Raw genomic sequence first — 144,179 nt, 5'->3', positions numbered from 1 at the left:
GTAGGAGTGAGAAAAACAGCACGGGGTGGTGCGCATTGTATGGGTGTTTGTTACATTACATTCACTAGTAGGAATGAGAAAAACATCACGGGGTGGTGTGAACCGGAGGGCCTGAATTAGGATAGGCAGTGAGTGGCAATGTAGGATTTAGAAAAGCACCGCGGGGTGGTCAGCATGGGGAGGTCAGGGAACATGCAGTGGCAATGTAGGATAGGTTTCCGAAAAACATCGCGGGGTGGTGCGCATTGTATGGGTGTGTGTTACATTACATTCACTAGTAGGAGTGAGAAAAACATCACGGGGTGGTGCGCATTGTATGGGTGTGTGTTACATTACATTCACTAGTAGGAGTGAGAAAAACATCGCGGGGTGGTGCGCATTGTATAGGTGTGTGTTACATTACATTCACTAGAAGGAGTGAGAAAAACATCACGGGGTGGTGCGCATTGTATGGGTGTGTGTTACATTACATTCACTAGTAGGAGTGAGAAAATCATCAAGGGGTGGTGTGAATCGGAGGGTTGAATTAGGATAGGCAGTGAGTGGCAATGTAGGATGGAGAAAAGCACTGCGGGGTGGTCAGCATGGGGAGGTCAGGGAACATGCAGTGGCAATGTAGGATAGGTTTCTGAAAAACATCGCGTGGTGGTGCGCATTGTGTGGGTGTGTGTTACATTACATACACTAGTAGGAGTGAGAAAAACATCACGGGGTGGTGCGCATTGTATGGGTGTGTGTTACATTACATTCACTAGTAGGAGTGAGAAAAACAGCACGGGGTGGTGCGCATTGTATGGGTGTGTGTTACATTACATTCACTAGTAGGAATGAGAAAAACATCACGGGGTGATGTGAACCGGAGGGCCTGAATTAGGATAGGCAGTGAGTGGCAATGTAGGATTTAGAAAAGCACCGCGGGGTGGTCAGCATGGGGAGGTCAGGGAACATGCAGTGGCAATGTAGGATAGGTTTCCGAAAAACATCGCGGGGTGGTGCGCATTGTATGGGTGTGTGTTACATTACATTCACTAGTAGGAGTGAGAAAAACATCACAGGGTGGTGCGCATTGTATGGGTGTGTGTTACATTACATTCACTAGTAGGAGTGAGAAAAACATCGCGGGGTGGTGCGCATTGTATAGGTGTGTGTTACATTACATTCACTAGAAGGAGTGAGAAAAACATCACGGGGTGGTGCGCATTCTATGGGTGTGTGTTACATTACATTCACTAGTAGGAGTGAGAAAATCATCACGGGGTGGTGTGAATCGGAGGGTCTGAATTAGGATAGGCAGTGAGTGGCAATGTAGGATGGAGAAAAGCACCGAGGGGTGGTCAGCATGGGGAGGTCAGGGAACATGCAGTGGCAATGTAGGATAGGTTTCTGAAAAACATCACGGGGTGGTGCGCATTGTATGGGTGTGTGTTACATTACATTCACTAGTAGGAGTGAGAAAAACATCACGGGGTGGTTCGCATTGTATGGGTGTGTGTTACATTACATTCACTAGTAGGAGTGAGAAAAACATCACGGGGTGGTGCGCATTGTATGGGTGTGTGTTACATTACATTCACTAGTAGGAGTGAGAAAAACATCACGGGGTGGTGTGAATCGGAGGGTCTGAATTAGGATAGGCAGTGAGTGGCAATGTAGGATGGAGAAAAGCACCGCGGGGTAGTCAGCATGGGGTGGTCAGGGAACATGCAGTGGAAATGTAGGATAGGTTTCTGAAAAACATCGCGGGGTGGTGCGCCTTGTATTGGTGTGTGTTACATTACATTCAAGAGTAGGAGTGAGAAAAACATCACGGGGTGGTGTGAATCGGAGGGTCTGAATTAGGATAGGCAGTGAGTGGCAATGTAGGATGGAGAAAAGCACCGCGGGGTGGTCAGCATGGGGAGGTCAGGGAACATTCTTTGGCAATGTAGGATAGGTTTCTGAAAAACATCGCGGGGTGGTGCGCAATGTATGGGTGTGTGTTACATTACATTCACTAGTAGGAGTGAGAAAAACATCACGGGGTGGTGGGCAATTTATGGGTGTGTGTTACATTACATTCACTAGTAATAGTGAGAAAAACATCATGGGGTGGTGTGAATCGGAGGGTCTGAATTAGGATAGGCTGTGATTGGCAATGTAGGATGGAGAAAAGCACCACGGGGTGGCCACAATGGGGAGGTCAGGGAACATGCAGTGGCAATGTAGGATAGGTTTCTGAAAAACATCGCGGGTTGGTTCGCATTGTATGGGTGTGTGTTACATTACATTCACTAATAGGAGTGAGAAAAACATCACGGGGTGGTATAAATCGGAGGGTCTGAATTAGGATAGGCAGTGAGTGGCAATGTAGGATGGAGAAAAGCCCCGTGGGTTGGTCAGCATGGGGAGGTCAGGGAACATGCAGTGGCAATGTAGGATAGGTTTCTGTAAAACATTGCGGTGTGGTGCGCATTGTATCGGTGTGTGTTACATTACATTCACTAGTAGGAGTGAGAAAAACATCACGGGGTAGTGTGCATTGTATGGGTGTGTGTTACATTACATTCACTAGTAGGAGTGAGAAAAACATCACGGGGTGGTGTGAATTGGAGGGTCTGAATTAGGATAGGCAGTGAGTGTCAATGTAGGATGGAGAAAAGCACCGCGGGGTGTTCAGCATTGGGAGGTTAGGGAAAATGCAGTGGCAATGTAGGATAGTTTTCTGAAAAACATCACGGTGTGGTGCGCATTGTATGGGTGTGTGTTACATTACATTCACTAGTAGGAGTGAGAAAAACATCACGGGGTGGTGCGCATTGTATGGGTGTGTGTTACATTACATTCAATAGTAGGAGTGAGAAAAACATCACGGGGTGGAGTGAATCGGAGGGTTTGAATTAGGATAGGCAGTGAGTGGCAATGTAGGATGGAGAAAAGCACCGCGGGGTGGTCAGCATGGGGAGGTCAGGGAACATGCAGTGGCAATGTAGGATAGGTTTCTGAAAAACATCGCGGGGTGGTGCGCATTGTATGGGTGTGGTTTACATTACATTAACTAGTAGGAGTGAGAAAAACATCACGGGTTGGTGCGCATTGTATGGATGTGTGTAACATTACATTCACTAGTAGGAGTGAGAAAAACATCACGGGGTGGTGTGAATAGTAGGGTCTGAATTAGGATAGGCAGTAAGTGGCAATGTAGGATGGCGAAAAGCACCGCGGGTGGTCAGCATGGGGAGGTCAGGGAACATGCACTGGCAATGTAGGATAGGTTTCTGAAAAACATCGCCGCATGGTGCGCATTGTATGGGTGTGTGTTACATCACATTCACTAGTAGGGGTGAGAAAAACATCATGGGGTGGTGCGCATTGTATCTGTGTGTGTTACATTACATTCACAATAGGAGTGAGAAAAACATCACGGGGTGGTGAGCATTGTATCGGTGTGTGTTACATTACATTCACTAGTAGGAGTGAGAAAAACATCACGGGGTGGTGCGCATTGTATGGTTGTGTGTTACATTACATTCACTAGTAGGATTGAGAAAAACATCGCGGGGTGGTGCGCATTGTATTGGGTGTGTGTTACATTACATTCACTAGTAGGAGTGAGAAAAACATCACGGGGTGGTGCGCAATGTATTGGTGTGTGTTACATTACATGCACTAGTAGGAGTGAGAAAAACATCATGGGGTGGTGCGCATTGTATGGGTGTGTGTTACATCACATTCACTAGTAGGGGCGAGAAAAACATCACGGTGTGGTGCGCATTGTAAGGGTGTGTGTTACATTACATTCACTAGTAGGAGTGAGAAAAACATACGGGGTGGTGCTCATTGTATTGGTGTGTGTTACATTACATTCACTAGTAGGAGTGAGAAAAACATCAAGGGGTGGTGTGAATCGCAGGGTCTGAATTAGGATAGGGAGTGAGTGGCAATGTAGGATGGAGAAAAGCACCGCTGGGTTGTCAGCATGTGGAGGTCAGGGAAAATGCAGTGGCAATGTAGGATATGTTTCTGAAAAAAATCGCGGGGTGGTGCGCACTATATGGGTGTGTGTTACATTACATTCACTAGTAGGAGTGAGAAAAACATCACGAGGTGGTGCGCATTCTGTGGGTGTGTGTTACATTACATTCACTAGTAGGAGTGAGAAAAACATCACGGGGTGGTGCGAATTGTATGGGTGTGTGTTACATTACATTCACCAGTAGGAGTGAGCAAAACATCACGGGGTGGTGTGAATCGGAGTGTTTGAATTAGGATAGGCATTGAGTGGCAATGTAGGATGGAGAAAAGCACTGCGGGGTGGTCAGCATGGGGAGGTCAGGGAACATGCAGTGGCAATGCAGGATAGGTTTCTGAAAAACATCGCGGGGTGGTGCGCATTGTGTGGGTGTGTGTTACATTACATACACTAGTAGGAGTGAGAAAAACATCACGGGGTGGTGCGCATTGTATGGGTGTGTGTTACATTACATTCACTAGTAGGAGTGAGAAAAACAGCACGGGGTGGTGCGCATTGTATGGGTGTGTGTTACATGACATTCACTAGTAGGAATGAGAAAAACATCACGGGGTGGTGTGAACCGGAGGGCCTGAATTAGGATAGGCAGTGAGTGGCAATGTAGGATTTAGAAAAGCACCGCGGGGTGGTCAGCATGGGGAGGTCAGGGAACATGCAGTGGCAATGTAGGATAGGTTTCCGAAAAACATCGCGGAGTGGTGCGCATTGTATGGGTGTGTGTTACATTACATTCACTAGTAGGAGTGAGAAAAACATCACGGGGTGGTGCGCATTGTATGGGTGTGTGTTACATTACATTCACTAGTAGGAGTGAGAAAAACATCACGGGGTGGTGCGCATTGTATGGGTGTGGTTTACATTACATTCACTAGTAGGATTGAGAAAAACATCACGGGTTGGTGCGCATTGTATGGATGTGTGTAACATTACATTCACTAGTAGGAGTGAGAAAAACATACGGGGTGGTGCTCATTGTATTGGTGTGTGTTACATTACATTCACTAGTAGAAGTGAGAAAAACATCAAGGGGTGGTGTGAATCGCAGGGTCTGAATTAGGATAGGCAGTGAGTGGCAATGTAGGATGGAGAAAAGCACCGCTGGGTTGTCAGCATGTGGAGGTCAGAGAAAATGCAGTGGCAATGTAGGATATGTTTCTGAAAAAAATCGCGGGGTGGTGCGCACTATATGGGTGTGTGTTACATTACATTCACTAGTAGGAGTGAGAAAAACATCACGAGGTGGTGCGCATTGTATGGGTGTGTGTTACATTACATTCACTAGTAGGAGTGAGAAAAACATCACGGGGTGGTGCGAATTGTATGGGTGTGTGTTACATTACATTCACCAGTAGGAGTGAGCAAAACATCACGGGGTGGTGTGAATCGGAGTGTTTGAATTAGGATAGGCATTGAGTGGCAATGTAGGATGGAGAAAAGCACTGCGGGGTGGTCAGCATGGGGAGGTCAGGGAACATGCAGTGGCAATGCAGGATAGGTTTCTGAAAAACATCGCGGGGTGGTGCGCATTGTGTGGGTGTGTGTTACATTACATACACTAGTAGGAGTGAGAAAAACATCACGGGGTGGTGCGCATTGTATGGGTGTGTGTTACATTACATTCACTAGTAGGAGTGAGAAAAACATCACGGGGTGGTGCGCATTGTATGGGTGTGTGTTACATTACATTCAATAGTAGGAGTGAGAAAAACATCGCGGGGTGGTGCGCATTGTATGGGTGTGTGTTACATTACATTCACTAGTAGGAGTGAGAAAAACAGCACGGGGTGGTGTGAATCGGAGGGTTTGAATTAGGATAGGCAGTGAATGGCAATGTAGGATGGAGAAAACCACTGCGGGGTGGTCAGCATGGGGAGGTCAGTGAACATGCAGTGGCAGTGTAGGATAGGTTTCCGAAAAACATCGCGGGGTGGTGCGCATTGTATGGGTGTGCGTTACATTAAATTCACTAGTAGGAGTGAGAAAAACATCACGGGGTGGTGCGCATTGTATGGGTGTGTGTTACATTACATTCACTAGTAGGAGTGAGAAAAACATCACGAGGTGGTGCGCATTGTATGGGTGTGTGTTACATTACATTCACTAGTAGGAGTGAGAAAAACATCACGGGGTGGTGCACATTGTATGGGTGTGTGTTACATTACATTCACTAGTAGGAGTGAGAAAAACATCACGGGGTGGTGTGAATAGTAGTGTCTGAATTAGGATAGGCAGTAAGTGGCAATGTAGGTTGGAGAAAAGCAACGCGGGTTGGTCAGCATGGGGAGGTCAGGGAACATGCAGTGGCAATGTAGGATAGGTTTCTGAAAAACATCGCGGCATTATGCACATTGTATGGGTGTGTGTTACATCACATTCACTAGTAGGGGTGAGAAAAACATCATGGGGTGGTGCGCATTGTATGGGTGTGTGTTACATCACATTCACTAGTAGGGGCGAGAAAAACATCACGGTGTGGTGCGCATTGTAAGGGTGTGTGTTACATTACATTCACTAGTAGGAGTGAGAAAAACATACGGGGTGGTGCTCATTGTATGGGTGTGTGTTACATTACATTCACCAGTAGGAGTGAGCAAAACATCACGGGGTGGTGTGAATCGGAGTGTTTGAATTAGGATAGGCAGTGAGTGGCAATGTAGGATGGAGAAAAGCACTGCGGGGTGGTCAGCATGGGGAGGTCAGGGAACATGCAGTGGCAATGTAGGATAGGTTTCTGAAAAACATCGCGGGGTGGTGCGCATTGTGTGGGTGTGTGTTACATTACATACACTAGTAGGAGGGAGAAAAACATCACGGGGTGGTGCGCGTTGTATGGGTGTGTGTTACATTACATTCACTAGTAGGAGTGAGAAAAACAGCACGGGGTGGTGCGCATTGTATGGGTGTTTGTTACATTACATTCACTAGTAGGAATGAGAAAAACATCACGGGGTGGTGTGAACCGGAGGGCCTGAATTAGGATAGGCAGTGAGTGGCAATGTAGGATTTAGAAAAGCACCGCGGGGTGGTCAGCCTGGGGAGGTCAGGGAACATGCAGTGGGAATGTAGGATAGGTTTCCGAAAAACATCGCGGGGTGGTGCGCATTGTATGGGTGTGTGTTACATTACATTCACTAGTAGGAGTGAGAAAAACATCACGGGGTGGTGCGCATTGTATGGGTGTGTGTTACATTACATTCACTAGTAGGAGTGAGAAAAACATCGCGGGGTGGTGCGCATTGTATAGGTGTGTGTTACATTACATTCACTAGAAGGAGTGAGAAAAACATCACGGGGTGGTGCGCATTGTATGGGTGTGTGTTACATTACATTCACTAGTAGGAGTGAGAAAATCATCAAGGGGTGGTGTGAATCGGAGGGTTGAATTAGGATAGGCAGTGAGTGGCAATGTAGGATGGAGAAAAGCACTGCGGGGTGGTCAGCATGGGGAGGTCAGGGAACATGCAGTGGCAATGTAGGATAGGTTTCTGAAAAACATCGCGTGGTGGTGCGCATTGTGTGGGTGTGTGTTACATTACATACACTAGTAGGAGTGAGAAAAACATCACGGGGTGGTGCGCATTGTATGGGTGTGTGTTACATTACATTCACTAGTAGGAGTGAGAAAAACAGCACGGGGTGGTGCGCATTGTATGGGTGTGTGTTACATTACATTCACTAGTAGGAATGAGAAAAACATCACGGGGTGATGTGAACCGGAGGGCCTGAATTAGGATAGGCAGTGAGTGGCAATGTAGGATTTAGAAAAGCACCGCGGGGTGGTCAGCATGGGGAGGTCAGGGAACATGCAGTGGCAATGTAGGATAGGTTTCCGAAAAACATCGCGGGGTGGTGCGCATTGTATGGGTGTGTGTTACATTACATTCACTAGTAGGAGTGAGAAAAACATCACAGGGTGGTGCGCATTGTATGGGTGTGTGTTACATTACATTCACTAGTAGGAGTGAGAAAAACATCGCGGGGTGGTGCGCATTGTATAGGTGTGTGTTACATTACATTCACTAGAAGGAGTGAGAAAAACATCACGGGGTGGTGCGCATTCTATGGGTGTGTGTTACATTACATTCACTAGTAGGAGTGAGAAAATCATCACGGGGTGGTGTGAATCGGAGGGTCTGAATTAGGATAGGCAGTGAGTGGCAATGTAGGATGGAGAAAAGCACCGAGGGGTGGTCAGCATGGGGAGGTCAGGGAACATGCAGTGGCAATGTAGGATAGGTTTCTGAAAAACATCACGGGGTGGTGCGCATTGTATGGGTGTGTGTTACATTACATTCACTAGTAGGAGTGAGAAAAACATCACGGGGTGGTTCGCATTGTATGGGTGTGTGTTACATTACATTCACTAGTAGGAGTGAGAAAAACATCACGGGGTGGTGCGCATTGTATGGGTGTGTGTTACATTACATTCACTAGTAGGAGTGAGAAAAACATCACGGGGTGGTGTGAATCGGAGGGTCTGAATTAGGATAGGCAGTGAGTGGCAATGTAGGATGGAGAAAAGCACCGCGGGGTAGTCAGCATGGGGTGGTCAGGGAACATGCAGTGGAAATGTAGGATAGGTTTCTGAAAAACATCGCGGGGTGGTGCGCCTTGTATTGGTGTGTGTTACATTACATTCAAGAGTAGGAGTGAGAAAAACATCACGGGGTGGTGTGAATCGGAGGGTCTGAATTAGGATAGGCAGTGAGTGGCAATGTAGGATGGAGAAAAGCACCGCGGGGTGGTCAGCATGGGGAGGTCAGGGAACATTCTTTGGCAATGTAGGATAGGTTTCTGAAAAACATCGCGGGGTGGTGCGCAATGTATGGGTGTGTGTTACATTACATTCACTAGTAGGAGTGAGAAAAACATCACGGGGTGGTGGGCAATTTATGGGTGTGTGTTACATTACATTCACTAGTAATAGTGAGAAAAACATCATGGGGTGGTGTGAATCGGAGGGTCTGAATTAGGATAGGCTGTGATTGGCAATGTAGGATGGAGAAAAGCACCACGGGGTGGCCACAATGGGGAGGTCAGGGAACATGCAGTGGCAATGTAGGATAGGTTTCTGAAAAACATCGCGGGTTGGTGCGCATTGTATGGGTGTGTGTTACATTACATTCACTAATAGGAGTGAGAAAAACATCACGGGGTGGTATAAATCGGAGGGTCTGAATTAGGATAGGCAGTGAGTGGCAATGTAGGATGGAGAAAAGCCCCGTGGGTTGGTCAGCATGGGGAGGTCAGGGAACATGCAGTGGCAATGTAGGATAGGTTTCTGAAAAACATCGCGGGGTGGTGCGCATTGTATGGGTGTGGTTTACATTACATTAACTAGTAGGAGTGAGAAAAACATCACGGGGTGGTGCACATTGTATGGGTGTGTGTTACATTACATTCACCAGTAGGAGTGAGAAAAACATCACGGGGTGGAGTGAATCGGAGGGTTTGAATTAGGATAGGCAGTGAGTGGCAATGTAGGATGGAGAAAAGCACCGCGGGGTGGTCAGAATGGGGAGGTCAGGGAACATGCAGTGGCAATGTAGGATAGGTTTCTGAAAAACATCGCGGGGTGGTGCGCATTGTATGGGTGTGGTTTACATTACATTAACTAGTAGGAGTGAGAAAAACATCACGGGTTGGTGCGCATTGTATGGATGTGTGTAACATTACATTCACTAGTAGGAGTGAGAAAAACATCACGGGGTGGTGTGAATAGTAGGGTCTGAATTAGGATAGGCAGTAAGTGGCAATGTAGGATGGCGAAAAGCACCGCGGGTGGTCAGCATGGGGAGGTCAGGGAACATGCACTGGCAATGTAGGATAGGTTTCTGAAAAACATCGCCGCATGGTGCGCATTGTATGGGTGTGTGTTACATCACATTCACTAGTAGGGGTGAGAAAAACATCATGGGGTGGTGCGCATTGTATCTGTGTGTGTTACATTACATTCACAATAGGAGTGAGAAAAACATCACGGGGTGGTGAGCATTGTATCGGTGTGTGTTACATTACATTCACTAGTAGGAGTGAGAAAAACATCACGGGGTGGTGCGCATTGTATGGTTGTGTGTTACATTACATTCACTAGTAGGATTGAGAAAAACATCGCGGGGTGGTGCGCATTGTATTGGGTGTGTGTTACATTACATTCACTAGTAGGAGTGAGAAAAACATCACGGGGTGGTGCGCAATGTATTGGTGTGTGTTACATTACATGCACTAGTAGGAGTGAGAAAAACATCATGGGGTGGTGCGCATTGTATGGGTGTGTGTTACATCACATTCACTAGTAGGGGCGAGAAAAACATCACGGTGTGGTGCGCATTGTAAGGGTGTGTGTTACATTACATTCACTAGTAGGAGTGAGAAAAACATACGGGGTGGTGCTCATTGTATTGGTGTGTGTTACATTACATTCACTAGTAGGAGTGAGAAAAACATCAAGGGGTGGTGTGAATCGCAGGGTCTGAATTAGGATAGGGAGTGAGTGGCAATGTAGGATGGAGAAAAGCACCGTGGGTTGGTCAGCATGGGGAGGTCAGGGAACATGCAGTGGCAATGTAGGATAGGTTTTTGTAAAACATTGCGGTATGGTGCGCATTGTATCGGTGTGTGTTACATTACATGCACTAGTAGGAGTGAGAAAAACATCATGGGGTGGTGCGCATTGTATGGGTGTGTGTTACATCACATTCACTAGTAGGGGCGAGAAAAACATCACGGTGTGGTGCGCATTGTAAGGGTGTGTGTTACATTACATTCACTAGTAGCAGTGAGAAAAACATACGGGGTGGTGCTCATTGTATTGGTGTGTGTTACATTACATTCACTAGTAGGAGTGAGAAAAACATCAAGGGGTGGTGTGAATCGCAGGGTCTGAATTAGGATAGGGAGTGAGTGGCAATGTAGGATGGAGAAAAGCACCGCTGGGTTGTCAGCATGTGGAGGTCAGGGAGAATGCAGTGGCAATGTAGGATATGTTTCTGAAAAAAATCGCGGGGTGGTGCGCACTATATGGGTGTGTGTTACATTACATTCACTAGTAGGAGTGAGAAAAACATCACGAGGTGGTGCGCATTGTGTGGGTGTGTGTTACATTACATTCACTAGTAGGAGTGAGAAAAACATCACGGGGTGGTGCGAATTGTATGGGTGTGTGTTACATTACATTCACCAGTAGGAGTGAGCAAAACATCACGGGGTGCTGTGAATCGGAGTGTTTGAATTAGGATAGGCATTGAGTGGCAATGTAGGATGGAGAAAAGCACTGCGGGGTGGTCAGCATGGGGAGGTCAGGGAACATGCAGTGGCAATGCAGGATAGGTTTCTGAAAAACATCGCGGGGTGGTGCGCATTGTGTGGGTGTGTGTTACATTACATACACTAGTAGGAGTGAGAAAAACATCACGGGGTGGTGCGCATTGTATGGGTGTGTGTTACATTACATTCACTAGTAGGAGTGAGAAAAACAGCACGGGGTGGTGCGCATTGTATGGGTGTGTGTTACATGACATTCACTAGTAGGAATGAGAAAAACATCACGGGGTGGTGTGAACCGGAGGGCCTGAATTAGGATAGGCAGTGAGTGGCAATGTAGGATTTAGAAAAGCACCGCGGGGTGGTCAGCATGGGGAGGTCAGGGAACATGCAGTGGCAATGTAGGATAGGTTTCCGAAAAACATCGCGGAGTGGTGCGCATTGTATGGGTGTGTGTTACATTACATTCACTAGTAGGAGTGAGAAAAACATCACGGGGTGGTGCGCATTGTATGGGTGTGTGTTACATTACATTCACTAGTAGGAGTGAGAAAAACATCACGGGGTGGTGCGCATTGTATGGGTGTGTGTTACATTACATTCACTAGTTGGAGTGAGAAAAACATCGCGGGGTGGTGCGCATTGTATAGGTGTGTGTTACATTACATTCACTAGAAGGAGTGAGAAAAACATCACGGGGTGGTGCGCATTGTATGGGTGTGTGTTACATTACATTCACTAGTAGGAGTGAGAAAATCATCACGGGGTGGTGTGAATCGGAGGGTCTGAATTAGGATAGGCAGTGAGTGGCAATGTAGGATGGAGAAAAGCACCGCGGGGTGGTCAGCATGGGGAGGTCAGGGAACATGCAGTGGCAATGTAGGATAGGTTTCTGAAAAACATCGCGGGGTGGTGCGCATTGTATGGGTGTGTGTTACATTACATTCACTAGTAGGAGTGAGAAAAACATCACGGGGTGGTTCGCATTGTATGGGTGTGTGTTACATTACATTCACTAGTAGGAGTGAGAAAAACATCACGGGGTGGTGCGCATTGTATGGGTGTGTGTTACATTACATTCACTAGTAGGAGTGAGAAAAACATCACGGGGTGGTGTGAATCGGAGGGTCTGAATTAGGATAGGCAGTGAGTGGCAATGTAGGATGGAGAAAAGCACCGCGGGGTAGTCAGCATTGGGTGGTCAGGGAACATGCAGTGGAAATGTAGGATAGGTTTCTGAAAAACATCGCGGGGTTGTGCGCCTTGTATTGGTGTGTGTTACATTACATTCACTAGTAGGAGTGAGAAAAACATCACGGGGTGGTGTGAATCGGAGGGTCTGAATTAGGATAGGCAGTGAGTGGCAATGTAGGATGGAGAAAAGCACCGCGGGGTGGTCAGCATGGGGAGGTCAGGGAACATTCATTGGCAATGTAGGATAGGTTTCTGAAAAACATCGCGTGGTGGTGCGCAATGTATGGGTGTGTGTTACATTACATTCACTAGTAGGAGTGAGAAAAACATCACGGGGTGGTGGGCATTTTATGGGTGTGTGTTACATTACATTCACAAGTAGGAGTGAGAAAAACATCACGGGGTGGTGTGAATCGGAGGGTCTGAATTAGGATAGGCTGTGAGTGGCAATGTAGGATGGAGAAAAGCACCACGGGGTGGCCACAATCGGGAGGTCAGGGAACATGCAGTGGCAATGTAGGATAGGTTTCTGAAAAACATCGCGGGTTGGTGCGCATTGTATGGGTGTGTGTTACATTACATTCACTAGTAGGAGTGAGAAAAACATCACGGGGTGGTGTAAATCGGAGGGTCTGAATTAGGATAGGCAGTGAGTGGCAATGTAGGATGGAGAAAAGCACCGTGGGTTGGTCAGCATGGGGAGGTCAGGGAACATGCAGTGGCAATGTAGGATAGGTTTTTGTAAAACATTGCGGTATGGTGCGCATTGTATCGGTGTGTGTTACATTACATTCACTAGTAGGATTGAGAAAAACATCACGGGGTGGTGCGCATTGTATGGGTGTGTGTTACATTACATTCACTAGTAGGAGTGAGAAAAACATCACGGGGTAGTGCGCATTCTATGGGTGTGTGTTACATTACATTCACTAGTAGAAGTGAGAAAAACATAACGGGTGGTGCGCATTGTATGGGTGTGTGTTACATTACATTCACTAGTAGGAGTGAGAAATACATTGCGGGGTGGTGCGCACTGTATGGGTGTGTGTTACATTACATTCACTAGAAGGAGTGAGAAAAACATCACGGAGTGGTGCGCATTTTATGGGTGTGTGTTACATTACATTCACTAGTAGGATTGAGAAAAACATCACGGGGTGGTGCGCATTGTATGGGTGTGTGTTACATTACATTCACTAGTAGGAGTGAGAAAAACATCACGGGGTTGTGTGCATTGTATGGGTGTGTGTTACATTACATTCACTAGTAGGAGTGAGAAAAACATCACGGGGTGGTGCGAATTTATGGGTGTGTGTTTCATTACATTCACTAGTAGGAGTGAGAAAAACATCACGGGTTGGTGCGCATTGTATGGGTGCGTGTTACATTACATTCACTAGTAGGAGTGAGAAAAATATCACGGGGTGGTGTGAATAGGAGGGTCTGAATTAGGATAGGCTGTGAGTCGCAATGTAGGATGGAGAAAAGCACCACGGGCTGGTCAGCATGTGGAGGTCAGGGAACATGCAGTGGCGATGTAGGATAGGTTTCTGAAAAACGTCGCGGGGTGGTGCGCATTGTATGGGTATGTGTTTCATTACATTTACTAGTAGGAGTGAGAAAAACATCACGTTGTGGTGCGCATTGTATGGGTGTGTGTTACATTACATTCACTAGTAGGAGTGAGAAAAACATCACGGGGTGGTGCGCTTTGTATGGGTGTGTGTTACATTACATTCACAAGTAGGAGTGAGAAAAACATCACGGGGTGGTGTGAATCGGAGGGTCTGAAATAGGATAGGCAGTGAGTGGCAATGTAGGATGGAGAAAAGCACCGCGGGGTGTTCAGCATTGGGAGGTTAGGGAAAATGCAGTGGCAATGTAGGATAGTTTTCTGAAAAACATCACGGTGTGGTGCGCATTGTATGGGTGTGTGTTACATTACATTCACTAGTAGGAGTGAGAAAAACATCACGAGGTGGTGCGCATTGTGTGGGTGTGTGTTACATTACATTCACTAGTAGGAGTGAGAAAAACATCACGGGGTGGTGCGAATTGTATGGGTGTGTGTTACATTACATTCACCAGTAGGAGTGAGCAAAACATCACGGGGTGCTGTGAATCGGAGTGTTTGAATTAGGATAGGCATTGAGTGGCAATGTAGGATGGAGAAAAGCACTGCGGGGTGGTCAGCATGGGGAGGTCAGGGAACATGCAGTGGCAAAGCAGGATAGGTTTCTGAAAAACATCGCGGGGTGGTGCGCATTGTGTGGGTGTGTGTTACATTACATACACTAGTAGGAGTGAGAAAAACATCACGGGGTGGTGCGCATTGTATGGGTGTGTGTTACATTACATTCACTAGTAGGAGTGAGAAAAACAGCACGGGGTGGTGCGCATTGTATGGGTGTGTGTTACATGACATTCACTAGTAGGAATGAGAAAAACATCACGGGGTGGTGTGAACCGGAGGGCCTGAATTAGGATAGGCAGTGAGTGGCAATGTAGGATTTAGAAAAGCACCGCGGGGTGGTCAGCATGGGGAGGTCAGGGAACATGCAGTGGCAATGTAGGATAGGTTTCCGAAAAACATCGCGGAGTGGTGCGCATTGTATGGGTGTGTGTTACATTACATTCACTAGTAGGAGTGAGAAAAACATCACGGGGTGGTGCGCATTGTATGGGTGTGTGTTACATTACATTCACTAGTAGGAGTGAGAAAAACATCACGGGGTGGTGCGCATTGTATGGGTGTGTGTTACATTACATTCACTAGTTGGAGTGAGAAAAACATCGCGGGGTGGTGCGCATTGTATAGGTGTGTGTTACATTACATTCACTAGAAGGAGTGAGAAAAACATCACGGGGTGGTGCGCATTGTATGGGTGTGTGTTACATTACATTCACTAGTAGGAGTGAGAAAATCATCACGGGGTGGTGTGAATCGGAGGGTCTGAATTAGGATAGGCAGTGAGTGGCAATGTAGGATGGAGAAAAGCACCGCGGGGTGGTCAGCATGGGGAGGTCAGGGAACATGCAGTGGCAATGTAGGATAGGTTTCTGAAAAACATCGCGGGGTGGTGCGCATTGTATGGGTGTGTGTTACATTACATTCACTAGTAGGAGTGAGAAAAACATCACGGGGTGGTTCGCATTGTATGGGTGTGTGTTACATTACATTCACTAGTAGGAGTGAGAAAAACATCACGGGGTGGTGCGCATTGTATGGGTGTGTGTTACATTACATTCACTAGTAGGAGTGAGAAAAACATCACGGGGTGGTGTGAATCGGAGGGTCTGAATTAGGATAGGCAGTGAGTGGCAATGTAGGATGGAGAAAAGCACCGCGGGGTAGTCAGCATTGGGTGGTCAGGGAACATGCAGTGGAAATGTAGGATAGGTTTCTGAAAAACATCGCGGGGTTGTGCGCCTTGTATTGGTGTGTGTTACATTACATTCACTAGTAGGAGTGAGAAAAACATCACGGGGTGGTGTGAATCGGAGGGTCTGAATTAGGATAGGCAGTGAGTGGCAATGTAGGATGGAGAAAAGCACCGCGGGGTGGTCAGCATGGGGAGGTCAGGGAACATTCATTGGCAATGTAGGATAGGTTTCTGAAAAACATCGCGTGGTGGTGCGCAATGTATGGGTGTGTGTTACATTACATTCACTAGTAGGAGTGAGAAAAACATCACGGGGTGGTGGGCATTTTATGGGTGTGTGTTACATTACATTCACAAGTAGGAGTGAGAAAAACATCACGGGGTGGTGTGAATCGGAGGGTCTGAATTAGGATAGGCTGTGAGTGGCAATGTAGGATGGAGAAAAGCACCACGGGGTGGCCACAATCGGGAGGTCAGGGAACATGCAGTGGCAATGTAGGATAGGTTTCTGAAAAACATCGCGGGTTGGTGCGCATTGTATGGGTGTGTGTTACATTACATTCACTAGTAGGAGTGAGAAAAACATCACGGGGTGGTGTAAATCGGAGGGTCTGAATTAGGATAGGCAGTGAGTGGCAATGTAGGATGGAGAAAAGCACCGTGGGTTGGTCAGCATGGGGAGGTCAGGGAACATGCAGTGGCAATGTAGGATAGGTTTTTGTAAAACATTGCGGTATGGTGCGCATTGTATCGGTGTGTGTTACATTACATTCACTAGTAGGATTGAGAAAAACATCACGGGGTGGTGCGCATTGTATGGGTGTGTGTTACATTACATTCACTAGTAGGAGTGAGAAAAACATCACGGGGTAGTGCGCATTCTATGGGTGTGTGTTACATTACATTCACTAGTAGAAGTGAGAAAAACATAACGGGTGGTGCGCATTGTATGGGTGTGTGTTACATTACATTCACTAGTAGGAGTGAGAAATACATTGCGGGGTGGTGCGCACTGTATGGGTGTGTGTTACATTACATTCACTAGAAGGAGTGAGAAAAACATCACGGAGTGGTGCGCATTTTATGGGTGTGTGTTACATTACATTCACTAGTAGGATTGAGAAAAACATCACGGGGTGGTGCGCATTGTATGGGTGTGTGTTACATTACATTCACTAGTAGGAGTGAGAAAAACATCACGGGGTTGTGTGCATTGTATGGGTGTGTGTTACATTACATTCACTAGTAGGAGTGAGAAAAACATCACGGGGTGGTGCGAATTTATGGGTGTGTGTTTCATTACATTCACTAGTAGGAGTGAGAAAAACATCACGGGTTGGTGCGCATTGTATGGGTGCGTGTTACATTACATTCACTAGTAGGAGTGAGAAAAATATCACGGGGTGGTGTGAATAGGAGGGTCTGAATTAGGATAGGCTGTGAGTCGCAATGTAGGATGGAGAAAAGCACCACGGGCTGGTCAGCATGTGGAGGTCAGGGAACATGCAGTGGCGATGTAGGATAGGTTTCTGAAAAACGTCGCGGGGTGGTGCGCATTGTATGGGTATGTGTTTCATTACATTTACTAGTAGGAGTGAGAAAAACATCACGTTGTGGTGCGCATTGTATGGGTGTGTGTTACATTACATTCACTAGTAGGAGTGAGAAAAACATCACGGGGTGGTGCGCTTTGTATGGGTGTGTGTTACATTACATTCACAAGTAGGAGTGAGAAAAACATCACGGGGTGGTGTGAATCGGAGGGTCTGAAATAGGATAGGCAGTGAGTGGCAATGTAGGATGGAGAAAAGCACCGCGGGGTGTTCAGCATTGGGAGGTTAGGGAAAATGCAGTGGCAATGTAGGATAGTTTTCTGAAAAACATCACGGTGTGGTGCGCATTGTATGGGTGTGTGTTACATTACATTCACTAGTAGGAGTGAGAAAAACATCACGGGGTGGTGCGCATTGTATGGGTGTGTGTTACATTACATTCAATAGTAGTAGTGAGAAAAACATCACGGGGTGGTGCACATTGTATGGGTGTGTGTTACATTACATTCGCCAGTAGGAGTGAGAAAAACATCACGGGGTGGAGTGAATCGGAGGGTTTGAATTAGGATAGGCAGTGAGTGGCAATGTAGGATGGAGAAAAGCACCGCGGGGTGGTCAGCATGGGGAGGTCAGGGAACATGCAGTGGCAATGTAGGATATGTTTCTGAAAAACATCGCGGGGTGGTGCGCATTGTATGGGTGTGTGTTACATTACATTCACTAGTAGGAGTGAGAAAAACATCACGGGTTGCTGCGCATTGTATGGATGTGTGTTACATTACATTCACTAGTAGGTGTGAGAAAAACATCACGGGGTGGTGTGAATAGTAGGGTCTGAATTAGGATAGGCAGTAAGTGGCAATGTAGGATGGCGAAAAGCACCGCGGGGTGGTCAGCATGGGGAGGTCAGGGAACATGCAGTGGCAATGTAGGATAGGTTTCTGAAAAACATCGCCGCATGGTGCGCATTGTATGGGTGTGTGTTACATCACATTCACTAGTAGGGGTGAGAAAAACCTCATGGGGTGGTGCGCATTGTATCTGTGTGTATTACATTACATTCACAATAGGAGTGAGAAAAACATCACGGGGTGGTGAGCATTGTATCGGTGTGTGTTACATTACATTCACTAGTAGGAGTGAGAAAAACATCACGGAGTGGTGCGCATTTTATGGGTGTGTGTTACATTACATTCACTAGTAGGATTGAGAAAAACATCACGGGGTGGTGCGCATTGTATGGGTGTGTGTTACATTACATTCACTAGTAGGAGTGAGAAAAACATCACGGGGTTGTGTGCATTGTATGGGTGTGTGTTACATTACATTCACTAGTAGGAGTGAGAAAAACATCACGGGGTGGTGCGAATTTATGGGTGTGTGTTACATTACATTCACTAGTAGGAGTGAGAAAAACATCACGGGTTGGTGCGCATTGTATGGGTGCGTGTTACATTACATTCACTAGTAGGAGTGAGAAAAATATCACGGGGTGGTGTGAATAGGAGGGTCTGAATTAGGATAGGCTGTGAGTCGCAATGTAGGATGGAGAAAAGCACCACGGGCTGGTCAGCATGTGGAGGTCAGGGAACATGCAGTGGCGATGTAGGATAGGTTTTTGAAAAACGTCGCGGGGTGGTGCGCATTGTATTTGTATGTGTTACATTACATTCACTAGTAGGAGTGAGAAAAACATCACGTTGTGGTGCGCATTGTATGGGTGTGTGTTACATTACATTCACTAGTAGGAGTGAGAAAAACATCACGGGGTGGTGCGCATTGTATGGGTGTGTGTTACATTACATTCACAAGTAGGAGTGAGAAAAACATCACGGGGTGGTGTGAATCGGAGGGTCTGAATTAGGATAGGCAGTGAGTGGCAATGTAGGATGGAGAAAAGCACCGCGGGGTGTTCAGCATTGGGAGGTTAGGGAAAATGCAGTGGCAATGTAGGATAGTTTTCTGAAAAACATCACGGTGTGGTGCGCATTGTATGGGTGTGTGTTACATTACATTCACTAGTAGGAGTGAGAAAAACATCACGGGGTGGTGCGCATTGTATGGGTGTGTGTTACATTACATTCAATAGTAGTAGTGAGAAAAACATCACGGGGTGGTGCACATTGTATGGGTGTGTGTTACATTACATTCACCAGTAGGAGTGAGAAAAACATCACGGGGTGGAGTGAATCGGAGGGTTTGAATTAGGATAGGCAGTGAGTGGCAATGTAGGATGGAGAAAAGCACCGCGGGGTGGTCAGCATGGGGAGGTCAGGGAACATGCAGTGGCAATGTAGGATATGTTTGTGAAAAACATCGGGGGGTGGTGCGCATTGTATGGGTGTGTGTTACATTACATTCACTAGTAGGAGTGAGAAAAACATCACGGGTTGCTGCGCATTGTATGGATGTGTGTAACATTACATTCACTAGTAGGTGTGAGAAAAACATCACGGGGTGGTGTGAATAGTAGGGTCTGAATTAGGATAGGCAGTAAGTGGCAATGTAGGATGGCGAAAAGCACCGCGGGGTGGTCAGCATGGGGAGGTCAGGGAACATGCAGTAGCAATGTAGGATAGGTTTCTGAAAAACATCGCCGCATGGTGCGCATTGTATGGGTGTGTGTTACATCACATTCACTAGTAGGGGTGAGAAAAACCTCATGGGGTGGTGCGCATTGTATCTGTGTGTGTTACATTACATTCACAATAGGAGTGAGAAAAACATCACGGGGTGGTGAGCATTGTATCGGTGTGTGTTACATTACATTCACTAGTAGGAGTGACAAAAACATCACGGGGTGGTGCGCATTGTATGGTTGTGTGTTACATTACATTCACTAGTAGGATTGAGAAAAACATCGCGGGGTGGTGCGCATTGTATTGGGTGTGTGTTACATTACATTCACTAGTAGGAGTGAGAAAAACATCACGGGGTGGTGCGCAATGTATGGGTGTGTGTTACATTACATGCACTAGTAGGAGTGAGAAAAACATCATGGGGTGGTGCGCATTGTATGGGTGTCTGTTACATCACATTCACTAGTAGGGGCGAGAAAAACATCACGGTGTGGTGCGCATTGTAAGGGTGTGTGTTACATTACATTCACTAGTAGGAGTGAGAAAAACATACGGGGTGGTGCTCATTGTATTGGTGTGTGTTACATTACATTCACTAGTAGGAGTGAGAAAAACATCAAGGGGTGGTGTGAATCGCAGGGTCTGAATTAGGATAGGCAGTGAGTGGCAATGTAGGATGGAGAAAAGCACCGCTGCGTTGTCAGCATGTGGAGGTCAGGGAAAATGCAGTGGCAATGTAGGATATGTTTCTGAAAAAAATCGCGGGGTGGTGCGCACTATATGGGTGTGTGTTACATTACATTCACTAGTAGGAGTGAGAAAAACATCACGAGGTGGTGCGCATTGTATGGGTGTGTGTTACATTACATTCACTAGTAGGAGTGAGAAAAACATCACGGGGTGGTGCGCATTGTATGGGTGTGTGTTACATTACATTCACCAGTAGGAGTGAGCAAAACATCACGGGGTGGTGTGATTCGGAGTGTTTGAATTAGGATAGGCAGTGAGTGGCAATGTAGGATGGAGAAAAGCACTGCGGGGTGGTCAGCATGGGGAGGTCAGGGAACATGCAGTGGCAATGTAGGATAGGTTTCTGAAAAACATCGCGGGGTGGTGCGCATTGTGTGGGTGTGTGTTACATTACATACACTAGTAGGAGTGAGAAAAACATCACGGGGTGGTGCGCATTGTATGGGTGTGTGTTACATTACATTCAATAGTAGGAGTGAGAAAAACAGCACGGGGTGGTGCGCATTGTATGGGTGTGTGTTACATTACATTCACTAGTAGGAATGAGAAAAACATCACGGGGTGGTGTGAACCGGAGGGCCTGAATTAGGATAGGCAGTGAGTGGCAATGTAGGATTTAGAAAAGCACCGCGGGGTGGTCAGCATGGGGAGGTCAGGGAACATGCAGTGTCAATGTAGGATAGGTTTCCGAAAAACATCGCGGGGTGGTGCGCATTGTATGGGTGTGTGTTACATTACATTCACTAGTAGGAGTGAGAAAAACATCACGGGGTGGTGCGCATTGTATGGGTGTGTGTTACATTACATTCACTAGTAGGAGTGAGAAAAACATCACGGGGTGGTGTGCATTGTATGGGTGTGTGTTACATTACATTCACTAGTAGGAGTGAGAAAAACATCGCGGGGTGGTGCGCATTGTATAGGTGTGTGTTACATTACATTCACTAGAAGGAGTGAGAAAAACATCACGGGGTGGTGCGCATTGTATGGGTGTGTGTTACATTACATTCACTAGTAGGAGTGAGAAAATCATCACGGGGTGGTGTGAATCGGAGGGTCTGAATTAGGATAGGCAGTGAGTGGCAATGTAGGATGGAGAAAAGCACCGCGGGGTGGTCAGCATGGGGAGGTCAGGGAACATGCAGTGGCAATGTAGGATAGGTTTCTGAAAAACATCGCGGGGTGGTGAGCATTGTATGGGTGTGTGTTACATTACATTCACTAGTAGGAGTGAGAAAAACATCACGGGGTGGTTCGCATTGTATGGGTGTGTGTTACATTACATTCACTAGTAGGAGTGAGAAAAACATCACGGGGTGGTGCGCATTGTATGGGTGTCTGTTACATTACATTCACTAGTAGGAGTGAGAAAAACATCACGGGGTGGTGCGCATTGTATGGGTGTGTTTTACATTACATTCACCAGTAGGAGTGAGCAAAACATCACGGGGTGGTGTGAATCGGAGTGTTTGAATTAGGATAGGCAGTGACTGGCAATGTAGGATGGAGAAAAGCACTGCGGGGTGGTCAGCATGGGGAGGTCAGGGAACATGCAGTGGCAATGTAGGATAGGTTTCTGAAAAACATCGCGGGGCGGTGCGCATTGTGTGGGTGTGTGTTACATTACATACACTAGTAGGAGTGAGAAAAACATCACGGGGTGGTGCGCATTGTATGGGTGTGTGTTACATTACATTCACTAGTAGGAGTGAGAAAAACAGCACGGGGTGGTGCGCATTGTATGGGTGTGTGTTACATTACATTCACTAGTAGGAATGAGAAAAACATCACGGGGTGGTGTGAACCAGAGGGCCTGAATTAGGATAGGCAGTGAGTGGCAATGTAGGATTTAGAAAAGCACCGCGGGGTGGTCAGCATGGGGAGGTCAGGGAACATGCAGTGTCAATGTAGGATAGGTTTCCGAAAAACATCGCGGTGTGGTGCGCATTGTATGGGTGTGTGTTACATTACATTCACTAGTAGGAGTGAGAAAAACATCACGGGGTGGTGCGCATTGTATGGGTGTGTGTTACATTACATTCACTAGTAGGAGTGAGAAAAACATCACGGGGTGGTGCGCATTGTATGGGTGTGTGTTACATTACATTCACTAGTAGGAGTGAGAAAAACATCGCGGGGTGGTGCGCATTGTATAGGTGTGTGTTACATTACATTCACTAGAAGGAGTGAGAAAAACATCACGGGGTGGTGCGCATTGTGTGGGTGTGTGTTACATTACATTCACTAGTAGGAGTGAGAAAATCATCACGGGGTGGTGTGAATTGGAGGGTCTGAATTAGGATAGGCAGTGAGTGGCAATGTAGGATGGAGAAAAGCACCGCGGGGTGGTCAGCATGGGGAGGTCAGGGAACATGCAGTGGCAATGTAGGATAGGATTCTGAAAAACATCGCGGGGTGGTGCGCATTGTATGGGTGTGTGTTACATTACATTCACTAGTAGGAATGAGAAAAACATCACGGGGTGGTTCGCATTGTATGGGTGTGTGTTACATTACATTCACTAGTAGGAGTGAGAAAAACATCACGGGGTGGTGCGCATTGTATGGGTGTGTGTTACATTACATTCACTAATAGGAGTGAGAAAAACATCACGGGGTGGTGTGAATCGGAGGGTCTGAATTAGGATAGGCAGTGAGTGGCAATGTAGGATGGAGAAAAGCACCGCGGGGTAGTCAGCATTGGTTGGTCAGGGAACATGTAGTGGAAAAGTAGGATAGGTTTCTGAAAAACATCGCGGGGTGGTGCGCCTTGTATTGGTGTGTGTTACATTACATTCACTAGTAGGAGTGAGAAAAACATCACGGGGTGGTGTGAATCGGAGGGTCTGAATTAGGATAGGCAGTGAGTGGCAATGTAGGATGGAGAAAAGCACCGCGGGGTGGTCAGCATGGGGAGGTCAGGGAACATTCATTGGCAATGTAGGATAGGTTTCTGAAAAACATCGCGGGGTGGTGCGCAATGTATGGGTGTTTGTTACATTACATTCACTAGTAGGAGTGAGAAAAACATCACGGGGTGGTGTGAATCGGAGGGTCTGAATTAGGATAGGCTGTGAGTGGCAATGTAGGATGGAGAAAAGCACCACGGGGTGGCCACAATGGGGAGGTCAGGGAACATGCAGTGGCAATGTAGGATAGGTTTCTGAAAAACATCGCGGGTTGGTGCGCATTGTATGGGTGTGTGTTACATTACATTCACTAGTAGGAGTGAGAAAAACATCACGGGGTGGTGTAAATCGGAGGGTCTGAATTAGGATAGGCAGTGAGTGGCAATGTAGGATGGAGAAAAGCACCGTGGTTTGGTCAGCATGGGGAGGTCAGGGAACATGCTGTGGCAATGTAGGATAGGTTTCTGTAAAACATTGCGGTGTGGTGCGCATTGTATGGGTGTGTGTTACATTACATTCACTAGTAGGAGTGAGAAAAACATCGCGGGGTGGTGCGCATTGTATAGGTGTGTGTTACATTACATTCACTAGAAGGAGTGAGAAAAACATCACGGGGTGGTGCGCATTGTATGGGTGTGTGTTACATTACATTCACTAGTAGGAGTGAGAAAATCATCACGGGGTGGTGTGAATCGGAGGGTCTGAATTAGGATAGGCAGTGAGTGGCAATGTAGGATGGAGAAAAGCACCGCGGGGTGGTCAGCATGGGGAGGTCAGGGAACATGCAGTGGCAATGTAGGATAGGTTTCTGAAAAACATCGCGGGGTGGTGCGCATTGTATGGGTGTGTGTTACATTACATTCACTAGTAGGAGTGAGAAAAACATCACGGGGTGGTTCGCATTGTATGGGTGTGTGTTACATTACATTCACTAGTAGGAGTGAGAAAAACATCACGGGGTGGTGCGCATTGTATGGGTGTCTGTTACATTACATTCACTAGTAGGAGTGAGAAAAACATCACGGGGTGGTGCGCATTGTATGGGTGTGTTTTACATTACATTCACCAGTAGGAGTGAGCAAAACATCACGGGGTGGTGTGAATCGGAGTGTTTGAATTAGGATAGGCAGTGACTGGCAATGTAGGATGGAGAAAAGCACTGCGGGGTGGTCAGCATGGGGAGGTCAGGGAACATGCAGTGGCAATGTAGGATAGGTTTCTGAAAAACATCGCGGGGCGGTGCGCATTGTGTGGGTGTGTGTTACATTACATACACTAGTAGGAATGAGAAAAACATCACGGGGTGGTGCGCATTGTATGGGTGTGTGTTACATTACATTCACTAGTAGGAGTGAGAAAAACAGCACGGGGTGGTGCGCATTGTATGGGTGTGTGTTACATTACATTCACTAGTAGGAATGAGAAAAACATCACGGGGTGGTGTGAACCAGAGGGCCTGAATTAGGATAGGCAGTGAGTGGCAATGTAGGATTTAGAAAAGCACCGCGGGGTGGTCAGCATGGGGAGGTCAGGGAACATGCAGTGTCAATGTAGGATAGGTTTCCGAAAAACATCGCGGTGTGGTGCGCATTGTATCGGTGTGTGTTACATTACATTCACTAGTAGGAGTGAGAAAAACATCACGGGGTGGTGCGCATTGTATGGGTGTGTGTTACATTACATTCACTAGTAGGAGTGAGAAAAACATCACGGGGTGGTGCGCATTGTGTGGGTGTGTGTTACATTACATTCACTAGTAGGAGTGAGAAAATCATCACGGGGTGGTGTGAATCGGAGGGTCTGAATTAGGATAGGCAGTGAGTGGCAATGTAGGATGGAGAAAAGCACCGCGGGGTGGTCAGCATGGGGAGGTCAGGGAACATGCAGTGGCAATGTAGGATATGTTTCTGAAAAACATCGCGGGGTGGTGCGCATTGTATGGGTGTGTGTTACATTACATTCACTAGTAGGAATGAGAAAAACATCACGGGGTGGTTCGCATTGTATGGGTGTGTGTTACATTACATTCACTAGTAGGAGTGAGAAAAACATCACGGGGTGGTGCGCATTGTATGGGTGTGTGTTACATTACATTCACTAGTAGGAGTGAGAAAAACATCACGGGGTGGTGTGAATCGGAGGGTCTGAATTAGGATAGGCAGTGAGTGGCAATGTAGGATGGAGAAAAGCACCGCGGGGTAGTCAGCATTGGTTGGTCAGGGAACATGTAGTGGAAATGTAGGATAGGTTTCTGAAAAACATCGCGGGGTGGTGCGCCTTGTATTGGTGTGTGTTACATTACATTCACTAGTAGGAGTGAGAAAAACATCACGGGGTGGTGTGAATCGGAGGGTCTGAATTAGGATAGGCAGTGAGTGGCAATGTAGGATGGAGAAAAGCACCGCGGGGTGGTCAGCATGGGGAGGTCAGGGAACATTCATTGGCAATGTAGGATAGGTTTCTGAAAAACATCGCGGGGTGGTGCGCAATGTATGGGTGTGTGTTACATTACATTCACTAGTAGGAGTGAGAAAAACATCACGGGGTGGTTCGCATTGTATGGGTGTGTGTTACATTACATTCACTAGTAGGAGTGAGAAAAACATCACGAGGTGGTGCGCATTGTATGGGTGTGTGTTACATTACATTCACTAGTAGGAGTGAGAAAAACATCACGGGGTGGTGCGCATTGTATGGGTGTGTGTTACATTACATTCACCAGTAGGAGTGAGCAAAACATCACGGGGTGGTGTGAATCGGAGTGTTTGAATTAGGATAGGCAGTGAGTGGCAATGTAGGATGGAGAAAAGCACTGCGGGGTGGTCAGCATGGGGAGGTCAGGGAACATGCAGTGGCAATGTAGGATAGGTTTCTGAAAAACATCGCGGGGTGGTGCGCATTGTGTGGGTGTGTGTTACATTACATACACTAGTAGGAGTGAGAAAAACATCACGGGGTGGTGCGCATTGTATGGGTGTGTGTTACATTACATTCACTAGTAGGAGTGAGAAAAACAGCACGGGGTGGTGCGCATTGTATGGGTGTGTGTTACATTACATTCACTAGTAGGAATGAGAAAAACATCACGGGGTGGTGTGAACCGGAGGGCCTGAATTAGGATAGGCAGTGAGTGGCAATGTAGGATTTAGAAAAGCACCGCGGGGTGGTCAGCATGGGGAGGTCAGGGAACATGCAGTGTCAATGTAGGATAGGTTTCCGAAAAACATCGCGGGGTGGTGCGCATTGTATGGGTGTGTGTTACATTACATTCACTAGTAGGAGTGAGAAAAACATCACGGGGTGGTGCGCATTGTATGGGTGTGTGTTACATTACATTCACTAGTAGGAGTGAGAAAAACATCACGGGGTGGTGCGCATTGTATGGGTGTGTGTTACATTACATTCACTAGTAGGAGTGAGAAAAACATCGCGGGGTGGTGCGCATTGTATAGGTGTGTGTTACATTACATTCACTAGAAGGAGTGAGAAAAACATCACGGGGTGGTGCGCATTGTATGGGTGTGTGTTACATTACATTCACTAGTAGGAGTGAGAAAATCATCACGGGGTGGTGTGAATCGGAGGGTCTGAATTAGGATAGGCAGTGAGTGGCAATGTAGGATGGAGAAAAGCACCGCGGGGTGGTCAGCATGGGGAGGTCAGGGAACATGCAGTGGCAATGTAGGATAGGTTTCTGAAAAACATCGCGGGGTGGTGCGCATTGTATGGGTGTGTGTTACATTACATTCACTAGTAGGAGTGAGAAAAACATCACGGGGTGGTTCGCATTGTATGGGTGTGTGTTACATTACATTCACTAGTAGGAGTGAGAAAAACATCACGGGGTGGTGCGCATTGTATGGGTGTCTGTTACATTACATTCACTAGTAGGAGTGAGAAAAACATCACGGGGTGGTGCGCATTGTATGGGTTTGTTTTACATTACATTCACCAGTAGGAGTGAGCAAAACATCACGGGGTGGTGTGAATCGGAGTGTTTGAATTAGGATAGGCAGTGACTGGCAATGTAGGATGGAGAAAAGCACTGCGGGGTGGTCAGCATGGGGAGGTCAGGGAACATGCAGTGGCAATGTAGGATAGGTTTCTGAAAAACATCGCGGGGCGGTGCGCATTGTGTGGGTGTGTGTTACATTACATACACTAGTAGGAGTGAGAAAAACATCACGGGGTGGTGCGCATTGTATGGGTGTGTGTTACATTACATTCACTAGTAGGAGTGAGAAAAACAGCACGGGGTGGTGCGCATTGTATGGGTGTGTGTTACATTACATTCACTAGTAGGAATGAGAAAAACATCACGGGGTGGTGTGAACCAGAGGGCCTGAATTAGGATAGGCAGTGAGTGGCAATGTAGGATTTAGAAAAGCACCGCGGGGTGGTCAGCATGGGGAGGTCAGGGAACATGCAGTGTCAATGTAGGATAGGTTTCCGAAAAACATCGCGGTGTGGTGCGCATTGTATGGGTGTGTGTTACATTACATTCACTAGTAGGAGTGAGAAAAACATAACGGGGTGGTGCGCATTGTATGGGTGTGTGTTACATTACATTCACTAGTAGGAGTGAGAAAAACATCACGGGGTGGTGCGCATTGTATGGGTGTGTGTTACATTACATTCACTAGTAGGAGTGAGAAAAACATCGCGGGGTGGTGCGCATTGTATAGGTGTGTGTTACATTACATTCACTAGAAGGAGTGAGAAAAACATCACGGGGTGGTGCGCATTGTGTGGGTGTGTGTTACATTACATTCACTAGTAGGAGTGAGAAAATCATCACGGGGTGGTGTGAATCGGAGGGTCTGAATTAGGATAGGCAGTGAGTGGCAATGTAGGATGGAGAAAAGCACCGCGGGGTGGTCAGAATGGGGAGGTCAGGGAACATGCAGTGGCAATGTAGGATAGGTTTCTGAAAAACATCGCGGGGTGGTGCGCATTGTATGGGTGTGTGTTACATTACATTCACTAGTAGGAATGAGAAAAACATCACGGGGTGGTTCGCATTGTATGGGTGTGTGTTACATTACATTCACTAGTAGGAGTGAGAAAAACATCACGGGGTGGTGCGCATTGTATGGGTGTGTGTTACATTACATTCACTAGTAGGAGTGAGAAAAACATCACGGGGTGGTGTGAATCGGAGGGTCTGAATTAGGATAGGCAGTGAGTGGCAATGTAGGATGGAGAAAAGCACCCCGGGGTAGTCAGCATTGGTTGGTCAGGGAACATGTAGTGGAAATGTAGGATAGGTTTCTGAAAAACATCGCGGGGTGGTGCGCCTTGTATTGGTGTGTGTTACATTACATTCACTAGTAGGAGTGAGAAAAACATCACGGGGTGGTGTGAATCGGAGGGTCTGAATTAGGATAGGCAGTGAGTGGCAATGTAGGATGGAGAAAAGCACCGCGGGGTGGTCAGCATGGGGAGGTCAGGGAACATTCATTGGCAATGTAGGATAGGTTTCTGAAAAACATCGCGGGGTGGTGCGCAATGTATGGGTGTGTGTTACATTACATTCACTAGTAGGAGTGAGAAAAACATCACGGGGTGGTGTGAATCGGAGGGTCTGAATTAGGATAGGCTGTGAGTGGCAATGTAGGATGGAGAAAAGCACCACAGGGTGGCCACAATGGGGAGGTCAGGGAACATGCAGTGGCAATGTAGGATAGGTTTCTGAAAAACATCGCGGGTTGGTGCGCATTGTATGGGTGTGTGTTACATTACATTCACTAGTAGGAGTGAGAAAAACATCACGGGGTGGTGTAAATCGGAGGGTCTGAATTAGGATAGGCAGTGAGTGGCAATGTAGGATGGAGAAAAGCACCGTGGTTTGGTCAGCATGGGGAGGTCAGGGAACATGCTGTGGCAATGTAGGATAGGTTTCTGTAAAACATTGCGGTGTGGTGCGCATTGTATCGGTGTGTGTTACATTACATTCACTAGTAGGAGTGAGAAAAACATCACGGGGTAGTGCGCATTGTATGGGTGTGTGTTACATTACATTCACTAGTAGGAGTGAGAAAAACATCACGGGTGGTGCGCATTGTATGGGTGTGTGTTACATTACATTCACTAGAAGGAGTGAGAAAAACATCGTGGGGTGGTGCGCACTGTATGGGTGTGTGTTACATTACATTCACTAGTAGGAGTGAGAAAAACATCCCGGAGTGGTGCGCATTTTATGGGTGTGTGTTACATTACATTCACTAGTAGGATTGAGAAAAACATCACGGGGTGGTGCGCATTGTATGGGTGTGTGTTACATTACATTCACTAGTAGGAGTGAGAAAAACATCACGGGGTTGTGCGCATTGTATGGGTGTGTGTTACATTACATTCACTAGTAGGAGTTAGAAAAACATCACGGGGTGGTGCGAATTTATGGGTGTGTGTTACATTACATTCACTAGTAGGAGTGAGAAAAACATCACGGGGTGGTGCGCATTGTATGGGTGTGTGTTACATTACATTCACAAGTAGGAGTGAGAAAAATATCACGGGGTGGTGTGAATAGGAGGGTCTGAATTAGGATAGGCTGTGAGTCGCAATGTAGGATGGAGAAAAGCACCACGGGCTGGTCAGCATCTGGAGGTCAGGGAACATGCAGTGGCGATGTAGGATAGGTTTCTGAAAAACGTCGCGGGGTGGTGCGCATTGTATGGGTGTGTGTTACGTTACATTCACTAGTAGGAGTGAGAAAAACATCACGTTGTGGTGCGCATTGTATGGGTGTGTGTTACATTACATTCATTAGTAGGAGTGAGAAAAACATCACGGGGTGGTGCGCATTGTATGGGTGTGTGTTACATTACATTCACAAGTAGGAGTGAGAAAAACATCATGGTGTGGTGTGAATCGGAGGGTCTGAATTAGGATAGGCAGTGAGTGGCAATGTAGGATGGAGAAAAGCACCGCGGGGTGTTCAGCATTGGGAGGTTAGGGAAAATGCAGTGGCAATGTAGGATAGTTTTCTGAAAAACATCACGGTGTGGTGCGCATTGTATGGGTGTGTGTTACATTACATTCACTAGTAGGAGTGAGAAAAACATCACGGGGTGGTGCGCATTGTATGGGTGTGTGTTACATTACATTCAATAGTAGGAGTGAGAAAAACATCACGGCGTGGTGCACATTGTATGGGTGTGTGTTACATTACATTCACCAGTAGGAGTGAGAAAAACATCACGGGGTGGAGTGAATTGGAGGGTTTGAATTAGGATAGGCAGTGAGTGGCAATGTAGGATGGAGAAAAGCACCGCGGGGTGGTCAGCATGGGTCTGTCAGGGAACATGCAGTGGCAATGTAGGATAGGTTTCTGAAAAACATCGCGTGGTGGTGCGCATTGTATGGGTGTGTGTTACATTACATTAACTAGTAGGAGTGAGAAAAACATCACGGGGTGGTGCGCATTGTATGGATGTGTGTAACATTACATTCACTAGTAGGAGTGAGAAAACATCACGGGGTGGTGTGAATAGTAGGGTCTGAATTAGGATAGGCAGTAAGTGGCAATGTAGGATGGCGAAAAGCACCGCGGGGTGGTCAGCATGAGGAGGTCAGGGAACATGCAGTGGCAATGTAGGATAGGTTTCTGAAAAACATCGCCGCATGGTGCGCATTGTATGGGTGTGTGTTACATCACATTCACTAGTAGGGGTGAGAAAAACATCATGTGGTGGTGCGCATTGTATGGGTGTGTGTTACATTACATTCATTAGTAGGAGTGAGAAAAACATCACGGGGTGGTGAGCATTGTATCGGTGTGTGTTACATTACATTCACTAGTAGGAGTGAGAAAAACATCACGGGGTGGTGCGCATTGTATGGTTGTGTGTTACATTACATTCACTAGTAGTATTGAGAAAAACATCGCGGGGTGGTGCGCATTGTATTGGGTGTGTGTTACATTACATTCACTAGTAGGAGTGAGAAAAACATCGCGGGGTGGTGCGCATTGTATGGGTGTGTGTTACATTACATTCAGTAGTAGGATTGAGAAAAACACCACGGGGTGGTGCGCATTGTATGGGTGTGTGTTACATTACATTCACTAATAGGAGTGAGAAAAACATCACGGGGGGTGCGCATTGTATGGGTGTGTGTTACATTACATTCACTAGTAGGAGTGAGATAAACATGACGGTGTGGTGCGCATTGTATGGGTGTGTGTTACATTACATTCACTAGTAGGAGTGAGAAAACCATCACGGGGTGGTGCGCATTGTATGGGTGCGTGTTACACTACATTCACTAGTAGGAGTGAAAAAAATATCACGGGGTGGTGTGAATAGGAGGGTCTGAATTAGGATAGGCAGTGAGTCGCAATGTAGGATGGAGAAAAGCACCACGGGGTGGTCAGCATGGGGAGGTCAGGGTACATGCAGTGGCGATGTAGGATATGTTTCTGAAAAACGTCGCGGGGTGGTGCGCATTTTATGGGTGTGTGTTACATTACATTCACTAGTAGGAGTGAGAAAAACATCACGGGGTGGTGCGCATTTTATGGGTGTGTGTTACATTACATTCACTAGTAGGAGTGAGAAAAACATCACGTTGTGGTGCGCATTGTATGGGTGTGTGTTACATTACATTCACTAGTAGGAGTGAGAAAAACATCACGGGGTGGTGCGCATTGTATGGGTGTGTGTTACATTACATTCACTAGTAGGAGTGAGAAAACCATCACGGGATGGTGTGAATCGGAGGGTCTGAATTAGGATAGGCAGTGAGTGGCAATGTAGGATGGAGAAAAGCACCGCGGGGTGGTCAGCATGGGGAGGTCAGGGAAAATGCAGTGGCAATGTAGGATAGTTTTCTGAAAAACATCACGATGTGGTGCGCATTGTATGGGTGTGTGTTACATTACATTCACTAGTAGGAGTGAGAAAAACATCACGGGGTGGTGCGCATTGTATGGGTGTGTGTTACATTACATTCACTAGTAAGAGTGAGAAAAACGTCACGGGGTGGTGCGCATTGTATAGGTGTGTGTTACATTACATTCACTAGTAGGAGTGAGAAAAACAGCACGGGGTGGTGCGCATTGTATGGGTGTGTGTTACATTACATTCACTAGTAGGAATGAGAAAAACATCACGGGGTGGTGTGAACCGGAGGGCCTGAATTAGGATAGGCAGTGAGTGGCAATGTAGGATTTAGAAAAGCACCGCGGGGTGGTCAGCATGGGGAGGTCAGGGAACATGCAGTGGCAATGTAGGATAGGTTTCCGAAAAACATCGCGGGGTGGTGCGCATTGTATGGGTGTGTGTTACATTACATTCACTAGTAGGAGTGAGAAAAACATCACGGGGTGGTGCGCATTGTATGGGTGTGTGTTACATTACATTCACTAGTAGGAGTGAGAAATACATCACGGGGTGGTGCGCATTGTATGGGTGTGTGTTACATTACATTCACTAGAAGGAGTGAGAAAAACATCACGGGGTGGTGCGCAGTGTATGGGTGTGTGTTACACTACATTCACTAGTAGGAGTGATTAAATCATCACGGGGTGGTGTGAATCGGCGGGTCTGAATTAGGATAGGCAGTGAGTGGCAATGTAGGATGGAGAAAAGCACCGCGGGGTGGTCAGCATGGGGAGGTCAGGGAACATGCAGTGGCAATGTAGGATAGGTTTCTGAAAAACATCGCGGGGTGGTGCGCATTGTATGGGTGTGTGTTACATTACATTCACTAGTAGGAGTGAGAAAAACATCACGGGGTGGTTCGCATTGTATGGGTTTGTGTTACATTACATTCACTAGTAGGAGTGAGAAAAACATCACGGGGTGGTGCGCATTGTATGGCTGTGTGTTACATTACATTCACTAGTAGGAGTGAGAAAAACATCACGTTGTGGTGTGAATCGGAGGGTCTGAATTAGGATAGGCAGTGAGTGGCAATGTAGGATGTAGAAAATCACCGCGGGGTAGTCAGCATGGCGTGTTCAGGGAACATGCAGTGGAAATGTAGGATGGGTTTCTGAAAAACATCGCGGGGTGGTGCGCCTTGTATTGGTGTGTGTTACATTACATTCACTAGTAGGAGTGATAAAAACATCACGGGGTGGTTTGAATCGGAGGGTCTGAATTAGGATAGGCAGTGAGTGGCAATGTAGGATGGAGAAAAGCACCGCGGGGTGGTCAGCATGGGGAGGTCAGGGAACATTCATTGGCAATGTAGGATAGGTTTCTGAAAAACATCGCGGGGTGGTGCGCAATGTATGGGTGTGTGTTACATTACATTCACTAGTAGGAGTGAGAAAAACATCACGGGGTGGTGGGCATTTTATGGGTGTGTGTTACATTACATTCACTAGTAGGAGTGAGAAAAACATCACGGGGTGGTGTGAATCGGAGGGTCTGAATTAGGATAGGCTGTGAGTGGCAATGTAGGATGGAGAAAAGCACCACGGGGTGGCCACAATGGGGAGGTCAGGGAACATGCAGTGGTAATGTAGGATAGGTTTCTGAAAAACATCGCGGGTTGGTGCGCATTGTATGGGTGTGTGTTACATTACATTCACTAGTAGGAGTGAGAAAAACATCACGGGGTGGTGTAAATCGGAGGGTCTGAATTAGGATAGGCAGTGAGTGGCAATGTAGGATGGAGAAAAGCACCGTGGGTTGGTCAGCATGGGGAGGTCAGGGAACATGCAATGGCAATGTAGGATAGGTTTCTGTAAAACATTGCGGTGTGGTGCGCATTGTATCGGTGTGTGTTACATTACATTCACTAGTAGGAGTGAGAAAAACATCACGGGGTAGTGCGCATTGTATGGGTGTGTGTTACATTACATTCACTAGTAGGAGTGAGAAAAACATCATGTGTGGTGCGCATTGTATGCGTGTGTGTTACATTACATTCACTAGTAGGAGTGAGAAAAACATCCCGGAGTGGTGCGCATTTTATGGGTGTGTGTTACATTACATTCACTAGTAGGATTGAGAAATACATCACGGGGTGGTGCGCATTGTATGGGTGTGTGTTACATTACATTCACTAGTAGGAGTGAGAAAAACATCACGGGGTAGTGCGCATTGTATGGGTGTGTGTTACATTATATTCACTAGTAGGAGTGAGAAAAACATAACGGGTGGTGCGCATTGTATGGGTGTGTTTTACATTACATTCACTAGTAGGAGTGAGAAAAACATCGCGGGGTGGTGTGCACTGTATGGGTGTGTGTTACATTACATTCACTAGTAGGAGTGAGAAAAACATCACGGTGTGGTGCGCAATTTGTGGGTGTGTGTTTCATTACATTCACTAGTAGGATTGAGAAAAACATCACGGGGTGGTGCGCATTGTATGCGTGTGTGTTACATTACATTCACTAGTAGGAGTGAGAAAAACATCACGGGGTGGTGTGAATCGGAGGGTCTGAGTTAGGATAGGCAGTGAGTGGCAATGTAGGTTGGAGAAAAGCACCGCGGTGTGGTCCGCATGGGGAGGTCAGGGAACATGCAGTGGCAATGTAGGATAGGTTTCTGAAAAACATCGCGGGGTGGTGCGCATTGTATGGGTGTGTGTTACATTACGTTCACTAGTAGGAGTGACAAAAACATCACGGGTTGGTGCGCATTGTATGGGTGTGTGTTACATTACATTCACTAGTAGGAGTGAGAAAAACATCACGGGGTGGTGTGAATTTGAGGGTCTGAATTAGGATAGGCAGTGAGTGGCAATGTAGGATGGAGAATAGCACCGCGGGGTGGTCAGCATGGGGAAGTCCGGGAACATGCAGTGGCAATGTAGGATAGGTTTCTGAAAAATATCGCGGGGTGGTGCACATTGTATGGGTGTGTGTTACATTACATTCCCTAGTAGGAGTGAGAATAACATCACGAGGTGGTGTGAATCGGAGAGTCTGAATTAGGATAGGCATTGAGTGGCAATGTAGGATGGAGAAAAGCACCGCGGGGTGGTCCGCATGGGGAGATCAGGGAACATGCAGTGGCAATGTAGGGTAGGTTTCTGAAAAACATCGCGGGGTGGTGCGCATTGTATGGGTGTGTGTTACATTACATTCACTAATAGGAGTGAGAAAAACATCACGGGGTTGTGCACATTTTATGGGGGTGTGTTACATTACATTCACTAGTAGGAGTGAGAAAAACATCACGGGGTGGTGCGCATTGTATGGGTGTGTGTTACATTACAATCACTAGTAGGAGTGAGAAAAACATCGCGGGGTGGTGCGCATTGTATGGGTGTGTGTTACATTACATTCACTAGTAGGAGTGAGAAAAACATCGCGGGGTGGTGCGCATTGTATGGGTGTGTGTTACATTACATTCACTAGTAGGAGTGAGAAAAACATCGCGGGGTGATGCGCATTGTATGGGTGTGTGTTACATTACATTCAGTAGTAGGATTGAGAAAAACACCACGGGGTGGTGAGCATTGTATGGGTGTGTGTTACATTACATTCACTAATAGGAGTGAGAAAAACATCACGGGGGGTGCGCATTGTATGGGTGTGTGTTACATTACATTCACTAGTAGGAGTGAGATAAACATGACGGTGTGGTGCGCATTGTATGGGTGTGTGTTACATTACATTCACTAGTAGGAGTGAGAAAACCATCACGGGGTGGTGCGCATTGTATGGGTGCGTGTTACATTACATTCACTAGTAGGAGTGAGAAAAATATCACGGGGTGGTGTGAATAGGAGGGTCTGAATTAGGATAGGCAGTGAGTCGCAATGTAGGATGGAGAAAAGCACCACGGGGTGGTCAGCATGGGGAGGTCAGGGAACATGCAGTGGCGATGTAGGATAGGTTTCTGAAAAACGTCGCGGGGTGGTGCGCATTGTATGGGTGTGTGTTACATTACATTCACTAGTAGGAGTGAGAAAAACATCACGGGGTGGTGCGCATTGTATGGGTGTGTATTACATTACATTCACTAGTAGGAGTGAGAAAAACATCACGTTGTGGTGTGCATTGTATGGGTGTGTGTTACATTACATTCACTAGTAGGAGTGAGAAAAACATCACGGGGTGGTGCGCATTGTATGGGTGTGTGTTACATTACATTCACTAGTAGGAGTGAGAAAAACATCACGGGGTGGTGTGAATCGGAGGGTCTGAATTAGGATAGGCAGTGAGTGGCAATGTAGGATGGAGTAAAGCACCGCGGGGTGTTCAGCATTGGGAGGTTATGGAAAATGCAGTGGCAATGTAGGATAGTTTTCTGGAAAACATCACGGTGTGGTGCGCATTGTATGGGTGTGTGTTACATTACATTCACTAGTAGGAGTGAGAAAAACATCACGGGGTGGTGCGCATTGTATGGGTGTGTGTTACATTACATTCAATAGTAGGAGTGAGAAAAACATCACGGGGTGGTGCACATTGTATGGGTGTGTGTTACATTACATTCACCAGTAGGAGTGAGAAAAACATCGCGGGGTGGTGTGAATCGGAGGGTCTGAATTAGGATAGGCAGTGAGTGGCAATGTAGGATGGAGAAAAGCACCACGGGGTGGTCAGCATGGGGAGGTCAGGGAACATGCAGTGGCGATGTAGGATATGTTTCTGAAAAACGTCGCGGGGTGCTGCGCATTTTATGGGTGTGTGTTACATTACATTCACTAGTAGGAGTGAGAAAAACATCACGGGGTGGTGCGCATTTTATGGGTGTGTGTTACATTACATTCACTAGTAGGAGTGAGAAAAACATCACGTTGTGGTGCGCATTGTATGTGTGTGTGTTACATTACATTCACTAGTAGGAGTGAGAAAAACATCACGGGGTGGTGCGCATTGTATGGGTGTGTGTTACATTACATTCACTAGTAGGAGTGAGAAAACCATCACGGGATGGTGTGAATCGGAGGGTCTGAATTAGGATTGGCAGTGAGTGGCAATGTAGGATGGAGAAAAGCACCGCGGGGTGGTCAGCATGGGGAGGTCAGGGAAAATGCAGTGGCAATGTAGGATAGTTTTCTGAAAAAACATCACGGTGTGGTGCGCATTGTATGGGTGTGTGTTACATTACATTCACTAGTAGGAGTGAGAAAAATATCACGGGGTGGTGTGAATAGGAGGGTCTGAATTAGGATAGGCAGTGAGTCGCAATGTAGGATGTAGAAAAGCACCACGGGGTGGTCAGCATGGGGAGGTCAGGGAACATGCAGTGGCGATGTAGGATAGGTTTCTGAAAAACGTCGCGGGGTGGTGCGCATTGTATGGGTGTGTGTTACATTACATTCACTAGTAGGAGTGAGAAAAACATCACGGGGTGGTGCGCATTGTATGGGTGTGTGTTACATTACATTCACTAGTAGGAGTGAGAAAATCATCACGGGGTGGTGTGAATCGGAGTGTCTGAATTAGGATAGGCAGTGAGTGGCAATGAAGGATGGAGAAAAACACCGCGGGGTGGTCAGCATGGGGAGGTCAGGGAACATGCAGTGGCAATGTAGGATAGGCTTCTGAAAAACATCGCGGATTGGTGCGCATTGTATGGGTGTGTGTTACATTACATTCACTAGTAGGAGTGAAAAAACATCACGGGTTGGTGCGCATTGTATGGGTGTGTGTTACATTACATTCACTAGTATGAGTGCGAAAAACATCACGGGGTGGTGCGCATTGTATGGGTGTGTGTTACATTACATTCACTAGTAGGTGTGAGAAAAACATCACAGGGTGGTGTGAATCGGAGGGTCTGAATTAGGATAGGCAGTGAGTGGCAATGTAGGATGGAGAAAAGCACCGCGGCGTGGTCAGCATGGGGTGGTCAGGGAACATGCAGTGGCAATGTAGGATAGGTTTCTGAAAAACATCGCGGGGTGGCGCGCATTGTATGGGTGTGTGTTACATTACATTCACTAGTAGGAGTGAGAAAATCATCACGGGGTGGTGCGCATTGTATGGGTGTGTGTTACATTACATTCACTAGTAGGAGTGAGAAAAACATCACGGGGTGGTGCGCATTGTATGGGTGTGTGTTACATTACATTCATTAGTAGGAGTGAGAAAAACATCACGGGGTGGTGCGCATTGTATGGGTGTGTGTTACATTACATTCACTAGTAGGAGTGAGAAAAACATCACGGGGTGGTGTGAATCGGAGGGTCTGAATTAGGATAGGCAGTGAGTGGCAATGTAGGATGGAGAATAGCACCGCGGGGTGGTCAGCATGGGGAAGTCAGGGAACATGCAGTGGCAATGTAGGATAGGTTTCTGAAAAATATCGCGTGGTGGTGCACATTGTATGGGTGTGAGTTACATTACATTCACTAGTAGGAGTGAGAAAAACATCACGGGGTGGTGCGCATTGTATTGGTGTGTGTTACATTACATTCACTAGTAGGAGTGAGAAAAATATCACGGGGTGGTGTGAATAGGAGGGTCTGAATTAGGATAGGCTGTGAGTCGCAATGTAGGATGTAGAAAAGCACCACGGTGTGGTCACCATGGGGAGGTCAGGGAACATGCAGTGGTGATGTAGGATAGCTTTCTGAAAAACGTCGCGGGGTGGTGCGCATTGTATGGGTGTGTGTTACATTACATTCACTAGTAGGAGTGAGAAAAACATCACGGGGTGGTGTGCATTGTATGGGTGTGTGTTACATTACATTCACTAGTAGGAGTGAGAAAAACATCACGGGGTGGTGCGCATTGTATGAGTGTGTGTTACATTACATGCACTAGTAGGAGTGAGAAAATCATCACGGGGTGGTGTGAATCGGAGGGTCTGAATTAGGATAGGCAGTGAGTGGCAATGTAGAATGGAGAAAAACACCGCGGGGTGGTCAGCATGGGGAGGTCAGGGAACATGCAGTGGCAATGTAGGATAGGTTTCTGAAAAACATCGCGGCATGGTGCGCATTGTATGGGTGTGTGTTATATCACATTCACTAGTAGGGGTGAGAAAAACATCATGGGGTGGTGCGCATTGTATGGGTGTGTGTTACATTACATTCACTAGTAGGAGTGAGAAAAACATCACGGGGTGGTGCGCATTGTATGGGTGTGTGTTACATTACATTCACGAGTATGAGTGCGAAAAACATCACGGGTTGGTGCGCATTGTATGGGTGTGTGTTACATTACATTCACCAGTAGGAGTGAGAAAAACATCACGGGGTGGTGTGAATCGGAGGGTCTGAATTAGGATAGGCAGTGAGTGGCAATGTAGAATGGAGAAAAACACCTCAGTGTGGTCAGCATGGGGAGGTCAGGGAACATGCTGTGGCAATGTAGGATAGGCTTCTGAAAAACATCGCGGGGTGGTGTGCATTATATGGGTGTGTGTTACATTACATTCACTAGTAGGAGTGAGAAAAACATCACGGGGTGGTGCGCATTGTATGGGTGTGTGTTACATTACATTAACTAGTAGGAGTGAGAAAAACATCACGGGGTGGTGCGCATTGTATGGGTGTGTGTTACATTACATTCACTAGTAGGAGTGAGAAAAACATCACGGGGTGGTGCGCATTGTATGGGTGTGTGTTACATTACATTCACTAGTAGTAGTGAGAAAAACATCACGGGGTGGAGTGAATCGGAGGGTCTGAATTAGGATAGGCAGTGAGTGGCAATGTAGGATGGAGAAAAGCACCGCGGGGTGTTCAGCATTGGGAGGTTATGGAAAATGCAGTGGCAATGTAGGATAGTTTTCTGAAAAACATCACGGTGTGGTGCGCATTGTATGGGTGTGTGTTACATTACATTCACTAGTAGGAGTGAGAAAAACATCACGGGGTGGTGCGCATTGTATGGGTCTGTGTTACATTACATTCAAGAGTAGGAGTGAGAAAAACATCACGGGGTGGTGCACATTGTTTGGGTGTGTGTTACATTACATTCACCAGTAGGAGTGAGAAAAACATCACGGGGTGGAGTGAATCGGAGGGTTTGAATTAGGATAGGCAGTGAGTGGCAATGTAGGATGGAGAAAAGCACCGCGGGGTGGTCAGCATGGGGAGGTCAGGGAACATGCAGTGGCAATGTAGGATAGGTTTCTGAAAAACATCGCGGGGTGGTGCGCATTGTATGGGTGTGTGTTACATTACATTCACTAGTAGGAGTGAAAAAAACATCACGGGGTGGTGCGCATTGTATGGGTGTGTGTAACATTACATTCACTAGTAGCAGTGAGAAAAACATCAGGGGGTGGTGTGAATAGTAGGGTCTGAATTAGGATAGGCAGTAAGTGGCAATGTAGGATGGCAAAAAGCACCGCGGGGTGGTCAGCATGGGGAGGTCAGGGAACATGCAGTGGCAATGTAGGATAGGTTTCTGAAAAACATCGCGGCATGGTGCGCATTGTATGGGTGTGTGTTATATCACATTCACTAGTAGGGGTGAGAAAAACATCATGGGGTGGTGCGCATTGTATGGGTGTGTGTTACATTACATTCACTAGTAGGAGTGAGAAAAACATCACGGGGTGGTGCGCATTGTATGGGTGTGTGTTACATTACATTCACTAGTAGGAGTGAGAAAAACATCACGGGGTGGTGCGCATTGTATGGTTGTGTGTTACATTACATTCACTAGTAGGATTGAGAAAAACATCGCGGGGTGGTGCGCATTGTATTGGGTGTGTGTTACATTACATTCACTAATAGGAGTGAGAAAAACATCACGGGGTGGTGAGCAATGTATGGGTGTGTGTTAAATTACATGCACTAGTATGAGTGAGAAAATCATCACGGGGTGGTGTGAATCGGAGGGTCTGAATTAGGATAGGCAGTGAGTGGCAATGTAGGATGGAGAAAAAACCGCGGGGTGGTCAGCATGGGGAGGTCAGGGAACATGCAGTGGCAATGTAGGATAGGCTTCTGAAAAACATCGCGGGTCGGTGCGCATTGTATGGGTGTGTGTTACATTACATTCACAAGTAGGAGTGAGAAAAACATCACGGGTTGGTGCGCATTGTATGGGTGTGTGTTACATTACATTCACTAGTAGGAGTGAGAAAAACATCACGGGTTTGTGCGCATTGTATGGGTGTGTGTTACATTACATTCACTAGTAGGAGTGAGAAAAACATCACGGGGTGGTGTGAATTTGAGGGTCTGAATTAGGATAGGCAGTGAGTGGCAATGTAGGATGGAGAACAGCACCGCGGGGTGGTCAGCATGGGGAAGTCCGGGAACATGCAGTGGCAATGTAGGATAGGTTTCTGAAAAACATCGCGGGGTGGTGCGCATTGTATGGGTGTGTGTTACATTACATTCACTAGTAGGAGTGAGAAAAACATCACGGGTTTGTGCGCATTGTATGGGTGTGTGTTACAATACATTCACTAATAGGAGTGAGAAAAACATCACGGGGTTGTGCACATTTTATGGGGGTGTGTTACATTACATTCACTAGTAGGAGTGAGAAAAACATCACGGGTTTGTGCGCATTGTATGGGTGTGTGTTACATTACATTCACTAGTAGGAGTGAGAAAAACATCGCGGGGTGGTGCGCATTGTATGGGTGTGTGTTACATTACATTCACTAGTAGGAGTGAGAAAAACATCGCGGGATGGTGCGCATTGTATGGGTGTGTGTTACATTACATTCACTAGTAGGAGTGAGAAAAACATCGCGGTGTGATGCGCATTGTATGGGTGTGTGTTACATTACATTCAGTAGTAGGATTGAGAAAAGCACCACGGGGTGGTGCGCATTGTATGGGTGTGTGTTACATTACATTCACTAATAGGAGTGAGAAAAACATCACGGGGGGTGCGCATTGTATGGGTGTGTGTTACATTACATTCACTAGTAGGAGTGAGATAAACATGACGGTGTGGTGCGCATTGTATGGGTGTGTGTTACATTACATTCACTAGTAGGAGTGAGAAAACCATCACGGGGTGGTGCGCATTGTATGGGTGCGTGTTACATTACATTCACTAGTAGGAGTGAGAAAAATATCACGGGGTGGTGTGAATAGGAGGGTCTGAATTAGGATAGGCAGTGAGTCGCAATGTAGGATGGAGAAAAGCACCACGGGGTGGTCAGCATGGGGAAGTCAGGGAACATGCAGTGGCGATGTAGGATATGTTTCTGAAAAACGTCGCGGGGTGCTGCGCATTTTATGGGTGTGTGTTACATTACATTCACTAGTAGGAGTGAGAAAAACATCACGGGGTGGTGCACATTTTATGGGTGTGTGTTACATTACATTCACTAGTAGGAGTGAGAAAAACATCACGTTGTGGTGCGCATTGTATGTGTGTGTGTTACATTACATTCACTAGTAGGAGTGAGAAAAACATCACGGGGTGGTGCGCATTGTATGGGTGTGTGTTACATTACATTCACTAGTAGGAGTGAGAAAACCATCACGGGATGGTGTGAATCGGAGGGTCTGAATTAGGATAGGCAGTGAGTGGCAATGTAGGATGGAGAAAAGCACCGCGGGGTGGTCAGCATGGGGAGGTCAGGGAAAATGCAGTGGCAATGTAGGATAGTTTTCTGAAAAAACATCACGGTGTGGTGCGCATTGTATGGGTGTGTGTTACATTACATTCACTAGTAGGAGTGAGAAAAATATCACGGGGTGGTGTGAATAGGAGGGTCTGAATTAGGATAGGCAGTGAGTCGCACTGTAGGATGTAGAAAAGCACCACGGGGTGGTCAGCATGGGGAGGTCAGGGAACATGCAGTGGCGATGTAGGATAGGTTTCTGAAAAACGTCGCGGGGTGGTGCGCATTGTATGGGTGTGTGTTACATTACATTCACTAGTAGGAGTGAGAAAAACATGACGGGGTGGTGCGCATTGTATGGGTGTGTGTTACATTACATTCACTAGTAGGAGTGAGAAAAACATCGCGGGGTCATGCGCATTGTATTGGGTGTGTGTTACCTTACATTCACTAGTAGGAGTGAGAAAAACATCACGGGGTGGTGCGCATTGTATGAGTGTGTGTTACATTACATGCACTAGTAGGAGTGAGAAAATCATCACGGGGTGGTGTGAATCGGAGGGTCTGAATTAGGATAGGCAGTGAGTGGCAATGTAGAATGGAGAAAAACACCGCAGGGTGGTCAGCATGGGGAGGTCAGGGAACATGCTGTGGCAATGTAGGATAGGCTTCTGAAAAACATCGCGGGTTGGTGCGCATTGTATGGGTGTGTGTTACATTACATACACTAGTAGGAGTGAGAAAAACATCAAGGGTTTGTGCGCATTGTATGGGTGTGTGTTACATTACATTCACTAGTATGAGTGCGAAAAACATCACGGGGTGGTGCGCATTGTATGGGTGTGTGTTACATTACATTCACGAGTATGAGTGCGAAAAACATCACGGGTTGGTGCGCATTGTATGGGTGTGTGTTACATTACATTCACCAGTAGGAGTGAGAAAAACATCACGGGGTGGTGTGAATCGGAGGGTCTGAATTAGGATAGGCAGTGAGTGGCAATGTAGAATGGAGAAAAACACCGCAGTGTGGTCAGCATGGGGAGGTCAGGGAACATGCTGTGGCAATGTAGGATAGGCTTCTGAAAAACATCGCGGGGTGGTGCGCATTATATGGGTGTGTGTTACATTACATTCACTAGTAGGAGTGAGAAAAACATCACGGGGTGGTGCGCATTGTATGGGTGTGTGTTACATTACATTCACTAGTAGGAGTGAGAAAAACATCACGGGGTGGTGCGCATTGTATGGGTGTGTGTTACATTACATTCACTAGTAGGAGTGAGAAAAACATCACGGGGTGGTGCGCATTGTATGGGTGTGTGTTACATTACATTCACTAGTAGTAGTGAGAAAAACATCACGGGGTGGAGTGAATCGGAGGGTCTGAATTAGGATAGGCAGTGAGTGGCAATGTAGGATGGAGAAAAGCACCGCGGGGTGTTCAGCATTGGGAGGTTATGGAAAATGCAGTGGCAATGTAGGATAGTTTTCTGAAAAACATCACGGTGTGGTGCGCATTGTATGGGTGTGTGTTACATTACATTCACTAGTAGGAGTGAGAAAAACATCACGGGGTGGTGCGCATTGTATGGGTCTGTGTTACATTACATTCAAGAGTAGGAGTGAGAAAAACATCACGGGGTGGTGCACATTGTTTGGGTGTGTGTTACATTACATTCACCAGTAGGAGTGAGAAAAACATCACGGGGTGGAGTGAATCGGAGGGTTTGAATTAGGATAGGCAGTGAGTGGCAATGTAGGATGGAGAAAAGCACCGCGGGGTGGTCAGCATGGGGAGGTCAGGGAACATGCAGTGGCAATGTAGGATAGGTTTCTGAAAAACATCGCGGGGTGGTGCACATTGTATGGGTGTGTGTTACATTACATTCACTAGTAGGAGTGAAAAAAACATCACGGGGTGGTGCGCATTGTATGGGTGTGTGTAACATTACATTCACTAGTAGCAGTGAGAAAAACATCAGGGGGTGGTGTGAATAGTAGGGTCTGAATTAGGATAGGCAGTAAGTGGCAATGTAGGATGGCAAAAAGCACCGCGGGGTGGTCAGCATGGGGAGGTCAGGGAACATGCAGTGGCAATGTAGGATAGGTTTCTGAAAAACATCGCGGCATGGTGCGCATTGTATGGGTGTGTGTTATATCACATTCACTAGTAGGGGTGAGAAAAACATCATGGGGTGGTGCGCATTGTATGGGTGTGTGTTACATTACATTCACTAGTAGGAGTGAGAAAAACATCACGGGGTGGTGCGCATTGTATGGGTGTGTGTTACATTACATTCACTAGTAGGAGTGAGAAAAACATCACGGGGTGGTGCGCATTGTATGGTTGTGTGTTACATTACATTCACTAGTAGGATTGAGAAAAACATCGCGGGGTGGTGCGCATTGTATTGGGTGTGTGTTACATTACATTCACTAATAGGAGTGAGAAAAACATCACGGGGTGGTGCGCAATGTATGGGTGTGTGTTAAATTACATGCACTAGTATGAGTGAGAAAATCATCACGGGGTGGTGTGAATCGGAGGGTCTGAATTAGGATAGGCAGTGAGTGGCAATGTAGGATGGAGAAAAAACCGCGGGGTGGTCAGCATGGGGAGGTCAGGGAACATGCAGTGGCAATGTAGGATAGGCTTCTGAAAAACATCGCGGGTCGGTGCGCATTGTATGGGTGTGTGTTACATTACATTCACAAGTAGGAGTGAGAAAAACATCACGGGTTGGTGCGCATTGTATGGGTGTGTGTTACATTACATTCACTAGTAGGAGTGAGAAAAACATCACGGGTTTGTGCGCATTGTATGGGTGTGTGTTACATTACATTCACTAGTAGGAGTGAGAAAAACATCACGGGGTGGTGTGAATTTGAGGGTCTGAATTAGGATAGGCAGTGAGTGGCAATGTAGGATGGAGAACAGCACCGCGGGGTGGTCAGCATGGGGAAGTCCGGGAACATGCAGTGGCAATGTAGGATAGGTTTCTGAAAAATATCGCGGGGTGGTGCGCATTGTATGGGTGTGTGTTACATTACATTCCCTAGTAGGAGTGAGAATAACATCACGCGGTGGTGTGAATCAGAGGGTCTGAATTAGGATAGGCAGTGAGTGGCAATGTAGGATGGAGAAAAGCACCGCGGGGTGGTCCGCATGGGGAGGTCAGGGAACATGCAGTGGCAATGTAGGGTAGGTTTATGAAAAACATCGCGGGGTGGTGCGCATTGTATGGGTGTGTGTTACATTACATTCACTAGTAGGAGTGAGAAAAACATCGCGGGGTGGTGCGCATTGTATGGGTGTGTGTTACATTACATTCACTAGTAGGAGTGAGAAAAACATCACGGGTTTGTGCGCATTGTATGGGTGTGTGTTACATTACATTCACTAGTAGGAGTGAGAAAAACATCGCGGGGTGGTGCGCATTGTATGGGTGTGTGTTACATTACATTCACTAGTAGGATTTAGAAAAACATCACGGGGTGGTGCGCATTGTATGGGTGTGTGTTACATTACATTCACTAGTAGGAGTGAGAAAAATATCACGCGGTGGTGCGCATTGTATGGGTGTGTGTTACATTACATTCACTAGTAGGAGTGAGAAAAACATCACGGGGTGGTGTGAATAGGAGGGTCTGAATTAGGATAGGCAGTGAGTCGCAATGTAGGATGGAGAAAAGCACCACGGGGTGGTCAGCATGGGGAAGTCAGGGAACATGCAGTGGCGATGTAGGATATGTTTCTGAAAAACGTCGCGGGGTGCTGCGCATTTTATGGGTGTGTGTTACATTACATTCACTAGTAGGAGTGAGAAAAACATGACGGGGTGGTGCACATTTTATGGGTGTGTGTTACATTACATTCACTAGTAGGAGTGAGAAAAACATCACGTTGTGGTGCGCATTGTATGTGTGTGTGTTACATTACATTCACTAGTAGGAGTGAGAAAAACATCACGGGGTGGTGCGCATTGTATGGGTGTGTGTTACATTACATTCACTAGTAGGAGTGAGAAAACCATCACGGGATGGTGTGAATCGGAGGGTCTGAATTAGGATAGGCAGTAAGTGGCAATGTAGGATGGAGAAAAGCACCGCGGGGTGGTCAGCATGGGGAGGTCAGGGAAAATGCAGTGGCAATGTAGGATAGTTTTCTGAAAAAACATCACGGTGTGGTGCGCATTGTATGGGTGTGTGTTACATTACATTCACTAGTAGGAGTGAGAAAAATATCACGGGGTGGTGTGAATAGGAGGGTCTGAATTAGGATAGGCAGTGAGTCGCACTGTAGGATGTAGAAAAGCACCACGGGGTGGTCAGCATGGGGAGGTCAGGGAACATGCAGTGGCGATGTAGGATAGGTTTCTGAAAAACATCGCGGGGTGGTGCGCATTGTATGGGTGTGTGTTACATTACATTCACTAGTAGGAGTGAGAAAAACATGACGGGGTGGTGCGCATTGTATGGGTGTGTGTTACATTACATTCACTAGTAGGAGTGAGAAAAACATCGCGGGGTCATGCGCATTGTATTGGGTGTGTGTTACATTACATTTACTAGTAGGAGTGAGAAAAACATCACGGGGTGGTGCGCATTGTATGGGTGTGTGTTACATTACATGCACTAGTAGGAGTGAGAAAATCATCACGGGGTGGTGTGAATCGGAGTGTCTGAATTAGGATAGGCAGTGAGTGGCAATAAAGGATGGAGAAAAACACCGCGGGGTGGTCAGCATGGGGAGGTCAGGGAACATGCAGTGGCAATGTAGGATAGGCTTCTGAAAAACATCGCGGATTGGTGCGCATTGTATGGGTGTGTGTTACATTACATTCACTAGTAGGAGTGAAAAAACATCACGGGTTGGTGCGCATTGTATGGGTGTGTGTTACATTACATTCACTAGTATGAGTGCGAAAAACATCACGGGGTGGTGCGCATTGTAAGGGTGTGTGTTACATTACATTCACTAGTAGGTGTGAGAAAAACATCACAGGGTGGTGTGAATCGGAGGGTCTGAATTAGGATAGGCAGTGAGTGGCAACGTAGGATGGAGAAAAGCACCGCGGCGTGGTCAGCATGGGTGGTCAGGGAACATGCAGTGGCAATGTAGGATAGGTTTCTGAAAAACATCGCGGGGTGGTGCGCATTGTATGGGTGTGTGTTACATTACATTCACTATTAGGAGTGAGAAAAACATCACGGGGTGGTGCGCATTGTATGGGTGTGTGTTACATTACATTCACTAGTAGGAGTGAGAAAAACATCACGGGGTGGTGCGCATTGTATGGGTGTGTGTTACATTACATTCACTAGTAGGAGTGAGAAAAACATCACGGGGTGGTGCGCATTGTATGGGTGTGTGTTACATTACATTCACTAGTAGGAGTGAGAAAAACATCACGGGGTGGTGTGAATCGGAGGGTCTGAATTAGGATAGGCAGTGAGTGGCAATGTAGGATGGAGAATAGCACCGCGGGGTGGTCAGCATGGGGAAGTCACGGAACATGCAGTGGCAATGTAGGATAGGTTTCTGAAAAATATCGCGTGGTGGTGCACATTGTATGGGTGGGAGTTACATTACATTCACTAGTAGGAGTGAGAAAAACATCACGGGGTGGTGCGCATTGTATGGGTGTGTGTTACATTACATTCACTAGTAGGAGTGAGAAAAATATCACGGGGTGGTGTGAATAGGAGGGTCGGAATTAGGATAGGCTGTGAGTCGCAATGTAGGATGTAGAAAAGCACCACGGGGTGGTCAGCATGGGGAGGTCAGGGAACATGCAGTGGCGATGTAGGATAGCTTTCTGAAAAACGTCGCGGGGTGGTGCGCATTGTATGGGTGTGTGTTACATTACATTCACTAGTAGGAGTGAGAAAAACATCACGGGGTGGTGCGCATTGTATGGGTGTGTGTTACATTACATTCACTAGTAGGAGTGAGAAAAACATCACGTGGTGGTGCGCATTGAATGGGTGTGTGTTACATTACATTTACTAGTAGGAGTGAGAAAAACATCGCGGGGTGGTGCGCATTGTATTGGGTGTGTGTTACATTACATTCACTAGTAGGAGTGAGAAAAACATCACGGGGTGGTGCGCATTGTATGGGTGTGTGTTACATTACATGCACTAGTAGGAGTGAGAAAATCATCACGGGGTGGTGTGAATCGGAGGGTCTGAATTAGGATAGGCAGTGAGTGGCAATGTAGAATGGAGAAAAACACCGCAGGGTGGTCAGCATGGGGAGGTCAGGGAACATGCTGTGGCAATGTAGGATAGGCTTCTGAAAAACATCGCGGGTTGGTGCGCATTGTATGGGTGTGTGTTACATTACATTCACTAGTAGGAGTGAGAAAAACATCACAGGTTTGTGCGCATTGTATGGGTGTGTGTTAGATTACATTCACTAGTATGAGTGCGAAAAACATCACGGGGTGGTGCGCATTGTATGGGTGTGTGTTACATTACATTCACTAGTATGAGTGCGAAAAACATCACGGGGTGGTGCGCATTGTATGGGTGTGTGTTACATTACATTCACTAGTAGGTGTGAGAAAAACATCACGGGGTGGTGTGAATCGGAGGATCTGAATTAGGATAGGCAGTGAGTGGCAATGTAGGATGGAGAAAAGCACCGCGGGGTGGTCAGCATGGGGTGGTCAGGGAACATGCTGTGGCAATGTAGGATAGGTTTCTGAAAAACATCGCGGGGTGGTGCGCATTATATGGGTGTGTGTTACATTACATTCACTAGTAGGAGTGAGAAAAACATCACGGGGTGGTGCGCATTGTATGGGTGTGTGTTACATTACATTAACTAGTAGGAGTGAGAAAAACATCACGGGGTGGTGCGCATTGTATGGGTGTGTGTTACATTACATTCACTAGTAGGAGTGAGAAAAACATCACGGGGTGGTGCGCATTGTATGGGTGTGTGTTACATTATATTCACTAGTAGTAGTGAGAAAAACATCACGGGGTGGTGCGCATTGTATGGGTGTGTGTTACATTACATTCACTAGTAGGAGTGAGAAAACCATCACGGGGTGGTGTGAATCGGAGGGTCTGAATTAGGATAGGCAGTGAGTGGCAATGTAGGATGGGGAATAGCACAGCGCGGTGGTCAGCATGGGGAAGTCAGGGAACATGCAGTGGCAATGTAGGATAGGTTTCTGAAAAATATCGCGCGGTGGTGCACATTGTATGGGTGTGTGTTACATTACATTCACTAGTAGGAGTGAGAATAACATCACGCGGTGGTGTGAATCGGAGGGTCTGAATTAGGATAGGCAGTGAGTGGCAATGTAGGATGGAGAAAAGCACCGCGGGGTGGTCCGCATGGGGAGGTCAGGGAACATGCAGTGGCAATGTAGGGTAGGTTTATGAAAAACATCGCGGGGTGGTGCGCATTGTATGGATGTGTGTTACATTACATTCACTAGTAGGAGTGAGAAAAACATCACGGGGTTGTGCGCATTGTATGGGTGTGTGTTACATTACATTCACTAGTAGGAATGAGAAAAACATCACGGGGTGGTGCGCATTGTATGGATGTGTGTTACATTACATTAACTAGTAGGAGTGAGAAAAACATCGCGGGGTGGTGCGCATTGTATGGGTGTGTGTTACATTACATTCACTAGTAGGAGTGAGAAAAACATCGCGGGGTGGTGCGCATTGTATGGGTGTGTGTTACATTACATTCACTAGTAGGAGTGAGAAAAACATCGCGGGGTGATGCGCATTGTATGGGTGTGCGTTACATTACATTCACTAGTAGGATAGCGAAAAACACCACGGGGTGGTGCGCATTGTATGGGTGTGTGTTACATTACATTCACTAATAGGAGTGAGAAAAACATCACGGGGTGATGCGCATTGTATGAGTGTGTGTTACATTACATTCACTAGTAGGAGTGAGATAAACATGACGGTGTGGTGCGCATTGTATGGGTATGTGTTACATTACATTCACTAGTAGGAGTGAGAAAAACATCACGGGGTGGTGCGCACTGTATGGGTGTGTGTTACATTACATTCACTAGTAGGAGTGAGAAAAACATCGCGGGGTGGTGCGCACTGTATGGGTGTGTGTTACATTACATTCACTAGTAGGAGTGAGAAAAACATCACGGGATGGTGCGCATTGTTTGGGTGTGTGTTACATTACATTCACTAGTAGGATTTAGAAAAACATCACGGGGTGGTGCGCATTGTATGGGTGTGTGTTACATTACATTCACTAGTAGGAGTGAGAAAAATATCACGCGGTGGTGCGCATTGTATGGGTGTGTGTTACATTACATTCACTAGTAGGAGTGAGAAAAACATCACGGGGTGGTGCGCATTGTACGGGTGCGTGTTACATTACATTCACTAGTAGGAGTGAGGAAAATATCACGGGGTGGTGTGAATAGGAGGGTCTGAATTAGGATAGGCAGTGAGTCGCAATGTAGGATGGAGAAAAGCACCAAGGGGTGGTCAGCATGGGGAGGTCAGGGAACATGCAGTGGCGATGTAGGATATGTTTCTGAAAAACGTCGCGGGGTGGTGTGCATTTTATGGGTGTGTGTTACATTACATTCACTAGTAGGAGTGAGAAAAACATCACGGGGTGGTGCGCATTGTATGGTTGTGTGTTACATTACATTCACTAGTAGGAGTGAGAAATATATCACGTTGTGATGCGCATTGTATGGGTGTGTGTTACATTACATTCACTAGTAGGAGTGAGAAAAACATCACGGGGTGGTGCGCACTGTATGGGTGTGTGTTACATTACATTCACTAGTAGGAGTAAGAAATACATCACGTTGTGATGCGCATTGTATGGGTGTGTGTTACATTACATTCACTAGTAGGAGTGAGAAATACATCACGTTGTGATGCGCATTGTATGGGTGTGTGTTACATTACAATCACTAGTAGGAGTGAGAAAAACATCACGGGTTGGTGCGCATTGTATGGCTGTGTGTTACATTACATTCACTAGTATGAGTGCGAAAAACATCACGGGGTGGTGCGCATTGTATGGGTGTGTGTTACATTACATTCAGTAGTAGGTGTGAGAAAAACATCACGGGGTGGTGTGAATCGGAGGGTCTGAATTAGGATAGGCAGTGAGTGGCAATGTAGGATGGAGAAAAGCACCGCGGGGTGGTCAGCATGGGGTGGTCAGGGAACATTCAGTGGCAATGTAGGATAGGTTTCTGAAAAACATCGCGGGGTGGTGCGCATTGTATGGGTGTGTGTTACATTACATTCACTAGTAGGAGTGAGAAATACATCACGTTGTGATGCGCATTGTATGGGTGTGTGTTACATTACAATCACTAGTAGGAGTGAGAAAAACATCATGGGTTGGTGCGCATTGTATGGCTGTGTGTTACATTACATTCACTAGTATGAGTGCGAAAAACATCACGGGGTGGTGCGCACTGTATGGGTGTGTGTTACATTACATTCACTAGTAGGAGTGAGAAAAACATCACGGGGTGGTGCGCATTGTATGGGTGTGTGTTACATTACATTCACTAGTAGGAGTGAGAAAAACATCACGGGGTGGAGCGCATTGTATGGGTGTGTGTTACATTACATTCACTAGTAGGAGTGAGAAAAACTTCACGGGGTGGTGCGCATTGTATGGGTGTGTGTTACATTACATTCACTAGTAGGAGTGAGAAAAACATCACGGGGTGGTGTAAATTGGAGGGTCTGAATTAGGATAGGCAGTGAGTGGCAATGTAGGATGGAGAATAGCACCGCGGGGTGGTCAGCATGGGGAAGTCAGGGAACATGCAGTGGCGATGTAGGATAGGTTTCTGAAAAATATCGCGCAGTGGTGCACATTGTATGGGTGTGTGTTACATTACATTCACTAGTAGGAGTGAGAAAAACATCACGGGGTGGTGCACATTGTATGGGTGTGTGTTACATTACATTCACTAGTAGGAGTGAGAAAAATATCACGGGGTGGAGTGAATAGAAGGGTCTGAATTAGGATAGGCAGTGAGTCGCAATGTAGGATGTAGGAAAGCACCACAGGGTGGTCAGCATGGGGAGGTCAGGGAACATGCAGTGGCGATGTAGGATAGGTTTCTGAAAAACGTCGCGGGGTGGTGCGCAATGTATGGGTGTGTGTTACATTACATTCACTAGTAGGAGTGAGAAAAACATCACGGGGTGGTGCGCATTGTATGGGTGTGTGTTACATTACATTCACTAGTAGGAGTGAGAAAAACATCACGGGGTGGTGCGCATTGTATGGGTGTGTGTTACATTACATTCACTAGTAGGAGTGAGAAAAACATCACGGGGTGGTGCGCATTGTATGGGTGTGTGTTACATTACATTCACTAGTAGGAGTGAGAAAAACATCGCGGGGTGGTGCGCATTGTATTGGGTGTGTGTTACATTACATTCACTAGTAGTAGTGAGAAAAACATCACGGGGTGGTGCGCATTGTATGGGTGTGTGTTACATTACATGCACTAGTAGGAGTGAGAAAATCTTCACGGGGTGGTGTGAATCGGAGGGTCTGAATTAGGATAGGCAGTGAGTGGCAATGTAGGATGGAGAAAAACACCGCGGGGTGGTCAGCATGTGGAGGTCAGGGAACATGCAGAGGCAATGTAGGATAGGCTTCTGAAAAAAATCGCGGGTTGGTGCGCATTGTATGGGTGTGTGTTACATTACATTCACTAGTAGGAGTGAGAAAAACATCGCGGGGTGGTGCGCACTGTATGGGTGTGTGTTACATTACATTCATTAGTAGGAGTGAGAAAAACATCTCGGGGTGGTGCGAATTGTATGGGTGTGTGTTACATTACATTCACTAGTAGGATTGAGAAAAACATCACGGGGTGGTGCGCATTGTATGGGTGTGTGTTACATTACATTCACTAGTAGGAGTGAGAAAAACATCACGGGGTGGTGCGCATTGTATGGGTGTGTGTTACATTACATTCACTAGTAGGAGTGAGAAAAACATCACGGTGTGGTGCGCATTTTATGGGTGTGTGTTACATTACATTCACTAGTAGGAGTGAGAAAAACTTCACGGGGTGGTGCGCATTGTATGGCTGTGTGTTACATTACATTCACTAGTAGGAGTGAGAAAAACATCACGGGGTGGTGTGAATCGGAGGGTCTGAATTAGGATAGGCAGTGAGTGGCAATGTAGGATGGAGAATAGCACCGCGGGGTGGTCAGCATGGGGAAGTCAGGGAACATGCAGTGGCAATGTAGGATAGGTTTCTGAAAAATATCGCGCGGTGGTGCACATTGTATGGGTGTGTGTTACATTACATTCACTAGTAGGAGTGAGAAAAACATCACGGGGTGGTGCGCATTGTATGGGTGTGTGTTACATTACATTCACTAGTAGGAGTGAGAAAAAATATCACGGGGTCGAGTGAATAGGAGGGTCTGAATTAGGATAGGCAGTGAGTCGCAATGTAGGATGTAGAAAAGCACCACGGGGTTTTCAGCATGGGGAGGTCAGGGAACATGCAGTGGCGATGTAGGATAGGTTTCTGAAAAATGTCGCGGGGTGGTGCGCATTGTATGGGTGTGTGTTACATTACATTCACCAGTAGGAGTGAGAAAAACATCACGGGGTGGTGCGCATTGTATGGGTGTGTGTTACATTACATTCACTAGTAGGAGTGAGAAAAACATCGCGGGGTGGTGCGCATTGTATTGGGTGTGTGTTACATTACATTCACTAGTAGTAGTGAGAAAAACATCACGGGGTGGTGCGCATTGTATGGGTGTGTGTTACATTACATGCACTAGTAGGAGTGAGAAAATCATCACGGGGTGGTGTGAATCGGAGGGTCTGAATTAGGATAGGAAGTGAGTGGCAATGTAGGATGGAGAAAAACACCGCGGGGTGGTCAGCATGTGGAGGTCAGGGAACATGCAGTGGCAATGTAGGATAGGCTTCTGAAAAACATCGCGGGTTGGTGCGCATTGTATGGGTGTGTGTTACATTTCATTCACTAGTAGGAGTGAGAAAAACATAACGGGGTGATGCGCATTGTATGGGTGTGTGTTACATTACATTAACTAGTAGGAGTGAGAAAAACATCACGGGGTGGTGCGCATTGTATGGGTGTGTGTTACATTACATTCACGAGTAGGAGTGAGAAAAACATCACGGGGTGGTGCGCATTGTATGGGTGTGTGTTACGTTACATTCACTAGTTGGAGTGAGAAAAACATCACGGGGTGGTGCGCATTGTATGGGTGTGTGTTACATTACATTCACTAGTAGGAGTGAGAAAAACTTCACGGCGTGGTGCGCATTGTATGGGTGTGTGTTACATTACATTCACTAGTAGGAGTGAGAAAAAATTTCACGGGGTGGAGTGAATAGGAGGGTCTGAATTAGGATAGGCAGTGAGTCGCAATGTAGGATGTAGAAAAGCACCACGGGGTGGTCAGCATGGGGAGGTCAGGGAACATGCAGTTGCTATGTAGGATAGGTTTCTGAAAAACGTCGTGGGGTGGTGCGCATTGTATGGGTGTGTGTTACATTACATTCACTAGTAGGAGTGAGAAAAACATCACGGGGTAGTGCGCATTGTATGTGTGTGTGTTACATTACATTCACTAGTAGGAGTGAGAAAAACATCACGGGGTGGTGCGCATTGTATGGGTGTGTGTTACATTACATTCACTAGTAGGAGTGAGAAAAACATCACGGGGTGGTGCGCATTGTATGGGTGTGTGTTACATTACATTCACTAGTAGGAGTGAGAAAAACTTCACGGGGTGGTGCGCATTGTATGGGTGTGTGTTACATTACATTCACTAGTAGGAGTGAGAAAAACATCACGGGGTGGTGTGAATCGGAAGGTCTGAATTAGGATAGGCAGTGAGTGGCAATGTAGGATGGAGAATAGCACCGCGGGGTGGTCAGCATGGGGAAGTCAGGGAACATGCAGTAGCAATGTAGGATAGGTTTCTGAAAAATATCGCGCGGTGGTGCACATTGTATGGGTGTGTGTTACATTACATTCACTAGTAGGAGTGAGAAAAACATCACGGGGTGGTGCGCATTGTATGGGTGTGTGTTACATTGCATTCACTAGTAGGAGTGAGAAAAAATATCACGGGGTGGAGTGAATAGGAGGGTCTGAATTAGGATAGGCAGCGAGTCGCAATGTAGGATGTAGAAAAGCACCACGGGGTGGTCAGCATGGGGAGGTCAGGGACCATGCAGTGGCGATGTAGGATAGGTTTCTGAAAAACGTCGCGGGGTGGTGCGCATTGTATGGGTGTGTGTTACATTACATTCACTAGTAGGAGTGAGAAAAACATCACGGGGTAGTGCGCATTGTATGTGTGTGTGTTACATTACATTCACTAGTAGGAGTGAGAAAAACATCACGGGGTGGTGCGCATTGTATGGGTGTGTGTTACATTACATTCACTAGTAGGAGTGAGAAAAACATCACGGGGTGGTGCGCATTGTATGGGTGTGTGTTACATTACATTCACTAGTAGGAGTGAGAAAAACTTCACGGGGTGGTGCGCATTTTATGGGTGTGTGTTACATTACATTCACTAGTAGGAGTGAGAAAAACATCACGGGGTGGTGTGAATCGGAAGGTCTGAATTAGGATAGGCAGTGAGTGGCAATGTAGGATGGAGAATAGCACCGCGGGGTGGTCAGCATGGGGAAGTCAGGGAACATGCAGTAGCAATGTAGGATAGGTTTCTGAAAAATATCGCGCGGTGGTGCACATTGTATGGGTGTGTGTTACATTACATTCACTAGTAGGAGTGAGAAATACATCACGTTGTGATGCGCATTGTATGGTTGTGTGTTACATTACATTCACTAGTAGGAGTGAGAAAAACATCACGGGGTGGTGCGCATTGTATGGGTGTGTGTTACATTACATTCACTAGTAGGAGTGAGAAAACCATCACGGGGTGGTGTGAATCGGAGTGTCTGAATTAGGATAGGCAGTGAGTGGCAATGTAGGATGGAGAAAAGCACCGCGGGGTGGTCAGCATGGGGAGGTCAGGGAAAATGCAGTGGCAATGTAGGATAGTTTTCTGAAAAACATCGCGGGTTGGTGCGCATTGTATGGGTGTGTGTTACATTACATTCACTAGTAGGAGTGAGAAAAACATCACGGGTTGGTGCGCATTGTATGGGTGTGTGTTACATTACATTCACTAGTAGGAGTGAGAAAAACATCACGGGGTGGTGCGCATTGTATGGGTGTGTGTTACATTACATTCACTAGTAGGAGTGAGAAAAAATATCACGGGGTGGAGTGAATAGGAGGGTCTGAATTAGGATAGGCAGCGAGTCGCAATGTAGGATGTAGAAAAGCACCACGGGGTGGTCAGCATGGGGAGGTCAGGGAACATGCAGTGGCGATGTAGGATAGGTTTCTGAAAAACGTCGCGGGGTGGTGCGCATTGTATGGGTGTGTGTTACATTACATTCACTAGTAGGAGTGAGAAAAACATCACGGGGTAGTGCGCATTGTATGTGTGTGTGTTACATTACATTCACTAGTAGGAGTGAGAAAAACATCACGGGGTGGTGCGCATTGTATGGGTGTGTGTTACATTACATTCACTAGTAGGAGTGAGAAAAACATCACGGGGTGGTGCGCATTGTATGGGTGTGTGTTACATTACATTCACTAGTAGGAGTGAGAAAAACTTCACGGGGTGGTGCGCATTGTATGGGTGTGTGTTACATTACATTCACTAGTAGGAGTGAGAAAAACATCACGGGGTGGTGTGAATCGGAAGGTCTGAATTAGGATAGGCAGTGAGTGGCAATGTAGGATGGAGAATAACACCGCGGGGTGGTCAGCATGGGGAAGTCAGGGAACATGCAGTGGCAATGTAGGATAGGTTTCTGAAAAATATCGCGCGGTGGTGCACATTGTATGGGTGTGTGTTACATTACATTCACTAGTAGGAGTGAGAAAAACATCACGGGGTGGTGCGCATTGTATGGGTGTGTGTTACATTACATTCTCTAGTAGGAGTGAGAAAAAATATCACGGGGTGGAGTGAATAGGAGGGTCTGAATTAGGATAGGCAGTGAGTCGCAATGTAGGATGTAGAAAAGCACCACGGGGTGGTCAGCATGGGGAGTTCAGGGAACATGCAGTGGCGATGTAGGATAGGTTTCTGAAAAACGTCGCGGGGTGGTGCGCATTGTATGGGTGTGTGTTACATTACATTCACTAGTAGGAGTGAGAAAAACATCACGGGGTAGTGCGCATTGTATGTGTGTGTGTTACATTACATTCACTAGTAGGAGTGAGAAAAACATCACGGGGTGGTGCGCATTGTATGGGTGTGTGTTACATTACATTCACTAGTAGGAGTGAGAAAAACATCGTGGGGTGGTGCGCATTGTATTGGGTGTGTGTTACATTACATTCACAAGTAGGAGTGAGAAAAACATCACGGGGTGGTGCGCATTGTATGGGTGTGTGTTACATTACATGCACTAGTAGGAGTGAGAAAATCATCACGGGGTGGTGTGAATCGGAGGGTCTGAATTAGGATAGGAAGTGAGTGGCAATGTAGGATGGAGAAAAACACCGCGGGGTGGTCAGCATGTGGAGGTCAGGGAACATGCAGTGGCAATGTAGGATAGGCTTCTGAAAAACATCGCGGGTTGGTGCGCATTGTATGGGTGTGTGTTACATTACATTCACTAGTAGGAGTGAGAAAAACATCACGGGTTGGTGCGCATTGTATGGGTGTGTGTTACATTACATTCACTAGTATGAGTGCGAAAAACATCACGGCATGGTGCGCATTGTATGGGTGTGTGTTACATTACATTCACTAGTAGGTGTGAGAAAAACATCACGGGGTGGTGTGAATGGGAGGGTCTGAATTAGGATAGGCAGTGAGTGGCAATGTAGGATGGAGAAAAGCACCGCGGGGTGGTCAGCATGGGGTGATCAGGGAACATACAGTGGCAATGTAGGATAGGTTTCTGAAAAACATCGCGGGGTGGTGCGCATTGTATGGGTGTGTGTTACATTACATTCACTAGTAGGAGTGAGAAAAACATCACGGGGTGGTGCGCATTGTATGGGTGTGTGTTACATTACATTCACTCGTAAGAGTGAGAAAAACATCACGGGGTGGTGTGAATCGGAGAGTCTGAATTAGGATAGGCAGTGAGTGGCAATGTAGGATGGAGAATAGCACCGCGGGGTGGTCAGCATAGGGAAGTCAGGGAACATGCAGTGGCAATGTAGGATAGGTTTCTGAAAAATATCGCGCGGTGGTGCACATTGTATGGGTGTGTGTTACATTACATTCACTAGTAGGAGTGAGAATAACATCACGCGGTGGTGTGAATCGGAGGGTCTGAATTAGGATAGGCAGTGAGTGGCAATGTAGGATGGAGAAAAGCACCGCGGGGTGGTCCGCATGGGGAGCTCAGGGAACATGCAGTGGCAATGTAGGGTAGGTTTCTGAAAAACATCGCGGGGTGGTGCGCATTGTATGGGTGTGTGTTACATTACATACACTAGTAGGAGTGAGAAAAACATCGCGGGGTGGTGCGCATTGTATGGGTGTGTGTTACATTACATTCACTAGTAGGAGTGAGAAAAACATCGCGGGGTGGTGCGCATTGTATGGGTGTGTGTTACATTACATTCACTAGTAGGAGTGAGAAAAACATCGCGGGGTGATGCGCATTGTATGAGTGTGTGTTACATTACATTCACTAGTAGGATTGCGAAAAACACCACGGGGTGGTGCGCATTGTATGGGTGTGTGTTACATTACATTCACTAATAGGAGTGAGAAAATCATCACGGGGTGGTGCGCATTGTATGAGTGTGTGTTACAATACATTCACTAGTAGGAGTGAGATAAACATGACGGTGTGGTGCGCATTTTATGGGTGTGTGTTACATTACATTCACTAGTAGGAGTGAGAAAAACATCACGGGGTGGTGCGCACTGTATGGGTGTGTGTTACATTACATTCACTAGTAGGAGTGAGAAAAACATCGCGGGGTGGTGCGCACTGTATGGGTGTGTGTTAAATTACATTCATTAGTAGGAGTGAGAAAAACATCTCGGGGTGGTGCGCATTGTATGGGTGTGTGTTACATTACATTCACTAGTAGGATTGAGAAAAACATCACGGGGTGGTGCGCATTGTATGGGTGTGTGTTACATTACATTCACTAGTAGGAGTGAGAAAAACATCACGGGGTGGTGGGCATTGTATGGGTGTGTGTTACATTACATTCACTAGTAGGAGTGAGAAATACATCACGTTGTGATGCGCATTGTATGGGTGTGTGTTACATTACATTCACTAGTCGGAGTGAGAAAACCATCACGGGGTGGTGTGAATCGGAGTGTCTGAATTAGGATAGGCAGTGAGTGGCAATGTAGGATGGAGAAAAGTACCGCGCGGTGGTCAGCATGGGGTGGTCAGGGAACATGCAGTGGCAATGTAGGATAGGTTTCTGAAAAACATCGCGGGGTGGTGCGCATTGTATGGGTGTGTGTTACATTACATTCACTAGTAGGAGTGAGAAAAACATCACGGGGTGGTGCGCATTGTATGGGTGTGTGTTACATTACATTCACGAGTAGGAGTGAGAAAAACATCACGGGGTGGTGCGCATTGTATGGGTGTGTGTTACATTACATTCACTAGTAGGAGTGAGAAAAACATCACGGGGTGGTGCGCATTGTATGGGTGTGTGTTACATTACATTCACTAGTAGGAGTGAGAAAAACTTCACGGGGTGGTGCGCATTGTGTGGGTGTGTGTTACATTACATTCACTAGTAGGAGTGAGAAAAACATCACGGGGTGGTGTGAATCGGAGGGTCTGAATTAGGATAGGCAGTGAGTGGCAATGTAGGATGGAGAATAGCACCGCGGGGTGGTCAGCATGGGGAAGTCAGGGAACATGCAGCGGCAATGTAGGATAGGTTTCTGAAAAATATCGCGCGGTGGTGCACATTGTATGGGGGTTTGTTGCATTACATTCACTAGTAGGAGTGAGAAAAACATCACGGGGTGGTGCGCATTGTATGGGTGTGTGTTACATTACATTCACTAGTAGGAGTGAGAAAAAATATCACGGGGTGGAGTGAATAGGAGGGTCTGAATTAGGATAGGCAGTGAGTCGCAATGTAGGATGTAGAAAAACACCACGGGGTGGTCAGCATGGGGAGGTGAGGGAACATGCAGTGGCGATGTAGGATAGGTTTCTGAAAAACGTCGCGGGGTGGTGAGCATTGTATGGGTGTGTGTTACATTACATTCACTAGTAGGAGTGAGAAAAACATCACGGGGTGGTGCGCATTGTATGGGTGTGTGTTACATTACATTCACTAGTAGGAGTGAGAAAAACATCACGGGGTGGTGCGCATTGTATGGGTGTGTGTTACATTACATTCACTAGTAGGAGTGAGAAAAACATCGCGGGGTGGTGCGCATTGTATTGGGTGTGTGTTACATTACATTCACTAGTAGGAGTGAGAAAAACATCACGGGGTGTTGCGCATTGTATGGGTGTGTGTTACATTACATGCACTAGTAGGAGTGAGAAAATCATCACGGGGTGGTGTGAATCGGAGGGTCTGAATTAGGATAGGCAGTGAGTGGCAATGTAGAATGGAGAAAAACACCGCAGGGTGGTCAGCATGTGGAGGTCAGGGAACATGCAGTGGCAATGTAGGATAGGCTTCTGAAAAACATCGCGGGTTGGTGCGCATTGTATGGGTGTGAGTTACATTACATTCACTAGTAGGAGTGAGAAAAACATCAGGGGTTGGGGCGCATTGTATGGGTGCGTGTTACATTACATTCACTAGTAGGAGTGAGGAAAATATCACGGGGTGGTGTGAATAGGAGGGTCTGAATTACAATAGGCAGTGAGTCGCAATGTAGGATGGAGAAAAGCACCACGGGGTGGTCTGCATGGGGAGGTCAGGGAACATGCAGTGGCGATGTAGGATATGTTTCTGGAAAACGTCGCGGTGTGGTGCGCATTTTATGGGTGTGTGTTACATTACATTCACTAGTAGGAGTGAGAAAAACATCACGGGGTGGTGCGCATTGTATGGGTGTGTGTTACATTACATTCACTAGTAGGAGTGAGAAATACATCACGTTGTGATGCACATTGTATGGGTGTGTGTTACATTACATTCACTAGTAGGAGTGAGAAAAACATCAAGGGGTGGTGCGCATTGTATGGGTGTGTGTTACATTACATTCACTAGTAGGAGTGAGAAAACCATCACGGGGTGGTGTGAATCGGAGTGTCTGAATTAGGATAGGCAGTGAGTGGCAATGTAGGATGGAGAAAACCACCGCGGGGTGGTCAGCATGGGGAGGTCAGGGAAAATGCAGTGGCAATGTAGGATAGTTTTCTGAAAAACATCGTGGGTTGGTGCGCATTGTATGGGTGTGTGTTACATTACATTCACTAGTAGGAGTGAGAAAAACATCACGGGTTGGTGCGCATTGTATGGGTGTGTGTTACATTACATTCACTAGTAGGAGTGAGAAAAACATCACGGGTTGGTGCGCATTGTATGGGTGTGTGTTACATTACATTCACTAGTATGAGTGCGAAAAACATCACGGGGAGGTGCGCATTGTATGGGTGTGTGTTACATTACATTCACTAGTAATTGTGAGAAAAACATCACGGGGTGGTGTGAATCGGAGGGCATGAATTAGGATAGGCAGTGAGTGGCAATGTAGGATGGAGAAAAGTACCGCGCGGTGGTCAGCATGGGGTGGTCAGGGAACATGCAGTGGCAATGTAGGATAGGTTTCTGAAAAACATCGCGGGGTGGTGCGCATTGTATGGGTGTGTGTTACATTACATTCACTAGTAGGAGTGAGAAAAACATCACGGGGTGGTGCGCATTGTATGGGTGTGTGTTACATTACATTCACGAGTAGGAGTGAGAAAAACATCACGGGGTGGTGCGCATTGTATGGGTGTGTGTTACATTACATTCACTAGTAGGAGTGAGAAAAACATCACGGGGTGGTGCGCATTGTATGGGTGTGTGTTACATTACATTCACTAGTAGGAGTGAGAAAAACTTCACGGGGTGGTGCGCATTGTATGGGTGTGTGTTACATTACATTCACTAGTAGGAGTGAGAAAAACATCACGGGGTGGTGTGAATCGGAGGGTCTGAATTAGGATAGGCAGTGAGTGGCAATGTAGGATGGAGAATAGCACCGCGGGGTGGTCAGCATGGGGAAGTCAGGGAACATGCAGTGGCAATGTAGGATAGGTTTCTGAAAAATATCGCGCGGTGGTGCACATTGTATGGGTGTGTGTTGCATTACATTCACTAGTAGGAGTGAGAAAAACATCACGGGGTAGTGCGCATTGTATGGGTGTGTGTTACATTACATTCACTAGTAGGAGTGAGAAAAAATATCACGGGGTGGAGTGAATAGGAGGGTCTGAATTTGGATAGGCAGTGAGTCGCAATGTAGGATGTAGAAAAGCACCACGGGGTGGTCAGCATGGGGAGGTGAGGGAACATGCAGTGGCGATGTAGGATAGGTTTCTGAAAAACGTCGCGGGGTGGTGCGCATTGTATGGGTGTGTGTTACATTACATTCACTAGTAGGAGTGAGAAAAACATCACGGGGTGGTGCGCATTGTATGGGTGTGTTGTACATTACATTCACTAGTAGGAGTGAGAAAAACATCACGGGGTGGTGCGCATTGTATGGGTGTGTGTTACATTACATTCACTAGTAGGAGTGAGAAAAACATCGCGGGGTGGTGCGCATTGTATTGGGTGTGTGTTACTTTACATTCACTAGTAGGAGTGAGAAAAACATCACGGGGTGGTGCGCATTGTATGGGTGTGTGTTACATTACATGCACTAGTAGGAGTGAGAAAATCATCACGGGGTGGTGTGAATCGGAGGGTCTGAATTAGGATAGGCAGTGAGTGGCAATGTAGGATGGAGAAAAACACCGCAGGGTGGTCAGCATGTGGAGGTCAGGGAACATGCAGTGGCAATGTAGGATAGGCTTCTGAAAAACATCGCGGGTTGGTGCGCATTGTATGGGTGTGTGTTACATTACATTCACTAGTAGAATTGCAAAAAACACCACGGGGTGGTGCGCATTGTATGGGTGTGTGTTACATTACATTCACTAGTAGGAGTGAGAAAAACATCGCAGGGTGGTGCGCATTGTATGGGTGTGTGTTACATTACATTCACTAGTAGGAGTGAGAAAAACATCACGGGGTGGTGCGCATTGTATGGGTGTGTGTTACATTACATTCACTAGTAGGAGTGAGAAAAACATCACGGGGTGGTGCGCATTGTATGGGTGTGTGTTACATTACATTCACTAGTAGGAGTGAGAAAAACATCACGGGGTGGTGCGCATTGTATGGGTGTGTGTTACATTACATTCACTAGTAGGAGTGAGAAAAACATCGCGGGGTGGTGCGCATTGTATTGGGTGTGTGTTACATTACATTCACTAGTAGTAGTGAGAAAAACATCACGGGGTGGTGCGCATTGTATGGGTGTGTGTTACATTACATGCACTAGTAGGAGTGAGAAAATCATCACGGGGTGGTGTGAATCGGAGGGTCTGAATTAGGATAGGCAGTGAGTGGCAATGTAGGATGGAGAAAAACACCGCGGGGTGGTCAGCATGTGGAGGTCAGGGAACATGCAGAGGCAATGTAGGATAGGCTTCTGAAAAAAATCGCGGGTTGGTGCGCATTGTATGGGTGTGTGTTACATTACATTCACTAGTAGGAGTGAGAAAAACATCGCGGGGTGGTGCGCACTGTATGGGTGTGTGTTACATTACATTCATTAGTAGGAGTGAGAAAAACATCTCGGGGTGGTGCGCATTGTATGGGTGTGTGTTACATTACATTCACTAGTAGGATTGAGAAAAACATCACGGGGTGGTGCGCATTGTATGGGTGTGTGTTACATTACATTCACTAGTAGGAGTGAGAAAAACATCACGGGGTGGTGCGCATTGTATGGGTGTGTGTTACATTACATTCACTAGTAGGAGTGAGAAAAACATCACGGTGTGGTGCGCATTTTATGGGTGTGTGTTACATTACATTCACTAGTAGGAGTGAGAAAAACTTCACGGGGTGGTGCGCATTGTATGGCTGTGTGTTACATTACATTCACTAGTAGGAGTGAGAAAAACATCACGGGGTGGTGTGAATCGGAGGGTCTGAATTAGGATAGGCAGTGAGTGGCAATGTAGGATGGAGAATAGCACCGCGGGGTGGTCAGCATGGGGAAGTCAGGGAACATGCAGTGGCAATGTAGGATAGGTTTCTGAAAAATATCGCGCGGTGGTGCACATTGTATGGGTGTGTGTTACATTACATTCACTAGTAGGAGTGAGAAAAACATCACGGGGTGGTGCGCATTGTATGGGTGTGTGTTACATTACATTCACTAGTAGGAGTGAGAAAAAATATCACGGGGTCGAGTGAATAGGAGGGTCTGAATTAGGATAGGCAGTGAGTCGCAATGTAGGATGTAGAAAAGCACCACGGGGTTTTCAGCATGGGGAATCAGGGAACATGCAGTGGCGATGTAGGATAGGTTTCTGAAAAATGTCGCGGGGTGGTGCGCATTGTATGGGTGTGTGTTACATTACATTCACCAGTAGGAGTGAGAAAAACATCACGGGGTGGTGCGCATTGTATGGGTGTGTGTTACATTACATTCACTAGTAGGAGTGAGAAAAACATCGCGGGGTGGTGCGCATTGTATTGGGTGTGTGTTACATTACATTCACTAGTAGTAGTGAGAAAAACATCACGGGGTGGTGCGCATTGTATGGGTGTGTGTTACATTACATGCACTAGTAGGAGTGAGAAAATCATCACGGGGTGGTGTGAATCGGAGGGTCTGAATTAGGATAGGAAGTGAGTGGCAATGTAGGATGGAGAAAAACACCGCGGGGTGGTCAGCATGTGGAGGTCAGGGAACATGCAGTGGCAATGTAGGATAGGCTTCTGAAAAACATCGCGGGTTGGTGCGCATTGTATGGGTGTGTGTTACATTTCATTCACTAGTAGGAGTGAGAAAAACATAACGGGGTGATGCGCATTGTATGGGTGTGTGTTACATTACATTCACTAGTAGGAGTGAGAAAAACATCACGGGGTGGTGCGCATTGTATGGGTGTGTGTTACATTACATTCACGAGTAGGAGTGAGAAAAACATCACGGGGTGGTGCGCATTGTATGGGTGTGTGTTACGTTACATTCACTAGTTGGAGTGAGAAAAACATCACGGGGTGGTGCGCATTGTATGGGTGTGTGTTACATTACATTCACTAGTAGGAGTGAGAAAAACTTCACGGCGTGGTGCGCATTGTATGGGTGTGTGTTACATTACATTCACTAGTAGGAGTGAGAAAAAATTTCACGGGGTGGAGTGAATAGGAGGGTCTGAATTAGGATAGGCAGTGAGTCGCAATGTAGGATGTAGAAAAGCACCACGGGGTGGTCAGCATGGGGAGGTCAGGGAACATGCAGTTGCTATGTAGGATAGGTTTCTGAAAAACGTCGTGGGGTGGTGCGCATTGTATGGGTGTGTGTTACATTACATTCACTAGTAGGAGTGAGAAAAACATCACGGGGTAGTGCGCATTGTATGTGTGTGTGTTACATTACATTCACTAGTAGGAGTGAGAAAAACATCACGGGGTGGTGCGCATTGTATGGGTGTGTGTTACATTACATTCACTAGTAGGAGTGAGAAAAACATCACGGGGTGGTGCGCATTGTATGGGTGTGTGTTACATTACATTCACTAGTAGGAGTGAGAAAAACTTCACGGGGTGGTGCGCATTGTATGGGTGTGTGTTACATTACATTCACTAGTAGGAGTGAGAAAAACATCACGGGGTGGTGTGAATCGGAAGGTCTGAATTAGGATAGGCAGTGAGTGGCAATGTAGGATGGAGAATAGCACCGCGGGGTGGTCAGCATGGGGAAGTCAGGGAACATGCAGTAGCAATGTAGGATAGGTTTCTGAAAAATATCGCGCGGTGGTGCACATTGTATGGGTGTGTGTTACATTACATTCACTAGTAGGAGTGAGAAAAACATCACGGGGTGGTGCGCATTGTATGGGTGTGTGTTACATTGCATTCACTAGTAGGAGTGAGAAAAAATATCACGGGGTGGAGTGAATAGGAGGGTCTGAATTAGGATAGGCAGCGAGTCGCAATGTAGGATGTAGAAAAGCACCACGGGGTGGTCAGCATGGGGAGGTCAGGGACCATGCAGTGGCGATGTAGGATAGGTTTCTGAAAAACGTCGCGGGGTGGTGCGCATTGTATGGGTGTGTGTTACATTACATTCACTAGTAGGAGTGAGAAAAACATCACGGGGTAGTGCGCATTGTATGTGTGTGTGTTACATTACATTCACTAGTAGGAGTGAGAAAAACATCACGGGGTGGTGCGCATTGTATGGGTGTGTGTTACATTACATTCACTAGTAGGAGTGAGAAAAACATCACGGGGTGGTGCGCATTGTATGGGTGTGTGTTACATTACATTCACTAGTAGGAGTGAGAAAAACATCACGGGGTGGTGTGAATCGGAAGGTCTGAATTAGGATAGGCAGTGAGTGGCAATGTAGGATGGAGAATAGCACCGCGGGGTGGTCAGCATGGGGAAGTCAGGGAACATGCAGTAGCAATGTAGGATAGGTTTCTGAAAAATATCGCGCGGTGGTGCACATTGTATGGGTGTGTGTTACATTACATTCACTAGTAGGAGTGAGAAATACATCACGTTGTGATGCGCATTGTATGGGTGTGTGTTACATTACATTCACTAGTAGGAGTGAGAAAAACATCACGGGGTGGTGCGCATTGTATGGGTGTGTGTTACATTACATTCACTAGTAGGAGTGAGAAAACCATCACGGGGTGGTGTGAATCGGAGTGTCTGAATTAGGATAGGCAGTGAGTGGCAATGTAGGATGGAGAAAAGCACCGCGGGGTGGTCAGCATGGGGAGGTCAGGGAAAATGCAGTGGCAATGTAGGATAGTTTTCTGAAAAACATCGCGGGTTGGTGCGCATTGTATGGGTGTGTGTTACATTACATTCACTAGTAGGAGTGAGAAAAACATCACGGGTTGGTGCGCATTGTATGGGTGTGTGTTACATTACATTCACTAGTAGGAGTGAGAAAAACATCACGGGGTGGTGCGCATTGTATGGGTGTGTGTTACATTACATTCACTAGTAGGAGTGAGAAAAAATATCACGGGGTGGAGTGAATAGGAGGGTCTGAATTAGGATAGGCAGCGAGTCGCAATGTAGGATGTAGAAAAGCACCACGGGGTGGTCAGCATGGGGAGGTCAGGGAACATGCAGTGGCGATGTAGGATAGGTTTCTGAAAAACGTCGCGGGGTGGTGCGCATTGTATGGGTGTGTGTTACATTACATTCACTAGTAGGAGTGAGAAAAACATCACGGGGTAGTGCGCATTGTATGTGTGTGTGTTACATTACATTCACTAGTAGGAGTGAGAAAAACATCACGGGGTGGTGCGCATTGTATGGGTGTGTGTTACATTACATTCACTAGTAGGAGTGAGAAAAACATCACGGGGTGGTGCGCATTGTATGGGTGTGTGTTACATTACATTCACTAGTAGGAGTGAGAAAAACTTCACGGGGTGGTGCGCATTGTATGGGTGTGTGTTACATTACATTCACTAGTAGGAGTGAGAAAAACATCACGGGGTGGTGTGAATCGGAAGGTCTGAATTAGGATAGGCAGTGAGTGGCAATGTAGGATGGAGAATAACACCGCGGGGTGGTCAGCATGGGGAAGTCAGGGAACATGCAGTGGCAATGTAGGATAGGTTTCTGAAAAATATCGCGCGGTGGTGCACATTGTATGGGTGTGTGTTACATTACATTCACTAGTAGGAGTGAGAAAAACATCACGGGGTGGTGCGCATTGTATGGGTGTGTGTTACATTACATTCTCTAGTAGGAGTGAGAAAAAATATCACGGGGTGGAGTGAATAGGAGGGTCTGAATTAGGATAGGCAGTGAGTCGCAATGTAGGATGTAGAAAAGCACCACGGGGTGGTCAGCATGGGGAGTTCAGGGAACATGCAGTGGCGATGTAGGATAGGTTTCTGAAAAACGTCGCGGGGTGGTGCGCATTGTATGGGTGTGTGTTACATTACATTCACTAGTAGGAGTGAGAAAAACATCACGGGGTAGTGCGCATTGTATGTGTGTGTGTTACATTACATTCACTAGTAGGAGTGAGAAAAACATCACGGGGTGGTGCGCATTGTATGGGTGTGTGTTACATTACATTCACTAGTAGGAGTGAGAAAAACATCGTGGGGTGGTGCGCATTGTATTGGGTGTGTGTTACATTACATTCACAAGTAGGAGTGAGAAAAACATCACGGGGTGGTGCGCATTGTATGGGTGTGTGTTACATTACATGCACTAGTAGGAGTGAGAAAATCATCACGGGGTGGTGTGAATCGGAGGGTCTGAATTAGGATAGGAAGTGAGTGGCAATGTAGGATGGAGAAAAACACCGCGGGGTGGTCAGCATGTGGAGGTCAGGGAACATGCAGTGGCAATGTAGGATAGGCTTCTGAAAAACATCGCGGGTTGGTGCGCATTGTATGGGTGTGTGTTACATTACATTCACTAGTAGGAGTGAGAAAAACATCACGGGTTGGTGCGCATTGTATGGGTGTGTGTTACATTACATTCACTAGTATGAGTGCGAAAAACATCACGGCATGGTGCGCATTGTATGGGTGTGTGTTACATTACATTCACTAGTAGGTGTGAGAAAAACATCACGGGGTGGTGTGAATCGGAGGGTCTGAATTAGGATAGGCAGTGAGTGGCAATGTAGGATGGAGAAAAGCACCGCGGGGTGGTCAGCATGGGGTGATCAGGGAACATACAGTGGCAATGTAGGATAGGTTTCTGAAAAACATCGCGGGGTGGTGCGCATTGTATGGGTGTGTGTTACATTACATTCACTAGTAGGAGTGAGAAAAACATCACGGGGTGGTGCGCATTGTATGGGTGTGTGTTACATTACATTCACTCGTAAGAGTGAGAAAAACATCACGGGGTGGTGTGAATCGGAGAGTCTGAATTAGGATAGGCAGTGAGTGGCAATGTAGGATGGAGAATAGCACCGCGGGGTGGTCAGCATAGGGAAGTCAGGGAACATGCAGTGGCAATGTAGGATAGGTTTCTGAAAAATATCGCGCGGTGGTGCACATTGTATGGGTGTGTGTTACATTACATTCACTAGTAGGAGTGAGAATAACATCACGCGGTGGTGTGAATCGGAGGGTCTGAATTAGGATAGGCAGTGAGTGGCAATGTAGGATGGAGAAAAGCACCGCGGGGTGGTCCGCATGGGGAGCTCAGGGAACATGCAGTGGCAATGTAGGGTAGGTTTCTGAAAAACATCGCGGGGTGGTGCGCATTGTATGGGTGTGTGTTACATTACATACACTAGTAGGAGTGAGAAAAACATCGCGGGGTGGTGCGCATTGTATGGGTGTGTGTTACATTACATTCACTAGTAGGAGTGAGAAAAACATCGCGGGGTGGTGCGCATTGTATGGGTGTGTGTTACATTACATTCACTAGTAGGAGTGAGAAAAACATCGCGGGGTGATGCGCATTGTATGAGTGTGTGTTACATTACATTCACTAGTAGGATTGCGAAAAACACCACGGGGTGGTGCGCATTGTATGGGTGTGTGTTACATTACATTCACTAATAGGAGTGAGAAAATCATCACGGGGTGGTGCGCATTGTATGAGTGTGTGTTACAATACATTCACTAGTAGGAGTGAGATAAACATGACGGTGTGGTGCGCATTTTATGGGTGTGTGTTACATTACATTCACTAGTAGGAGTGAGAAAAATATCACGGGGTGGTGCGCACTGTATGGGTGTGTGTTACATTACATTCACTAGTAGGAGTGAGAAAAACATCGCGGGGTGGTGCGCACTGTATGGGTGTGTGTTAAATTACAATCATTAGTAGGAGTGAGAAAAACATCTCGGGGTGGTGCGCATTGTATGGGTGTGTGTTACATTACATTCACTAGTAGGATTGAGAAAAACATCACGGGGTGGTGCGCATTGTATGGGTGTGTGTTACATTACATTCACTAGTAGGAGTGAGAAAAACATCACGGGGTGGTGGGCATTGTATGGGTGTGTGTTACATTACATTCACTAGTAGGAGTGAGAAATACATCACGTTGTGATGCGCATTGTATGGGTGTGTGTTACATTACATTCACTAGTAGGAGTGAGAAAACCATCACGGGGTGGTGTGAATCGGAGTGTCTGAATTAGGATAGGCAGTGAGTGGCAATGTAGGATGGAGAAAAGTACCGCGCGGTGGTCAGCATGGGGTGGTCAGGGAACATGCAGTGGCAATGTAGGATAGGTTTCTGAAAAACATCGCGGGGTGGTGCGCATTGTATGGGTGTGTGTTACATTACATTCACTAGTAGGAGTGAGAAAAACATCACGGGGTGGTGCGCATTGTATGGGTGTGTGTTACATTACATTCACGAGTAGGAGTGAGAAAAACATCACGGGGTGGTGCGCATTGTATGGGTGTGTGTTACATTACATTCACTAGTAGGAGTGAGAAAAACATCACGGGGTGGTGCGCATTGTATGGGTGTGTGTTACATTACATTCACTAGTAGGAGTGAGAAAAACTTCACGGGGTGGTGCGCATTGTGTGGGTGTGTGTTACATTACATTCACTAGTAGGAGTGAGAAAAACATCACGGGGTGGTGTGAATCGGAGGGTCTGAATTAGGATAGGCAGTGAGTGGCAATGTAGGATGGAGAATAGCACCGCGGGGTGGTCAGCATGGGGAAGTCAGGGAACATGCAGCGGCAATGTAGGATAGGTTTCTGAAAAATATCGCGCGGTGGTGCACATTGTATGGGGGTTTGTTGCATTACATTCACTAGTAGGAGTGAGAAAAACATCACGGGGTGGTGCGCATTGTATGGGTGTGTGTTACATTACATTCACTAGTAGGAGTGAGAAAAAATATCACGGGGTGGAGTGAATAGGAGGGTCTGAATTAGGATAGGCAGTGAGTCGCAATGTAGGATGTAGAAAAACACCACGGGGTGGTCAGCATGGGGAGGTGAGGGAACATGCAGTGGCGATGTAGGATAGGTTTCTGAAAAACGTCGCGGGGTGGTGAGCATTGTATGGGTGTGTGTTACATTACATTCACTAGTAGGAGTGAGAAAAACATCACGGGGTGGTGCGCATTGTATGGGTGTGTGTTACATTACATTCACTAGTAGGAGTGAGAAAAACATCACGGGGTGGTGCGCATTGTATGGGTGTGTGTTACATTACATTCACTAGTAGGAGTGAGAAAAACATCGCGGGGTGGTGCGCATTGTATTGGGTGTGTGTTACATTACATTCACTAGTAGGAGTGAGAAAAACATCACGGGGTGTTGCGCATTGTATGGGTGTGTGTTACATTACATGCACTAGTAGGAGTGAGAAAATCATCACGGGGTGGTGTGAATCGGAGGGTCTGAATTAGGATAGGCAGTGAGTGGCAATGTAGAATGGAGAAAAACACCGCAGGGTGGTCAGCATGTGGAGGTCAGGGAACATGCAGTGGCAATGTAGGATAGGCTTCTGAAAAACATCGCGGGTTGGTGCGCATTGTATGGGTGTGTGTTACATTACATTCACTAGTAGGAGTGAGAAAAACATCAGGGGTTGGGGCGCATTGTATGGGTGCGTGTTACATTACATTCACTAGTAGGAGTGAGGAAAATATCACGGGGTGGTGTGAATAGGAGGGTCTGAATTACAATAGGCAGTGAGTCGCAATGTAGGATGGAGAAAAGCACCACGGGGGGGTCTGCATGGGGAGGTCAGGGAACATGCAGTGGCGATGTAGGATATGTTTCTGGAAAACGTCGCGGTGTGGTGCGCATTTTATGGGTGTGTGTTACATTACATTCACTAGTAGGAGTGAGAAAAACATCACGGGGTGGTGCGCATTGTATGGGTGTGTGTTACATTACATTCACTAGTAGGAGTGAGAAATACATCACGTTGTGATGCACATTGTATGGGTGTGTGTTACATTACATTCACTAGTAGGAGTGAGAAAAACATCAAGGGGTGGTGCGCATTGTATGGGTGTGTGTTACATTACATTCACTAGTAGGAGTGAGAAAACCATCACGGGGTGGTGTGAATCGGAGTGTCTGAATTAGGATAGGCAGTGAGTGGCAATGTAGGATGGAGAAAACCACCGCGGGGTGGTCAGCATGGGGAGGTCAGGGAAAATGCAGTGGCAATGTAGGATAGTTTTCTGAAAAACATCGTGGGTTGGTGCGCATTGTATGGGTGTGTGTTACATTACATTCACTAGTAGGAGTGAGAAAAACATCACGGGTTGGTGCGCATTGTATGGGTGTGTGTTACATTACATTCACTAGTAGGAGTGAGAAAAACATCACGGGTTGGTGCGCATTGTATGGGTGTGTGTTACATTACATTCACTAGTATGAGTGCGAAAAACATCACGGGGAGGTGCGCATTGTATGGGTGTGTGTTACATTACATTCACTAGTAATTGTGAGAAAAACATCACGGGGTGGTGTGAATCGGAGGGCATGAATTAGGATAGGCAGTGAGTGGCAATGTAGGATGGAGAAAAGTACCGCGCGGTGGTCAGCATGGGGTGGTCAGGGAACATGCAGTGGCAATGTAGGATAGGTTTCTGAAAAACATCGCGGGGTGGTGCGCATTGTATGGGTGTGTGTTACATTACATTCACTAGTAGGAGTGAGAAAAACATCACGGGGTGGTGCGCATTGTATGGGTGTGTGTTACATTACATTCACGAGTAGGAGTGAGAAAAACATCACGGGGTGGTGCGCATTGTATGGGTGTGTGTTACATTACATTCACTAGTAGGAGTGAGAAAAACATCACGGGGTGGTGCGCATTGTATGGGTGTGTGTTACATTACATTCACTAGTAGGAGTGAGAAAAACTTCACGGGGTGGTGCGCATTGTATGGGTGTGTGTTACATTACATTCACTAGTAGGAGTGAGAAAAACATCACGGGGTGGTGTGAATCGGAGGGTCTGAATTAGGATAGGCAGTGAGTGGCAATGTAGGATGGAGAATAGCACCGCGGGGTGGTCAGCATGGGGAAGTCAGGGAACATGCAGTGGCAATGTAGGATAGGTTTCTGAAAAATATCGCGCGGTGGTGCACATTGTATGGGTGTGTGTTGCATTACATTCACTAGTAGGAGTGAGAAAAACATCACGGGGTAGTGCGCATTGTATGGGTGTGTGTTACATTACATTCACTAGTAGGAGTGAGAAAAAATATCACGGGGTGGAGTGAATAGGAGGGTCTGAATTTGGATAGGCAGTGAGTCGCAATGTAGGATGTAGAAAAGCACCACGGGGTGGTCAGCATGGGGAGGTGAGGGAACATGCAGTGGCGATGTAGGATAGGTTTCTGAAAAACGTCGCGGGGTGGTGCGCATTGTATGGGTGTGTGTTACATTACATTCACTAGTAGGAGTGAGAAAAACATCACGGGGTGGTGCGCATTGTATGGGTGTGTTGTACATTACATTCACTAGTAGGAGTGAGAAAAACATCACGGGGTGGTGCGCATTGTATGGGTGTGTGTTACATTACATTCACTAGTAGGAGTGAGAAAAACATCGCGGGGTGGTGCGCATTGTATTGGGTGTGTGTTACTTTACATTCACTAGTAGGAGTGAGAAAAACATCACGGGGTGGTGCGCATTGTATGGGTGTGTGTTACATTACATGCACTAGTAGGAGTGAGAAAATCATCACGGGGTGGTGTGAATCGGAGGGTCTGAATTAGGATAGGCAGTGAGTGGCAATGTAGGATGGAGAAAAACACCGCAGGGTGGTCAGCATGTGGAGGTCAGGGAACATGCAGTGGCAATGTAGGATAGGCTTCTGAAAAACATCGCGGGTTGGTGCGCATTGTATGGGTGTGTGTTACATTACATTCACTAGTAGAATTGCAAAAAACACCACGGGGTGGTGCGCATTGTATGGGTGTGTGTTACATTACATTCACTAGTAGGAGTGAGAAAAACATCGCAGGGTGGTGCGCATTGTATGGGTGTGTGTTACATTACATTCACTAGTAGGATTGCGAAAAACACCACGGGGTGGTGCGCATTGTATGGGTGTGTGTTACATTACATTCACTAATAGGAGTGAGAAAAACATCACGGGGTGGTGCGCATTGTATGGGTGTGTGTTACATTACATTCACTAGTAGGAGTGAGAAAAACACCACGGGGTGGTGCGCATTGTATGGGTGTGTGTTACATTACATTCACTAATAGGAGTGAGATAAACATCACATGGTGGTGCGCATTGTATGGGTGTGTGTGACATTACGTTCACTAGTAGGAGTGAGAAAAACATCACGGGGTGGTGTGAATCGGAAGGTCTGAATTAGGATAGGCAGTGAGTGGCAATGTAGGATGGAGAATAGCACCGCGGGGTGGTCAGCATGGGGAAGTCAGGGAACATGCAGTAGCAATGTAGGATAGGTTTCTGAAAAATATCGCGCGGTGGTGCACATTGTATGGGTGTGTGTTACATTACATTCACTAGTAGGAGTGAGAAATACATCACGTTGTGATGCGCATTGTATGGGTGTGTGTTACATTACATTCACTAGTAGGAGTGAGAAAAACATCACGGGGTGGTGCGCATTGTATGGGTGTGTGTTACATTACATTCACTAGTAGGAGTGAGAAAACCATCACGGGGTGTTTTGAATCGGAGTGTCTGAATTAGGATAGGCAGTGAGTGGCAATGTAGGATGGAGAAAAGCACCGCGGGGTGGTCAGCATGGGGAGGTCAGGGAAAATGCAGTGGCAATGTAGGATAGTTTTCTGAAAAACATCGCGGGTTGGTGCGCATTGTATGGGTGTGTGTTACATTACATTCACTAGTAGGAGTGAGAAAAACATCACGGGTTGGTGCGCATTGTATGGGTGTGTGTTACATTACATTCACTAGTAGGAGTGAGAAAAACATCACGGGGTGGTGCGCATTGTATGGGTGTGTGTTACATTACATTCACTAGTAGGAGTGAGAAAAAATATCACGGGGTGGAGTGAATAGGAGGGTCTGAATTAGGATAGGCAGCGAGTCGCAATGTAGGATGTAGAAAAGCACCACGGGGTGGTCAGCATGGGGAGGTCAGGGAACATGCAGTGGCGATGTAGGATAGGTTTCTGAAAAACGTCGCGGGGTGGTGCGCATTGTATGGGTGTGTGTTACATTACATTCACTAGTAGGAGTGAGAAAAACATCACGGGGTAGTGCGCATTGTATGTGTGTGTGTTACATTACATTCACTAGTAGGAGTGAGAAAAACATCACGGGGTGGTGCGCATTGTATGGGTGTGTGTTACATTACATTCACTAGTAGGAGTGAGAAAAACATCACGGGGTGGTGCGCATTGTATGGGTGTGTGTTACATTACATTCACTAGTAGGAGTGAGAAAAACTTCACGGGGTGGTGCGCATTGTATGGGTGTGTGTTACATTACATTCACTAGTAGGAGTGAGAAAAACATCACGGGGTGGTGTGAATCGGAAGGTCTGAATTAGGATAGGCAGTGAGTGGCAATGTAGGATGGAGAATAACACCGCGGGGTGGTCAGCATGGGGAAGTCAGGGAACATGCAGTGGCAATGTAGGATAGGTTTCTGAAAAATATCGCGCGGTGGTGCACATTGTATGGGTGTGTGTTACATTACATTCACTAGTAGGAGTGAGAAAAATATCACGGGGTGGTGCGCATTGTATGGGTGTGTGTTACATTACATTCTCTAGTAGGAGTGAGAAAAAATATCACGGGGTGGAGTGAATAGGAGGGTCTGAATTAGGATAGGCAGTGAGTCGCAATGTAGGATGTAGAAAAGCACCACGGGGTGGTCAGCATGGGGAGTTCAGGGAACATGCAGTGGCGATGTAGGATAGGTTTCTGAAAAACGTCGCGGGGTGGTGCGCATTGTATGGGTGTGTGTTACATTACATTCACTAGTAGGAGTGAGAAAAACATCACGGGGTAGTGCGCATTGTATGTGTGTGTGTTACATTACATTCACTAGTAGGAGTGAGAAAAACATCACGGGGTGGTGCGCATTGTATGGGTGTGTGTTACATTACATTCACTAGTAGGAGTGAGAAAAACATCGTGGGGTGGTGCGCATTGTATTGGGTGTGTGTTACATTACATTCACAAGTAGGAGTGAGAAAAACATCACGGGGTGGTGCGCATTGTATGGGTGTGTGTTACATTACATGCACTAGTAGGAGTGAGAAAATCATCACGGGGTGGTGTGAATCGGAGGGTCTGAATTAGGATAGGAAGTGAGTGGCAATGTAGGATGGAGAAAAACACCGCGGGGTGGTCAGCATGTGGAGGTCAGGGAACATGCAGTGGCAATGTAGGATAGGCTTCTGAAAAACATCGCGGGTTGGTGCGCATTGTATGGGTGTGTGTTACATTACATTCACTAGTAGGAGTGAGAAAAACATCACGGGTTGGTGCGCATTGTATGGGTGTGTGTTACATTACATTCACTAGTATGAGTGCGAAAAACATCACGGCATGGTGCGCATTGTATGGGTGTGTGTTACATTACATTCACTAGTAGGTGTGAGAAAAACATCACGGGGTGGTGTGAATCGGAGGGTCTGAATTAGGATAGGCAGTGAGTGGCAATGTAGGATGGAGAAAAGCACCGCGGGGTGGTCAGCATGGGGTGATCAGGGAACATACAGTGGCAATGTAGGATAGGTTTCTGAAAAACATCGCGGGGTGGTGCGCATTGTATGGGTGTGTGTTACATTACATTCACTAGTAGGAGTGAGAAAAACATCACGGGGTGGTGCGCATTGTATGGGTGTGTGTTACATTACATTCACTCGTAAGAGTGAGAAAAACATCACGGGGTGGTGTGAATCGGAGAGTCTGAATTAGGATAGGCAGTGAGTGGCAATGTAGGATGGAGAATAGCACCGCGGGGTGGTCAGCATAGGGAAGTCAGGGAACATGCAGTGGCAATGTAGGATAGGTTTCTGAAAAATATCGCGCGGTGGTGCACATTGTATGGGTGTGTGTTACATTACATTCACTAGTAGGAGTGAGAATAACATCACGCGGTGGTGTGAATCGGAGGGTCTGAATTAGGATAGGCAGTGAGTGGCAATGTAGGATGGAGAAAAGCACCGCGGGGTGGTCCGCATGGGGAGCTCAGGGAACATGCAGTGGCAATGTAGGGTAGGTTTCTGAAAAACATCGCGGGGTGGTGCGCATTGTATGGGTGTGTGTTACATTACATACACTAGTAGGAGTGAGAAAAACATCGCGGGGTGGTGCGCATTGTATGGGTGTGTGTTACATTACATTCACTAGTAGGAGTGAGAAAAACATCGCGGGGTGGTGAGCATTGTATGGGTGTGTGTTACATTACATTCACTAGTAGGAGTGAGAAAAACATCGCGGGGTGATGCGCATTGTATGAGTGTGTGTTACATTACATTCACTAGTAGGATTGCGAAAAACACCACGGGGTGGTGCGCATTGTATGGGTGTGTGTTAAATTACATTCACTAATAGGAGTGAGAAAATCATCACGGGGTGGTGCGCATTGTATGAGTGTGTGTTACAATACATTCACTAGTAGGAGTGAGATAAACATGACGGTGTGGTGCGCATTTTATGGGTGTGTGTTACATTACATTCACTAGTAGGAGTGAGAAAAACATCACGGGGTGGTGCGCACTGTATGGGTGTGTGTTACATTACATTCACTAGTAGGAGTGAGAAAAACATCGCGGGGTGGTGCGCACTGTATGGGTGTGTGTTAAATTACATTCATTAGTAGGAGTGAGAAAAACATCTCGGGGTGGTGCGCATTGTATGGGTGTGTGTTACATTACATTCACTAGTAGGATTGAGAAAAACATCACGGGGTGGTGCGCATTGTATGGGTGTGTGTTACATTACATTCACTAGTAGGAGTGAGAAAAACATCACGGGGTGGTGGGCATTGTATGGGTGTGTGTTACATTACATTCACTAGTAGGAGTGAGAAATACATCACGTTGTGATGCGCATTGTATGGGTGTGTGTTACATTACATTCACTAGTAGGAGTGAGAAAACCATCACGGGGTGGTGTGAATCGGAGTGTCTGAATTAGGATAGGCAGTGAGTGGCAATGTAGGATGGAGAAAACCACCGCGGGGTGGTCAGCATGGGGAGGTCAGGGAAAATGCAGTGGCAATGTAGGATAGTTTTCTGAAAAACATCGCGGGTTGGTGCGCATTGTATGGGTGTGTGTTACATTACATTCACTAGTAGGAGTGAGAAAAACATCACGGGTTGGTGCGCATTGTATGGGTGTGTGTTACATTACATTCACTAGTAGGAGTGAGAAAAACATCACGGGTTGGTGCGCATTGTATGGGTGTGTGTTACATTACATTCACTAGTATGAGTGCGAAAAACATCACGGGGAGGTGCGCATTGTATGGGTGTGTGTTACATTACATTCACTAGTAGGTGTGAGAAAAACATCACGGGGTGGTGTGAATCGGAGGGTCTGAATTAGGATAGGCAGTGAGTGGCAATGTAGGATGGAGAAAAGTACCGCGCGGTGGTCAGCATGGGGTGGTCAGGGAACATGCAGTGGCAATGTAGGATAGGTTTCTGAAAAACATCGCGGGGTGGTGCGCATTGTATGGGTGTGTGTTACATTACATTCACTAATAGGAGTGAGAAAAACATCACGGGGTGGTGCGCATTGTATGGGTGTGTGTTACATTACATTCACGAGTAGGAGTGAGAAAAACATCACGGGGTGGTGCGCATTGTATGGGTGTGTGTTACATTACATTCACTAGTAGGAGTGAGAAAAACATCACGGGGTGGTGCGCATTGTATGGGTGTGTGTTACATTACATTCACTAGTAGGAGTGAGAAAAACTTCACGGGGTGGTGCGCATTGTGTGGGTGTGTGTTACATTACATTCACTAGTAGGAGTGAGAAAAACATCACGGGGTGGTGTGAATCGGAGGGTCTGAATTAGGATAGGCAGTGAGTGGCAATGTAGGATGGAGAATAGCACCGCGGGGTGGTCAGCATGGGGAAGTCAGGGAACATGCAGCGGCAATGTAGGATAGGTTTCTGAAAAATATCGCGCGGTGGTGCACATTGTATGGGGGTGTGTTGCATTACATTCACTAGTAGGAGTGAGAAAAACATCACGGGGTGGTGCGCATTGTATGGGTGTGTGTTACATTACATTCACTAGTAGGAGTGAGAAAAAATATCACGGGGTGGAGTGAATAGGAGGGTCTGAATTAGGATAGGCAGTGAGTCGCAATGTAGGATGTAGAAAAACACCACGGGGTGGTCAGCATGGGGAGGTGAGGGAACATGCAGTGGCGATGTAGGATAGGTTTCTGAAAAACGTCGCGGGGTGGTGAGCATTGTATGGGTGTGTGTTACATTACATTCACTAGTAGGAGTGAGAAAAACATCACGGGGTGGTGCGCATTGTATGGGTGTGTGTTACATTACATTCACTAGTAGGAGTGAGAAAAACATCACGGGGTGGTGCGCATTGTATGGGTGTGTGTTACATTACATTCACTAGTAGGAGTGAGAAAAACATCGCGGGGTGGTGCGCATTGTATTGGGTGTGTGTTACATTACATTCACTAGTAGGAGTGAGAAAAACATCACGGGGTGTTGCGCATTGTATGGGTGTGTGTTACATTACATGCACTAGTAGGAGTGAGAAAATCATCACGGGGTGGTGTGAATCGGAGGGTCTGAATTAGGATAGGCAGTGAGTGGCAATGTAGAATGGAGAAAAACACCGCAGGGTGGTCAGCATGTGGAGGTCAGGGAACATGCAGTGGCAATGTAGGATAGGCTTCTGAAAAACATCGCGGGTTGGTGCGCATTGTATGGGTGTGTGTTACATTACATTCACTAGTAGGAGTGAGAAAAACATCAGGGGTTGGGGCGCATTGTATGGGTGCGTGTTACATTACATTCACTAGTAGGAGTGAGGAAAATATCACGGGGTGGTGTGAATAGGAGGGTCTGAATTACAATAGGCAGTGAGTCGCAATGTAGGATGGAGAAAAGCACCACGGGGTGGTCTGCATGGGGAGGTCAGGGAACATGCAGTGGCGATGTAGGATATGTTTCTGGAAAACGTCGCGGTGTGGTGCGCATTTTATGGGTGTGTGTTACATTACATTCACTAGTAGGAGTGAGAAAAACATCACGGGGTGGTGCGCATTGTATGGGTGTGTGTTACATTACATTCACTAGTAGGAGTGAGAAATACATCACGTTGTGATGCACATTGTATGGGTGTGTGTTACATTACATTCACTAGTAGGAGTGAGAAAAACATCAAGGGGTGGTGCGCATTGTATGGGTGTGTGTTACATTACATTCACTAGTAGGAGTGAGAAAACCATCACGGGGTGGTGTGAATCGGAGTGTCTGAATTAGGATAGGCAGTGAGTGGCAATGTAGGATGGAGAAAACCACCGCGGGGTGGTCAGCATGGGGAGGTCAGGGAAAATGCAGTGGCAATGTAGGATAGTTTTCTGAAAAACATCGTGGGTTGGTGCGCATTGTATGGGTGTGTGTTACATTACATTCACTAGTAGGAGTGAGAAAAACATCACGGGTTGGTGCGCATTGTATGGGTGTGTGTTACATTACATTCACTAGTAGGAGTGAGAAAAACATCACGGGTTGGTGCGCATTGTATGGGTGTGTGTTACATTACATTCACTAGTATGAGTGCGAAAAACATCACGGGGAGGTGCGCATTGTATGGGTGTGTGTTACATTACATTCACTAGTAATTGTGAGAAAAACATCACGGGGTGGTGTGAATCGGAGGGCATGAATTAGGATAGGCAGTGAGTGGCAATGTAGGATGGAGAAAAGTACCGCGCGGTGGTCAGCATGGGGTGGTCAGGGAACATGCAGTGGCAATGTAGGATAGGTTTCTGAAAAACATCGCGGGGTGGTGCGCATTGTATGGGTGTGTGTTACATTACATTCACTAGTAGGAGTGAGAAAAACATCACGGGGTGGTGCGCATTGTATGGGTGTGTGTTACATTACATTCACGAGTAGGAGTGAGAAAAACATCACGGGGTGGTGCGCATTGTATGGGTGTGTGTTACATTACATTCACTAGTAGGAGTGAGAAAAACATCACGGGGTGGTGCGCATTGTATGGGTGTGTGTTACATTACATTCACTAGTAGGAGTGAGAAAAACTTCACGGGGTGGTGCGCATTGTATGGGTGTGTGTTACATTACATTCACTAGTAGGAGTGAGAAAAACATCACGGGGTGGTGTGAATCGGAGGGTCTGAATTAGGATAGGCAGTGAGTGGCAATGTAGGATGGAGAATAGCACCGCGGTGTGGTCAGCATGGGGAAGTCAGGGAACATGCTGTGGCAATGTAGGATAGGTTTCTGAAAAATATCGCGCGGTGGTGCACATTGTATGGGTGTGTGTTGCATTACATTCACTAGTAGGAGTGAGAAAAACATCACGGGGTAGTGCGCATTGTATGGGTGTGTGTTACATTACATTCACTAGTAGGAGTGAGAAAAAATATCACGGGGTGGAGTGAATAGGAGGGTCTGAATTTGGATAGGCAGTGAGTCGCAATGTAGGATGTAGAAAAGCACCACGGGGTGGTCAGCATGGGGAGGTGAGGGAACATGCAATGGCGATGTAGGATAGGTTTCTGAAAAACGTCGCGGGGTGGTGCGCATTGTATGGGTGTGTGTTACATTACATTCACTAGTAGGAGTGAGAAAAACATCACGGGGTGGTGCGCATTGTATGGGTGTGTTGTACATTACATTCACTAGTAGGAGTGAGAAAAACATCACGGGGTGGTGCGCATTGTATGGGTGTGTGTTACATTACATTCACTAGTAGGAGTGAGAAAAACATCGCGGGGTGGTGCGCATTGTATTGGGTGTGTGTTACTTTACATTCACTAGTAGGAGTGAGAAAAACATCACGGGGTGGTGCGCATTGTATGGGTGTGTGTTACATTACATGCACTAGTAGGAGTGAGAAAATCATCACGGGGTGGTGTGAATCGGAGGGTCTGAATTAGGATAGGCAGTGAGTGGCAATGTAGGATGGAGAAAAACACCGCAGGGTGGTCAGCATGTGGAGGTCAGGGAACATGCAGTGGCAATGTAGGATAGGCTTCTGAAAAACATCGCGGGTTGGTGCGCATTGTATGGGTGTGTGTTACATTACATTCACTAGTAGAATTGCAAAAAACACCACGGGGTGGTGCGCATTGTATGGGTGTGTGTTACATTACATTCACTAGTAGGAGTGAGAAAAACATCGCAGGGTGGTGCGCATTGTATGGGTGTGTGTTACATTACATTCACTAGTAGGATTGCGAAAAACTCCACGGGGTGGTGCGCATTGTATGGGTGTGTGTTACATTACATTCACTAATAGGAGTGAGAAAAACATCACGGGGTGGTGCGCATTGTATGGGTGTGTGTTACATTACATTCACTAGTAGGAGTGAGAAAAACACCACGGGGTGGTGCGCATTGTATGGGTGTGTGTTACATTACATTCACTAATAGGAGTGAGATAAACATCACATGGTGGTGCGCATTGTATGGGTGTGTGTGACATTACGTTCACTAGTAGGAGTGAGAAAAACATCACGGGGTGGTGCGCATTGTATGGGTGCGTGTTACGTTACATTCACTAGTAGGAGTGAGAAAAATATCACGGGGTGGTGTGAATCGGAGGGTCTGAATTAGGATAGGCAGTGAGTCGCAATGTAGGATGGAGAAAAGCACCTCGGGGTGGTCCGCATGTGGAGGTCAGGGAACATGCAGTGGCAATGTAGGGTAGGTTTCTGAAAAACATCGCGGGGTGGTACGCATTGTATGGGTGTGTGTTACATTACATTCACTAGTAGGATTGAGAAAAACATCACGGGGTGGTGTGCACTGTATGGGTGTGTGTTACATTACATTCACTAGTAGGAGTGAGAAAAACATCGCGGGGTGGTGCGCACTGTATGGGTGTGTGTTACATTACATTCACTAGTAGGAGTGAGAAAAACATCACGGGGTGGTGCGCATTGTATGGGTGTGTGTTACATTACATTCACTAGTAGGATTGAGAAAAACATCACGGGGTGGTGCGCATTGTATGGGTGTGTGTTACATTACATTCACTACTAGGAGTGAGAAAAACATCACGGGGTGGTGCGCATTGTATGGGTGTGTGTTACATTACATTCACTAGTAGGAGTGAGAAAAACATCACGCGGTGGTGCGCATTGTATGGGTGCGTGTTACATTACATTCACTAGTAGGAGTGAGGAAAATATCACGGGGTGGTGTGAATAGGAGGGTCTGAATTAGGATAGGCAGTGATTCGCAATGTAGGATGGAGAAAAGCACCACGGGGTGGTCAGCATGGGGAGGTCAGGGAACATGCAGTGGCGATGTAGGATATGTTTCTGAAAAACGTCGCGGGGTGGTGCGCATTTTATGGGTGTGTGTTACATTACATTCACTAGTAGGAGTGAGAAAAACATCACGGGGTGGTGCGCATTGTATGGGTGTGTGTTACATTACATTCACTAGTAGGAGTGAGAAATACATCACGTTGTGATGCGCATTGTATGGGTGTGTGTTACATTACATTCACTAGTAGGAGTGAGAAAAACATCACGGGGTGGTGCGCATTGTATGGGTGTGTGTTACATTACATTCACTAGTAGGAGTGAGAAAAACATCACGGGGTGGTGCACATTGTATGGGTGTGTGTTATATTACATTCACTAGTAGGAGTGAGAAAACCATCACGGGGTGGTGTGAATCGGAGTGTCTGAATTAGGATAGGCAGTGAGTGGCAATGTAGGATGGAGAAAAGCACCGCGTGGTGGTCAGCATGGGGAGGACAGGGAAAATGCAGTGGCAATGTAGGATAGTTTTCTGAAAAACATCGCGGGTTGGTGCGCATTGTATGGGTGTGTGTTACATTACATTCACTAGTAGGAGTGAGAAAAACATCACGGGTTGGTGCGCATTGTATGGGTGTGTGTTACATTACATTCACTAGTAGGAGTGAGAAAAACATCACGGGTTGGTGCGCATTGTATGGGTGTGTGTTACATTACATTCACTAGTATGAGTGCGAAAAACATCACGGGGAGGTGCGCATTGTATGGATGTGTGTTACATTACATTCACTAGTAGGTGTGAGAAAAACATCACAGGGTGGTGTGAATCGGAGGGTCTGAATTAGGATAGGCAGTGAGTGGCAATGTAGGATGGAGAAAAGTACCGCGGGGTGGTCAGCATGGGGTGGTCAGGGAACATGCTGTGGCAATGTAGGATAGGTTTCTGAAAAACATCGCGTGGTGCGCATTGTATGGGTGTGTGTTACATTACATTCACTAGTAGGAGTGAGAAAAACATCACGGGGTTCTGCGCATTGTATGGGTGTGTGTTACATTACATTCACTAGTAGGAGTGAGAAAAACATCACGGGGTGGTGCGCATTGTATGGGTGTGTGTTACATTACATTCACTAGTAGGAGTGAGAAAAAATATCACGGGGTGGAGTGAATAGGAGGGTCTGAATTAGGATAGGCAGCGAGTCGCAATGTAGGATGTAGAAAAGCACCACGGGGTGGTCAGCATGGGGAGGTCAGGGACCATGCAGTGGCGATGTAGGATAGGTTTCTGAAAAACGTCGCGGGGTGGTGCGCATTGTATGGGTGTGTGTTACATTACATTCACTAGTAGGAGTGAGAAAAACATCGCGGGGTGGTGCGCATTGTATAGGGTGTGTGTTACATTACATTCACTAGTAGGAGTGAGAAAAACATCACGGGGTGGTGCGCATTGTATGGGTGTGTGTTACATTACATGCACTAGTAGGAGTGAGAAAATCATCACGGGGTGGTGTGAATCGGAGGGTCTGAATTAGGATAGGCAGTGAGTGGCAATGTAGGATGGAGAAAAACACCCCGGGGTGGTCAGCATGTGGAGGTCAGGGAACATGCAGTGGCAATGTAGGATAGGCTTCTGAAAAACATCGCGGGTTGGTGCGCATTGTATGGGTGTGTGTTACATTACATTCACTAGTAGGAGTGAGAAAAACATCACGGGTTGGTGCGCATTGTATGGGTGTGTGTTACATTACATTCACTAGTATGAGTGCGAAAAACATCACGGGGTGGTGCGCATTGTATGGGTGTGTGTTACATTACATTCACTAGTAGGAGTGAGAAAAACATCACGGGGTGGTGCGCATTGTATGGGTGTGTGTTACATTACATTCACTAGTAGGAGTGAGAAAATCATCACGGTGTTGTGCGCATTGTATGGGTGCGTGTTACCTTACATTCACTAGTAGGAGTGAGAAAAATATCACGGGGTGGTGTGAATCGGAGGGTCTGAATTAGGATAGGCAGTGAGTCGCAATGTAGGATGGAGAAAAGCACCGCGGGGTGGTCCGCATGGGGAGGTCAGGGAACATGCAGTGGCAATGTAGGGTAGGTTTCTGAAAAACATCGCTGCGTGGTGCGCATTGTATGGGTGTGTGTTACATTACATTAACTAGTAGGAGTGAGAAAAACATCGCGGGGTGGTGCGCATTGTATGGGTGTGTGTTACATTACATTCACTAGTAGGAGTGAAAAAAACATCGCAGGGTGGTGCGCATTGTATGGGTGTGTGTTACATTACATTCACTAGTAGGATTGCGAAAAACACCACGGGGTGGTGCGCATTGTATGGGTGTGTGTTACATTACATTCACTAATAGGAGTGAGAAAAACATCACGGGGTGGTGCGCATTGTATGAGTGTGTGTTACAATACATTCACTAGTAGGAGTGAGATAAACATCACATGGTGGTGCGCATTGTATGGGTGTGTGTGACATTACGTTCACTAGTAGGAGTGAGAAAAACATCACGGGGTGGTGCGCATTGTATGGGTGGGTGTTACATTACATTCACTAGTAGGTGTGAGAAAAACATCACGGGGTGGTTTGAATCGGAGGGTCTGAATTAGGATAGGCAGTGAGTGGCAATGTAGGATGGAGAAAAGTACCGCGGGGTGGTCAGCATGGGGTGGTCAGGGAACATGCAGTGGCAATGTAGGATAGGTTTCTGAAAAACATCGCGTGGTGCGCATTGTATGGGTGTGTGTTACATTACATTCACTAGTAGGAGTGAGAAAAACATCACGGGGTTCTGCGCATTGTATGGGTGTGTGTTACATTACATTCACTAGTAGGAGTGAGAAAAAACATCACGGGGTGGTGCGCATTGTATGGGTGTGTGTTACATTACATTCACGAGTAGGAGTGAGAAAAACATCACGGGATGGTGCGCATTGTATGTGTGTGTGTTACATTACATTCACTAGTAGGAGTGAGAAAAACATCACGGGGTGGTGCGCATTGTATGGTAGGTGTTACATTACATTCACTAGTAGGAGTGAGAAAAATTTCACGCGGTGGTGCGCATTGTATGGGTGTGTGTTACATTACATTCACTAGTAGGAGTGAGAAAAACATCACGGGGTGGTGTGAATCGGAGGGTCTGAATTAGGATAGGCAGTGAGTGGCAATGTAGGATGGAGAATAGCACCGCGGGGTGGTCAGCATGGGGAAGTCAGGGAACATGCAGTGGCAATGTAGGATAGGTTTCTGAAAAATATCGCGCGGTGGTGCACATTGTATGGGTGTGTGTTACATTACATTCACTAGTAGGAGTGAGAAAAATATCACGGGGTGGTGCGCATTGTATGGGTGTGTGTTACATTACATTCACTACTAGGAGTGAGAAAAAATATCACGGGGTGGAGTGAATAGGAGGGTCTGAATTAGGATAGACAGTGAGTCGCAATGTAGGATGTAGAAAAGCACCACGGGGTGGTCAGCATGGGGAGGTCAGGGAACATGCAGTGGCGATGTAGGATAGGTTTCTGAAAAAGGTCGCGGGGTGGTGCGCATTTTATGGGTGTGTGTTACATTACATTCACTAGTAGGAGTGAGAAAAACATCACGGGGTGGTGCGCATTGTATGGGTGTGTGTTACATTACATTCACTAGTAGGAGTGAGAAAAACATCACGGGGTGGTGCGCATTGTATGGGTGTGTGTTACATTACATTCACTAGTAGGAGTGAGAAAAACATCGCGGGGTGGTGCGCATTGTATAGGGTGTGTGTTACATTACATTCACTAGTAGGAGTGAGAAAAACATCACGGGGTGGTGCGCATTGTATGGGTGTGTGTTACATTACATGCACTAGTAGGAGTGAGAAAATCATCACGGGGTGATGTGAATCGGAGGGTCTGAATTAGGATAGGCAGTGAGTGGCAATGTAGGATGGAGAAAAACACCCCAGGGTGGTCAGCATGTGGAGGTCAGGGAACATGCAGTGGCAATGTAGGATAGGCTTCTGAAAAACATCGCGGGTTGGTGCGCATTGTATGGGTGTGTGTTACATTACATTCACTAGTAGGAGTGAGAAAAACATCACGGGTTGGTGCGCATTGTATGGGTGTGTGTTACATTACATTCACTAGTATGAGTGCGAAAAACATCACGGGGTGGTGCGCATTGTATTGGTGTGTGTTACATTACATTCACTAGTAGGAGTGAGAAAAACATCACTGGGTGGTGCGCATTGTATGGGGGTGTGTTACATTACATTCACTAGTAGGAGTGAGAAAAACATCACGGGGTGGTGTGAATCGGAGGGTCTGAATTAGGATAGGCAGTGAGTGGCAATGTAGGATGGAGAATAGCACCGCGGGGTGGTCAGCATAGGGAAGTCAGGGAACATGCAGTGGCAATGTAGGATAGGTTTCTGAAAAATATCGCGCGGTGGTGCACATTGTATGGGTGTGTGTTACATTACATTCACTAGTAGGAGTGAGAATAACATCGCGCGGTGGTGTGAATCGGGGGGTCTGAATTAGGATAGGCAGTGAGTGGCAATGTAGGATGGAGAAAAGCACCGCGGGCTGGTCCGCATGGGGAGGTCAGTGAACATGCAGTGGCAATGTAGGGTAGGTTTCTGAAAATCATCGCGGGGTGGTGTGCATTGTATGGGTGTGTTTTACATTACATTAACTAGTAGGAGTGAGAAAAACATCGCGGGGTGGTGCCCATTGTATGGGTGTGTGTTACATTACATTCACTAGTAGGAGTGAGAAAAACATCGCGGGGTGGTGCGCATTGTATGGGTGTGTGTTACATTACATTCACTAGTAGGAGTGAGAAAAACATCGCGGGGTGATGCGCATTGTATGGGTTTGTGTTACATTACATTCACTAGTAGGATTGCAAAAAACACCACGGGGTGGTGCGCATTGTATGGGTGTGTGTTACATTACATTCACTAATAGGAGTGAGAAAAACATCGCGGGGTGGTGCGCATTGTATGAGTGTGTGTTACAATACATTCACTAGTAGGAGTGAGATAAACATGACGGTGTGGTGCGCATTGTATGGGTGTGTGTTACATTACATTCACTAGTAGGAGTGAGAAAAACATCGCGGGGTGGTGCGCACTGTATGGGTGTGTGTTACATTACATTCACTAGTAGGAGTGAGAAAAACATCACGGAGTTGTGCGCATTGTATGGGTGTGTGTTACATTACATTCACTAGTAGGATTGAGAAAAACATCACGGGGTGGTGCGCATTGTATGGGTGTGTGTTACATTACATTCACTAGTAGGAGTGAGAAAAACATCACGGGGTGGTGCGCATTGTATGTGTGTGTGTTACATTACATTCACTAGTAGGAGTGAGAAAAACATCACGCGGTGGTGCGCATTGTATGGGTGCGTGTTACATTACATTCACTAGTATGAGTGAGGAAAATATCACGGGGTGGTGTGAATAGGAGGGTCTGAATTAGGATAGGCAGTGAGTCGCAATGTAGGATGGAGAAAAGCACCACGGGGTGGTCAGCATGGGGAGGTCAGGGAACATGCAGTGGCGATGTAGGATATGTTTCTGAAAAACGTCGCGGGCTGGTGCGCATTTTATGGGTGTGTGTTACATTACATTCACTAGTAGGAGTGAGAAAAACATCACGGGGTGGTGCGCATTGTATGGGTGTGTGTTACATTACATTCACTAGTAGGAGTGAGAAAAACATCGCGGGGAGGTGCGCATTGTATTGGGTGTCTGTTACATTACATTCACTAGTAGGAGTGAGAAAAACATCACGGGGTGGTGCGCATTGTATGGGTGTGTGTTACATTACATGCACTAGTAGGAGTGAGAAAATCATCACGGGGTGGTGTGAATCGGAGGGTCTGAATTAGGATAGGCAGTGAGTGGCAATGTAGGATGGAGAAAAACACCGCAGGGTGGTCAGCATGTGCAGGTCAGGGAACATGCAGTGGCAATGTAGGATAGGCTTCTGAAAAACATCGCGGGGTCGTGCGCATTGTATGGGTGTGTGTTACATTACATTCACTAGTAGGAGTGAGAAAAACATCACGGGTTGGTGCGCATTGTATGGGTGTGTGTTACATTACATTCACTAGTATGAGTGCGAAAAACATCACGGGTTGGTGCGCATTGTATGGGTGTGTGTTACATTACATTCACTAGTAGGAGTGAGAAAAACATCACGGGGTGGTGCGCATTGTATGGGTGTGTGTTACATTACATTCACTAGTAGGAGTGAGAAAATCATCACGGTGTTGTGCGCATTGTATGGGTGCGTGTTACCTTACATTCACTAGTAGGAGTGAGAAAAATATCACGGGGTGGTGTGAATCGGAGGGTCTGAATTAGGATAGGCAGTGAGTCGCAATGTAGGATGGAGAAAAGCACCGCGGGGTGGTCCGCATGGGGAGGTCAGGGAACATGCAGTGGCAATGTAGGGTAGGTTTCTGAAAAACATCGCTGCGTGGTGCGCATTGTATGGGTGTGTGTTACATTACATTAACTAGTAGGAGTGAGAAAAACATCGCGGGGTGGTGCGCATTGTATGGGTGTGTGTTACATTACATTCACTAGTAGGAGTGAGAAAAACATCGCAGGGTGGTGCGCATTGTATGGGTGTGTGTTACATTACATTCACTAGTAGGATTGCGAAAAACACCACGGGGTGGTGCGCATTGTATGGGTGTGTGTTACATTACATTCACTAATAGGAGTGAGAAAAACATCACGGGGTGGTGCGCATTGTATGAGTGTGTGTTACAATACATTCACTAGTAGGAGTGAGATAAACATCACATGGTGGTGCGCATTGTATGGGTGTGTGTGACATTAAGTTCACTAGTAGGAGTGAGAAAAACATCACGGGGTGGTGCGCATTGTATGGGTGCGTGTTACATTACATTCACTAGTAGGAGTGAGAAAAATATCACGGGGTGGTGTGAATCGGAGGGTCTGAATTAGGATAGGCAGTGAGTCGCAATGTAGGATGGAGAAAAGCACCGCGGGGTGGTCCGCATGGGGAGGTCAGGGAACATGCAGTGGCAATGTAGGGTAGGTTTCTGAAAAACATCGCGGGGTGGTACGCATTGTATGGGTGTGTGTTACATTACATTCACTAGTAGGATTGAGAAAAACATCACGGGGTGGTGTGCACTGTATGGGTGTGTGTTACATTACATTCACTGGTAGGAGTGAGAAAAACATCGCGGGGTGGTGCGCACTGTATGGGTGTGTGTTACATTACATTCACTAGTAGGAGTGAGAAAAACATCACGGGGTGGTGCGCATTGTATGGGTGTGTGTTACATTACATTCACTAGCAGGATTGAGAAAAACATCACGGGGTGTTGCGCATTGTATGGGTGTGTGTTACATTACATTCACTAGTAGGAGTGAGAAAAACATCACGGGGTGGTGCGCATTGTATGGGTGTGTGTTACATTACATTCACTAGTAGGAGTGAGAAAAACATCACGCGGTGGTGCGCATTGTATGGGTGCGTGTTACATTACATTCACTAGTAGGAGTGAGGAAAATATCACGGGGTGGTGTGAATAGGAGGGTCTGAATTAGGATTGGCTGTGATTCGCAATGTAGGATGGAGAAAAGCACCACGGGGTGGTCAGCATGGGGAGGTCAGGGAACATGCAGTGGCGATGTAGGATATGTTTCTGAAAAACGTCGCGGGGTGGTGCGCATTTTATGGGTGTGTGTTACATTACATTCACTAGTAGGAGTGAGAAAAACATCACGGGGTGGTGCGCATTGTATGGGTGTGTGTTACATTACATTCAATAGTAGGAGTGAGAAATACATCACGTTGTGATGCGCATTGTATGGGTGTGTGTTACATTACATTCACTAGTAGGAGTGAGAAAAACATCACGGGGTGGTGCGCATTGTATGGGTGTGTGTTACATTACATTCACTAGTAGGAGTGAGAAAACCATCACGGGGTGGTGTGAATCGGAGTGTCTGAATTAGGATAGGCAGTGAGTGGCAATGTAGGATGGAGAAAAGCACCGCGGGGTGGTCAGCATGGGGAGGTCAGGGAAAATGCAGTGGCAATGTAGGATAGTTTTCTGAAAAACATCGCGGGTTGGTGCGCATTGTATGGGTGTGTGTTACATTACATTCACTAGTAGGAGTGAGAAAAACATCACGGGTTGGTGCGCATTGTATGGGTGTGTGTTACATTACATTCACTAGTAGGAGTGAGAAAAACATCACGGGTTGGTGCGCATTGTATGGGTGTGTGTTACATTACATTCACTAGTAGGAGTGAGAAAACCATCATGGGGTGGTGTGAATCGGAGTGTCTGAATTAGGATAGGCAGTGAGTGGCAATGTAGGATGGAGAAAAGTACCGCGGGGTGGTCAGCATGGGGTGGTCAGGGAACATGCAGTGGCAATGTAGGATAGGTTTCTGAAAAACATCGCGTGGTGCGCATTGTATGGGTGTGTGTTACATTACATTCACTAGTAGGAGTGAGAAAAACATCACGGGGTTCTGCGCATTGTATGGGTGTGTGTTACATTACATTCACTAGTAGGAGTGAGAAAAACATCACGGGGTGGTGCGCATTGTATGGGTGTGTGTTACATTACATTCACGAGTAGGAGTGAGAAAAACATCACGGGATGGTGCGCATTGTATGTGTGTGTGTTACATTACATTCACTAGTATGAGTGAGAAAAAAATCACGGGGTGGTGCGCATTGTATGGGTGAGTGTTACATTACATTCACTAGTAGGAGTGAGAAAAATTTCACGGGGTGGTGCGCATTGTATGGGTGTGTGTTACATTGCATTCACTAGTAGGAGTGAGAAAAACATCACGGGGTGGTGTGAATCGGAGGGTCTGAATTAGGATAGGCAGTGAGTGGCAATGTAGGATGGAGAATAGCACCGCGGGGTGGTCAGCATGGGGAAGTCAGGGAACATGCAGTGGCAATGTAGGATAGGTTTCTGAAAAATATCGCGCGGTGGTGCACATTGTATTGGTGTGTGTTACATTACATTCACTAGTAGGAGTGATAAAAACATCACGGGGTGGTGCGCATTGTATGGGTGTGTGTTACATTACATTTACTAGTAGGAGTGAGAAAAAATATCACGGGGTGGAGTGAATAGGAGGGTCTGAATTAGGATAGACAGTGAGTCGCAATGTAGGATGTAGAAAAGCACCACGGGGTGGTCAGCATGGGGAGGTCAGGGAACATGCAGTGGCGATGTAGGATAGGTTTCTGAAAAACGTCGCGGGGTGGTGCGCATTTTATGGGTGTGTGTTACATTACATTCACTAGTAGGAGTGAGAAAAACATCACGGGGTGGTGCGCATTGTATGGGTGTGTGTTACATTACATTCACTAGTAGGAGTGAGAAAAACATCACGGGGTGGTGCGCATTGTATGGGTGTGTGTTACATTAAATTCACTAGTAGGAGTGAGAAAACCATCACGGGGTGGTGTGAATCGGAGTGTCTGAATTAGGATAGGCAGTGAGTGGCAATGTAGGATGGAGAAAAGCACCGCGGGGTGGTCAGCATGGGGAGGTCAGGGAAAATGCAGTGGCAATGTAGGATAGTTTTCTGAAAAACATCGCGGGTTGGTGCGCATTGTATGGGTGTGTGTTACATTACATTCACTAGTAGGAGTGAGAAAAACATCACGGGTTGGTGCGCATTGTATGGGTGTGTGTTACATTACATTCACTAGTAGGAGTGAGAAAAACATCACGGGTTGGTGCGCATTGTATGGGTGTGTGTTACATTACATTCACTAGTAGGAGTGAGAAAACCATCACGGGGTGGTGTGAATCGGAGTGTCTGAATTAGGATAGGCAGTGAGTGGCAATGTAGGATGGAGAAAAGTACCGCGGGGTGGTCAGCATGGGGTGGTCAGGGAACATGCAGTGGCAATGTAGGATAGGTTTCTGAAAAACATCGCGTGGTGCGCATTGTATGGGTGTGTGTTACATTACATTCACTAGTAGGAGTGAGAAAAACATCACGGGGTTCTGCGCATTGTATGGTTGTGTGTTACATTACATTCACTAGTAGGAGTGAGAAAAACATCACGGGGTGGTGCGCATTGTATGGGTGTGTGTTACATTACATTCACGAGTAGGAGTGAGAAAAACATCACGGGATGGTGCGCATTGTATGTGTGTGTGTTACATTACATTCACTAGTATGAGTGAGAAAAACATCACGGGGTGGTGCGCATTGTATGGGTGAGTGTTACATTACATTCACTAGTAGGATGAGAAAAATTTCACGGGGTGGTGCGCATTGTATGGGTGTGTGTTACATTGCATTCACTAGTAGGTGTGAGAAAAACATCACGGGGTGGTGTGAATCGGAGGGTCTGAATTAGGATAGGCAGTGAGTGGCAATGTAGGATGGAGAATAGCACCGCGGGGTGGTCAGCATGGGGAAGTCAGGGAACATGCAGTGGCAATGTAGGATAGGTTTCTGAAAAATATCGCGCGGTGGTGCACATTGTATGGGTGTGTGTTACATTACATTCACTAGTAGGAGTGAGAAAAACATCACGGGGTGGTGCGCATTGTATGGGTGTGTGTTACATTACATTCACTAGTAGGAGTGAGAAAAAATATCACGGGGTGGAGTGAATAGGAGGGTCTGAATTAGGATAGACAGTGAGTCGCAATGTAGGATGTAGAAAAGCACCACGGGGTGGTCAGCATGGGGAGGTCAGGGAACATGCAGTGGCGATGTAGGATAGGTTTCTGAAAAACGTCGCGGGGTGGTGCGCATTTTATGGGTGTGTGTTACATTACATTCACTAGTAGGAGTGAGAAAAACATCACGGGGTGGTGCGCATTGTATGGGTGTGTGTTACATTACATTCACTAGTAGGAGTGAGAAAATCATCACGGGGTGGTGTGAATCGGAGGGTCTGAATTAGGATAGGCAGTGAGTGGCAATGTAGGATGTAGAAAAACACCCCGGCGTGGTCAGCATGTGGAGGTCAGGGAACATGCAGTGGCAATGTAGGATAGGCTTCTGAAAAACATCGCGGGTTGGTGCGCATTGTATGGGTGTGTGTTACATTACATTCACTAGTAGGAGTGAGAAAAACATCACGGGTTGGTGCGCATTGTATGGGTGGGTGTTACATTACATTCACTAGTATGAGTGCGAAAAACATCACGGGGTGGTGCGCATTGTATGGGTGTGTGTTACATTACATTCACTAGTAGGAGTGAGAAAAACATCACGGGGTGGTGCGCATTGTATGGGGGTGTGTTACATTACATTCACTAGTAGGAGTGAGAAAAACATCACGGGGTGGTGCGCATTGTATGGGTGTGTGTTACATTACATTCACTAGTAGGAGTGAGAAAAACATCACGGGTTGGTGCGCATTGTATGGGGGTGTGTTACATTACATTCACTAGTAGGAGTGAGAAAAACATCACGGGGTGGTGTGAATCGGAGGGTCTGAATTAGGATAGGCAGTGAGTGGCAATGTAGGATGGAGAATAGCACCGCGGGGTGGTCAGCATAGGGAAGTCAGGGAACATGCAGTGGCAATGTAGGATAGGTTTCTGAAAAATATCGCGCGGTGGTGCACATTGTATGGGTGTGTGTTACATTACATTCACTAGTAGGAATGAGAATAACATCGCGCGGTGGTGTGAATCGGGGGGTCTGAATTAGGATAGGCAGTGAGTGGCAATGTAGGATGGAGAAAAGCACCGCGGGGTGGTCCGCATGGGGAGGTCAGGGAACATGCAGTGGCAATGTAGTGTAGGTTTCTGAAAAACATCGCGGGGTGGTGTGCATTGTATGGGTGTGTGTTACATTACATTAACTAGTAGGAGTGAGAAAAACATCGCGGGGTGGTGCCCATTGTATGGGTGTGTGTTACATTACATTCACTAGTAGGAGTGAGAAAAACATCGCGGGGTGGTGCGCATTGTATGGGTGTGTGTTACATTACATTCACTAGTAGGAGTGAGAAAAACATCGCGGGGTGATGCGCATTGTATGGGTTTGTGTTACATTACATTCACTAGTAGGATTGTGAAAAACACCACGGGGTGGTGCGCATTGTATGGGTGTGTGTTACATTACATTCACTAGTAGGAGTGAGAAAAACATCACGCGGTGGTGCGCATTGTATGGGTGCGTGTTACATTACATTCACTAGTAGGAGTGAGGAAAATATCACGGGGTGGTGTGAATAGGAGGGTCTGAATTAGGATAGGCAGTGAGTCGCAATGTAGGATGGAGAAAAGCACCACGGGGTGGTCAGCATGGGGAGGTCAGGGAACATGCAGTGGCGATGTAGGATATATTTCTGAAAAACGTCGCGAGGTGGTGCGCATTTTATGGGTGTGTGTTACATTACATTCACTAGTAGGAGTGAGAAAAACATCACGGGGTGGTGCGCATTGTATGGGTGTGTGTTACATTACATTCACCAGTAGGAGAGAGAAATACATCACGTTGTGATGCGCATTGTATGGGTGTGTGTTACATTACATTCACTAGTAGGTTTGAGAAAAACATCACGGGGTGGTGCGCATTGTATGGGTGTGTGTTACATTACATTCACTAGTAGGAGTGAGAAAACCATCACGGGGTGGTGTGAATCGGAGTGTCTGAATTAGGATAGGCAGTGAGTGGCAATGTAGGATGGAGAAAAGCACCGCGGGGTGGTCAGCATGGGGAGGTCAGGGAAAATGCAGTGGCAATGTAGGATAGTTTTCCGAAAAACATCGCGGGTTGGTGCGCATTGTATGGGTGTGTGTTACATTATATTCACTAGTAGGAGTGAGAAAAACTTCACGGGTTGGTGCGCATTGTATGGGTGTGTGTTACATTACATTCACTAGTAGGAGTGAGAAAAACATCACGGGTTGGTGCGCATTGTATGGGTGTGTGTTACATTACATTCACTAGTATGAGTGCGAAAAACATCACGGGGAGGTGCGCATTGTATGGGTGTGTGTTACATTACATTCACTAGTAGGTGTGAGAAAAACATCACGGGGTGGTGTGAATTGGAGGGTCTGAATTAGGATAGGCAGTGAGTGGCAATGTAGGATGAAGAAAAGTACCGCGGGGTGGTCAGCATGGTGTGGTCAGGGAACATGCAGTGGCAATGTAGGATAGGTTTCTGAAAAACATCGCGGGGTGGTGCGCATTGTATGGGTGTGTGTTACATTACATACACTAGTAGGAGTGAGAAAAACATCACGGGGTGGTGCGCATTGTATGGGTGTGTGTTACATTACATTCACTAGTAGGAGTGAGAAAAACATCACGGGGTGGTGCGCATTGTATGGGTGTGTGTTACATTACATTCACTAGTAGGAGTGAGAAAAACATCACGGGGTGGTGCGCATTGTATGGGTGTGTGTTACATTACATTCACTAGTAGGAGTGAGAGAAACATCACGGGGTGGTGTGAATCGGAGGGTCTGAATTAGAATAGGCAGTGAGTGGCAATGTAGGATGGAGAATAGCACCGCGGGGTGGTCAGCATGGGGAAGTCAGGGAACATGCAGTGACAATGTAGGATAGGTTTCTGAAAAATATCGCGCGGTGGTGCACATTGTATGGGTGTGTGTTACATTACATTCACTAGTAGGAGTGAGAATAACATCACGCGGTGGTGTGAATCGGAGGGTCTGAATTAGTATAGGCAGTGAGTGGCAATGTAGGATGGAGAAAAGGACCGCGGGTTGGTCCGCATGGGGAGGTCAGGGAACATGCAGTGGCAATGTAGGGTAGGTTTCTGAAAAACATCGCGGGGTGGTGGGCATTGTATGGGTGTGTGTTACATTACATTCACTCGTAGGAGTGAGAAAAACATCACGGGGTTTTGCGAATTGTATGGGGGTGTGTTACATTACATTCACTAGTAGGAGTGAGAAAAACATCACGGGGTGGTGCGCATTGTATGGGTCTGTGTTACATTACATTAACTAGTAGGAGTGAGAAAAACATCGCGGGGTGGTGCGCATTTTATGGGTGTGTGTTACATTACATTCACTAGTAGGAGTGAGAAAAACATCGCGGGGTGGTGCCCATTGTATGGGTGTGTGTTACATTACATTCACTAGTAGGAGTGAGAAAAACATCGCGGGGTGAAGCGCATTGTATGGGTGTGTGTTACATTACATTCACTAGTAGGATTGCGAAAAACACCACGGAGTGGTGCGCATTGTATCGGTGTGTGTTACATTACATTCACTAATAGGAGTGAGAAAAACATCACGGGGTGGTGCTCATTGTATGGGTGTGTGTTACATTACATTCACTAGTAGGAATGAGATAAACATGACGGTGTGGTGCGCATTGTATGGGTGTTTGTTACATTACATTCACTAGTAGGAGTGAGAAAAACATCACGGGGTGGTGCGCACTGTATGGGTGTGTGTTACATTCACTAGTAGGAGTGAGAAAAACATCACGCGGTGGTGCGCATTGTATGGGTGCGTGTTACATTACATTCACTAGTAGGAGTGAGGAAAATATCACGGGGTGGTGTGAATAGGAGGGTCTGAATTAGGATTGGCTGTGATTCGCAATGTAGGATGGAGAAAAGCACCACGGGGTGGTCAGCATGGGGAGGTCAGGGAACATGCAGTGGCGATGTAGGATATGTTTCTGAAAAACGTCGCGGGGTGGTGCGCATTTTATGGGTGTGTGTTACATTACATTCACTAGTAGGAGTGAGAAAAACATCACGGGGTGGTGCGCATTGTATGGGTGTGTGTTACATTACATTCACTAGTAGGAGTGAGAAATACATCACGTTGTGATGCGCATTGTATGGGTGTGTGTTACATTACATTCAATAGTAGGAGTGAGAAAAACATCACGGGGTGGTGCGCATTGTATGGGTGTGTGTTACATTACATTCACTAGTAGGAGTGAGAAAACCATCACGGGGTGGTGTGAATCGGAGTGTCTGAATTAGGATAGGCAGTGAGTGGCAATGTAGGATGGAGAAAAGCACCGCGGGGTGGTCAGCATGGGGAGGTCAGGGAAAATGCAGTGGCAATGTAGGATAGTTTTCTGAAAAACATCGCGGGTTGGTGCACATTGTATGGGTGTGTGTTACATTGCATTCACTAGTAGGAGTGAGAAAAACATCACGGGTTGGTGCGCATTGTATGGGTGTGTGTTACATTACATTCACTAGTAGGAGTGAGAAAAACATCACGGGTTGGTGCGCATTGTATGGGTGTGTGTTACATTACATTCACTAGTAGGAGTGAGAAAACCATCACGGGGTGGTGTGAATCGGAGTGTCTGAATTAGGATAGGCAGTGAGTGGCAATGTGGGATGGAGAAAAGCACCGCGGGGTGGTCAGCATGGAGAGGTCAGGGAAAATGCAGTGGCAATGTAGGATAGTTTTCTGAAAAACATCGCGGGTTGGTGCGTATTGTATGGGTGTGTGTTACATTACATTCACTAGTAGGAGTGAGAAAAACATCACGGGGTGGTGCGCATTGTATGGGTGTGTGTTACATTACATTCACTAGTAGGAGTGAGAAAAACATCACGGGTTGGTGCGCATTGTATGGGTGTGTGTTACATTACATTCACTAGTATGAGTGCGAAAAACATCACGGGGAGGTGCGCATTGTATGGATGTGTGTTACATTACATTCACTAGTAGGTGTGAGAAAAACATCACGGGGTGGTGTGAATCGGAGGGTCTGAAATAGGATAGGCAGTGAGTGGCAATGTAGGATGGAGAAAAGTACCGCGGGGTGGTCAGCATGGGGTGGTCAGGGAACATGCAGTGGCAATGTAGGATAGGTTTCTGAAAAACATCGCGTGGTGCGCATTGTATGGGTGTGTGTTACATTACATTCACTAGTAGGAGTGAGAAAAACATCACGGGGTTCTGCGCATTGTATGGGTGTGTGTTACATTACATTCACTAGTAGGAGTGAGAAAAACATCACGGGGTGGTGCGCATTGTATGGGTGTGTGTTACATTACATTCACGAGTAGGAGTGAGAAAAACATCACGGGATGGTGCGCATTGTATGTGTGTGTGTTACATTACATTCACTAGTATGAGTGAGAAAAACATCACGGGGTGGTGCGCAATGTATGGGTGAGTGTTACATTACATTCACTAGTAGGAGTGAGAAAAATTTGAAGGGGTGGTGCGCATGGTATGGGTGTGTGTTACATTGCATTCACTAGTAGGAGTGAGAAAAACATCACGGGGTGGTGTGAATCGGAGGGTCTGAATTAGGATAGGCAGTGAGTGGCAATGTAGGATGGAGAATAGCACCGCGGGGTGGTCAGCATGGGGAAGTCAGGGAACATGCAGTGGCAATGTAGGATAGGTTTCTCAAAAATATCGCGCGGTGGTGCACATTGTATGGGTGTGTGTTACATTACATTCACTAGTAGGAGTGAGAAATACATGACGGGGTGGTGCGCATTGTATGGGTGTGTGTTACATTACATTCACTAGTAGGAGTGAGAAAAAATATCACGGGGTGGAGTGAATAGGAGGGTCTGAATTAGGATAGACAGTGAGTCGCAATGTAGGATGTAGAAAAGCACCACGGGGTGGTCAGCATGGGGAGGTCAGGGAACATGCAGTGGCGATGTAGGATAGGTTTCTGAAAAACGTCGCGGGGTGGTGCGCATTTTATGGGTGTGTGTTACATTACATTCACTAGTAGGAGTGAGAAAAACATCACGGGGTGGTGCGCATTGTATGGGTGTGTGTTACATTACATTCACTAGTAGGAGTGAGAAAAACATCGCGGGGTGGTGCGCATTGTATTGGGTGTGTGTTACATTACATTCACTAGTACGAGTGAGAAAAACATCACGGGGTGGTGCGCATTGTATGGGTGTGTGTTACATTACATGCACTAGTAGGAGTGAGAAAATCATCACGGGGTGGTGTGAATCGGAGGGTCTGAATTAGGATAGGCAGTGAGTGGCAATGTAGGATGGAGAAAAACACCCCGGGGTGGTCAGCATGTGGAGGTCAGGGAACATGCAGTGGCAATGTAGGATAGGCTTCTGAAAAACATCGCGGGTTGGTGCGCATTGTATGGGTGTGTGTTACATTACATTCACTAGTAGGAGTGAGAAAAACATCACGGGTTGGTGCGCATTGCATGGGTGTGTGTTACATTACATTCACTAGTATGAGTGCGAAAAACATCACGGGGTGGTGCGCATTTTATGGGTGTGTGTTACATTACATTCACTAGTAGGAGTGAGAAAAACATCACGGGGTGGTGCGCATTGTATGGGGGTGTGTTACATTACATTCACTAGTAGGAGTGAGAAAAACATCACGGGGTGGTGTGAATCGGAGGGTCTGAATTAGGATAGGCAGTGAGTGGCAATGTAGGATGGAGAATAGCACCGCGGGGTGGTCAGCATAGGGAAGTCAGGGAACATGCAGTGGCAATGTAGGATAGGTTTCTGAAAAATATCGCGCGGTGGTGCACATTGTATGGGTGTGTGTTACATTACATTCACTAGTAGGAGTGAGAATAACATCGCGCGGTGGTGTGAATCGGGGGGTCTGAATTAGGATAGGCAGTGAGTGGCAATGTAGGATGGAGAAAAGCACCGCGGGGTGGTCCGCATGGGGAGGTCAGGGAACATGCAGTGGCAATGTAGCGTAGGTTTCTGAAAAACATCGCGGGGTGGTGTGCATTGTATGGGTGTGTGTTACATTACATTAACTAGTAGGAGTGAGAAAAACATCGCGGGGTGGTGCCCATTGTATGGGTGTGTGTTACATTACATTCACTAGTAGGAGTGAGAAAAACATCGCGGGGTGGTGCGCATTGTATGGGTGTGTGTTACATTACATTCACTAGTAGGAGTGAGAAAAACATCGCGGGGTGATGCGCATTGTATGGGTTTGTGTTACATTACATTCACTAGTAGGATTGTGAAAAACACCACGGGGTGGTGCGCATTGTATGGGTGTGTGTTACATTACATTCACTAGTAGGAGTGAGAAAAACATCACGCGGTGGTGCGCATTGTATGGGTGCGTGTTACATTACATTCACTAGTAGGAGTGAGGAAAATATCACGGGGTGGTGTGAATAAGAGGGTCTGAATTAGGATAGGCAGTGAGTCGCAATGTAGGATGGAGAAAAGCACCACGGGGTGGTCAGCATGGGGAGGTCAGGGAACATGCAGTGGCGATGTAGGATATATTTCTGAAAAACGTCGCGAGGTGGTGCGCATTTTATGGGTGTGTGTTACATTACATTCACTAGTAGGAGTGAGAAAAACATCACGGGGTGGTGCGCATTGTATGGGTGTGTGTTACATTACATTCACCAGTAGGAGAGAGAAATACATCACGTTGTGATGCGCATTGTATGGGTGTGTGTTACATTACATTCACTAGTAGGATTGAGAAAAACATCACGGGGTGGTGCGCATTGTATGGGTGTGTGTTACATTACATTCACTAGTAGGCGTGAGAAAAACATCACGGGGTGGTGCGCATTGTATGGGTGTGTGTTACATTACATTCACCAGTAGGAGAGAGAAATACATCACGTTGTGATGCGCATTGTATGGGTGTGTGTTACATTACATTCACTAGTAGGATTGAGAAAAACATCACGGGGTGGTGCGCATTGTATGGGTGTGTGTTACATTACATTCACTAGTAGGAGTGAGAAAACCATCACGGGGTGGTGTGAATCGGAGGGTCTGAATTAGGATAGGCAGTGAGTGGCAATGTAGGATGGAGAAAAGCACCGCGGGGTGGTCAGCACGGGGAGGTCAGGGAAATTGCAGTGGCAATGTAGGATAGTTTTCTGAAAAACATCGCGGGTTGATGCGCATTGTATGGGTGTGTGTTACATTACATTCACTAGTAGGAGTGAGAAAAGCTTCACGGGTTGGTGCGCATTGTATGGGTGTGTGTTACATTACATTCACTAGTAGGAGTGAGAAAAACATCACGGGTTGGTGCGCATTGTATGGGTGTGTGTTACATTACATTCACTAGTATGAGTGCGAAAAACATCACGGGGAGGTGCGCATTGTATGGGTGTGTGTTACATTACATTCAGTAGTAGGTGTGAGAAAAACATCACAGGGTGGTGTGAATCGGAGGGTCTGAATTAGGATAGGCAGTGAGTGGCAATGTAGGATGAAGAAAAGTACCGCGGGGTGGTCAGCATGGGGTGGTCAGGGAACATGCAGTGGCAATGTAGGATAGGTTTCTGAAAAACATCGCGGGGTGGTGCGCATTGTATGGGTGTGTGTTACATTACATTCACTAGTAGGAGTGAGAAAAACATCACGGGGTGGTGCGCATTGTATGGGTGTGTGTTACATTACATTCACTAGTAGGAGTGAGAAAAACATCACGGGGTGGTGCGCATTGTATGGGTGTGTGTTACATTACATTCACTAGTAGGAGTGAGAAAAACATCACGGGGTGGTGCGCATTGTATGGGTGTGTGTTACATTACATTCACTAGTAGGAGTGAGAGAAACATCACGGGGTGGTGTGAATCGGAGGGTCTGAAATAGAATAGGCAGTGAGTGGCAATGTAGGATGGAGAATAGCACCGCGGGGTGGTCAGCATGGGGAAGTCAGGGAACATGCAGTGACAATGTAGGATAGGTTTCTGAAAAATATCGCGCGGTGGTGCACATTGTATGGGTGTGTGTTACATTACATTCACTAGTAGGAGTGAGAATAACATCACGCGGTGGTGTGAATCGGAGGGTCTGAATTAGGATAGGCAGTGAGTGGCAATGTAGGATGGAGAAAAGCACCGCGGGTTGGTCCGCATGGGGAGGTCAGGGAACATGCAGTGGCAATGTAGGGTAGGTTTCTGAAAAACATCGCAGGGTGGTGGGCATTGTATGGGTGTGTGTTACATTACATTCACTCGTAGGAGTGAGAAAAACATCACGGGGTTGTGCGCATTGTATGGGGGTGTGTTACATTACATTCACTAGTAGGAGTGAGAAAAACATCACGGGGTGGTGCGCATTGTATGGGTCTGTGTTACATTACATTAACTAGTAGGAGTGAGAAAAACATCGCGGGGTGGTGCGCATTGTATGGGTGTGTGTTACATTACATTCACTAGTAGGAGTGAGAAAAACATCGCGGGGTGGTGCACATTGTATGGGTGTGTGTTACATTACATTCACTAGTAGGAGTGAGAAAAACATCGCGGGGTGATGCGCATTGTATGGGTGTGTGTTACATTACATTCACTAGTAGGATTGCGAAAAACACCACGGAGTGGTGCGCATTGTATCGGTGTGTGTTACATTACATTCACTAATAGGAGTGAGAAAAACATCACGGGGTGGTGCGCATTGTATGGGTGTGTGTTACATTACATTCACTAGTAGGAATGAGATAAACATGACGGTGTGGTGCGCATTGTATGGGTGTTTGTTACATTTCATTCACTAGTAGGAGTGAGAAAAACATCACGGGGTGGTGCGCACTGTATGGGTGTGTGTTACATTACATTCACTAGTAGGAGTGAGAAAAACATCGCGGGGTGGTGCGCACTGTATGGGTGTGTGTTACATTACATTCACTAGTAGGAGTGAGAAAAACATCACGGGGTGGTGCGCATTGTATGGGTGTGTGTTACATTACATTCACTAGTAGGAGTGAGAAAAACATCACGGGGTGGTGGGCATTGTATGGGTGTGTGTTACATTACATTCACTAGTAGGAGTGAGAAAAACATCACGGGGTTGTGCGCATTGTATGGGTGTGTGTTACATTACATTCACTAGTAGGAGTGAGAAAAACATCACGGGGTGGTGCGCATTGTATGGGTGTGTGTTACATTACATTCACTAGTAGGAGTGAGAAAAACATCACGGGGTGGTGCGCATTGTATGGGTGCGTGTTACATTACATTCACTAGTAGGAGTGAGAAAAATATCACGGGGTGGTGTGAATAGAAGGGTCTGAATTAGGATAGGCAGTGAGTCGCAATGTAGGATGGAGAAAAGCACCACGGGGTGGTCAGCATGGGGAGGTCAGGGAACATGCAGTGGCGATGTAGGATATGTTTCTGAAAAACGTCGCGGGGTGGTGCGCATTTTATGGGTGTGTGTTACATTACATTCACTAGTAGGAGTGAGAAAAACATCACGGGGTGGTGCGCATTGTATGGGGGTGTGTTACATTACATTCACTAGTAGGAGTGAGAAAAACATCACGGGGTGGTGTGAATCGGAGGGTCTGAATTAGGATAGGCAGTGAGTGGCAATGTAGGATGGAGAATAGCACCGCGGGGTGGTCAGCATAGGGAAGTCAGGGAACATGCAGTGGCAATGTAGGATAGGTTTCTGAAAAATATCGCGCGGTGGTGCACATTGTATGGGTGTGTGTTACATTACATTAACTAGTAGGAGTGAGAAAAACATCGGGGGGTGGTGCACATTGTATGGGTGTGTGTTACATTACATTCACTAGTAGGAGTGAGAAAAACATCGCGGGGTGGTGCGCATTGTATGGGTGTGTGTTACATTACATTCACTAGTAGGAGTGAGAAAAACATCGCGGGGTGATGCGCATTGTATGCGTTTGTGTTACATTACATTCACTAGTAGGATTGTGAAAAACACCACGGGGTGGTGGGCATTGTATGGGTGTGTGTTACATTACATTCACTAGTAGGAGTAAGAAAAACATCACGCGGTGGTGCGCATTGTATGGGTGCGTGTTACATTACATTCACTAGTAGGAGTGAGGAAAATATCACCGGGTGGTGTGAATAGGAGGGTCTGAATTAGGATAGGCAGTGAGTCGCAATGTAGGATGGAGAAAAGCACCACGGGGTGGTCAGCATGGGGAGGTCAGGGAACATGCAGTGGCGATGTAGGATATATTTCTGAAAAACGTCGCGGGGTGGTGCGCATTTTATGGGTGTGTGTTACATTACATTCACTAGTAGGAGTGAGAAAAACATCACGGGGTGGTGCGCATTGTATGGGTGTGTGTTACATTACATTCACCAGTAGGAGAGAGAAATACATCACGTTGTGATGCGCATTGTATGGGTGTGTGTTACATTACATTCACTAGTAGGATTGAGAAAAACATCATGGGGTGGTGCGCATTGTATGGGTGTGTGTTACATTACATTCACTATTAGGAGTGAGAAAACCATCACGGGGTGGTGTGAATCGGAGTGTCTGAATTAGGATAGGCAGTGAGTGGCAATCTAGGATGGAGAAAAGCACCGCGGGGTGGTCAGCATGGGGAGGTCAGGGAAAATGCAGTGGCAATGTAGGATAGTTTTCCGAAAAACATCGCGGGTTGGTGCGCATTGTATGGGTGTGTGTTACATTACATTCACTAGTAGGAGTGAGAAAAACTTCACGGGTTGGTGCGCATTGTATGGGTGTGTGTTACATTACATTCACTAGTAGGAGTGAGAAAAACATCACGGGTTGGTGCGCATTGTATGGGTGTGTGTTACATTACATTCACTAGTATGAGTGCGAAAAACATCACGGGGAGGTGCGCATTGTATGGGTGTGTGTTACATTACATTCACTAGTAGGTGTGAGAAAAACATCACGGGGTGGTGTGAATCGGAGTGTCTGAATTAGGATAGGCAGTGAGTGGCAATGTAGGATGAAGAAAAGTACCGCGGGGTGGTCAGCATGGGGTGGTCAGGGAACATGCAGTGGCAATGTAGGATAGGTTTCTGAAAAACATCGCGGGGTGGTGCGCATTGAATGGGTGTGTGTTACATTACATTCACTAGTAGGAGTGAGAAAAACATCACGGGGTGGTGCGCATTGTATGGGTGTGTGTTACATTACATTCACTAGTAGGAGTGAGAAAAACATCACGGGGTGGTGCGCATTGTATGGGTGTGTGTTACATTACATTCACTAGTAGGAGTGAGAAAAACATCACGGGGTGGTGCGCATTGTATGGGTGTGTGTCACATTACATTCACTAGTAGGAGTGAGAAAAACATCACGGGGTGGTGTGAATCGGAGGCTCTGAATTAGAATAGGCAGTGAGTGGCAATGTAGGATGGAGAATAGCACCGCGGGGTGGTCAGCATGGGGAAGTCAGGGAACATGCAGTGACCATGTAGGATAGGTTTCTGAAAAATATCGCGCGGTGGTGCACATTGTATGGGTGTGTGTTACATTACATTCACAAGTAGGAGTGAGAATAACATCACGCGGTGGTGTGAATCGGAGGGTCTGAATTAGGATAGGCAGTGAGTGGCAATGTAGGATGGAGAAAAGCACCGCGGGTTGGTCCGCATGGGGAGGTCAGGGAACATGCAGTGGCAATGTAGGGTAGGTTTCTGAAAAACATCGAGGGGTGGTGGGCATTGTATGGGTGTGTGTTACATTACATTCACTCGTAGGAGTGAGAAAAACATCACGGGGTTGTGCGCATTGTATGGGGGTGTGTTACATTACATTCACTAGTCGGAGTGAGAAAAACATCACGGGGTGGTGCGCATTGTATGGGTCTGTGTTACATTACATTAACTAGTAGGAGTGAGAAAAACATCGCGGGGTGGTGCGCATTGTATGGGTGTGTGTTACATTACATTCACTAGTAGGAGTGAGAAAAACATCGCGGGGTGTTGCGCATTGTATGGGTGTGTGTTACATTACATTCACTAATAGGAGTGAGAAAAACATCGCGGGGTGATGCGCATTGTATGGGTGTGTGTTACATTACATTCACTAGTAGGAATGAGATAAACATGACGGTGTGGTGCGCATTGTATGGGTGTTTGTTACATTACATTCACTAGTAGGAGTGAGAAAAACATCACGGGGTGGTGCGCACTGTATGGGTGTGTGTTACATTACATTCACTAGTAGGAGTGAGAAAAACATCGCGGGGTGGTGCGCACTGTATGGGTGTGTGTTACATTACATTCACTAGTAGGAGTGAGAAAAACATCACGGGGTGGTGCGCATTGTATGGGTGTGTGTTACATTACATTCACTAGTAGGAGTGAGAAAAACATCACGGGGTTGTGCGCATTGTATGGGTGTGTGTTACATTACATTCACTAGTAGGAGTGAGAAAAACATCACGGGGTGGTGCGCATTGTATGGGTGTGTGTTACATTACATTCACTAGTAGGAGTGAGAAAAACATCACGGGGTGGTGCGCATTGTAGGGGTGTGTGTTACATTACATTCACTAGTAGGAGTGAGAAAAACATCACAGGGTTGTGCGCATTGTATGGGTGTGTGTTACATTACATTCACTAGTAGGAGTGAGAAAAACATCACGGGGTGGTGCGCATTGTATGGGTGTGTGTTACATTACATTCACTAGTAGGAGTGAGAAAAACATCACGGGGTGGTGCGCATTGTATGGGTGCGTGTTACATTACATTCACTAGTAGGAGTGAGAAAAATATCACGGGGTGGTGTGAATAGAAGGGTCTGAACTAGGATAGGCAGTGAGTCGCAATGTAGGATGGAGAAAAGCACCACGGGGTGGTCAGCATGGGGAGGTCAGGGAACATGCAGTGGCGATGTAGGATATGTTTCTGAAAAACGTCGCGGGGTGGTGCGCATTTTATGGGTGTGTGTTACATTACATTCACTAGTAGGAGTGAGAAAAACATCACAGGGTGGTGCGCATTGTATGGGTGTGTGTTACATTACATTCACTAGTAGGAGTGAGAAAAACATCACGTTGTGGTGCGCATTGTATGTGTGTGTGTTACATTACATTCACTAGTAGGAGTGAGAAAAACGTCGCGGGGTGGTGCGCATTGTATTGGGTGTGTGTTACATTACATTCACTAGTAGGAGTGAGAAAAACTTCACGGGTTGGTGCGCATTGTATGGGTGTGTGTTACATTACATTCACTAGTAGGAGTGCGAAAAACATCACGGGGTGGTGCGCATTGTATCTGTGTGTGTTACATTACATTCACTAGTAGGTGTGAGAAAAATTTCACGGGGTGGTGCGCATTGTATGGGTGTGTGTTACATTACATTCACTAGTAGGAGTGAGAAAAACATCACGGGGTGGTGTGAATCGGAGGGTCTGAATTAGGATAGGCAGTGAGTGGAAATGTAGGATGGAGAATAGCACCGCGGGGTGGTCAGAATGGGGAAGTCAGGGAACATGCAGTGGCAATGTAGGATAGGTTTCTGAAAAATATCGCGCGGTGGTGCACATTGTATGGGTGTGTGTTACATTACATTCACTAGTAGGAGTGAGAAAAACATCACGGTGTGGTGCGCATTGTATGGGTGTGTGTTACATTACATTCACTAGTAGGAGTGAGAAAAAATATCACGGGGTCGAGTGAATAGGAGGGTCTGAATTAGGTTAGGCAATGAGTCGCAATGTAGAATGTAGAAAAGCACCACGGGGTGGTCAGCATGGGGAGGTCAGGGAACATGCAGTGGCGATGTAGGATAGGTTTCTGAAAAACGTCGCGGGGTGGTGCGCATTGTATGGGTGTGTGTTACATTACATTCACTAGTAGGAGTGAGAAAAACATCACGGGGTGGTGCGCATTGTATGGGTGTGTGTTACATTACATTCACTAGTAGGAGTGAGAAAAACATCACGGGGTGGTGCGCATTGTATGGGTGTGTGTTACATTACATTCACTAGTAGGAGTGAGAAAAACATCGCGGGGTGGTGCGCATTGTATTGTGTGTGTGTTACATTACATTCACTAGTAGGAGTGAGAAAAACATCACGGGGTGGTGTGAATCGGAGGGTCTGAGTTAGGATAGGCAGTGAGTGGCAATGTAGGATGGAGAAAAACACCGCGGGGTGTTCAGCATGTGGAGGTCAGGGAACATGCAGTGGCAATGTAGGATAGGCTTCTGAAAAACATCGCGGGATGGTGCGCATTGTATGGGTGTGTTTTACATTACATTCACTAGTAGGAGTGAGAAAAACATCACGGGTTGGTGCGCATTGTATGGGTGTGTGTTACATTACATTCACTAGTATGAGTGCGAAAAACATCACGGGGTGGTGCGCATTGTATGGGTGTGTGTTACATTACATTCACTAGTAGGAGTGAGAAAAACATCACGGGGTGGTGCGCATTGTATGGGTATGTGTTACATTGCATTCACTAGTAGGAGTGAGAAAAACATCACGGGGTGGTGTGAATCGGAGGGTCTGAATTAGGATAGGCAGTGAGTGGCAATGTAGGATGGAGAATAGCAGCGCGGGGTGGTCAGCATAGGGAAGTCAGGGAACATGCAGTGGCAATGTAGGATAGGTTTCTGAAAAATATCGCGCGGTGGTGCACATTGTATGGGTGTGTGTTACATTACTTTCACTAGTAGGAGTGAGAATAACATCACGCGGTGGTGTGAATCGGGGGGTCTGAATTAGGATAGGCAGTGAGTGGCAATGTAGGATGGAGAAAAGCACCGCGGGGTGGTCCGCATGGGGAGGTCAGGGAACATGCAGTGGCAATGTAGGGTAGGTTTCTGAAAAACATCGCGGGGTGGTGTGCATTGTATGGGTGTGTGTTACATTACATTAACTAGTAGGAGTGAGAAAAACATCGCGCGGTGGTGCGCATTGTATGGGTGTGTGTTACATTACATTCACTAGTAGGAGTGAGAAAAACATCGCGGGGTGGTGCGCATTGTATGGCTGTGTGTTACATTACATTCACTAGTAGGAGTGAGAAAAACATCGCGGGGTGGTGCGCATTGTATGGGTGTGTGTTACATTACATTCACTAGTAGGATTGCGAAAAACACCACGGGGTGGTGCGCATTGTATGGGTGTGTGTTACATTACATTCACTAATAGGAGTGAGAAAAACATCACGGGATGGTGCGCATTGTATGAGTGTGTGTTACAATACATTCACTAGTAGGAGTGAGATAAACATGACGGTGTGGTGCGCATTGTATGGGTGTGTGTTACATTACATTCACTAGTAGGAGTGAGAAAAACATCACGGGGTGGTGCGCACTGCATGGGTGTGTGTTACATTACATTCACTAGTAGGAGTGAGAAAAACATCGCGGGGTGGTGCGCACTGTATGGTTGTGTGTTACATTACATTCACTAGTAGGAGTGAGAAAAACATCACGGGGTGGTGCGCACTGTATGGGTGTGTGTTACATTACATTCACTAGTAGGAGTGAGAAAAACATCGCGGGGTGGTGCGCACTGTATGGTTGTGTGTTACATTACATTCAGTAGTAGGAGTGAGAAAAACATCACGGAGTTGTGCGCATTGTATGGGTGTGTGTTACATTACATTCACTAGTAGGATTTAGAAAAACATCACGGGGTGGTGCGCACTGTATGGGTGTGTGTTACATTACATTCACTAGTAGGAGTGAGGAAAATATCACTGGGTGGTGTGAATAGGAGGGTCTGAATTAGGATAGGCAGTGAGTCGCAATGTAGGATGGAGAAAAGCACCACGGGGTGGTCAGCATGGGGAGGTCAGGGAACATGCAGTGGCGATGTAGGATATGTTTCTGAAAAACGTCGCGGGGTGGTGCGCATTTTATGGGTGTGTGTTACATTACATTCACTAGTAGGAGTGAGAAAAACATCACGGGGTGGTGCGCATTGTATGGGTGTGTGTTACATTACATTCACTAGTAGGAGTGAGAAATACATCACGTTGTGATGCGCATTGTATGGGTGTGTGTTACATTACATTCACTAGTAGGAGTGAGAAAAACATCACGGGGTGGTGCGCATTGTATGGGTGTGTGTTACATTACGTTCACTATTAGGAGTGAGAAAACCATCACGGGGTGGTGTGAATCGGAGTGTCTGAATTAGGATAGGCAGTGAGTGGCAATGTAGGATGGAGAAAAGCACCGCGGGGTGGTCAGCATGGGGAGGTCAGGGAAAATGCAGTGGCAATGTAGGATAGTTTTCCGAAAAACATCGCGGGTTGGTGCGCATTGTATGGGTGTGTGTTACATTACATTCACTAGTAGGAGTGAGTAAAACATCACGGGTTGGTGCGCATTGTATGGGTGTGTGTTACATTACATTCACTAGTAGGAGTGAGAAAAACATCACGAGTTGGTGCGCATTGTATGGGTGTGTGTTACATTACATTCACTAGTATGAGTGCGAAAAACATCACGGGGAGGTGCGCATTGTATGGGTGTGTGTTACATTACATTCACTAGTAGGTGTGAGAAAAACATCACGGGGTGGTGTGAATCGGAGGGTCTGAATTAGGATAGGCAGTGAGTGGCAATGTAGGATGAAGAAAAGTACCGCGGGGTGGTCAGCATGGGGTGGTCAGGGAACATGCAGTGGCAATGTAGGATAGGTTTCTGAAAAACATCGCGGGGTGGTGCGCATTGTATGGGTGTTTGTTACATTACATTCACTAGTAGGAGTGAGAATAACATCACGGGGTGGTGCGCATTGTATGGGTGTGTGCTACATTACATTCACTAGTAGGAGTGAGAAAAACATCACGGGGTGGTGCGCATTGTATGGGTGTGTGTTACATTACATTCACTAGTAGGAGTGAGAAAAATATCACGGGGTGGTGCGCATTGTATGGGTGTGTGTTACATTACATTCACTAGTAGGAGTGAGAAAAACATCACGGGGTGGTGTGAATCGGAGGGTCTGAATTAGAATAGGCAGTGAGTGGCAATGTAGGATGGAGAATAGCACCGCGGGGTGGTCAGCATGGGGAAGTCAGGGAACATGCAGTGACAATGTAGGATAGGTTGCTGAAAAATATCGCGCGGTGGTGCACATTGTATGGGTGTGTGTTACATTACATTCACTAGTAGGAGTGAGAATAACATCACGCGGTGGTGTGAATCGGAGGGTCTGAATTAGGATAGGCAGGGAGTGGCAATGTAGGATGGAGAAAAGCACCGCGGGTTGGTCCGCATGGGGAGGTCAGGGAACATGCAATGGCAATGTAGGGTAGGTTTCTGAAAAACATCGCGGGGTGGTGGGCATTGTATGGGTGTGCGTTACATTACATTCACTCGTAGGAGTGAGAAAAACATCACGGGGTTGTGCGCATTGTATGGGGGTGTGTTACATTACATTCACTAGTAAGAGTGAGAAAAACATCACGGGGTGGTGCGCATTGTATGGGTCTGTGTTACATTACATTAACTAGTAGGAGTGAGAAAAACATCGCGGGGTGGTGCGCATTGTATGGGTGTGTATTACATTACATTAACTAGTAGGAGTGAGAAAAACATCGCGGGGTGATTCGCATTGTATGGATGTGTGTTACATTACATTCACTAGTAGGATTGCGAAAAACACCACGGAGTGGTGCGCATTGTATCGGTGTGTGTTACATTACATTCACTAATAGGAGTGAGAAAAACATCACAGGGTGGTGCGCATTGTATGGGTGTGTGTTATATTACATTCACTAGTAGGAATGAGATAAACATGACGGTGTGGTGCGCATTGTATGGGTGTTTGTTACATTACATTCACTAGTAGGAGTGAGAAAAACATCACGGGGTTGTGCGCATTATATGGGAGTGTGTCACATTACATTCACTACTAGGAGTGAGAAAAACATCACGGGGTGGTGCGCATTGTATGGGTGTGTGTTACATTACATTAACTAGTAGGAGTGAGAAAAACATCGCGGGGTGGTGCGCATTGTATGGGTGTGTGTTACATTACATTCACTAGTTGGAGTGAGAAAAACATCGCGGGGTGGTGCGCATTGTATGGGTGTGTGTTACATTACATTCAGTAGTAGGAGTGAGAAAAACATCGCCGGGTGATGGGCATTGTATGGGTGTGTGTTACATTACATTCACTAGTAGGATTGCGAAAAACACCACGGGGTGGTGCGCATTGTATGGATGTGTGTTACATTACATTCACTAATAGGAGTGAGAAAAACAGCACGGGGTCGTGCGCATTGTATGGGTGTGTGTTACGTTACATTCACTAGTAGGAGTGAGAAATACATCACGTTGTGATGCGCATTGTATGGGTGTGTGTTACATTACATTCACTAGTAGGAGTGAGAAAAACATCGCGGGGTGGTGTGATTCGGAGGGTCTGAATTAGGATAGGCAGTGAGTCGCAATGTAGGATGGAGAAAAGCACCACGGATTGGTCAGCATGGGGAGGTCATGGAACATGCAGTGGCGATGTAGGATATGTTTCTGAAAAACGTCGCGGGGTGGTGCGCATTTTATGAGTGTGTGTTACATTACATTCACTAGTAGGAGTGAGAAAAACATCAAGGGGTTGTGCGCATTGTATGGGTGTGTGTTACATTACATTCACTAGTAGGAGTGAGAAAAACATCACGGGGTGGTGCGCATTGTATGGGTGTGTGTTACATTACATTCACTAGTAGGAGTGAGAAAAACATCGCGGGGTGGTGCGCATTGCATGGGTGTGTGTTACATTACATTCACTAGTAGGAGTGAGAAAAACATCGCGGGGTGGTGCGCATTGTATCGGTGTGTGTTACATTACATTCACTAGTAGGAGTAAGAAAAACATCGCGGGGTGATGCGCATTGTATGGGTGTGTGTTACATTACATTCACTAGTAGGATTGCGAAAAACACCACGGAGTGGTGCGCATTGTATCGGTGTGTGTTACATTACATTCACTAATAGGAGTGAGAAAAACATCACGGGGTGGTGCGCATTGTATGGGTGTGTGTTACATTACATTCACTAGTAGGAGTGAGAAAAACATGACGGTGTGGTGCGCATTGTATGGGTGTTTGTTACATTACATTCACTAGTAGGAGTGAGAAAAACATCACGGGGTGGTGCGCACTGTATGGGTGTGTGTTACATTACATTCACTAGTAGGAGTGAGAAAAACATCGCGGGGTGGTGCGCACTGTATGGGTGTGTGTTACATTACATTCACTAGTAGGAGTGAGAAAAACATGACGGTGTGGTGCGCATTGTATGGGTGTGTGTTACATTACATTCACTAGTAGGAGTGAGAAAAACATCACGGGGTGGTGCGCACTGTATGCGTGTGTGTTACATTACATTCACTAGTAGGAGTGAGAAAAACATCGCGGGGTGGTGCGCACTGTATGGGTGTGTGTTACATTACATTCACTAGTAGGAGTGAGAAAAACATCACGGGGTGGTGCGCATTGTATGGGTGTGTGTTACATTACATTCACTAGTAGGAGTGAGAAAAACATCACGTTGTGGTGCACATTGTATGGGTGTGTGTTACATTACATTCACTAGTAGGAGTGAGAAAAACATCACGGGGTGGTGCGCATTGTATGGGTGTGTGTTACATTACATTCACTAGTAGGAGTGAGAAAACCATCACGGGGTGGTGTGATTCGCAGGGTCTGAATTAGGATAGGCAGTGAGTCGCAATGTAGGATGGAGAAAAACACCACGGGGTGGTCAGCATGGGGAGGTCATGTAACATGCAGTGGCGATGTAGGATAGTTTTTTGAAAAACATCGCGGGTTGGTGCCCATTGTATGGGTGTGGGTTACATTACATTCACTAGTAGGAGTGAGAAAAACATCACGGGGTGGTGCGCATTGCATGGGTGTGTGTTACATTACATTCACTAGTAGGAGTGAGAAAAACATCGCGGGGTGGTGCGCATTGTATCGGTGTGTGTTACATTACATTCACTAGTAGGAGTAAGAAAAACATCGCGGGGTGATGCGCATTGTATGGGTGTGTGTTACATTACATTCACTAGTAGGATTGCGAAAAACACCACGGAGTGGTGCGCATTGTATCGGTGTGTGTTACATTACATTCACTAATAGGAGTGAGAAAAACATCACGGGGTGGTGCGCATTGTATGGGTGTGTGTTACATTACATTCACTAGTAGGAGTGAGAAAAACATGACGGTGTGGTGCGCATTGTATGGGTGTTTGTTACATTACATTCACTAGTAGGAGTGAGAAAAACATCACGGGCTGGTGCGCACTGTATGGGTGTGTGTTACATTACATTCACTAGTAGGAGTGAGAAAAACATCGCGGGGTGGTGCGCACTGTATGGGTGTGTGTTACATTACATTCACTAGTAGGAGTGAGAAAAACATGACGGTGTGGTGCGCATTGTATGGGTGTGTGTTACATTACATTCACTAGTAGGAGTGAGAAAAACATCACGGGGTGGTGCGCACTGTATGCGTGTGTGTTACATTACATTCACTAGTAGGAGTGAGAAAAACATCGCGGGGTGGTGCGCACTGTATGGGTGTGTGTTACATTACATTCACTAGTAGGAGTGAGAAAAACATCACGGGGTGGTGCGCATTGTATGGGTGTGTGTTACATTACATTCACTAATAGGAGTGAGAAAAACATCACGTTGTGGTGCACATTGTATGGGTGTGTGTTACATTACATTCACTAGTAGGAGTGAGAAAAACATCACGGGGTGGTGCGCATTGTATGGGTGTGTGTTACATTACATTCACTAGTAGGAGTGAGAAAACCATCACGGGGTGGTGTGATTCGCAGGGTCTGAATTAGGATAGGCAGTGAGTCGCAATGTAGGATGGAGAAAAACACCACGGGGTGGTCAGCATGGGGAGGTCATGTAACATGCAGTGGCGATGTAGGATAGTTTTTTGAAAAACATCGCGGGTTGGTGCCCATTGTATGGGTGTGGGTTACATTACATTCACTAGTAGGAGTGAGAAAAACATCACGGGGTGGTGCGCATTGTATGGGTGTGTGTTACATTACATTCACTAGTAGGAGTGAGAAAACCATCACGGGGTGGTGTGAATCGGAGGGTCTGAATTAGGATAGGCAGTGAGTGGCAATGTAGGATGGAGAAAAGCACCGGGTTGTGGTCAGCATGGGGAAGTCAGGGAAAATGCAGTGGCAATGTAGGATAGTTTTCTGAAAAACATCACGGTGTGTTGCGCATTGTATGGGTGTGTGTTACATTAACATTCACTAGTAGGAGTGAGAAAAACATCACGGGGTGGTGCGCATTTTATGAGTGTGTGTTACATTACATTCACTAGTAGGAGTGAGAAAAACATCACGTTGTGGTGCGCATTGTATGGGTGTGTGTTACATTACTTTCACTAGTAGGAGTGAGAAAAACATCACGTGCTGGTGCGCATTGTATGGGTGTGTGTTACATTACATTCACTAGTAGGAGTGAGAAAAACATCACGGGGTGGTGTGAATCGGAGTGTCTGAATTAGGATAGGCAGTGAGTGGCAATGTAGGATGGAGAAAAGCACCACGATGTGGTCAGCATGGGGAGGTCAGGGAAAATGCAGTGGCAATGTAGAATAGATTTCTGAAAAACATCACGGTGTGGTGCGCATTGTATGGGTGTGTGTTACATTACATTCACTAGTAGAAGTGAGAAAAACATCACGGGGTGGTGCGCATTGTATGGGTGTGTGTTACATTACATTCACCAGTAGGAGTGAGAAAAACATCACGGGGTGGTGTGAATCGGAGGGTTTGAATTAGGATAGGCAGTGAGTGGCAATGTAGGATGGAGAAAAGCACTGCGGGGTGGTCAGCATGGGGAGGTCAGGGAACATGCAGTGGCAGTGTAGGATAGGTTTCCGAAAACATCGCGAGGTGGTGCGCATTGTATGGGTGTGTGTTACATTACATTCACTAGTAGGAGTGAGAAAAACATCATGGGGTGGTGTGCATTGTATGGGCGTGTGTTACATTACATTCACTAGTACGAGTGAGAAAAACATCACGGGGTGGTGTGAATAGTAGGGTCTGAATTAGGATAGGCAGTAAGTGGCAATGTAGGATGGAGAAAAGCACCGCGGGGTGGTCAGCATGGGGAGGTCAGGAAACATGCAGTAACAATGTAGGATAGGTTTCTGAAAAACATCGCGGCATGGTGCGCATTGTATGGGTGTGTGTTACATCACATTCACGAGTAGGAGTGAGAAAAACATCATGGTGTGGTGCGCATTGTATGGGTGTGTGTTACATTACATTCACTAGTAGGAGTGAGAAAAACATCACGGGGTGTTGTGCATTGTATGGGTGTTTGTTACATTACATTCACTAGTAGGAGTGAGAAAAACATCACGGGGTGGTGCGCATTGTATGGGTGTGTGTTACATTACATTCACTAGTAGGAGTGAGAATAACATCACGCGGTGGTGTGAATCGGAGGGTCTGAATTAGGATAGGCAGTGAGTGGCAATGTAGGATGGAGAAAAGCACCGCGGGGTGGTCCGCATGGGGAGGTCAGGGAACATGCAGTGGCAATGTAGGGTAGGTTTCTGAAAAAAATCGCGGGGTGGTGCGCATTGTATGGTTGTGTGTTACATTACATTCACTAGTAGGAGTGAGAAAAACATCACGGGGTGGTGCGCATTGTATGGGGGTGTGTTACATTACATTCACTAGTAGGAGTGAGAAAAACATCACGGGGTGGTATGAATAGTAGGGTCTGAATTAGGATAGGCAGTAAGTGGCAATGTAGGATGGAGAAAAGCACCGCGGGGTGGTCAACATGGGGAGGTCAAGAAACATGCAGTGGCAATGTAGGATAGGTTTCTGAAAAACATCGTGGCATGGTGCGCATTGTATGGGTGTGTGTTACATCACATTCACAAGTAGGAGTGAGAAAAACATCATGGGGTGGTGCGCATTGTATGGGTGTGTGTTACATTACATTCACTAGTAGGAGTGAGAAAAACATCACGGGGTGTTGTGCATTGTATGGGTGTTTGTTACATTACATTCACTAGTAGGAGTGAGAAAAACATCACGGGGTGGTGCGCATTGTATGGGTGTGTGTTACATTACATTCACTAGTAGGAGTGAGAAAAACATTGCGGGGTGGTGCGCATTGTATTGGGTGTGTGTTACATTACATTCACTAGTAGGAATGAGAAAAACATCACGGGGTGGTGCGCATTGTATGGGTGTGTGTTACATTACATGCACTAGTAGGAGTGAGAAAATCATCACGGGGTGGTGTGAATCGGGATGTCTGAATTAGGATAGGCAGTGAGTGGCAATGTAGGATGGAGAAAAACACCGCGGGGTGGTCAGCATGGGGAGGTCAGGGAATATGCAGTGGCAATGTAGGATAGGCTTCTGAAAAACATCACGGTGTGGTGCGCATTGTATGGGTGTGTGTTACATTACATTCACTAGTAGAAGTGAGAAAAACATCACGGGGTGGTGCGCATTGTATGGGTGTGTGTTACATTACATTCAATAGTAGGAGTGAGAAAAACATCACGGGGTGGTGAGCATTGTATGGGTGTGTGTTACATTACATTCACCAGTAGGAGTGAGAAAAACATCACGGGGTGGTGTGAATCGGTGGGTTTGAATTAGGATAGGCAGTGAGTGGCAATGTAGGATGGAGAAAAGCACTGCGGGGTGGTCAGCATGGGGAGGTCAGGGAACATGCAGTGACAGTGTAGGATAGGTTTCCGAAAACATCGCGAGGTGGTGCGCATTGTATGGGTGTGTGTTACATTACATTCACTAGTAGGAGTGAGAAAAACATCATGGGGTGGTGCGCATTGTATGGGTGTGTGTTACATTACATTCACTAGTACGAGTGAGAAAAACATCACGGGGTGGTGTGAATAGTAGGGTCTGAATTAGGATAGGCAGTAAGTGGCAATGTAGGATGGAGAAAAGCACCGCGGGGTGGTCAGCATGGGGAGGTCAGGAAACATGCAGTGGCAATGTAGGATAGGTTTCTGAAAAACATCGCGGCATGGTGCGCATTGTATGGGTGTGTGTTACATCACATTCACGAGTAGGAGTGAGAAAAACATCATGGTGTGGTGCGCATTGTATGGGTGTGTGTTACATTACATTCACTAGTAGGATTGAGAAAAACACCACGGGGTGGTGCACATTTTATGGGTGTGTGTTACATTACATTCACTAATAGGAGTGAGAAAAACATCACGGGGTGGTGCGCATTGTATGGGTGTGTGTTACATTACATTCACTAGTAGGAGTGAGATAAACATGACGGTGTGGTGCACATTGTATGTGTGTGTGTTACATTACATTCACTAGTAGGAATCTGAAAAACATCGCGGGGTGGTGCGCATTGTATGGGTGTGTGCTACATTACGTTCACTAGTAGGAGTGAGAAAAACATCGCGGGGTCGTGCGCACTGTATGGGTGTGTGTTACATTACATTCACTAGTACGAGTGAGAAAAACATCACGTGGTGGTGCGCATTGTATGGGTGTGTGTTACATTACATTCACTAGTAGGAGTGAGAAAAACATCACGGGGTGGTGCGCATTGTATGGGTGTGTGTTACATTACATTCACTAGTAGGAGTGAGAAAACCATCACGGGGTGGTGTGAATCGGAGGGTCTGAATTAGGATAGGCAGTGAGTGGCAATGTAGGATGGAGAAAAGCACCGCGGTGTGGTCAGCATGGGGAGGTCAGGGAACATGCAGTGGAAATGTAGGTTAGGCGTCTGAAAAACATCGCGGGTTGGTGCGCATTGTATGGGTGTGTGTTACATTACATTCACTAGTAGGTGTGAGAAAAACATCACGGGTTGGTGCGCATTTTATGGGTGTCTGTTACATTACATTCACTAGTAGGAGTGCGAAAAACATCACGGGGTGGTGCGCATTGTATGGGTGTGTGTTACATTACATTCACTAATAGGAGTGAGAAGAACATCACAGGGTGTTGCGCATTGTATGGGTGTGTGTTACATTACATTCACTAGTAGGAGTGAGAAAAACATCACGGGGTGGTGCGCATTGTATGGGTGTGTGTTACATTACATTCACTATTAGGAGTGAGAAAAACATCATGGGGTGGTGCGCACTGTATGGGTGTGTGTTACATTACATTCACTAGTAGAGTGAGAAAAACATCAAGGGGGGGTGCGCATTGTATGGGTGTGTGTTACATTACATTCACTAGTAGGAGTGAGAAAAACATCACGGGGTGGTGCGCATTGTATGGGTGTGTGTTACATTACATGCACTAGTAGGAGTGAGAAAATCATCACGGGGTGGTGTGAATCGGGGGGTCTGAATTAGGATAGGCAGTGAGTGGCAATGTAGGATGGAGAAAAACACCGCGGGGTGGTCAGCATGGGGAGGTCAGGGAACATGCAGTGGCAATGTAGGATAGGCTTCTGAAAAACATCGCAGGTTGGTGCGCATTGTATGGGTGTGTGTTACATTACATTCACTAGTAGGAGTGCGAAAAATATCACGGGGTGGTGCGCATTGTATGGGTGTGTGTTACCTTACATTCACTAGTAGGTGTGAGAAAAACATCACGGGGTGCTGCGAATCGGAGTGTCTGAATTAGGATAGGCAGTGAGTGGCAATGTAGGATGGAGAAAAGCACCACGGGGTGGTCAGCATGGGGAAGTCACGGAACATGCAGTGGCAATGTAGGATAGGTTTCGGAAAAATATCGCGGGGTGGTGCGCATTGTATGGGTGTGTGTTACATTACATTCACTAGTAGGAGTGAGAATAACATCACGCGGTGGTGTGAATCGGAGGGTCTGAATTAGGATAGGCAGTGAGTGGCAATGTAGGATGGAGAAAAGCACCGCGGGGTGGTCCGCATGGGGAGGTCAGGGAACATGCAGTGGCAATGTAGGGTAGGTTTCTGAAAAACATGGCGGGGTGGTGCGCATTGTATGGTTGTGTGTTACATTACATTCACTAGTAGGAGTGAGAAAAACATCACGGGGTGGTGCGCATTGTATGGGGGTGTGTTACATTACATTCACTAGTACGAGTGAGAAAAACATCACGGGGTGGTGTGAATAGTAGGGTCTGAATTAGGATAGGCAGTAAGTGGCAATGTAGGATGGAGAAAAGCACCGCGGGGTGTTCAGCATGGGGAGGTCAAGAAACATGCAGTGGCAATGTAGGATAGGTTTCTGAAAAACATCGCGGCATGGTGCGCATTGTATGGGTGTGTGTTACATCACATTCACTAGAAGGAGTGAGAAAAACATCATGGGGTGGTGCGCATTGTATGGGTGTGTGTTACATTACATTCACTAGTAGGAGTGAGAAAAACATCACGGGGTGTTGTGCATTGTATGGGTGTGTGTTACATTACATTCACTAGTAGGAGTGAGAAAAACATCACGGGGTGGTGCGCATTGTATGGGTGTGTGTTACATTACATTCACTAGTAGGAGTGAGAAAAACATTGCGGGGTGGTGCGCATTGTATTGGGTGTGTGTTACATTACATTCACTAGTAGGAGTGAGAAAAACATCACGGGGTGGTGCGCATTGTATGGGTGTGTGTTACATTATATGCACTAGTAGGAGTGAGAAAATCATCACGGGGTGGTGTGAATCGGGGGGTCTGAATTAGGATAGGCAGTGAGTGGCAATGTAGGATGGAGAAAAGCACCGCGGGGTGGTCCGCATGGGGAGGTCAGGGAACATGCAGTGGCAATGTAGCGTAGGTTTCTGAAAAACATCGCAGGGTGGTGCGCATTGTATGGGTGTGTGTTACATTACAATCACTAGTAGGAGTGAGAAAAACATCACGGGGTTGTGCGCATTGTATGGGGGTGTGTTACATTACATTCACTAGTAGGAGTGAGAAAAACATTGCGGGGTGGTGCGCATTGTATTGGGTGTGTGTTACATTACATTCACTAGTAGGAGTGAGAAAAACATCACGGGGTGGTGCGCATTGTATGGGTGTGTGTTACATTACATTCACTAGTAGGATTGAGAAAAACACCACGGGGTGGTGCGCATTGTATGGGTGTGTGTTACATTACATTCACTAATAGGAGTGAGAAAAACATCACGGGGTGGTGCGCATTGTATGGGTGTGTGTTACATTACATTCACTAGTAGGAGTGAGATAAACATGACGGTGTGGTGCGCATTGTATGGGTGTGTGTTACATTACATTCACTAGTAGGAATGAGAAAAACATCACGGGGTGGTGCGCATTGTATGGGTGTGTGCTACATTACATTCACTAGTAGGAGTGAGAAAAACATCGCGGGGTGGTGCGCACTGTATGGGTGTGTGTTACATTACATTCACTAGTACGAGTGAGAAAAACATCACGTGGCGGTGCGCATTGTATGGGTGTGTGTTACATTACATTCACTAGTAGGAGTGAGAAAAACATCACGGGGTGGTGCGCATTGTATGGGTGTGTGTTACATTACATTCACTAGTACGAGTGAGAAAAACATCACGGGGTGGTGTGAATCGGAGGGTCTGAATTAGGATAGGCAGTGAGTGGCAATGTAGGATGGAGAAAAGCACCGCGGGGTGGTCAGCATGGGGAGGTCAGGGAACATGCAGTGGCAATGTAGGATAGGCTTCTGAAAAACATCGCGGGTTGGTGCGCATTGTATGGGTGTGTGTTACATTACATTCACTAGTAGGAGTGCGAAAAACATCACAGGGTGGTGCGCATTGTATGGGTGTGTGTTACATTACATTCACTAATAGGAGTGAGAAGAACATCACAGGGTGTTGCGCATTGTATAGGTGTGTGTTACATTACATTCACTAGTAGGAGTGAGAAAAACATCGCGGGGTTGTGCGCACTGTATGGGTGTGTGTTACATTACATTCACTAGTAGTAGTGAGAAAAACATCACGGGGTGGTGCCCATTGTATGGGTGTGTGTTACATTAAATTCACTAGTAGGAGTGAGAAAAATATCACGGGGTGGTGTGAATAGGAGGGTCTGAATTAGGATAGGCAGTGAGTCGCAATGTAGGATGGAGAAAAGCACCACGTGGTGGTCAGCATGGGGAGGTCCGGGAACATGCAGTGGCGATGTAGGATATGTTTCTGAAAAACGTCGCGGGGTGGTGCGCATTTTATGGGTGTGTGTTACATTACATTCACTAGTAGGAGTGAGAAAAACATCACGGGGTGGTGCGCATTGTATGGGTGTGTGTTACATTACATTCACTAGTAGGAGTGAGAAAAACATCACGTTGTGGTGCGCATTGTATGGGTGTGTGTTACATTACATTCACTAGTAGGAGTGAGAAAAACATCACGTTGTGGTGCGCATTGTATGGGTGTATTTTACATTACATTCACTAGTAGGAGTGAGAAAACCATCACGGGGTGGTGTGAATCGGAGGGTCTGAATTAGGATAGGCAGTGAGTGGCAATGTAGGATGGAGAAAAGCACCACGGGGTGGTCAGCATGGGGAGGGCAGGGAAAATGCAGTGGCAATGTAGGATAGTTTTCTGAAAAACATCACGGTGATGTGCGCATTGTATGGGTGTGTGTTACATTTCATTCACTAGTAGGAGTGAGAAAAACATCACGGGGTGGTACGCATTGTATGGGTGTGTGTTACATTACATTCACTAGTAGCAGTGAGAAAAATATCACGGGGTGGTGTGAATAGGAGGGTCTGAATTAGGATAGGCAGTGAGTCGCAATGTAGGATGTAGAAAAGCACCACGGGGTGGTCAGCTTGGGGAGGTCAGGGAACATGCAGTGGCGATGTAGGATAGGTTTCTGAAAAACGTCGCGGGTTGGTGCGCATTGTATGGGTGTGTGTTACATTACATTCACTAGTAGGAGTGAGAAAAACATCACGGGGTGGTGCGCATTGTATGGGTGTGTGTTACATTACATGCACTAGTAGGAGTGAGAAAATCATCACGGGGTGGTGTGAATCGGAGTGTCTGAATTAGGATAGGCAGTGAGTGGCAATGTAGGATGGAGAAAAACACCGCGGGGTGGTCAGCTTGGGGAGGTCAGGGAACATGCAGTGGCAATGTAGGATAGGCTTCTGAAAAACATCGCGGGTTGGTGCGCATTGTATGGGTGTGTGTTACATTACATTCACTAGTAGGAGTGAGAAAAACATCACGGGTTGGTGCGCACTGTATGGGTGTGTGTTACATTACATTCACTAGGAGGAGTGCGAAAAAACATCACGGGGTGGTGCGCATTGTATGGGTGTGTGTTACATTACATTCACTAGTAGGTGTGAGAAAAACATCACGGGGTGGTGTGAATCGGAGGGTCTGAATTAGGATAGGCAGTGAGTGGCAATGTAGGATGGAGAAAAGCACCGCGGGGTGGTCAGCATGGGGTGGTCAGGGAACATGCAGTGGCAATGTAGGATAGGTTTCTGAAAAACATCGCGGGGTGGTGCGCATTGTATGGGTGTGTGTTACATTAAATTCACTAGTAGGAGTGAGAAAAACATCACGGGGTGGTGTGAATCGGAGGGTCTGAATTAGGATAGGAAGTGAGTGGGAATGTAGAATGGAGAAAACCACCGCGGGGTGGTCAGCATGGGGAGGTCAGGGCACATGCAGTGGCAATGTAGGATAGGTTTCTGAAAAACATCGCGGGGTGGTGCGCATTGCATGGGTGTGTGTTACATTACATTCACTAGTAGTAGTGAGAAAAACATCACGGGGTGGTGCGCATTGTATGGGTGTGTATTACATTACATTCACTAGTAGGAGTGAGATAAACATGACGGTGTGGTGCGCATTGTATGGGTGTGTGTTACATTACATTCACTAGTAGGAGTGAGAAAAACTTCACGGGGTGGTGCGCACTGTATGGGTGTGTGTTACATTACATTCACTAGTAGGAGTGAGAAAAACATCGCGGGGTGGTGCGCACTGTATGGGTGTGTGTTAGATTACATTCACTAGTAGGATTGAGAAAAACATAACGGGGTGTTGCGCATTGTATGGGTGGGTGTTACATTACATTCACTAGTAGGAGTGAGAAAAACATCACGGGGTTGTGCGCATTGTATGGGTGTGTGTTACATTACATTCACTAGTAGGAGTGAGAAAAACATCACGGGGTGGTGCGCATTGTATGGGTGTGTGTTACATTACATTCACTAGTAGGAGTGAGAAAAACATCACGGGGTGGTGCGCATTGTATGGGTGTGTGTTACATTACATTCACTAGTAGGATTGAGAAAAACATCACGGGGTGTTGCGCATTGTATGGGTGTGTGTTACATTACATTCACTAATAGGAGTGAGAAAAACATCACGGGGTTGTGCGCATTGTATGGGTGTGTGTTACATTACATTCACTAGTGGGAGTGAGAAAAACATCACAGGGTGGTGCGCATTGTATGGGTGTGTGTTACATTACATTCACTAGTAGGAGTGAGAAAAACATCACGGGGTGGAGCGCATTGTATCGGTGCGTGTTACATTACATTCACTAGTAGGACTGAGAAAAATATCACGGGGTGGTGTGAATAGGAGGGTCTGAATTAGGCTAGGCAGTGAGTCGCAATGTAGGATGGAGAAAAGCACCACGGGGTGGTCAGCATGGGGAGGTCAGGGAACATGCAGTGGCGATGTAGGATATGTTTCTGAAAAACGTCGTGGGGTGGTGCGCATTTTATGGGAGTGTGTTACATTACATTCACTAGTAGGAGTGAGAAAAACATCACGGGGTGGTGCGCATTGTATGGGTGTGTGTTACATTACATTCACTAGTAGGAGTGAGAAAAACATCACGTTGTGGTGCGCATTGTATGGGTGTGTGTTACGTTACATTCACTAGTAGGAGTGAGAAAAACATCACGGGGTGGAGCGCATTGTATGGGTGTGTTTTACATTACATTCACTAGTAGGAGTGAGAAAAATATCACGGGGTGGTGTGAATAGGAGGGTCTGAATTAGGATAGGCAGTGAGTCGCAATGTAGGATGGAGAAAAACACCACGGGGTGGTCAGCATGGGGAGGTCAGGGAACATGCAGTGGCGATGTAGGATATGTTTCTGAAAAACGTCGCGGGGTGGTGCGCATTTTATGGGTGTGTGTTACATTACATTCACTAGTAGGAGTGAGAAAAACATCACGGGGTGGTGCGCATGGTATGGGTGTGTGTTACATTACATTCACTAGTAGGAGTGAGAAAAACATCACGTTGTGGTGCGCATTGTATGGTGTGTGTTACATTACATTCACTAGTAGGAGAGAGAAAAACATCACGGGGTGGTGCGCATTGTATGGGTGCGTGTTACATTACATTCACTAGTAGGAGTGAGAATAACATCACGCGGTGGTGTGAATCGGAGGGTCTGAATTAGGATAGGCAGTGAGTGGCAATGTAGGATGGAGAAAAGCACCGCGGGGTGGTCCGCATGGGGAGGTCAGGGAACATGCAGTGGCAATGTAGGGTAGATTTCTGAAAAACATCGCGGGGTGGTGCGCATTGTATGGTTGTGTGTTAGATTACATTCACTAGTAGGAGTTAGAAAAACATCACGGGGTGGTGCGCATTGTATGGTTGTGTGTTACATTACATTCACTAGTACGAGTGAGAAAAACATCACGGGGTGGTGTGAATAGTAGGGTCTGAATTAGGATATGCAGTAAGTGGCAATGTAGGATGGAGAAAAGCACCGCGGGGTGGTCAACATGAGGAGGTCAAGAAACATGCAGTGGCAATGTAGGATAGGTTTCTGAAAAACATCGCGGCATGGTGCGCATTGTATGGGTGTGTGTTACATCACATTCACTAGTAGGAGTGAGAAAAACATCATGGGGTGGTGCGCATTTTATGGGTGTGTGTTACATTACATTCACTAGTAGGAGTGAGAAAAACATCACGGGGTGTTGTGCATTGTATGGGTGTGTGTTACATTACATTCACTAGTAATAGTGAGAAAAACATCACGGGGTGGTGCGCATTGTATGGGTGTGTGTTACATTACATGCACTAGTAGGAGTGAGAAAATCATCACGGGGTGGTGTGAATCGGGGGGTCTGAATTAGGATAGGCAGTGAGTGGCAATGTAGGATGGAGAAAAACACCGCGGGGTGGTCAGCATGGGGAGGTCAGGGAACATGCAGTGGCAATGTAGGATAGGCTTCTGAAAAACATCGCAGGTTGGTGCGCATTGTATGGGTGTGTGTTACATTACATTCACTAGTAGGAGTGCGAAAAACATCACGGGGTGGTGCGCATTCTATGGGTGTGTGTTACATTACATTCACTAGTAGGTGTGAGAAAAACATCACGGGGTGGTGTGAATCAGAGGGTCTGAATTAGGATAGGCAGTGAGTGGCAATGTAGGATGGAGAAAAGCACCGCGGGGTGGTCAGCATGGGGAAGTCAGGGAACATGCAGTGGCAATGTAGGATAGGTTTCTGAAAAATATCGTGGGGTGGTGCGCATTGTATGGGTGTGTGTTACATTACATTCACTAGTAGGAGTGAGAATAACATCACGCGGTGGTGTGAATCGGAGGGTCTGAATTAGGATAGGCAGTGAGTGGCAATGTAGGATGGAGAGAAGCACCGCGGGGTGGTCAGCATGGGGAGGTCAGGGAACATGCAGTGGCAATGTAGGGTAGGTTTCTGAAAAACATCGCGGGGTGGTGCGCATTGTATGGTTGTGTGTTACATTACATTCACTAGTAGGAGTGAGAAAAACATCACGGGGTGGTGCGCATTCTATGGGGGTATGTTACATTATATTCACTAGTACGAGTGAGAAAAACATCACGGGGTGGTGCGCATTGTATGGGGGTGTGTTACATTACATTCACTAGTAGGAGTGAGAAAAACATCGCGGGGTGGTGCGCAATGTATGGGGGTGTGCTACATTACATTCACTAGTAGGAGTGAGAAAAAGATCGCGGGGTGGTGCACATTGTATGGGTGTGTGTCACATTACATTCACTAGTAGGAGTGAGAAAAACATCGCGGGGTGGTGCGCATTGTATGGGTGTGTGTTACATTACATTCACTAGTAGGATTGAGAAAAACACCACGGGGTGGTGCGCATTGTATGGGTGAGTGTTACATTACATTCACTAATAGGAGTGAGAAAAACATCACGGGGTGGTGCGCATTGTATGGGTGTGTGTTACATTACATTCACTAGTAGGAGTGAGATAAACATGACGGTGTGGTGAACATTGTATGGGTGTGTGTTACATTACATTCACTAGTAGGAATGAGAAAAACATCACGGGGTGGTGCGCATTGTATGGGTGTGTGCTACATTACATTCACTAGTAGGAGTGAGAAAAACATCGCGGGGTGGTGCGCACTGTATGGGTGTGTGTTACATTACATTCACTAGTACGAGTGAGAAAAACATCACGTGGTGGTGCGCATTGTATGGGTGTGTGTTACATTACATTCACTAGTAGGAGTGAGAAAAACATCACGGGGTGGTGCGCATTGTATGGGTGTGTGTTACATTACATTCACTAGTAGGAGTGAGAAAACCATCACGGGGTGGTGTGAATCGGAGGGTCTGAATTAGGATAGGCAGTGAGTGGCAATGTAGGATGGAGAAAAGCACCGCGGGGTGGTCAGCATGGGGAGGTCAGGGAACATGCAGTGGCAATGTAGGTTAGGCGTCTGAAAAACATCGCGGGTTGGTGCGCATTGTATGGGGGTGTGTCACATTACATTCACTAGTAGGAGTGAGAAAAACATCACGGGTTGGTGCGCATTGTATGGTTGTGTGTTACATTACATTCACTAGTAGGAGTGCGAAAAACATCACAGGGTTGGTGCGCATTGTATGGGTGTGTGTTACATTACATTCACTAATAGGAGTGAGAAGAACATCACAGGGTGTTGCGCGTTGTATGGGTGTGTGTTACATTACATTCACTAGTAGGAGTGAGAAAAACATCACGGGGTGGTGCGCACTGTATGGGTGTGTGTTACATTACATTCACTAGTAGGAGTGAGAAAAACATCGGGGGGTGGTGCGCACTGTATGGGTGTGTGTTACATTACATTCACTAGTAGAGTGAGAAAAACATCAAGGGGGGGTGCGCATTGTATGGGTGTGTGTTACATTACATTCACTAGTAGGAGTGAGAAAAACATCACAGGGTGGTGCGCATTCTATGGGTGTGTGTTACATTACATTCACTAGTAGGTGTGAGAAAAACATCACGGGGTGGTGTGAATCGGAGGATCTGAATTAGGATAGACAGTGAGTGGCAATGTAGGATGGAGAAAAGCACCGCGGGGTGGTCAGCATGGGGAAGTCACGGAACATGCAGTGGCAATGTAGGATAGGTTTCTGAAAAATATCGCGGGGTGGTGCGCATTGTATGGGTGTGTGTTACATTACATTCACTAGTAGGAGTGAGAATAACATCACGCGGTGGTGTGAATCGGAGGGTCTGAATTAGGATAGACAGTGAGTGGCAATGTAGGATGGAGAAAAGCACCGCGGGGTGGTCCGCATGGGGAGGTCAGGGAACATGCAGTGGCAATGTAGGGTAGGTTTCTGAAAAACATCGCGGGGTGGTGCGCATTGTATGGTTGTGTGTTACATTACATTCACTAGTAGGAGTGAGAAAAACATCACGGGGTGGTGCGCATTGTATGGGGGTGTGTTACATTACATTCACTAGTACGAGTGAGAAAAACATCACGGGGTGGTGTGAATAGTAGGGTCTGAATTAGGATAGGCAGTAAGGGGCAATGTAGGATGGAGAAAAGCACCGCGGGGTGGTCAGCATGGGGAAGTCAAGAAACATGCAGTGGCAATGTAGGATAGGTTTCTGAAAAACATCGCGGCATGGTGCGCATTGTATGGGTGTGTGTTACATCACATTCACTAGTAGGAGTGAGAAAAACATCATGGGGTGGTGCGCATTGTATGGGTGTGTGTTACATTACATTCACTAGTAGGAGTGAGAAAAACATCACGGGGTGTTGTGCATTGTATGGGTGTGTGTTACATTACATTCACTAGTAGGAGTGAGAAAAACATCACGGGGTGGTGCGCATTGTATGGGTGTGTGTTACATTACATTCACTATTAGGAGTGAGAAAAACATTGCGGGGTGGTGCGCATTGTATTGGGTGTGTGTTACATTACATTCACTAGTAGGAGTGAGAAAAACATCACGGGGTGGTGCGCATTGTATGGGTGTGTGTTACATTATATGCACTAGTAGGAGTGAGAAAATCATCACGGGGTGGTGTGAATCGGGGGTTCTGAATTAGGATAGGCAGTGAGTGGCAATGTAGGATGGAGAAAAACACCGCGGGGTGGTCAGCATGGGGAGGTCAGGGAATATGCAGTGGCAATGTAGGATAGGCTTCTGAAAAACATCGCAGGTTGGTGCGCATTGTATGGGTGTGTGTTACATTACATTCACTAGTAGGAGTGAGAAAAACATCACGGGGTGGTGTGAATCGGAGGGTCTGAATTAGGATAGGCAGTGAGTGGCAATGTAGGATGGAGAAAAGCACCCGGGGTGGTCAGCATGGGGAAGTCAGGGAACATGCAGTGGCAATGTAGGATAGGTTTCTGAAAAATATCGCGGGGTGGTGCGCATTGTATGGGTGTGTGTTACATTACATTCACTAGTAGGAGTGAGAATAACATCACGCGGTGGTGTGAATCGGAGGGTCTGAATTAGGATAGGCAGTGAGTGGCAATGTAGGATGGAGAAAAGCACCGCGGGGTGGTCCGCATGGGGAGGTCAGGGAACATGCAGTGGCAATGTAGGGTAGGTTTCTGAAAAACATCGCGGGGTGGTGCGCATTGTATGGTTGTGTGTTACATTACATTCACTAGTAGGAGTGAGAAAAACATCACGGGTTGGTGCGCATTGTATGGGGGTGTGTTACATTACATTCACTAGTAGGAGTGAGAAAAACATCGCGGGGTGGTGCGCATTGTATGGGGGTGTGCTACATTATATTCACTAGTAGGAGTGAGAAAAACATCGCGGGGTGGTGCGCATTGTATGGGTGTGTGTCACATTACATTCACCAGTAGGAGTGAGAAAAACATCACGGGGTGGTGCGCATTGTATGGGTGTGTGTCACATTACATTCACTAGTAGGAGTGAGAAAAACATCGCGGGGTGATGCGCATTGTATGGGTGTGTGTTACATTACATTCACTAGTAGGATTGAGAAAACCACCACGGGGTGGTGCGCATTGTATGGGTGTGTGTTACATTACATTCACTAATAGGAGTGAGAAAAACATCACGGGGTGGTGCGCATTGTATGGGTGTGTGTTACATTACATTCACTAGTAGGAGTGAGATAAACATGACGGTGTGGTGCGCATTGTATTGGTGTGTGTTACATTACATTCACTAGTAGGAATGAGAAAAACATCACGGGGTGGTGCGCATTGTATGGGTGTGTGCTACATTACATTCACTAGTAGGAGTGAGAAAAACATCGCGGTGTGGTGCGCACTGTATGGGTGTGTGTTACATTACATTCACTAGTAGGAGTGAGAAAACCATCACGGGGTGGTGTGAATCGGAGGGTCTGAATTAGGATAGGCAGTGAGTGGCAATGTAGGATGGAGAAAAGCACCGCGGGGTGGTCAGCATGGGGAGGTCAGGGAACATGCAGTGGCAATGTAGGATAGGCTTCTGAAAAACATCGCGGGTTGGTGCGCATTGTATGGGTGTGTGTTACATTACATTCACTAGTAGGAGTGAGAAAAACATAACGGGTTGGTGCGCATTGTATGGGTGTGTGTTACATTACATTCACTAGTAGGAGTGCGAAAAACATCACAGGGTGGTGCGCATTGTATGGGTGTGTGTTACATTACATTCACTAATAGGAGTGAGAAGAACATCACAGGGTGTTGCGCATTGTATGGGTGTGTGTTACATTACATTCACTAGTAGGAGTGAGAAAAACATCACGGGGTGGTGCGCACTGTATGGGTGTGTGTTACATTACATTCACTAGTAGGAGTGAGAAAAACATCGCGGGGTGGTGCGCATTGTATGGGGGTGTGCTACATTACATTCACTAGTAGGAGTGAGAAAAGCATCGCGGGGTGGTGCGCATTGTATGGGTGTGTGTCACATTACATTCACTAGTAGGAGTGAGAAAAACATCACGTGGTGGTGCGCATTGTATGGGTGTGTGTTACATTACATTCACTAGTAGGAGTGAGAAAAACATCGCGGGGTGATGCGCATTGTATGGGTGTGTGTTACATTATATTCACTAGTAGGATTGAGAAAAACACCACGGGGTGGTGCGCATTGTATGGGTGTGTGTTACATTACATTCACTAATAGGAGTGAGAAAAACATCACGGGGTGGTGCGCATTGTATGGGTGTGTGTTACATTACATTCACTAGTAGGAGTGAGATAAACATGACGGTGTGGTGCGCATTGTATGGGTGTGTGTTACATTACATTCACTAGTAGGAATGAGAAAAACATCACGGGGTGGTGCGCATTGTATGGGTGTGTGCTACATTACATTCACTAGTAGGAGTGAGAAAAACATCGCGGGGTGGTGCGCACTGTATGGGTGTGTGTTACATTACATTCACTAGTACGAGTGAGAAAAACATCACGTGGCGGTGCGCATTGTATGGGTGTGTGTTACATTACATTCACTAGTAGGAGTGAGAAAAACATCACGGGGTGGTGCGCATTGTATGGGTGTGTGTTACATTACATTCACTAGTACGAGTGAGAAAAACATCACGGGGTGGTGTGAATCGGAGGGTCTGAATTAGGATAGGCAGTGAGTGGCAATGTAGGATGGAGAAAAGCACCGCGGGGTGGTCAGCATGGGGAGGTCAGGGAACATGCAGTGGCAATGTAGGATAGGCTTCTGAAAAACATCGCGGGTTGGTGCGCATTGTATGGGTGTGTGTTACATTACATTCACTAGTAGGAGTGCGAAAAACATCACAGGGTGGTGCGCATTGTATGGGTGTGTGTTACATTACATTCACTAATAGGAGTGAGAAGAACATCACAGGGTGTTGCGCATTGTATAGGTGTGTGTTACATTACATTCACTAGTAGGAGTGAGAAAAACATCGCGGGGTGGTGCGCACTGTATGGGTGTGTGTTACATTACATTCACTAGTAGGAGTGAGAAAAACATCGGGGGTGGTGCGCACTGTATGGGTGTGTGTTACATTACATTCACTAGTAGAGTGAGAAAAACATCAAGGGGGGGTGCGCATTGTATGGGTGTGTGTTACATTACATTCACTAGTAGGAGTGAGAAAAACATCACGGGGTTGTGCGCATTGTATGGGTGTGTGTTACATTACATTCACTAGTAGGAGTGAGAAAAACATCACATGGTGGTGCGCATTGTATGGGTGTGTGTGACATTACATTCACTAGTAGGAGTGAGAAAAACATCACGGGGTGGTGCGCATTGTATGTGTGCGTGTTACATTACATTCACTAGTAGGAGTGAGAAAAATATCACGGGGTGGTGTGAATAGGAGGGTCTGAATTAGGATAGGCAGTGAGTCGCAATGTAGGATGGAGAAAAGCACCACGTGGTGGTCAGCATGGGGAGGTCCGGGAACATGCAGTGGCGATGTAGGATATGTTTCTGAAAAACGTCGCGGGGTGGTGCGCATTTTATGGGTGTGTGTTACATTACATTCACTAGTAGGAGTGAGAAAAACATCACGGGGTGGTGCGCATTGTATGGGTGTGTGTTACATTACATTCACTAGTAGGAGTGAGAAAAACATCACGTTGTGGTGCGCATTGTATGGGTGTGTGTTACATTACATTCACTAGTAGGAGTGAGAAAAACATCACGTTGTGGTGCGCATTGTATGGGTGTATTTTACATTACATTCACTAGTAGGAGTGAGAAAACCATCATGGGGTGGTGTGAATCGGAGGGTCTGAATTAGGATAGGCAGTGAGTGGCAATGTAGGATGGAGAAAAGCACCACGGGGTGGTCAGCATGGGGAGGGCAGGGAAAATGCAGTGGCAATGTAGGATAGTTTTCTGAAAAACATCACGGTGATGTGCGCATTGTATGGGTGTGTGTTACATTACATTCACTAGTAGGAGTGAGAAAAACATCACGGGGTGGTACGCATTGTATGGGTGTGTGTTACATTACATTCACTAGTAGCAGTGAGAAAAATATCACGGGGTGGTGTGAATAGGAGGGTCTGAATTAGGATAGGCAGTGAGTCGCAATGTAGGATGTAGAAAAGCACCACGGGGTGGTCAGCTTGGGGAGGTCAGGGAACATGCAGTGGCGATGTAGGATAGGTTTCTGAAAAACGTCGCGGGTTGGTGCGCATTGTATGGGTGTGTGTTACATTACATTCACTAGTAGGAGTGAGAAAAACATCACGGGGTGGTGCGCATTGTATGGGTGTGTGTTACATTACATGCACTAGTAGGAGTGAGAAAATCATCACGGGGTGGTGTGAATCGGAGTGTCTGAATTAGGATAGGCAGTGAGTGGCAATGTAGGATGGAGAAAAACACCGCGGGGTGGTCAGCATGGGGAGGTCAGGGAACATGCAGTGGCAATGTAGGATAGGCTTCTGAAAAACATCGCGGGTTGGTGCGCATTGTATGGGTGTGTGTTACATTACATTCACTAGTAGGAGTGAGAAAACATCACGGGTTGGTGCGCACTGTATGGGTGTGTGTTACATTACATTCACTAGGAGGAGTGCGATAAACATCACGGGGTGGTGCGCATTGTATGGGTGTGTGTTACATTACATTCACTAGTAGGTGTGAGAAAAACATCACGGGGTGGTGTGAATCGGAGGGTCTGAATTAGGATAGGCAGTGAGTGGCAATGTAGGATGGAGAAAAGCACCGCGGGGTGGTCAGCATGGGGTGGTCAGGGAACATGCAGTGGCAATGTAGGATAGGTTTCTGAAAAACATCGCGGGGTGGTGCGCATTGTATGGGTGTGTGTTACATTAAATTCACTAGTAGGAGTGAGAAAAACATCACGGGGTGGTGTGAATCGGAGGGTCTGAATTAGGATAGGCAGTGAGTGGGAATGTAGAATGGAGAAAACCACCGCGGGGTGGTCAGCATGGGGAGGTCAGGGCACATGCAGTGGCAATGTAGGATAGGTTTCTGAAAAACATCGCGGGGTGGTGCGCATTGTATGGGTGTGTGTTACATTACATTCACTAGTAGTAGTGAGAAAAACATCACGGGGTGGTGCGCATTGTATGGGTGTGTGTTACATTACATTCACTAGTAGGAGTGAGATAAACATGACGGTGTGGTGCGCATTGTATGGGTGTGTGTTACATTACATTCACTAGTAGGAGTGAGAAAAACATCACGGGGTGGTGCGCACTGTATGGGTGTGTGTTACATTACATTCACTAGTAGGAGTGAGAAAAACATCGCGGGGTGGTGCGCACTGTATGGGTGTGTGTTAGATTACATTCACTAGTAGGATTGAGAAAAACATAACGGGGTGTTGCGCATTGTATGGGTGGGTGTTACATTACATTCACTAGTAGGAGTGAGAAAAACATCACGGGGTTGTGTGCATTGTATGGGTGTGTGTTACATTACATTCACTAGTAGGAGTGAGAAAAACATCACGGGGTGGTGCGCATTGTATGGGTGTGTGTTACATTACATTCACTAGTAGGAGTGAGAAAAACATCACGGGGTGGTGCGCATTGTATGGGTGTGTGTTACATTACATTCACTAGTAGGATTGAGAAAAACATCACGGGGTGTTGCGCATTGTATGGGTGTGTGTTACATTACATTCACTAATAGGAGTGAGAAAAACATCACGGGGTTGTGCGCATTGTATGGGTGTGTGTTACATTACATTCACTAGTGGGAGTGAGAAAAACATCACGGGGTGGTGCGCATTGTATGGGTGTGTGTTACATTACATTCACTAGTAGGAGTGAGAAAAACATCACGGGGTGGTGCGCATTGTATCGGTGCGTGTTACATTACATTCACTAGTAGGAGTGAGAAAAATATCACGGGGTGGTGTGAATAGGAGGGTCTGAATTAGGCTAGGCAGTGAGTCGCAATGTAGGATGGAGAAAAGCCCCACGGGGTGGTCAGCATGGGGAGGTCAGGGAACATGCAGTGGCGATGTAGGATATGTTTCTGAAAAACGTCGTGGGGTGGTGCGCATTTTATGGGAGTGTGTTACATTACATTCACTAGTAGGAGTGAGAAAAACATCACGGGGTGGTGCACATTGTATGGGTGTGTGTTACATTACATTCACTAGTAGGAGTGAGAAAAACATCACGTTGTGGTGCGCATTGTATGGGTGTGTGTTACATTACATTCACTAGTAGGAGTGAGAAAAACATCACGGGGTGGTGCGCATTGTATGGGTGTGTTTTACATTACATTCACTAGTAGGAGTGAGAAAAATATCACGGGGTGGTGTGAATAGGAGGGTCTGAATTAGGATAGGCAGTGAGTCGCAATGTAGGATGGAGAAAAACACCACGGGGTGGTCAGCATGGGGAGGTCAGGGAACATGCAGTGGCGATGTAGGATATGTTTCTGAAAAACGTCGCCGGGTGGTGCGCATTTTATGGGTGTGTGTTACATTACATTCACTAGTAGGAGTGAGAAAAACATCACGGGGTGGTCCGCATTGTATGGGTGTGTGTTACATTACATTCACTAGTAGGAGTGAGAAAAACATCACGTTGTGGTGCGCATTGTATGGGTGTGTGTTACATTACATTCACTAGTAGGAGAGAGAAAAACATCACGGGGTGGTGCGCATTGTATGGGTGCGTGTTACATTACATTCACTAGTAGGAGTGAGAATAACATCACGCGGTGGTGTGAATCGGAGGCTCTGAATTAGGATAGGCAGTGAGTGGCAATGTAGGATGGAGAAAAGCACCGCGGGGTGGTCCGCATGGGGAGGTCAGGGAACATGCAGTGGCAATGTAGGGTAGATTTCTGAAAAACATCGCGGGGTGGTGCGCATTGTATGGTTGTGTGTTACATTACATTCACTAGTAGGAGTGAGAAAAACATCACGGGGTGGTGCGCATTGTATGGGGGTGTGTTACATTACATTCACTAGTACGAGTGAGAAAAACATCACGGGGTGGTGTGAATAGTAGGGTCTGAATTAGGATAGGCAGTAAGTGGCAATGTAGGATGGAGAAAAGCACCGCGGGGTGGTCAACATGAGGAGGTCAAGAAACATGCAGTGGCAATGTAGGATAGGTTTCGGAAAAACATCGCGGCATGGTGCGCATTGTATGGGTGTGTGTTACATCACATTCACTTGTAGGAGTGAGAAAAACATCATGGGGTGGTGCGCATTTTATGGGTGTGTGTTACATTACATTCACTAGTAGGAGTGAGAAAAACATCACGGGGTGTTGTGCATTGTATGGGTGTGTGTTACATTACATTCACTAGTAAGAGTGAGAAAAACATCACGGGGTGGTGCGCATTGTATGGGTGTGTGTTACATTACATGCACTAGTAGGAGTGAGAAAATCATCACGGGGTGGTGTGAATCGGGGGGTCTGAATTAGGATAGGCAGTGAGTGGCAATGTAGGATGGAGAAAAACACCGCGGGGTGGTCAGCATGGGGAGGTCAGGGAACATGCAGTGGCAATGTAGGATAGGCTTCTGAAAAACATCGCAGGTTGGTGCGCATTGTATGGGTGTGTGTTACATTACATTCACTAGTAGGAGTGCGAAAAACATCACGGGGTGGTGCGCATTCTATGGGTGTGTGTTACATTACATTCACTAGTAGGTGTGAGAAAAACATCACGGGTTGGTGTGAATCAGAGGGTCTGAATTAGGATAGGCAGTGAGTGGCAATGTAGGATGGAGAAAAGCACCGCGGGGTGGTCAGCATGGGGAAGTCAGGGAACATGCAGTGGCAATGTAGGATAGGTTTCTGAAAAATATCGTGGGGTGGTGCGCATTGTATGGGTGTGTGTTACATTACATTCACTAGTAGGAGTGAGAATAACATCACGCGGTGGTGTGAATCGGAGGGTCTGAATTAGGATAGGCAGTGAGTGGCAATGTAGGATGGAGAGAAGCACCGCGGGGTGGTCCCCATGGGGAGGTCAGGGAACATGCAGTGGCAATGTAGGGTAGGTTTCTGAAAAACATCGCGGGGTGGTGCGCATTGTATGGTTGTGTGTTACATTACATTCACTAGTAGGAGTGAGAAAAACATCACGGGGTGGTGCGCATTCTATGGGGGTATGTTACATTACATTCACTAGTACAAGTGAGAAAAACATCACGGGGTGGTGCGCATTGTATGGGGGTGTGTTACATTACATTCACTAGTAGGAGTGAGAAAAACATCGCGGGGTGGTGCGCAATGTATGGGGGTGTGCTACATTACATTCACTAGTAGGAGTGAGAAAAACATCGCGGGGTGGTGCACATTGTATGGGTGTGTGTCACATTACATTCACTAGTAGGAGTGAGAAAAACATCGCGGGGTGGTGCGCATTGTATGGGTGTGTGTTACATTACATTCACTAGTAGGATTGAGAAAAACACCACGGGGTGGTGCGCATTGTATGGGTGAGTGTTACATTACATTCACTAATAGGAGTGAGAAAAACATCACGGGGTGGTGCGCATTGTATGGGTGTGTGTTACATTACATTCACTAGTAGGAGTGAGATAAACATGACGGTGTGGTGAACATTGTATGGGTGTGTGTTACATTACATTCACTAGTAGGAATGAGAAAAACATCACGGGGTGGTGCGCATTGTATGGGTGTGTGCTACATTACATTCACTAGTAGGAGTGAGAAAAACATCGCGGGGTGGTGCGCACTGTATGGGTGTGTGTTACATTACATTCACTAGTACGAGTGAGAAAAACATCACGTGGTGGTGCGCATTGTATGGGTGTGTGTTACATTACATTCACTAGTAGGAGTGAGAAAAACATCACGGGGTGGTGCGCATTGTATGGGTGTGTGTTACATTACATTCACTAGTAGGAGTGAGAAAACCATCACGGGGTGGTGTGAATCGGAGGGTCTGAATTAGGATAGGCAGTGAGTGGCAATGTAGGATGGAGAAAAGCACCGCGGGGTGGTCAGCATGGGGAGGTCAGGGAACATGCAGTGGCAATGTAGGTTAGGCATCTGAAAAACATCGCGGGTTGGTGCGCATTGTATGGGGGTGTGTCACATTACATTCACTAGTAGTAGTGAGAAAAACATCACGGGTTGGTGCGCATTGTATGGTTGTGTGTTACATTACATTCACTAGTAGGAGTGCGAAAAACATCACAGGGTTGGTGCGCATTGTATGGGTGTGTGTTACATTACATTCACTAATAGGAGTGAGAAGAACATACAGGGTGTTGCGCATTGTATGGGTGTGTGTTACATTACATTCACTAGTAGGAGTGAGAAAAACATCACGGGGTGGTGCGCACTGTATGGGTGTGTGTTACATTACATTCACTAGTAGGAGTGAGAAAAACATCGCGGGGTGGTGCGCACTGTATGGGTGTGTGTTACATTACATTCACTAGTAGAGTGAGAAAAACATTAAGGGGGGGTGCGCATTGTATGGGTGTGTGTTACATTACATTCACTAGTAGGAGTGAGAAAAACATCACGGGGTGGTGCGCATTGTATGGGTGTGTGTTACATTACATGCACTAGTAGGAGTGAGAAAATCATCACGGGGTGGTGTGAATCGGGGGGTCTGAATTAGGATAGGCCGTGCGTGGCAATGTAGGATGGAGAAAAACACCGCGGGGTGGTCAGCATGGGGAGGTCAGGGAACATGCAGTGGCAATGTAGGATAGGCTTCTGAAAAACATCGCAGGTTGGTGCGCATTGTATGGGTGTGTGTTACATTACATTCACTAGTAGGAGTGAGAAAAACATCACGGGTTGGTGCGCATTGTATGGGTGTGTGCTACATTACATTCACTAGTAGGAGTGAGAAAAACATCACGGGGTGGTGTGAATAGTAGGGTCTGAATTAGGATAGGCAGTAAGTGGCAATGTAGGATGGAGAAAAGCACCGCGGGGTGGTCAGCATGGGGAAGTCAAGAAACATGCAGTGGCAATGTAGGATAGGTTTCTGAAAAACATCGCGGCATGGTGCGCATTGTATGGGTGTGTGTTACATCACATTCACTAGTAGGAGTGAGAAAAACATCATGGGGTGGTGCGCATTGTATGGGTGTGTGTTACATTACATTCACTAGTAGGAGTGAGAAAAACATCACGGGGTGTTGTGCATTGTATGGGTGTGTGTTACATTACATTCACTAGTAGCAGTGAGAAAAACATCACGGGGTGGTGCGCATTGTATGGGTGTGTGTTACATTACATTCACTAGTAGGAGTGAGAAAAACATTGCGGGGTGGTGCGCATTGTATTGGGTGTGTGTTACATTACATTCACTAGTAGGAGTGAGAAAAACATCACGGGGTGGTGCGCATTGTATGGGTGTGTGTTACATTATATGCACTAGTAGGAGTGAGAAAATCATCACGGGGTGGTGTGAATCGGGGGGTCTGAATTAGGATAGGCAGTGAGTGGCAATGTAGGATGGAGAAAAACACCGCGGGGTGGTCAGCATGGGGACGTCAGGGAATATGCAGTGGCAATGTAGGATAGGCTTCTGAAAAACATCGCAGGTTGGTGCGCATTGTATGGGTGTGTGCTACATTACATTCACTAGTAGGAGTGAGAAAAACATCACGGGGTGGTGTGAATCGGAGGGTCTGAATTAGGATAGGCAGTGAGTGGCAATGTAGGATGGAGAAAAGCACCCGGGGTGGTCAGCATGGGGAAGTCAGGGAACATGCAGTGGCAATGTAGGATAGGTTTCTGAAAAATATCGCGGGGTGGTGCGCATTGTATGGGTGTGTGTTACATTACATTCACTAGTAGGAGTGAGAATAACATCACGCGGTGGTGTGAATCGGAGGGTCTGAATTAGGATAGGCAGTGAGTGGCAATGTAGGATGGAGAAAAGCACCGCGGGGTGGTCCGCATGGGGAGGTCAGGGAACATGCAGTGGCAATGTAGGGTAGGTTTCTGAAAAACATCGCGGGGTGGTGCGCATTGTATGGTTGTGTGTTACATTACATTCACTAGTAGGAGTGAGAAAAACATCACAGGGTGCTGCGCATTGTATGGGGGTGTGTTACATTACATTCACTAGTAGGAGTGAGAAAAACATCGCGGGGTGGTGCGCATTGTATGGGGGTGTGCTACATTACATTCACTAGTAGGAGTGAGAAAAACATCGCGGGGTGGTGCGCATTGTATGGGTGTGTGTCACATTACATTCACTAGTAGGAGTGAGAAAAACATCACGGGTTGGTGCGCATTGTATGGGTGTGTGTTACATTACATTCACTAGTAGGAGTGAGAAAAACATCACGGGGTGGTGTGAATAGTAGGGTCTGAATTAGGATAGGCAGTAAGTGGCAATGTAGGATGGAGAAAAGCACCGCGGGGTGGTCAGCATGGGGAAGTCAAGAAACATGCAGTGGCAATGTAGGATAGGTTTCTGAAAAACATCGCGGCATGGTGCGCATTGTATGGGTGTGTGTTACATCACATTCACTAGTAGGAGTGAGAAAAACATCATGGGGTGGTGCGCATTGTATGGGTGTGTGTTACATTACATTCACTAGTAGGAGTGAGAAAAACATCACGGGGTGTTGTGCATTGTATGGGTGTGTGTTACATTACATTCACTAGTAGCAGTGAGAAAAACATCACGGGGTGGTGCGCATTGTATGGGTTTGTGTTACATTACATTCACTAGTAGGAGTGAGAAAAACATTGCGGGGTGGTGCGCATTGTATTGGGTGTGTGTTACATTACATTCACTAGTAGGAGTGAGAAAAACATCACGGGGTGGTGCGCATTGTATGGGTGTGTGTTACATTATATGCAGTAGTAGGAGTGAGAAAATCATCACGGGGTGGTGCGCATTGTATGGGTGTGTGTTACATTACATTCACTAGTAGGAGTGAGAAAAACATCACGGGGTGGTGCGCATTGTATGGGTGTGTGTTACATTACATTCACTAGTAGGAGTGAGAAAAACATCATGGGGTGGTGCGCATTGTATGGGTGTGTGTTACATTACATTCACTAGTAGGAGTGAGAAAAACATCGCGGGGTGGTGCGCATTGTATTGGGTGTGTGTTACAATACATTCACTAGTAGGAGTGAGAAAAACATCACGGGGTGGTGCGCATTGTATGGGTGTGTGTTACATTACATGCACTAGTAGGAGTGAGAAAATCATCACGGCGTGGTGTGAATCGGAGTGTCTGAATTAGGATAGGCAGTGAGTGGCAATGTAGGATGGAGAAAAACACCGCGGGGTGGTCAGCATGGGGAGGTCAGGGAACATGCAGTGGCAATGTAGGATAGGCTTCTGAAAAACATCGCGGGTTGGTGCGCATTGTATGGGTGTGTGTTACATTACATTCACTAGTAGGAGTGAGAAAAACATCACGGGTTGGTGCGCATTGTATGGGTGTGTGTTACATTACATTCACTAGTAGGAGTGAGAAAAACATCACGGGGTTGTGCACATTGTATAGGTGTGTGTTACATTACATTCACTAGTAGGAGTGAGAAAAACATCACGGGGTGGTGCGCATTGTATGGGTGTGTGTTACATTACATTCACTAGTAGGAGTGAGAAAAACATCACGGGG

This window comes from Cavia porcellus, unplaced genomic scaffold (assembly GCF_034190915.1).
Source record: "Cavia porcellus strain 051 isolate PalLab524CR breed Dunkin Hartley unplaced genomic scaffold, mCavPor4.1 scaffold_22, whole genome shotgun sequence".
Classification (NCBI taxonomy): Eukaryota; Metazoa; Chordata; class Mammalia; order Rodentia; family Caviidae; genus Cavia; species Cavia porcellus.
The sequence above is the reverse complement of the archived record's forward strand: the minus strand, read 5'-3'. Positions refer to the sequence as shown.